Source organism: Vidua macroura, chromosome 18 (assembly GCF_024509145.1).
Source record: "Vidua macroura isolate BioBank_ID:100142 chromosome 18, ASM2450914v1, whole genome shotgun sequence".
Taxonomy (NCBI): Eukaryota; Metazoa; Chordata; class Aves; order Passeriformes; family Viduidae; genus Vidua; species Vidua macroura.
The window spans coordinates 4,552,097-4,653,257 of record NC_071588.1 but is presented as its reverse complement, the minus strand read 5'-3'; the positions used below and the strand labels follow the sequence as shown (position 1 = coordinate 4,653,257).

At 51.5% G+C, this 101,161-nt stretch overlaps 7 protein-coding genes across 16 annotated transcripts; 4 read left to right on the top strand and 3 right to left on the bottom strand.

Moving 5' to 3' along the window:
- Positions 1-5,582: 5,582 nt before the first annotated feature.
- SGSM1 (small G protein signaling modulator 1) lies at positions 5,583-36,152 on the bottom strand. Of its 3 annotated transcripts, XM_053993867.1 has the most exons (26): positions 36,125-36,152; positions 35,987-36,030; positions 26,289-26,364; positions 22,733-22,895; positions 21,823-21,975; positions 21,276-21,343; positions 21,005-21,150; positions 20,453-20,584; positions 19,812-19,936; positions 18,352-18,419; positions 17,820-17,983; positions 17,295-17,424; positions 15,836-16,006; positions 14,816-14,954; positions 14,482-14,546; positions 13,999-14,144; positions 12,940-13,068; positions 12,338-12,520; positions 10,573-10,644; positions 9,485-10,066; positions 8,626-8,750; positions 7,436-7,518; positions 7,082-7,191; positions 6,733-6,829; positions 6,214-6,381; positions 5,583-5,926 (listed from the first exon to the last, which is right to left on the bottom strand). In XM_053993867.1, the coding sequence occupies exons 1-26, from the start codon at positions 36,141-36,143 to the stop codon at positions 5,838-5,840; spliced, it is 3,447 nt and encodes a 1,148-aa protein (XP_053849842.1). In that variant the 5' UTR covers positions 36,144-36,152; the 3' UTR covers positions 5,583-5,837. The 3 variants fall into 3 exon arrangements, with proteins under 3 accessions (XP_053849842.1, XP_053849843.1, XP_053849844.1); XM_053993868.1 differs by lacking the exon at positions 15,836-16,006; XM_053993869.1 differs by lacking the exons at positions 12,338-12,520; positions 15,836-16,006.
- A 4,669-nt stretch (positions 36,153-40,821) lies between these two features.
- On the top strand, positions 40,822-46,813 carry LOC128816316 (sodium-dependent serotonin transporter-like). The gene is given in 14 exon segments (XM_053993842.1): positions 40,822-40,996; positions 42,743-42,877; positions 42,968-43,187; positions 43,319-43,457; positions 43,644-43,778; positions 44,459-44,562; positions 44,807-44,934; positions 45,028-45,140; positions 45,695-45,826; positions 45,916-46,015; positions 46,227-46,357; positions 46,359-46,427; positions 46,429-46,641; positions 46,643-46,813. Coding segments are annotated over 14 exon segments (1,965 nt in total).
- Positions 46,814-49,217: 2,404 nt separating this feature from the next.
- C18H12orf76 (chromosome 18 C12orf76 homolog) lies at positions 49,218-51,211 on the top strand. Its single transcript, XM_053994274.1, has 2 exons — positions 49,218-49,368; positions 49,473-51,211. The coding sequence occupies exons 1-2, from the start codon at positions 49,269-49,271 to the stop codon at positions 49,556-49,558; spliced, it is 186 nt and encodes a 61-aa protein (XP_053850249.1). The 5' UTR covers positions 49,218-49,268; the 3' UTR covers positions 49,559-51,211.
- A 1,255-nt stretch (positions 51,212-52,466) lies between these two features.
- Positions 52,467-64,643, bottom strand: ANKRD13A (ankyrin repeat domain 13A). 2 transcript variants are annotated; one of them, XM_053994358.1, is made up of 15 exons: positions 64,165-64,643; positions 61,975-62,107; positions 61,739-61,863; positions 61,239-61,284; positions 60,467-60,610; positions 59,877-60,072; positions 59,237-59,303; positions 58,234-58,315; positions 57,500-57,558; positions 56,729-56,865; positions 56,276-56,433; positions 55,740-55,844; positions 55,402-55,553; positions 55,126-55,190; positions 52,467-54,364 (listed from the first exon to the last, which is right to left on the bottom strand). In XM_053994358.1, exons 1-15 carry the CDS (start codon positions 64,258-64,260, stop codon positions 54,166-54,168), a joined length of 1,764 nt encoding a protein of 587 aa, XP_053850333.1. In that variant the 5' UTR covers positions 64,261-64,643; the 3' UTR covers positions 52,467-54,165. The 2 variants fall into 2 exon arrangements, with proteins under 2 accessions (XP_053850333.1, XP_053850334.1); XM_053994359.1 differs by lacking the exon at positions 64,165-64,643 and adding an exon at positions 62,663-62,692.
- A 144-nt stretch (positions 64,644-64,787) lies between these two features.
- GIT2 (GIT ArfGAP 2) lies at positions 64,788-89,641 on the top strand. Of its 6 annotated transcripts, none has more exons than XM_053994351.1 (20): positions 64,788-65,211; positions 69,573-69,706; positions 70,206-70,318; positions 71,001-71,106; positions 71,421-71,507; positions 71,654-71,784; positions 72,238-72,332; positions 72,952-72,997; positions 73,843-73,891; positions 74,368-74,440; positions 74,770-74,867; positions 75,149-75,260; positions 75,709-75,851; positions 76,566-76,715; positions 78,314-78,562; positions 79,935-80,024; positions 82,355-82,437; positions 82,524-82,706; positions 86,496-86,559; positions 87,426-89,641. In XM_053994351.1, the coding sequence occupies exons 1-20, from the start codon at positions 65,040-65,042 to the stop codon at positions 87,636-87,638; spliced, it is 2,391 nt and encodes a 796-aa protein (XP_053850326.1). In that variant the 5' UTR covers positions 64,788-65,039; the 3' UTR covers positions 87,639-89,641. The 6 variants fall into 6 exon arrangements, with proteins under 6 accessions (XP_053850326.1, XP_053850324.1, XP_053850328.1 ...); XM_053994349.1 differs by having other exon boundaries at positions 73,840-73,891; XM_053994354.1 differs by lacking the exon at positions 64,788-65,211 and adding an exon at positions 65,431-65,638 and having other exon boundaries at positions 73,840-73,891.
- Positions 89,642-89,732: 91 nt separating this feature from the next.
- On the bottom strand, positions 89,733-95,531 carry TCHP (trichoplein keratin filament binding). 2 transcript variants are annotated; one of them, XM_053994356.1, is made up of 12 exons: positions 94,489-95,531; positions 94,240-94,420; positions 93,987-94,043; positions 93,336-93,404; positions 92,961-93,131; positions 92,628-92,740; positions 92,236-92,302; positions 91,832-92,004; positions 91,519-91,600; positions 91,150-91,335; positions 90,978-91,079; positions 89,733-90,505 (listed from the first exon to the last, which is right to left on the bottom strand). In XM_053994356.1, the coding sequence occupies exons 1-12, from the start codon at positions 95,319-95,321 to the stop codon at positions 90,473-90,475; spliced, it is 2,067 nt and encodes a 688-aa protein (XP_053850331.1). In that variant the 5' UTR covers positions 95,322-95,531; the 3' UTR covers positions 89,733-90,472. The 2 variants fall into 2 exon arrangements, with proteins under 2 accessions (XP_053850331.1, XP_053850332.1); XM_053994357.1 differs by lacking the exon at positions 93,336-93,404.
- A 379-nt stretch (positions 95,532-95,910) lies between these two features.
- On the top strand, positions 95,911-98,721 carry GLTP (glycolipid transfer protein). The gene is made up of 5 exons (XM_053993883.1): positions 95,911-96,108; positions 96,769-96,830; positions 97,025-97,158; positions 97,667-97,817; positions 97,981-98,721. Exons 1-5 carry the CDS (start codon positions 96,006-96,008, stop codon positions 98,161-98,163), a joined length of 633 nt encoding a protein of 210 aa, XP_053849858.1. The 5' UTR covers positions 95,911-96,005; the 3' UTR covers positions 98,164-98,721.
- The last annotated feature ends 2,440 nt before the right edge of the window (positions 98,722-101,161 follow it).

The window sequence follows — 101,161 nt, the reverse complement described above, 5'->3', positions numbered from 1 at the left end:
GACACTCACCACGAGCAACAGGGGGCTCTGGAATCTGGGAGCAGTGTGGAAATACAGAGCATTTTGGGCACTCCCTGCTCAGGGTATTCCCCATTCACTGCCTTCCCAGGGACCGCGCAGCCGGAAAAAACCACCAGGATCTGATTGATTTGAAAATACATTAACCATAGAGAATAGAGCTTTAATTTTTCTTTCTCAACAACAATAAGGAACAGTTTACATTAAAAAAAAAAAAAAAAAAAAGCATGAATAAAATAATATAAAACAGATATTATACCACAGTGTGGAATTCAGATAATCTAAGAACATTAGCAGCACTTCTACAAATAGATTAAAAGCTGTAAGTGCTCGTTAAGCTCATATCGAGCAACTCCCAGAGACCAAAATGGCATCCAACAGAGAAAAGCAGCAATTCTGTGTAGGGCAACAGAAAAGTCTAATGCCAGGACACCAGATACATTCAAATCCCTGTGCTGAGGGGTAATTCCCTGTCCCACAGAGCCCCCACGATGGCTGTCACACCCTGTCACCTGGCCTGGCTCTCCAGAACACTCCTTGAACAAGGGAAGTGACAATCGTGGGTCTGAAGTTACATCCACGTTGCATTTTCAAAGCTTTTCTTTAATTCTGTTTGGGAAAACAATTTATTCCCTGGCTTCTGGGAATTACTCTCCAGAGAGGATAAATTTCTGAGAATTTAAGTCAATCTTACATAGTCACAACAATGACATTTTTAGTCTCTTGTTATCCAGGATCAGGATTTTCAATTCTTTATCATCCTTAGCAGCAAAGCCATACTCATTCCTAAAACTTCCATGTATTTCAGATCTTGTGCATAGTTTAATCTTTAGCATTCATTTGTTAAAAAATAATTAAAAAAAAAAAGGATAAATGCTGCTTTTTCCCCCTCATCAAAGCACTGATGCAAAGTGCTCTTGCTCTCAGTCCTGTCCCACTGCTGATGGCTCGGGAGCCACTGTGGAGAAGGGACTGTCCCCTGCAGCATCATCCACGGGCTCTGCTCAGCCTCCATGTGCAAAATCCATCTATAAAAGGAAGCTATTTAAACTGCTGAACAGGAATTTAAGGTGGAATATGCTTATCACCAATCTGAAATTAAATTAGAAATTAGTTTGGACACATTAAAAGACTTCTGCGGCCATTCCAACCACGTACATTCTCCGGGAAGTTCAGGATTTGGGTAAAGTTTGGAAGGAATCCACACACTGAGCTGTGTGAATGTGTGGCTATGGCCCCAAATGGCCTCAGCCATGGCCCACTTGGCCACCAGAGGACAGAAATGTGGTCACACTGAGAACCACAATTGTTTAGATGCCTTAATCAGTGAAATATTGCTTATTAAGGGCGATGAGGATGCTGACCTTGAGTGGCAAAGCAGGAACAATCAGTGGCATTTGATCTACTTCTGTCTGAAAAAGTTTTTATAGGAATTCCTGACACAGGTTCTGGTGAGTTCCAACCCTTCCATAGTGCTAGGAAGGGTTGGAACTCCATCTCTACATTGTGCTCTATCAGTTTGTGCTCACACGACAGTAAAATGCTGAAGACAAGCCCAGAACTGCTCAGTACTTGGGGAAATTCCCAAATGGAATGAGAAATAAGACAGAGGTTTTGATGACATGACCATCATTTTGGTCCTACTGATCAAAGGCTCAGAGGCTCCCACTGTGCCTCTATAGAGAAAAGTGATTTAGATATTGTAAGATATTCCAAAAGGAAACTTAGGGGATGAGAATCCCAAAATTAATCCAGTCCCTGGTCAGAGGCCCATTGGCTACAGTGGCTCCCAGTGCAGGGGAACAACCTCAGGAAAATCCAGGAAAGAGAGGGGAAATAGCCAGGCAAAATAAGTAATAAATAAATAAAAAACAAAGAATAAGAAGAACTTCATCCCATAAACTCTTCTTGGCCACAAGGCTTGTGTCTCCAGGGATTTTGGGACCCGTCTCTTCAATAGTTCCACCTCTCAGCCTTTTTTTCACTTGTCAGTGACAAGGGCTGGCACCTGCAGTTCCACTGCTGGCTCACATTGCACTACCAGGTGCATTTGGATGAGTTCAGGGATGTTCCCCATGCCAGGGGCTGGATGAGAGCAGGACAGGGACACAGCAGGAAGTCCCCACACATAAAAAACCCTCTCAGTCTTCATGGAAAACATTCACAGCAAAGCAATTCAGGGACTCAACAGAGCAAGAGGAAAAACTCCTAGGAAAATCACACAATTAGGAACAAACACAACTTCTAAAGGGTCTGCACAGGTGACACCAAAAGAGATGGGTACCAGGAGCTCGTTGGGAGGTTGCAAGAGCAGAAAGCTCAAATGCAGGAAGAGAATCCACTTGTCACTCCCTCAGGGGAACGCAGGGCCAGGACACAAACACTCAATGGATTTACACACCCAAGATTATCTGAGCTCAGCAGCTCGAGCGTGAGACAAACCCCAAACCCCACAGCAATGTGGGTGCTCAGTGAGGGCGTGATGGGAGCTGAACTCAGCCCGTGGAGCTCATCCTTCCTTCCTCAGGCTCAGCTTGGAGTGACTGGGGCAGGGAACGTGGGCTGGCAGCTCCTGCACCCAGGGGAGAATGCAGCAGTCTCCTCAGAAAGCGTGGAGTTATGGAATGGTTGGGGTTGGAAGGAAACTTAGAGATCACCCTGTTCCACCTCCTGCAGGGACACCTTCCACTATCCCAGCTTGTTCCAAGCCCTGTCCAACCTGGCCTGGGATCCAGGGTGTGCCTTATAGTGCAGAATTTCTCCCTAAAATCCAATCTAACCCTGCCCTCTGTCAGTTTAAGGCACAGAGCTCCAGTGCCTGTTCCCACAGAGCCAACAATAGGCTAAAATAGTCCTGGGCTGGCAGTGCCATTTGTGGGGGTGTGGATTTCAGCTGCACAGAGCTGCTGGGATGAGACATTCCTCTTCCCCAAGGGGCCAGACAAGATTACTGTATATGGGCAAGCCTGGTGACAGGCCTCTCCTGCGTGGCAAACAGGCCATCCTTGGCTGCACAGCTGGGAGAGATCCCTGCTGGCTTCCAGCACCACGACTGCCCCTGTCAGAATTCCAGAACAAGGCTTTATCTCATGGGGATCCAGCAGGGGGGCAGAGCCAGGCAGGAGAGGCTGAGGCCAGAGAAGACCCACAAACATGAGCACAGCAAAACCTTTGCTTTTCAGCTTCTTAGCAGCTTTTAACCACCAAAGAGAGCCCCAGGCTCCTGGTGGGGTCTCACTGTGGGTCCCCACAAGCACAAGAACTTGCCCAGCAACACAGCTGAAACAAAGCTTTTTTTTATATTAGTTTTCCCTCTTTTTTTTTTTTTTTTTCTCCTCTTGTCCAGTCTTAAAGTCAGAACCAAGATGAATCTAAACTGAGGTTGTGATGGTGGCTCTGCTCTGAGCTTCCTGTTGCCCCACCAGAACAACTCTCCCAGCACAGGGACAGTGACAGATTGGCACATCATGGAACAGGTGCTATAGAAACCACACAGTTCTTAGAAGCAAAAGATTCCTCACCCCTCCCCCTCAAAAAATAACCCACTTAGTTGACATATTTTCTCTCTATGCTGTATATATATTATATATAGACACAATTCTCTGGTAAACATTTACAAGATATCGTAAATAACATTGAAAATTTCTATCTCCATTTGCACAACAGCGCGCACTCACACGCCAGCACACAAGGACACACAGTCAGGTACAATCAATAAATAAATACTTTTTTCTCCCCCCGCCCCAGAAATTATTCAAAAAAAACACTGCTATTGAGCGGCCCAAAGACACTCTCAGTAAATACAGACAGCAAATATTGTGCAGAATTTCTTGGCTGTTTTTGTTTAAAAACCAAGGAAAGAAGCTTGAAAGGTTTAGTGTCGGTGATGTTGCTGGGTCAGGTGGTGTTTAAGGTGACCTGCAGGTCCCTGGCCCTCAGGAAGGGGAGAACAGAGCCCTTCCCTTTCCCTCTAGACAGGTGACAGATCTGTCCTAGAACCCTGAGGGAACAGGAGCAGCCTGGGAAGGAGGAAGGACATGAGCTTTTCACTCTGCTTGGTGGAAAGATGAAAGATTCTCACAGGAACTGGCAGATGTCAAGCTCTTTTTTTTCCTGTGCTACTGCAGTCCAGCACCCTTTGGGGTTTTACTGCTTCAGGGAATTCCCAGATTGTTGGGAGTACGAGGAGTGAAGGGCTTCCCATTGCTCTCCTCCTGCCCCAGCCCTTCCCCAAAGGGTTCACGATGTGCCACTGCCTTTTCCAGCTGTGACCTCCATGTCCCAGAACACAGAAATTGCTGATTTGCCCAGAAACAGCAAACCACTCCACCACGCTGCTCAGACCTTCCCTGCAGCAGCAGTTTTCTCCTGTGCAGACTGACAACCACCTTTTTTTTCTGCCAGCAACATCTGACACGTGCCACGAGCCAACACAAACCAGCACAGACAGATGTTCCACGGGAGGAGGAAGGGCCCCTTTCCCTCCTGTGGGAGCACTCCAGCAGCAAGGCAGGAGCAGGGCCAGAGGAGAGCACACACACAGCACACATTGCACCAGGGGGGGACACAAATGTTTGCAGCAAAACTTGAGAGAAAGTACCCTCAGAGAGAGCTCCAGCCCAGCACCCCCAGCACTGCTCTCCCCAGCTGGGCTGGACCCTCCATCCACCCACCCTTCTCCTTTTCCCTTTTTGTTTTTACCTGAGTTGAAAAATGACTCCGAAGCCTCTGCAGGGCAGCCTGTGTGGGACACAGCAGCTGGAGAGGCACTTCAAGCAGTGGGCTCCAGGCTGTGCAGGAAAAGTGGCCACACAAGTGCATCTTCCCAAAGCAAAGCCCACTCAGGGACCTTGGGCTATTTTCCTCTCACAGGCCTGTGGGAAAAGCCCACCAAGACCTAACTGGAGATGCTCAGTGGGTTTAGGGGACTCAACAGCCAGCCCTGAAGCTGTCAGAGGGAAAGTCAGGATAATCAGGAGCTCTGACTTGCCTTCTGAGGAGCCCTTCCCTCACAAGAGCTCAGAGGAACAAGAGACCAGACTCCTACCACAAGCAGCTAAAGTAAGGCAGGTAAGAAAACCTCCAGCCTGGAGTTCCCAGAGGAGGTCAGGACCAGATTTCCCAGCGTTCAGAGAACATTACAGAGGCTGGATTTTGAAAAATAACCCCAATGCTGAATTTGGAGCTGTTCTGAAAATCCATCCGGAAACGAACCTCTTGTGTGCTCAGATATTGTAGGAACAATGTACAATCCCGAGGAGAAAACAGAGCCCTAAAAAAAAGAAAATACTGAAGGGGAAGCAATGCATTGAGGGACAAGATCAAAAGAGGAATTTCTGTGATCAAAGTCCCCCCCATTACCAGCAGAACCTCGTTGTGTTGGTGAGAAGCTGAGAACTGGCAGCATCCCTGTGCTTGCAGGGCTGGCTGCCTTCCCACACCACAGGGAAGGGCTGCCCAAGGAAGCAGCCTTCCAAGGAATCAGCTTTCCCTCTGTGCCACCAAGCTCTGCTCCCCCAGCCCCCGAGCTGTGCCCTGCGATGTGGCAATGCTCAGGCAGTTTTGGTGGCCACGGCAGCTGCTCCGAGGCCAGGAAGCCACTGCCTGGTCCTGCTCCCAGCACAGGAACACACCTGGAGGGATCTTTGGTTCAGTCACTGCAGAAGGTCTGAGCCAGGGCCTGTGCTGAGCCCAGGGGACTCCCAGCTCACATAGCAGCACGTGTCCCACCACCTGAGTCCCACAGGTGTGGCACTTGGAGAAACAGGGGAAGGGAGGGGAGTCCCGGCTCTTTGGGTGCCTCGTCTGCCCCGGGTCCTTCATTTGTTCTCGATCAGAGTCTGCACTTTATAGACCAGGTCCCGAGCCAGCTTCAGGATCTGCTTGGTGTTGTGGCGCTCGGCCATTTCTGCAACACAGAGCAGACAGGTCAGGGCAGAGCAGCCCCCACCCCACAGCTCTGCTGCCCACATTCCCAGCCTCCCCTGGCAGGGACACCTGGCTCTGGAGAGCCATCCTTAACCAGCTCCCAGGATGGGGAAAGCACAGCCCAAACCTCAGCTCCCTCCAACACGTCCATTGCTGAGGAGGGCAGGTGGATTCCAGCCCCACCAGATCCCTCAGAGCTCTGGGTGTTAAACATTCCCACACCTGAGCAGCTGCCCCAAACTCAGCCCAACAGAGCACGAGCTGTACCATTGAAAAACTTGATGATGTCTGTAAAATCCATGTTGTTCTCCAGAATGATGTCCCTGTACATCTCCACCAGGGCCAGGGCAATGAAGAGCACGTAGTGAGCAGAGGAGACGTGAGCAGCAGCCCAGATGGTCTCCCAGACAGCAAAGACGTCGTCATACACCAGCTCTGTGAGCAGAGAACAGCAGTTACCACCCCACTCACCCCACCCTGGCTCACAGAGCTCACAGCAGCACTGGGGAGACAAGCAGGGTGCTTCCTTCCCACAGGAACCTGCTCTAGCTGGAGCAATAAGTCTGTAAAGAGAAATATTCTGCCCGGCAGGAGGTGACACAGGCCCCAGGACACACTCACAGAGAAGCTCAGCAGCAGCTCTGCAACAACAGGTTCTGTATCCAGACAGAACAATCAGCCAGGCATAAACCAGGGAAAAGTGAAAAGGAATTAAAAGTAAGTTTAAACCTGCTGAGAAGCCTGGAAGCAGACCCTGCTCTACCCTTGGGTGGTCTCAGCACACACCTCTCTTGAAGTCCAGGAGAAACCATCGGTAGCAGAAGTAGAAATGAGTGTAATCCCCATTCTGGTGCATCAGCTCAAAGAGCTCAGAGTCCAGAATCTGTCAAGAAAAGCAAAAGGAAACTCAGGGCTGCACACACAAGGCACCAGCCATCCCTCTGCCTACTTCCTTCCATCCCACTGCTCTCCTAATGCACCAGCTCTTGCCTCCTTTTCCTGGCACACACTGCTCCAGGCCATCCTTAGAGCCCCTGCTGTCCTTCCTGCTCCCCAACACTGAACACAGCCCCTCCAGGACCAGCTTTCCCCCTTGGGTGTGAGGAGCTGCCATCCCCATGCCAGGAATTCTCACCTGGATCAGCGACCTCATGTTGGCAAAGTGGGTGTCCATGGCTCCTCCGTGGGGGAAGTTCTGGTTCATCCTCTTCATCAGCTCGGTGAAGCAGCTGAAAGCCAGAGCCTCTGTGCAGGGAGGAGAGACATCACTGCAGGGCTGCACAGCCACTGCTGCTCCTGCAGCAGCAATGTTCCTCCAGAAAATCCAGCCTGGCTCCAGGGTGGGCTCCTGGGAGCCAGGCAGCATCACACACAAACGGGATCCTGCTCCACACCTCCAGGCACTCCACTGCAAAGGGCCACCACCCACCTGGCACATCTCCCCACAGATCCCCACACAGGGGCAGGGAAAGCAGAGCCACCCACTCACCATCATCCAGGATGACCAGGAGAGGGGCCAGCAGGTCACACATGCCCTGCACGTAGCCAATCTCAATGTGCTGCCAGATGTAGCTGTGTGAGAGAGCAGGAGAGGTGACCTGGGACCTGAGTGCCACCACCTGTCACTTCCTTTGCCCATGCCCTGTCTCCCTTCCCAGGATGCTGGGGTAAATCACACCTGTTCATTCTGTGATCCCTGTGCTGCAAATGATTAAATTCTTGTGGTGCCTCCCAGGTAAGGCACATGTGGCACAGTCCTGGATCAACACCCTGCCATGGCCACATCCAGGGTCAATCCAGGGCTGTGCCATGGCCATTGCAGGGAAAATCAGCACAGGGAAAAGCAAAATGGGAAAGCACAGCACAGTGGGTTCATTGGTTAAAGGGCAGAGACCGACAGAACTTGTTCATCTCTCATTCTCATCCTTCTCCCTCCATTCATCCCCGTGGTTCTCTCTGCAGACACTGCCTGCCTCCCGTTCCCATCCCCAGTGTCCCAGGGAGCACCCAGCCCTGCAAGGATATCTTCCCTTTTTTGGTAGCAAGGCAAAATGTGTTCGGAGAGGACTCAGATCTGCTGCTGGCACAAGGGAAGGATCTTTTCCATCCTGCCCACTGGTTTTCCAAAATGTGCTGTGCTGAAGGTCTAATCTCAGCAGAGATCTCCAGCCCTGGCTGTCGGGTGAAGTGACAGCACTGATGGAACAGCAGTTTGCAAGATGAGTAATAATATTTTAGCCTTTGCTGCCTGTGAAGCAGCAGCTGAGCTGGAGCTGGTCTGAGCCTCTGAGTGTCACTAGGCAAGCTCAGAGTCACAGGGACTCAGAAATGCAACCAGGTCTGGCTCTCTCCTGGGATTTTGGGCAGGCACAAACCATTCCAGTGCTTCAGGCACTTTCTCATTAGCACTACAGCTCTGTGGGCTGATCCTCATTAAAACATTTGCCAGGCATGCTCCAGGAAGCAGGTGGGCTGCACTGCTTCCTGGGCAGCCCAGGGAGCCCCTGCCTTGGACAAAACCCCGGATACCTCAGTCTGGGGACCTCCGCATTCTTGGAGCTGTGGCCCCAGGGCTGGGGTGATGAGGGGAGGAATGCAAGGAGCAAAACTCCATAACCACACCAGAGTTTGAGGCTCCAGCCTGCAGGTGAATCCCAGGCAGGCCCCCAGAGCCCCCACCTGCACATGACGTTGCGGAGCTTCTCCAGGTTGGCGGGGGTGAAGTACCAGTAGTTGCGGTCACAGCGCTGCACGTCCTTCTCGATGCGGTGCAGGTTCACCGTGTACATGTCCAGCAGCTCTGGCTGCCCAAAACAAGAGCAGAGTTGATTTGTTTTCCAGTAAAAAGCAGGGAGAGAGCTGCAAGGGCAGTGGAGCGACAGGGCAGAGTTTGGGTGGAAGGTGGGAGCCCCTCTATGCCCAGCTGTGGGATCAGTACTGGGTAAATGCAGGTAAATCCTGCCCCTCCACTCAGCCCCAGTGAGGCACATCTGGAGTGTGGTGCTCAGTTCTGGGCTCCACAGCTCAAGAAAGACAAGGAGCTGCCAGAGAGGGTCCAGCAGAGGCCAGAGAGATTATTTGGAGTCTGAAGTATCTCTCTGATGAGGAGAGACTGTGGGAGCTGGGCCTGGTCAGTCTAGAGAAGAGAAGACTGAGGGGGAATCTCATCAATCCATACAAACATCTCAAACCACGTGCCAAAAGGAGAGTGCCAGACTCTTTTCAATGGTGCTGAGTGACAGCACAAGGAGCAATGGCCATAAACTGAAACACAACAACATGAGGAAAAACTTCTTCCCATGCAGGGCAGCAGAGCCCTGGAACAGCTGCCCAGGGAGTGCACGGAATCTCCCTCTCTGGAGACATCCCAAACTCACCTGGACACGTTCCTGTGTCACCTTCCCCAGGTGACCCTCCCTTGGCAGGAGGGTTGGACTGGATGATCTCCAGAGGGCCCTTCCCACCCCAGCTGCTCCGTGGTTCTGTGGGTCTGTGAGGCAGCCAGGAAGGAACCCCCCCATGCCAGGTGTGTACTTACAGAGTAGGTGACACCCGTGGAGGAGAGTGCAGCTGGCTCACTGCTGGTCAGATCAGTCACAGTCAGAGAGTCCAGCTGTGGGTACAGACTCTCCATCTCTGGCTCCTCAGAGAGGTTGTCCTCACTCTCCACCAGGCTCTGCTTCTCAGCCTCGCTGTCTGCCCAGCTCTCCACCACAGTCAGGGCCACAGTGTCACTGTCACGCAGGAGCACCGCCGAGCCCTCACCCATGGGGACAAAATCCACGCTTCCACCAGTGGGAAATTCCCCTTCCAGGCTGTCTTGGCCCTGCAGCTTCTCCTGCTGGACACCGTCCATGTCCGGCGGGGCTGGCACATCGGACCCAGCAGCCTTTCCCTGGGAGCTGGATGAGGACTTGGTGGTTTCCAGGGCACTGTCCTCGTTGCTGAAGCTGCGCTCCGAGAACCCCGATGTGATGGAGAAGTTTTGGGAAGAGGGGTGCCCAGAATCAGGGGAACACGTGCCGTTGGGGACTGTGCCATTGGGGATCTTGCTCTGTTTGCCATCTTCCAGCTGAGAATCTACTTCAGTCTGTTCCACCTCATCCACAGATTCAAACACCTGCAAAGTGGGAAGACATCCCAGGCATTCAGCAAGTGTTTGGAACATGAGCAGTACATCCCCAAGAGCTGTGTGCTCATAGTGCCCATGTTCCCAGCAGTGGAGAGGGAGGAAAATCCCCCTTTAGCTTCTTCTGCCTGGATTTGAGTGAGTATTTGGTCGTTTGCACAACTCCAAGCCCACAAATCCCTGCTCCAAAGGACTATGCTTTGCTTGGTGTTATATACTGGGCAGAAATTTCAACAGGTGTTAAACACCTGGGCATGAACAGAGGGAGCAGCCCTGGGCCTTCAGGTGTGAGGCCACGGGGCAGAGCTGGCAGGTGAACACTGAACACCCCAAGCAGAGCACAGTTCTGACATTAGCAGCTCCAAGGCAGGCTGGGGACTCATTTACCTCTTCCAACACTGGTTCTGTTTGCCATAAATCACTGTGGTTGTGGTGAGGGGTTGGCCCAAGCCAAGGCAGAGCCATGGGGACAAGGAATGGAGAGACAAGGTGCTCACCTGGGTGCTGGAGCTGGAGTCGCTCTGCAGCCGGGCGTGGTTCTGCCGGCCGGAGCTGCAGCTCTGCGAGGACTGCAGGGGACAGGGAAAAGTGAGAAAGAAAAGCAAAGCAAAGCAAAGGGGTCAGGGTGAGGGACCTCAAGCAGAGGTGGCACTTCTGCGGGTGAAGAACAAGCAGAAAATGCATCCAGTAAATATCTGATCCGTGGAGGACGTTCCTGTCACACCGGTGCTGCTGCATCACCCAGCACAGTGCCCTGCCTCAGCCCCTGACACTGCTGGGAAGGTGACAAAGCCAAAGCTTTGCCAGGTCAGTGCACTTGTTCAAGTGCTGTGTGTTGGGTCTGAAGGAGCTGCTTTCCTCTGGCCTGCGTGGAGGTCACGCTGCCTCCCTGGAGTGAGAATTTCTACAAATCTCTGTCCTAATTTGGCAGCAATGCAGCTCAGCCCAGCTCAGTTTACATAAACGATGAAGTCAGGCTATAAAACAGTCCCTCCAAGCATATTCATGCTTTTTTTCCCTTTTCTTCAAGGACAAATATTGATGTTTTAAGCCAGACTCGGTGGAAGCAGCTCCTCTCAAAGTCACGAGCACCCTGTTCTGGCTTCCAGCTGAAGCACAGAGGGAAGGGCTGGGCTTTGCAGGCACCAGCCTGGCTCTGTGGGGTCCCTCTGAACAGCCACCCCACAATGAGAGCGAGTCCTCCCCATTAACTGAGCAGAGGTGCAGAGCGTGGCCATGACATCACACACAAACAACAGGATTTTAAGAAAATACAGCACATTCAGAACAGCAGCTGTCCCCACCCCTGTATTGTGGGTGTTTGCTGGGCAGGGCTCTGGTGGGGAAAGGAAGGGTGACAGTTTTCCTCCATTACCATGGGAGCACTTAAAACAGGAAATTTCAGGTTGAGATGGGAAAAGGGGGGAACTTTGTGTGTGTTCATGCTGCCAGCTCCCTTCCCAGTGCCTGATCCCAGAACAGGCACACGTGGGTCCAAAGGAAGAGCCACGGTGGAGATGCTGAGGAAATGGGAATGATTCCCAGGGCTTCAGCAAATGGAGCAGCACTTCTGCTCACCCTGAGAGCTGCATCATCCAGTTCCACCCTGCCCCTGGCTCAGATCTGCCTTCCCTGCATCTCTCCCTCTCTGGGCACACACGTAGCCTGCAGGACTGTGGCTGAGCTCATCTCCTTCCCAAAGCACTCACATAAACTTCCCAGAGGGAAGCAGATCAAATCTCCAGCGCTCACCTCCCCTCTGGGCCAGCAGCCTGAGGTCAGGGAATGCTCTGCCATGCTGGGCTCTTCTCCTCCAAGGACAAAAGTCTCATGGAAACACTCCCTGGACTCTGTTCCCAGGACTGCCTTTCCTTTCACAGGCTTTTCCCTCCACACCCTTTGGTTTGGGCTGTGGATCTCATCACTGCATTGCTAAAAGCCAGTCCCAAGGTGCTGGATGACAGAGGGGATGAGGGTGTGCTGAGGCTTCCTCCATGCTGGAAAAGGGAGCCAGGAAGCCCAGTGCTCTGCTTCACAGCCCCTCAGTGCCAGGAACATGCTCTTCCTCCTCACCCCTACTTCAAACCATCTTCCACCGAGCTAATCCTGCCCCAGGAGTGTGTCAGGTAATGAGTATTTCACTTCCACAGAACACAGCGAGTAACAAGGCACACAGGCGGGCACAGGTCAGGGGAGGAGGCTGGGCAGGACCTGTGTCTCCACCCCACACGGACTCTGGGTGGGCACTGCCCAAGCCCTCACCTCGTTGCTGATGGTCGAGTCCCTGTGCATCATCCTCTGGATGTGGGAGTCCAGACTGGCCCCCGAGGAGCACTTGGCCAGGGCTGCGGCGTGCGACTCCTTCTCACGCTGCCGGACGATGGCCTCGCAGCCCAGCCACTCTGCCATGGTGTGCTCGTAGCACGCCCGGGTCTGCTCGTCAGCCTGGGACACCAGGGGACAGGGGCTGGCAAAGGTTGTCCCTGCAGAGCCCCAAACCAGCCCCAGCTGTGCCCCACACAGGGCGGTGCCCATTTGTGTGAACTGTGGTTCGTGGGACATAGCCACCCTTACCCTGCACAAAAATTTGGATGGAAAAACGCTCATCCATCCCCTCCCTGCCCTCCCAAGGTGCACAAGGCACTGAGCATGAGGAGCTGCAGAGGCCAGTGAGAAGCTTGGCCCTACCAATTGCTGCTGATCCAAGGGTTTGCCCCACTCCTACCCACAGCCCAGTGCAGAGTGGACACGAGGCCCAGTGGGCTCAGAGGGTGGGCTCTGCTAGCAGACCCCTCCACTGGGCAGGACCAGGGCACACCTGTGAGCACACCGGGCTGCTGAGCTGGCAGCACACCCTCACCAACCTCCTTCCTCTCCGCCTCTGTCATCCCAAACTGGTAATGGCCCAGCAGGAAGGGCCACACAGCCTTCCTGATCTCGTGCTGGATCCCGCCGTAGTAGATCAGCCGCAGCAGCTCCTGGTCCTCGTAACTCTGTGGGAAGAGCCTGGGTCAGGGCACAGACACAGCCAGGGTGTATGGGTGTCCCCAGCCTGGCTGTGCCACCCATCAGCACCCCAACTGATGCCTCAGGTTTAAGCTTTTATGTTTTTCAGATTCTGTACTGCTTTGGTGTGTAGTTCTGAGCTTTATATTAGGGGATGGTAAGTTCTCTCCACAGAGCAGGTAGACAAAACAATTCCTTCTCTAGCTGGACAACTAGATCCAAATCCCAGGCCCAAGAACATGAACAACATAGACTGAAGAGAGAAAAACAAGGATGGAACTTCATAAGCTAAAGCTGTAATTGGACAATTAACTCCAATATGCAAATGGAGCAGAACTTCTAAATGTGAGAGACCCCATGAGCGGTCGCGTATTTTGTGACCATTTTGGGTTCATCTTGGGTGTAGCCCTGGCTGGGCTCTTGTGCTGCCCAAGATATATCAATTGAGGCCTTCTAATAAATACCTACTTTATCTTTTTCTAGTCTCTGTGTTAGAGAGCCCCCAGCCCCACTGCCCATGATCCCTCAGACCCCCGCCTGGGCTTAAGTAGAGCCAGAGGCTGTGGGTGGACATTTTGGCTCTCCACACCAAAGAGTGGCCCACCAGAGTCACTGAGGGCCACTGCTGTGCCCCCGAGCTGGCAGCACGTCAGGACCCCGCTCAGGACAGCAGAACCTGGGTGACAGACACTGCTGCAGGCAGGCTCTCAGCAGAAGCACTTGAAGAAGAGCAGTGCTCACTCCTCAGCTCTCACACGCCAAGGATTAGGAGCCTCAGGCTCTGTGCAGCCTGGGACAGCATGGCTGACTTCTCTCCTTGAAGAACTTCTTGACGTGTTTCAGCACCCGCTTCAGTGACACTGCCCTGGGCCCCCCGAGCCCAGCAGAGCTGGTGTGTCCCCAGGGCATGGCCCTACCGAGCTGTCCTGCAGGTATCTGTGCCAGATGTCCACGGTGAGCCCCGCGCTGGCGCTGCAGGGGACGTCGGGGGACACGATGTTGTGGTTCACCAGCGCCGACAGGTGGGTCCTCACCGTGGACAGGTGTCTGCAGTAGGCCAACCCTGCAGCAGGAACACCACACCTTCAGCTGTGCAACTCCGGGAAACACGGGGATGAAGAGCAGGAGAAGGCTCTGGTGGGGCTGGGCCCTGGGGGAGACTCCCTGCAGCCACATCCAGCCCTCGGAGCTGGGAACCTACTGGGAATCATCTTGTACCCCCAGTGCTGCTGCTCGCGGGGTCAAGGCTGAGAGGCAGAGCCCAGCTGTTTGCTCCCCACCCTGAGCACGTGCAGCAGGCTGGTCCCAGCTCCCCCAGCACCACTCCCAGCCCGGAGCCCAGGACCTCACCCCTTATCCTGTCACACACCCCAAGGAGCAGGGGGGTGACAAGTACTCACATCCATAGAAGGCCCGGGACAGGATCTGGTACTTCATGTTGTCACATAACAGCTTCAGCGGGGCTCTGCCAACAAAAACACACAGCACGTGAGGGCAGAAAATGCTCCTGTGCATCCCCTCAGCCTGGCTTTGATGCCACTGATCCAGCTTTGCCTGCAGAGATTCACCAGGAATGCTGCCTGGGTTCAGAGCAGCATTTCCTGCCGCCAGGCTCTGGAGCAGCTGAGATGTCCCAGATGAAGGGACAAGCCTCACCTCAGCCACATCCCACTGACCCTGCCATGGCTCCTGCACACTGAGCCCTGGCTCTGCCGTGCCCCTGGGCCCTCGTACCTCTCGTGGCTGCAGCCATTGGCCGGGCCCCCGTCGGAGGAGCCACTCTGGGAGCAGGAGGAGCAGGAGGATTTGCGGGTGCTGGGCTGCCACATGGGGGGCAGGACAGCCCCCGGAGCGTCCATCAGGTCCTGGGGCACTGCAGGAGGGCAGAGAGGAGCGTCAGCTGCAGCCTGGCACTGCCCTGCAGTCAGGGAGCCACAGGGGCCCAACAGAGAGAGAGCTTTCATTGGCAAATGCAGCATCCCGCTCTTCCCAAGGAGGCTCCAGCAGCCAAGCAGGAGCCACCGCAGGGAATCACAGCACTGGTGAGCTCAGGAGAAAGGAATGGGAACAAAGAGCACTGATGAGAGAGAACCATTGCTAATTAACCAGCTAATTCAGAAAGCTGATCTTAAACTGCTTCGTGCTGACCAAGGCAGAAACCCAACACCAAGGCTCCAGAGAAGGGGCTGCAGAGAGAAAACAGGATTGAAATCAGCTGCTGTCCCAGGAAGAGTGGATTACTGCAAGGGAAAAGGCCCATCCCTCAAAGGATGCCATCCAAAGTTCAGGGAAAGAAGAGAGTATCCAAATCACAAGACAGGAGATGAAGACTTGGATGAAGAGGTTGAGAGGCACAGCAGGAGCTCTGCATGTTGTCACTTGTTAATCCCTGCTTGAACTCAAAGTGCTACTGCAAAGGCCTCAGGTTCTGCTCAGGTACCACCCACACACAGCCCAGGCCACAAGGAATAATCCTTTTTACTCCTCCTTGGAAATTAAATTGTGGTAGAAATTTCATCTTCTGGCTGGGAAAAGGTGTCCTCGCTCCCCCTTGGTCTCAGTGGCTCTCCCTGCTGTGATAAGGAATAAATGACATTGGCAGGAAAAATACTGAATTATTCCCACAGAAGTCCCTTCCCCTCCCACTGAGCTGATGGGTCAGTGGCAGTCAGTGGTGACAGGGCCAGCTCTGCAGGAGCTCTCAAGTGACAACACAGGTGAGCTGAGCACCAGACCTAACCAACAGCTCATTACACTGATGCCAGGAGGTGCCCAGAGCAGCACGGAGAGCTCGGGATCTGCCAGGGAGACTCAGACACCATTTAGGGATCACCACCATCTTGCTTCCAGCTGGAATCTTCAGGATCTTCCCTCTCCCAGCAGTCACAGGTGCAAGGAATGGGTGAAAAGCACCATTAATGGCAACTAGAGACACAGAGAGAGGACAAAGGCACCAATGAAAGGGGAGAAAGGACGAATCTATGGAGAAGAGAGAATGAAGCAGTTCCATCCCTGGCTGAGGAGGTGCACAGGAACAGCACAGGCTGTGATGATGCCAGCTGAGGAGGTGGCAGCAATTCATTTCCCAGAAAATGTGGCCCCCAGCATGGAATTTTAAGGGGTAGATCAAAAGGCAGTCACAGAAAAGCACATCTCTATCTGCTGGTTTAGCTTCAATCAGGTTTTTATCTGACTCACTGAATTGTGTTAGTCAGCTGAAGGCAGGGAGAACCAAGTATAATCTCAACTGACGTTATGGAGGAGTCACAGCGGATGTAATTTCTCCCTCATAGCCTCCAAAATGTAAGAAAAAGGTTTCCATCCGATTTCAGAGCTTTTTTAAAGAACACTCCACAAAACTCCATCTAAAACTCATTCTCTCCCCCTTCTAAAGTCACCTATGATGTCCCCAGAGGTCAGGAAAAGTTCTTGGCGTCTCACAGAAGAGTGAGGACACATGTACAGACATTTCAGCCAGGTTCAGATCATTCACCACCAGACATGAAGAGGCATTTCTGGTTTGGAGAATCCAGCAGCACCCCCTCCCTCCAGTAAGGGACTGAAGACAGGTGGGTGCAGCCTGGCAGCACCCAGAGCAGGGTGCTGGGACCTCCCCTTTGTGCTGCAGGAGCCACACTGAAGGAACATCACTGCATTTAGTGCAGCCTGGGGGCAGCAAGAGAAGAATCAGCCCTAGGGGCTTGTGATGGCAGAAGGTGGCCCCCAAGTGACCAAAGTGAATCTTTTTACTGAAATTATGTGGGTATTATTAAGAGGGGTTTTTGCTGACTATGAATGCTGTTGTGCAGCTGCAGAAACAAAGGACTCAGTAGCAAGTGGAAGTTAAAACAAAAACAAAAACAAAAAAAAAAAAAAAAAAAACAAAAAAAAACAACCAAACATAGAATCATGGAATGATTAGGTTGGAAGGGAATTTAGAGATCATTTAGTTCCATCCCTTGCCATGGGCAGGGACACCTTCCATGATCCCAGGTTACTCCAAGCCACATCCAGCCTGGCCTTGGACCCTTCCAGGGATGGAGCAGCCACATCTGGCTGTTCTCTGTGCCAGGGCCTCCCACCCTCCCAGGGAGGAACGATGCCATTTAAATCAGGCAGCACCGGCACAACCAGAGCCCCTCCCCTGGAACCACCTCCCGCTTTGCCCTGTGCCCAGCTCCTCCAACCCCCCCAAAGCCTGCCCTGCACTCACCAAACTCGGTCTGTGTCCCGGGGTAGATGATCCTGAAGACATAATCTGTGGCTTCATCATCTTCCTTGTCAGACGCGGACTCGGAGGAGCCCTGGGGGCTTCGCTTCTTCAGTTTGGGGAACACCTTTCCCTGGGGAGCAGAACCTGCCCTTCACGAGCCACCCATGCCCAACCACTCCCTTCCCGAGCTCCTGCCCCACCTGCTTTGCCATGTCTGCACATTCCCTGGGCTGGAGCAGCCCCTGGATCAAGTTTTCCAGTGGCAGGTGAATCCATAACCCTGCTGGGCACAGGGTAAGTACAGCCCAGAGAGCCAAACCCTCATGGGCAGCCCTCCCACAGCACCCCCCAGCTTTCCAGAAGGGTCTGTATAGCTGGGCAAGGCCATTAGCTAAACCCAACCACCACATTTTAATATTAATTCATTGAATTTCTTAATTTTGGAAGGGGATCATTTAAAACACAGCAGCCACTAATGCCAGGCAGAGGGTCCACAGGGGAGCCCCAGCAGGAACAGGCACCCACCTTTCCCCGCTGTGACCAGAGGGGTGGATCCAGCTGCCCGTGGGGCAGGAGGCCGTTCTCCAGGCAGGACAGGAACTGCAGCAAGTGCCCTCCACGGGGGAAGCGCAGAGGTGGCCTCTGGATGCCATCCTGGCTCACCAGGACAACCGTGCCACCACTGTCTACTGCTGGCAACAGCGAGAGCAGACACGGCCATCAGTGAGGGAAACAGCACAGGCTGAGAGGCAGGAAAGCTCAGGGAATGGAAAATAGGGACTTTCTTCCTTGTGTGGATTCTCCTCCAAGTCCATGATAAGACAGGCTCTGGAAAAGGCTTGCTGGGATCACCCCCTTGGAAATCAGAGCCCTGCTCTGCAGGGAGCACTCCCAGCCAAGCACCACAGCCAGGAGCTGGGGGAAGACTTTCCTAGAAGCACTTAAATCATAGTGACCACCCAGAGCTCTGCCTGGAGCCAAAGCAGAACCGTGCCCCAGAGGTAAGGGATCGAGTGCCAGGTGACACAGCCCCCAGCAGCCCCAGCTGTGGCCTTACCCTGCTGGTGACAGTGCAGGTACACGATCTCCTCCAGGCGAATGGTCATGGCATAGTCCCAGTACACGCTGGAACAGAGGGACAGGGAGGCCGTGAGCCTCAAGGGTGTGAGAGGCTCTGCTGCTGCTCACAGCAACTCCAAACCCTGCTCCTGATCCCCTGGCAGCAGCCAAAGCCACAGAAAGGATGAGATCCCAGAGCAGTGATGCCAGCCTGATGAGTGACAACATCCCTCCAGAGCCAGGAGCTGTCCCTGCCACCTCAGCTCAGCCAGGGCCAGTCCTGTCCTGCCTGCCCTGGGTGGTTTCTCTGCCCTCACGCTGTTCCCAGACAAAGGAAATGTGTCCATGGATCCTGGCAACTGCAGGGAGGGACTGGTGCCCTGCAGAGCACCCCAAGAATCTCTCAGGAGCAGCCCTGAAGCCCCAAGGAAATGTGCAGTGAGGTCCAAGCCTGGGATGCTGCTCTGCCCCGGGGAGGGGAAATAAACCCTCACAATTTGTGGGGTTTTTCCCGAGCTCACAACAGATTTGGTCTCAGCTGCTTCTGCTCATGAACTGTCTCAGCACAGGCACCTCGAGGTGTCTGAGCAAATCTAGAACATGCTGGAGAGCTGGTGGCCACCAGACAGAGCAGGGAGGCAGGGTTTCATTCCTGTGGAGAGCCCAGCACTGCTGTCCAATGGTGTCAGCACTCAATCACATCCCACTTCTTTGCAACAAAGCAAATTTCCAGATTCTGAGCAGCAGCAGCATCTGCCACTTGATAAAAATAGTGCTTAAATAACATTAAAAACAGCTCGTGAAGGACAGGAAGGTGTGCAAGAGTGACTCCTGGTACAGTCATACTTACTGTGCCATCTGCCTCCTCTCTTCCTTGGTCACGTCTTGACACTGGGAATTTTTAGAGCTTAGGCTGATGCCCAAGGCAAGAACTCAGAAAAGGAGTGTAGAGACGAAAACAGATTTTAGGGGAGGGTACCAGGCACAACTGAATGGCCCAGGGGCCAAGAAGAAAGGGGAGATGAAAAGCACACAGGTAAACAAAACCCAAAAAAACTACAACTGACAATGAACGAAATTGAGGCCAAGCTCTGCTAAAGATCTCTAGGTCAAAGCATCAGTGTCCTAAACACTCCCACCTTCCTGGAGCCAGGAGAAACCCAGGAGCATGGTGTGCTGGGAGGGAGGGAGGGCATTCCCCTCAGAAAATCCCCCAGGGCAACAAACGAAACCACTTTGTGTGTTTTGGAACAAGTCCCACTCCCTCACTGAGCACTTCCCAGCAGAGACACATCTCACACCACCTCCTGTCACCCTCTCCCTGCCTCCTTCCCATTACAGCCTCAAGGATGATGGTGTTTCTCTGGGAAAACAGTGATGGCTTTGCATCCCAGATCCAAACTCTGCCCCAGGGGAACACTTTTCCCCCCCTGCTCTGGCACACTCGGAGCCAGTCACCTCTTCTCGTAGTCCAGGTCGCCCACGGAGCCGTTCATCAGCTGGTTGGGGGTCCACTTCAGTGCCATGATGTCAGCAGTCTGGTGAAGGGACAGATATCCCGGGATTGCCTCCATGTCATCTCGCTTGGGAAGAGAAACACAGCGACAGAGTGAGCTGGAAAATGCCAGAAGCACAACACCCTGGAGCTCAGTTGTGGCCCCTCTCACACAGCCCTGCCCACCCAGTCACAAGCAGGGAGGAACCCACTGTGTCCCTGGAAAACCTCCTAGCAGAGACTCCAGGACACCTCGAGGCCTTGGGAAAAGGCTAAGAACAACTGCCCAGCAAGGAAAACCTAATAGCTCCACCTAAAAGCAGTTTGCACTTTATTTGTTTGACTACAAGAAGCAGGACAGGACAGGAGGAGGAGTTTTGTGGTAAAGAAGGGGCAGGGAGAGGAGCCAGTGTTTTTACCCAGACTGGAGCAGAGCTCTTCCATCCCACTGGGAGGATTCATATCACCTCCACAAACACAATCTACTCACTGTCTTCCCAAATGAAAAAAGTGCTTTTCTCCATCCAAGAGCAGTTTGGGACAGAACAAGGTGCTGAGGAGCAGAGCAGTGTTTCAGAGCCCAGCTTTCCCAGCAGGCACTCACCGGCTGCACCAGGACGTTGTTCTTGCCGTACAGGAGCGTGGCTCGGGAATTCTGGTGCAGGGACTCCACGTAGTCCCTGGCAGACAGGGATGGCCTGTCATCCATGCTGCCACTGGAATGTCTTTTCTGAATCTGCAAGAGACATGCCCATGAACGTGAGGTGAGCACAGACACCCTCTGGCTTCCCACAAGCTTCTCTTGAACCTCATTCCTCCCTCAGTTATCCACTTTTGAGAGACACCACTAGAAATCTTTCCCTCAGGGTCCTCTAAGGGGATTTCTGACTCTGTCCAAGCTCAGAGAAGCCCCAGGAGTGAATTTTGTTTGCAATGCACAGAGCAAATTCAGCTTTCTGCTCATACATGATGGCCCCAAGGGACACAGCATGCAGTGCCAGGAGGGGCTGGCACGCCAGTGCTCTCCATGGGCCACGTTCCCACCACCTCTGCCTCAAAGACTTCTTATCAGAGGGCTCCACAGGCCTTTCCAAGCAAAGGGAGCCCAGATGCTGTGGATGTAGCAGGAGCAGAGAGAGGTTTATGCCCCACTCACGCAGAGCGCCGGGCGCTTGGTGGGCGAGTCCTGGCGGCAGTGGGAGCTGTGGATCCGGTGCCTCTGGACCAGCTCATCTGCTGAGGGGTCTGTCCAGAAGTGGTCAGCAGTCTTCATCTTGGTGTATTCCAGCGCACAGGGCCCCACTGTGGAGAGGAACACCCCAAACATAAGGGAGCCATCCTCGATCCCACGGCCACGGTCACCTCCCAGATCCGCAGATCACAGATTTGGGAGCATGGGTTTGGAAAGCAAGTAAAGCAAGGGTTACCCAATAGAGATGCTAGAATTGGCCCATCCACTGGATCCATCAGGAGAGCCTCCTTCTCATAGTACTTGCTAGAAGAAATAAAGGACAGCAGAATGCTGGAGCACTGCAAAGTTATATAGACAGTGGTTTAAATCCTCATCATGCCCTTCTCTTTCTGTATCTCCCCTTGATGGGGAGAGGGCAAGAAGCCCTAAACAGGCTGAGAAATTCCTGGGGAGCAGCAACCCTCCTGCAGCACATTCTCCATCTCCTAACTAACCTGTCCCAGGACAGGACACCTGAGCATGCAGATCCCAGAAGACAAAGACAATGCAGCCCTGACAACCCAGCCATCACCAGGGCCAGTGTGGCCTGTCTGTATTTCAGGGAGTGCACAGTGGTCACCAGCAGCAGGGCACCCATCAGAGTCCCCACGATGGGCACTGAGTGACACACCTGGCCCGTGCCACCCAGGGACTTCCCTGGCCCACGTGGACACAGGTGTTGCCCAGGCAGCAACACCCCCAGTGCCATGGGCAGGACATGGGTGGGCTGTGCCAGTGCTCACCTGCTGTTCTCCACCAGGTAGTGCACGATTTTATCCAGGACCTTTTCGAAGAGGGCCGTGCGGATCCAGAGGTGCTTGATGGCCTGAGGAGACAGGTTGGGCAGCTTCGGCACCTTGCGCACGTTCTCTGGGACCCCCTGGGCTTGGTTTCTCCTTTAGAGGTACAAGACAAGAGACAACAACACCACAGGCTCACCCCTGAACTCTGAGGGAGCCCAGGGTGCTCCTGCCACCAGGAGCTTGGGGGTGTTGACCATAGTGGCTGGGGGATCCCAGGGAATTAGCTCTGGAGGTGCTTCCTGTCCCTATCCCACCCCCTGCTCCAGAGGGGCCGCATCTGCATTTGTAACCAGACGTCACCAAATCAGTTCCCCACTGTAAAGACACCCCAGAACTCTGCTCTCCCTCAGCACAGTCCTCCAGCCCACACACCTTTCCACAGCTGAGCTCACAGGCAGAGCAGCTCATCTTAGGACAGCTTAAAATTCCTGCCCGCATGTAGCTGCTCCATCCATCTCCCTGCTAATTGTCCAAGGGTGAGTAATCCTCTCCCAAACAGCAGCTGAATTACTGCAGCTTCGAGCCCTGCACACCGAGACAGGCCAAACGTGGTTCCAGCTGGCTTGGTGAACTGGTCCATAAACTGTGACAGCTCAGGAGCAGCGTGCTCAGCTGTCCCTGAAGCACCAGAGCAGAGGCAGAGAGACTTAGAACTTGTCCACCCCTGCTTAAACCACAACCACAACTCAGTCTCCTAGAACAGCAACCAGTTTGGTCAAGATATTAAAAAACGCAGGAGAAGACTGAAGGAGCAATTCCTCCTGTCGAGGCTCAAGCTGGACCCAAACCACCCTTCCCACCCCAAAACCCGAGCGAGCAGAGAGGACTGGCAGCCCCGCTGGTGCCTTACGCGTTCTCAATGAGCTGCTCCAGGTCCTGCACCTTCCTGCAGAGCTCCTCTGCCAGGGGGAAGCTCTTGCCCACCTTCATGAAGAGCGCTGCGATCTTGTTGCTGCGCAGGAACCCGGCCGCCCTCCGCTTCAGCCCGAACAGCACACAGCATTCCACGGCGGCTGCAGAGAGCACAGGCCCCAGGATCAGGCTGTTCCCACTTGGAAGGACCCACAGGGATCACCCAGTCCAACTCTTTGAGGGACTGGCCACACAGTTGTTAGCACCACGCAATGTTGGCTTTAGTAGCACCATGCTCTACCCAACGGAGCCAACCTCGGGGTCACTGCAGCACCTTCCCTATGGAGTCAGGCTGAGACAGGAGGGGCTGGTCAGCCTGGGGAAGAGAAGGTCGTGTGGAGACCTCACAGCACCCCCCAGGATCTGAGGGGATTACAAGGAATCCAGAAAGGAACTGTTCATCAGGACCCCTCCTACTGGACTGGGTTGCTCTAAGCCCCATCCAACATATCCTTGAACATTTCCATGGATGGAAACTCCTAAAACTCCTCAGACAATAAATGTGAAGGCAGAGACATCCCCCACCTTGGCTTCAGGAAACTGTAATCCCATCCCACATGGGAATTAACAACAAGCACCACAGCTTCTCCAGGCAGGGCAATTGCTGTGCTGGGCAAGCAGGCTGACACTCTCCTTTTTGTGGTTTTTTGTGTTTTTTTGTGGTTTCTTGTGGATTGTGGAGAAACCAGCATCTCCCTGATGTTTTCCCTTCAGCCCAGTCTGAGGGATGGGCACAGCTGGAACAGGAGGTTTCACTCCCTCTGCTGGGATGGTGCAAGTCAGGAGCAGAAAGCTCAGGAGCAAGGACAGGCACCCTGAGGGTTTCTAAAGCAGCACAGGAAATGGGGCAATTTTCCCCAAAAAATCTCAATGTTCATAGAAGCATTTTTCTGAAAAGCTGAAAGGAACAAAGAGCCGGGGGATAAACCACAGGCAGTGCCAGCAGCTCAGTCTGGCTTTGGGAACTCCATTGGCACTCAGGGACACCGGGACTCATTAAGCCCCTGTGGAAGGCTGTGCCTGACTCCATGTCCTGAACTGTGCTCAGAGGCACTCACCAAACCCCAGTGAGTGCCCAGACAGCCCCAGACACCTTCCCTGCCCTGCCAGGGTGAGCAGGGATCCCGGGAACCAGCGATGACTCCACAGAAAGGCACGCACACACGCACAGGCTCCGCTGGCAGCTCGTTCCCAACGCCCCCTGGGAGGGCTCAGGATGGATGTCTAGTGCCAGACACAGACTGATTAAACAGGCTGATCAAAGCACTGGAAAATCACACGGACCCACAGTCCTCAGGCCCTTGATCCAGGTGTGACAATGAGTTCTGCTCCCTCCTCCCCGGGAAGCCAGCGCTGCTGAGCTGAGCCCGGATGCTGCTTCACCCCCTGCCTGGAAAGGCACGCTTCCCTACAGCTGAACACCTCCATGGAGACACAGAAAAAGGCATTCCATGCAGCCCCATCACAGCAGCTCCCAGGCTGGGAGAGGCTCATTATCCTGCCTTGATCCATGCCTGAGCTCGGTGCCGAGCAGCAGCATCCAAGGGGGGACGAGACACGGCCTGTGCTGGCAGAGCAACAAGAGATTTGGGCCAGCCCAGCCCTGCTGAGCCCCAGCAGCCAGGCAGAGCCACTGCATGGACATCTGGCTTTGAAAGCAGGCCCTGCACAAGCCCTCCCAAAGCCCAGAGGGCTTCAGCTGCCGGAGGATTATGTGCAGCTGCAAATAAAATAAAACCCAAACTGCTCCATGGCTTTGCCAGAAAAGCCAGCATCTCCCTCATTTGTCCTATGCTCCACGGCTGAAATACAAGTTGCAAACAGCCTCACCTGCCTGGGACTGCACCCAGGGGTGCCCATTTGGAGTGCTCAGCTCAGGCTGGTGCTGAAAGCTCAGGTACCCACAGGGGGTGAGCAGCCAGGGCTGCTCCTGCCCAGCTGCACTCCCAAAAAGTGAGCTCCCAGTGCCACCAGTTCCATTCCAAATTCCCAGCTGACAAACAGGAGCACTGGTGCTCTCACTGTGCTCAGGTCACAGGCAGCACATCCCAGCTCCTGCCAGGCAGGGAGAAATCTCAACTCCTGCCAGGCCTCTGGCACAGAGCACCAAGACAGAGCTGTCAGCAGCATCTGTTCCCAATGCCAGATCTGAACCAGTGCTAAACACCTCTCCTGCTGGCCAACTATAGGGAAACATGCAGCTTCCACAGGAAAAACCCTCCCGGTGCTCTACTAAATCCAGGGGTGATGGCAGGGTTTTTAAATCGGACGAGTTTTGGAGCTCAGTTGTGTCACCACTGCAAAGAGATTCTCCTCATCCCTCAGGATAAACCTTACAGCAGAGCCAGGACACACAGGATGTCATCTACAGCAGATGCACATGGTGCAGGGGCCCTGCTCAGCTACACCCAGGTAAGAGGAGCTTTGACTCCTGGCAAAAGACCGAAGATATTCCTGAGCTCTGACGTGATCCAAACCCCTCGGGCTGAGCAGCCTTGGCTGACGTGGACACCAAACCCTGGGCTCCCCATCAGCCTCCCAGGGCAGCCTGGATGTGACAGATGCCAGCTCGTGTTTGTCTGCTCCAAACCCCCCCTCACAGCACCAGGGGGGCTGCTGCCCTTCCCTGCCAGACCCCTGCCTCCATCCCGAGGGGTTTGCGCTGCGCCGGCTGCGCAGAGGGCTCCGTGAGGAGGGCTCTGCTGGGAAAGCAGCTCTCTCCAGGGAAAAGGGCAGCTCTGGCAGCCAGAGCCAGGCTTGCAGCACGCTCTGCTTGGCAGGGAAAGAGGTTATTTATAAGCTCACCCAGCTCCTGGAGAGCCACGGCACTGGGGAAGGTGAAGGAAGCATTCCAGTGAGAGGAACAGCAGATGGAGCAGGAGGGGAACACCAGGAAGCAGGGAAATGCAGCAGCATCTTAAGAGGCCAGAAGGAACCAAGGAGCCCTTCGTGCCTGGATGCCTCAGCCCCCCTGTCACAGGAGCCTATAAATAATCCTAGCTTGAGAAGCCTCGTGCTGCACAGAAAAGCAGGGAATGAGTCACACCTGGAAGTCTGCTCTGCTCTTTCGACCCCACGCAGGGGCCATGGGCTGGGAACAGGCTCCTGGGTGACTTTGATGTGAGGGCCCAGCAGAAAGGAGAAAGCCCAGCCTCCTTTCCATAAACTCCTATTCCAGAAAAGATTTGGACTTGACAGACTTTCAGTTGGATCAATTCTCAAGGGAATTTAAAGATAAAGTATTGTTTCTAGTCCTTCCTCAATGGCTGCACACACTGCCAGCATCCCTCCCTCTTTTGACACATCCCTGTATATTTGAAGCACAAAGACCTCAGGGACTCTGACCTCTGCCAGAACAATCCATCCTCTGGCACTCCCCATTTCCCGAGCCCAAGGTCCTGGATTGTGGATTCCAGGTTCCCAGGAATGGCACAGCGTGGGCAGGGGATGCACAGCACCAAAATCCCCAGTCCAGGCCAGCATGGGAGACTCACCACAAAAGGAGATGATGTGGCTGCTGTCCTCATGCACAAACTTCCTCGTCACAGCCTCCTCCATGATCTGCTTCACCTGCAGGACAGAGGCAGTTAGGGAAAAAATGGAATTTCAGCCATGGACCTGCGGTGGGGTGGGTGCACAGGAACCTCCTCTGCTCCCAGGTTTTCCCAATGGCACAGGAGATCTCATGGAGGATTGATGCAGCTGAGCATCACCAGCTACTTCAAAAAGGTATAAAAAAAGGGTTGTTTAATTTCTGAGAAACTTCACAGTAGGAAAACAATGAGCCGAGGATTAACTGAGGGAACTGAGCATCACTTAGATAAAAGTCATCTAATAAAGGTACCCAAATTTCATAGTTAAGGTTTTTACAGCATTGTTCTGTTCTCTCATTTTGTTTGACAAATTTCCTGTGACACAGCTGTCCCAAATGACTGCAACTCTCCGTCAACGCCTAATTCAGCGATCACCTGGCACCAGCTGTGCCCAGGAATTCCATTTGCACAGCAGTGCCAGCAGCTCTGCCCTCCCTGACTCACAACTGGCACTCAGCTGACCCAGAGGAAGCTATCACTTAGTGCTCCTCAGGGGCACAATTAGGGGACAAAAACAAACAGGACCGCACACAAACTAGGAGGGTAATTGCTGCAGGGAGCAGACAGGAGGTCAGACCCAGCAGGTCGGGTCTGGCAGCAGAGTGGTGACTTCCATCCCCAGCTGTCACTCTCCCTAATCCTGCTGCAAGCAGCCAAAGCCCAGCTGAATCTTTGCTCCTTAAACATTCAGTTCCCAACCACTTTTCCTTTCAAGCACAGCTGCCAGCATGCCTGGATCTCATCTCCCAGTGCCTCTGTAACATCTTGGTTTTGGAAAACACAGGGGAAAGTGTTGCCAGCACAGAGCTGAGGGTGTGAAGGAAGCTCTGCTTAGCAAGGTGTTCTCCCTGAGGGCACAGGGAGAAGGAAAATACAGCAGGTCAAGACTTGGCCAAGCAAACCTTGGCACGAATGAGAGACCTTTAATGGCACCATTTGGGGAATTAAACTCCTCTGCAAGGTATAATCAAGGTCAGTTATGCACGGCTGACAGCTCCATAAAGGAAATCCTGAGTATGGATTAAGAGCGGAGTGCTCTCTGAGCCAAGAGCTGCTCTGTCAGAGCCATCAGGTGAGATCCCAGCCCTGCTCAGTGACTGACAGAGCCCTGAGACTTCCCTGGATGCCAGCAGCTGGGATGAGCTGGTACTGAGTCAGGAAGTCACAGCAAGGAACATCACTGAGATGTGGAACTCGGGACTCAAAGCGCTGGGAAATTCCTCACGGTCCAGCTCCTGCACCTTCCACATCTCCCACATCCCAGCCCTGTGCTCAGAGCAGTGACTCCACCTGCAGGAGCACCCCAGGGACCAGGATAAAGCTCCATCTTCCACCTCAGTGCTTTATTGTGTCCTAAAACTGCAGCTGTCCCTGGTCAGGGCACCTCCCACCTGCAGCTTCCCCCTTGTCCCACGCTGGGCACCGGGGAGGGGGCAGCTGCAATCCTCACTGAGGGCTCCTTGCTCCAGCACCATTTTATTTTACACTTCAGTGACAGAAACAGGGACAGAGCAAGAGGAGAGGAGCCTCTGTCTCCCACACATCCCCCCAGCCTTGGCTGCAGGGGTGGATCAGGGATGGGGAGCAGCACACACCTCGTGCCCACCAGCTGCCATGTGCTGCCCAGAGCTGCCCCTTTTCCTCCACCAGAGATATTCTGGCATCCTGCCCAGCCCAGGAGCCATCCCTGACCACCCCTGCCAGGGAGGTTCACGTCTTGGGGCCCTCAGGGATTCCATGAAGTCTGGCTGAGCCACCCTTGTCCAGATGGCTCCTGACCCTCACCCAGGCAGGCTGAGCTTCCTCTGTCAGCACACATTCACACATCCAACTGATCTCCCAGAAAATGACCACACACAGAAATTAAATGTACACTCGTGACAGCACTGGTGCCATGAGGATTTTACCCCACCACCACCACCACAAAATACACCTGAAAAATCAACGTGCAGAGTTATGTCTTTACCAGCTTCTGATTCAATCAGGAAATATTCCAATATAAGCAGTATATTCAAAATATTTGTTTAAAATTTCAGTACGTTGACACGATGCCTGCAGTGCCTCAGGCCACAGGGCCTTCCCCAGGGCAGTGACCATCTGTCTGTCCAGGGCCTGGGGACCATCCAGGACAGCAGGACCCGGCTCTGAGTGGGCATTTCAGTGCCAACACTGCACACACCACCTGCATGCTTGAGGCACAAACGAAACACCTTCCAAGAGACACAGTTTAGTGGAAAATTACTCATTAAAAGTAAAAAAAAAAAAAAAAAAAACAAACAAAAAAATTGCACTGCGTTGAATGAGGTTGTAACACTAAAAATAAATCAAGTCTAAAATAAATCAAGTCTAAAGGACTGGAAGTGGAAAGGGCAACAAGGGCACTCACCTGGTGTGTGACAAACACAAACAGCAGCCCCAGCAGGGAGAGGCCAGACAGACATGGCCTCATAACACAAAACAAGGGATATCCTGGAATCCTGGAATGGTTTGGGTGGGAAAGGACCTTCAAGCTCATCCCATTCCACCCCCTGCAGTGCAGGGACAGCTTCCACCAGCCCAGGCTGCTCCGAGCCCCGTCCAACCTGGCCTTGGCACTTCCAGAGAACAGAATCAACACTTCCAGGGAATGGAGCCAAGAGATCCCAACTTTCTCTACGTACCAAGAAAGTTTCCCAACAAAACCACCTTACATTTGCCCCAACAGACACAGTTGGCATCTGTAGGACAGCTCAGAGCCAGAGAACCCCAAAATTCCTGACAGATCTCCCGTGCTGTTGTCCCAAAGGACTCTCCCACTGGGAGCAGGCTCTCCACAGCCAGCTGGGATCACCAGGAGCACAGCTGGGATCTGCCAGGGGATTTGTGACACCCCTTGGCTCCCTCCACAGAGAAGACTTGAACAGCCTCTGAATGTGCTGCATTTTGATGCTAATTCTCAGACTGTAGCCAGAACAATCCCAATAGATGAAGCTGCCCACTCTGGATCTCATGCCAGCCTAGGGAAATGAGATGTTTGCTCTCCTTTTATTAGAAAGGAAATTAAAACAGCAACTAATAATTCAGCTGTAGGTAAACTCGAGAGGAATATCATCAAGTATTCCACAACAGCACAACCAGCCCCCCTGGCTCCAGCTGGGAGCACAGGACAAGTCCCCCTGGAAATCAAACCCTCACGTGTCCAGCAACCCCAGGGAGGGATGAAGGATGAAGGCTTAGACCTCTCTGCTACAAAATTCCCAGGGATATGCACCATCCAAAGTCCAGCTTTGCTGTCACCCAGCCCTGCTGTCATTTACACTGCTGGAACAAGCCAAATATTATCACAGCCACAGCCACCACCGAGGCACAGGGACCAGGAGCACACCAAGAACTGCAGGTTTAATTAGTCCAGGGCAATATTGACTCACAACTGGTTCTACCTGGTCAGATTTTTCCCTATAGAACCTGTACTCTGGATCATTTGCAGTCTCTTTTCCTGCCCCTTGCAAAGCCTTTCACTGGTTATGAAGGCATTTCTGTGGATGCACAGCACCTCCTGTCTATTTGGCCATGCTCATAACTCTGTGAAATTGTTTACAGCCAGCCAGATGCAAACAGAGTCCCCAGGGAGATCCTTTTCCCAGTCCTGTTCCAGGGTCGAGCTCGCTCACGTTGCCAAGGCTGAGGGCAGCTGTGGGGATGCTCCTGGCCACCAGATCCAGGAATGAGCCTGGTTGCCATAATCCAGCACCAAAAAACACCTGGATGAGCGAAAAATGTGTCACAGCAGCCCCACACTGGAGCCGAAGCAGTGGGAGAGCATCCCAAGCCAAACCCAAAGGATTTACAGCTAAAAATAGAGATGAGGATGGAGATGGGGGTGTCTCCTGCTCCTTCTGAACATCCACCTGTACACAGGCTGTCAGATCAGGTGGGTGAGATGCTGCAGGACCAGAGCCAGGAAGCTGCACTGCCTCCTCAGAACCATGGAATTCATCAGGGGAATCATGGAACTGTTTAGGTTGGAACAGACCTCCAAGATCATTGAGCCCAATCATTCACCCAGCACTTCCAGGTTCACTGTTCCTGTTCAATGCACCTGGCCCAGGATAACCATCAAGCCCTCCAAAGCCATCAAACAAACAGCAAAAAAAAAACCCAAAACCACCCAATCCATTGATGAAAGAGGCTTTAAACTTGATTTGCTTTTGCACATTTGCTTTTCAAATGATTTTCCAAGCTGGAGCTTTCTCATTCTCATCAGCGTTCTCATCACTGCTTTGATTATGTGTTTGAAGTTAATTCTTGCACTTAAAAAAAAAAAAAATCCCATTTTCCTTTTCAGTTTTGGTGCAACGAGTGCATGTGGGCATTCCCTGCTGTAGTCTGAGCTCTCCTGCAATTTTTTTTCTCCCAGCCAAGGTCTCTTTCCATGAAAAAGCTCCCCAGGAAGCAGCGCCCCATGCTCCATGGAGCACTGCAGCACTGTCACTTCTCAGGTGCTACAGAATGCTGAAGGATCACTGAATGCAACATCAGGACATCCCCAGGCAGGGCTGCATTTGCAAGGACAAACAGCCTCCCCTGCACTGCAGCGGGATATTTCCCAGCAGGAATGGAAGCCTGTTTTTGCTGGATGTACCAAAGGTGTCCACGGCAAAGAAAGTGCAGAATCTCTGCTCAGCTACAGGGCACAAAGACATTTTTCCAAACCCCAAGTCCTTCTGGTGCCCACAGGAGTCTCTGTGTGCAGGGAATGCTGGATGGAAATCCTGGGATATTTCACCACATTGCCCATGCTGGAGCTAAAGCAGAAACTTCTCAGACTGAAACCTCTCACCAACCAGATTTATCTTCTCATTTGAAAATGAAATGTCTGCCTGTTGCCTGCCTTGTTGCTACAACGCCCTTTTTTAGCAGCCTTGTTGATAAAATTCACATTTTCAAACGCCGTGCTGCGGGATTTCCTGTTTCTCCTGCCTTCCTCATCTCTCCAGCAGCAAACACCCTGATGATCCCAAAATCAGGTGCCAGACACACCGTTCAGCACCACCACCAGCTGCAGCCACGCTCTGCCACTTCTCCAAGAGTTCACTGGCTGGCCACTAAAATAAAAATCCCAATTAATTGTGCTGGCATTAGTTAAAACACCCCCAGCTGCAGGGCACAGGCACCATTTACACCCAGAGACATTTTGGTGGCCCCTGGCACGAGGGGACAGCACAGGGACAGCTCTGATGGCACCAGGCACTTGCCTTGAAAGCCATTTGGCAGCTCCCTATTCTTGCTGCCTCGGAAACATCGATCACCCTCCAGCCCACTGAGACCTCTGGCTTTTCTAAAAGTCTGATTTAATTATTTATGACCACTTGCTGAATAAAATATGGCACCTCCTGCAGCTGAGGGATCCTCCACGTGACACACAGGAGGGAATTCCAGGCCAGCCCTTCCCCAGGAACCACCTGTGCTCACAGCTGGGGACTGGGGTGAGGCTCCTTGGGGGATAAGGGAGGAGAAGAACTCTGAATATTTGTGCAGTTTGCTGGAAAATGAATTTAAAATATATTAATGGAAGGATCCATAATGCAACATTGCAGCCTGGGGGACACAGGGGTGATCCCAGCCGCGTGTGTTTGCTGAGAGTGTTTTGCAGCAGACTTTCTTCACAGAGCATCAACTTTTGGCCAAAAATCCCTGCTTACAACACTAATTTAAGCTGCCTGAGATCACGTTATAGCTGGTTCTATTCCTGTTGTGCTTGTCAAAGGCACATTTCCACGCCATCTGTGGGCACTGCTCGCTGTAAATGCTCACTACAGACATTTAAGGAAACATTTATGGCAAACTTTAGTCATTTCTGTGTTTCCAGCACACCCAGCCTCGAAGCTGGGTTCTGTTCTCACCACATCCCAGAGCATTTCCCAGGTAGTGAAGTCACCCTGATGAGTCTTTTGGATTCACCGAAACATGGCAAAGGATGATGCTGGAACCAAGGGCAACTTCCAGCTCCAAATTGCCCTGAAGTCCCGAATCTGAGCAAAGCCAGGTATTTCCATGGCAACAGCCAGGATGCAGGGGGGGAGGAGGGCAGGATAACTTGGCAGCAGAGGACAGAGGGTCCCCTGGCCCAGGCAGGGTGTGAGGAAGGGAGAAAGCAGCACAAAACCTGCTCTGGGGATGAAGGCTCAAGCCTGGGGTTTCTGCAGCACGAGAGCTCTTGTGCAAAGCCCTGCTTTTATCTTTGAAAGGAGAGGAAGTGGTCCCCAGTGATCAGTGCTGCTCTTCAGGGCAGATCGATGCAGGCAATCGAGAAATGCTGCATTAAGGGCCCTCTGTTCCCTCCTGGTACAGAAATATCTGAAAAAGGCTGCCCTGGGTGCTTGAGAGACATCAGAGGGTCCCTCTGCCAACAGCAGCTTTCATTACCAACCTGCAGCTCATCATCCTCATCCTTATCTTGCCTGAGCACTTTTAACAGCTACACAAAGGCCTTTTCCCTTTTTTTTTTTTTTTTATAAACTGGCCTTGAGAACACTTAAAGCTCTCAACATTAATTTTTCAAATCCTAGTAACATTAAATTAATTTACAATTTTCTACCCATCCAGAATGAAATAGCTGGCACCGATGCCTGCAATCTGATATTTTGGAATAGCAGGCACACAGAAAAACAAACCCAAGCTGCAAAAACATTGGTCTTACCAGTCATTTGTGTTATTTAGCAACAAACCAGGCAACGTGGCTGCAAAGCAGGGGCTTCTCTGAAAGGGTGGGAGGAAGAGACTGACTGCTGTTCCCGTGACACATGATGAAGGAATTAGTCAACAGCTACACAGTGACAACCATTCCAGCTACTGAAAAATAAACAATATATCTGGCAGAAGACAAGCAGGCTGTGGTCAACCCCAACATTTGAAAGAACTCTAAGAACAGGCAGCAAAATGTTCAATCCAGGTTCAACAGTAAAGATGAGTAAAGACTCAGAGCTGCTTCCTGAGTGGCAAGTTAAACATAAACTAAGTTTTTGCAGAAGAAAGACCCAGATGACTGTTTGCTCTCACACACCACTCAGCTCACATTCCAGGGACACGTGTGCAGGTGGGATTGCACAGGTAACACCTGCTTCCCTTCCTCTGTGCCATGCAGCTGCCTGGAGGGAGCTGAAAACAGACCTCAGGACTTGCCTCTATGCAAAACAAAACTTGTTTCTAGTTACAAGGGGAATTATTTCCTAGTTGAAAACCCACATCCCTCCAAACCTGGGTATTGCTGGGTCAGTAAAAAAACCTCTTTTCATCAGATAAAAGCTCTAAAAAAATCAGAGAATGTTGGCCATGCTGCTTATCCTGCATAACAGGACACAGGATGCCTCACAAAGTCAGACTTCACTCCTTCCCTTGCAGCCTGCTGACAAACAGTCAATTTTCAGCTTCCAGGGTTAGTTTGATTTAGTGTGGCCATATGGGGTTGGGGGGGAGGAAGAAGATGGTGACAGATAACACAGCTCATCTCAACCTGCACATCCACTGCAGCACAGGACTTCTCCAGAGCCCAATGCCTTAACCATGGCAACAGCCAAATACTGAGGGCTGCTCAGTGCCCTGGCTAATTCCAGTTTATTGTTTCTGTCCCTGCTCGGATCAGACCTTCTTCCCAGTGTTTGTCTTCGTCAGTTATGGCCCTGGGGTGACAGACGTGGCACAGCTCCCCAAGGACAGCCCTGCCTGTCCCTGTTCTCAGCTGGGCTCGCCTGCGCTGAGGGCCCTGGCTGGAGCAAAACCAGGCGTGGCCTCGTGAAATGAGAATAATACAGATTTGGGAAAGGTTAAAATTCTGAGAGTGGGGGGAAAAAAAAAACCCAAATTTCTGCAACTGGCCCTTTCTACTGCTCCTTGGAGTCTGCACAAGCTCCTGACTTAACCTGAGGTCAGCCTAGAAGAGGAAGAAAAACCAAAAGCATGAGCAGAGAGCAACAGGCACAAGAATGCCCCACCTGCTCCTGGTTTCAGGGATGGTGCTGAATAACTAACTCCATAACCTACAGGATCATGTTTCCCCAGGTTTTTCATTCCTGCCAGAGCAAAGCCCAGGTGGAGAGCACAGGTCCTCCATGGAATTCCCCCACCCACAGCCCCCATCACTGGACCCAGCCCCTGTCCAAGCTCAGCACTTCCAGCAGGAGTGGAAGGGCAAGTGGAAGGCAAATCCCAAGGGAATGGCAACCACCTGGTACCTGCGGGGAGCCCACACCCACACCAACATCCCAAGCAATGGGATCACCAGGAAAAAGCCTCTGCTCTGTGTCAGCACCAAGGGGCTGCTGGAGAGAGCCCGGAGTGTATCAAACACCCAGCTCACAGCACCGTGGTGGCACTTCACAGGGCAGGAGGGCTTTCCCCACACACCCCTTCCTCCCTCAGGCTTTACCCACATTCACCAAACCCACATTATCTCCCCCAAAGCCAGCAGAAGGGCCGAAACCAGCCCCAGCTCTGCCCCCTGAGGTACCAGCTCCACTTTCCCCTGGGAGCCAGCAAAGCCGGGCACTGAAGGCCAGCACAGGAGAGGCTCTGGGGGATGCCCGGAGCAGCCCTGGCTCCCACCCTGCAGCAGCTGCCTCTGCACTCAGGAGCTGCCACAGACAGTAATAATGAGATGGCAGCTCTATCCACAAACGCTAAATAAATGTCATACCCTTTTCCTGGTTTAATAGCCGTTGCTGAGGCAACCGGTGGTATTCCTTAGCACCACACCCGGCACAAGATTAAAGGTGGGACGTGGTCTGGATGGGCAGCGCTGTCACCCTCCCCAGACCCACCACCCACGGCTCTGCTTCTCCCGACTCCAAGCAGTGTCTTCCACTCCCCGGGAGCCTGTAAACCCGATAGCTCGTAACAGCAGGAACAGAACACCACACACCTCCCCCCCTCCGGCATCCCGGGAGGTGACCTGCGGGGACAGAGCGTGGGCAGGACATGACAACCGCTGCCGGTGACCCTGCGCTCCAGCACCGGGCGGGACGCGGCTCCGTGCCTCGATGGACCGTCGGCTCAGGTGTGACACGCGGCATAAACACGGAGCTCCAGGCAGCTCAGCATAAAACAACGCACAAACTAACAGAGTTAACGATGCCCGAGAAGGGGGAGCACGGCGAGATGCGGAACGCCATCACCCAGCACCGGGCACACACATTTGGGGCCCCCCTTTTCCCGGCCGGGGCCCCCAGCAGCCGCTGCCCCCCGCCCTGCCAAGGAGCGCCGTGCTGCGGGAGGGCTCGTCCCATCCCCGCTCCCAAGGGAAGGATGCAGCACCGGGAGTCGCCCCTTTTCCCTGCGGAAAATCCCAAGTTGTGGCGTGCTCTGCCCGCAGCCAAAGGCGATTTTCCAAGGATGCCGGGCACTGGCGCTGCAGGGATGCTTCTCCGCCCCCCGGGACCCGCAACCGCGCCAGGGTGGGCTCTCGGCCCCACTCCGGGCTGGTTTTTTGGGGGCTCTGAACCCCGCGGCAGCAGCAGCAGCGGAGCCAGCGGATGCCGCGGGCGGGCCCGGGGCTCCCCCCGGGCAGGAGCCGCCGCTCCCCGCGGGCACCGGGCCGGGGCTGCTCCCGGGGGTCCCGCACCCACCTCCTTCTTGACGGTGCGCAGCAGCCGCTGCCGGGTCTCCGCCTCTGCGGGGAGAAATGAGGAGAAGAGACCCGTTAGTGCGGCCCTGCCCCGCCACCCCCGGTGCCGGTCCCCGGTCGCGGTCCCCGCCCGCCGTACCCGCCGGGGCCGCCGCCATGGCCGCGCTCGCTCCGCAGCGCCCGCAGACTGCCGGGCACCGGGCCGGGCCCGCCGGGCCGCACCGCCCCCCGCCCCGCCGGGGAGGGGCCGCCGCCGCCGCCAATCCGCGACCGGCACCGGCACCGGCAGCCCGGTACTCGCGGCTCCGGTACCCCCGGCACCGGCATCCACGGTACTCCCGGCATCCGCAGCCCCGGCACCCCCGGCTCGCCCCGTAGCCCCGACACCCCCGGCACCGACGGCAGCCCCGGTATCCCCGGCAGCGCCCCGAGGGGCGACCGGGTCCGGGCCGGTGCTCTCGCCCGGGTCTCAGCCGGGATCGGTCCCATGGTGCGGTCGCAGCCGTCCCCCAGCTCCCGGTGTCGCCACCAGCCCCCCAAAGCTGACTCCCGTTATCCCAGCCAGGCTCCCGCACCCCCGGCCCAGCCCCGAGGTGCCCGGGGACGGCGGCGGCGGGGCTGGGTGACACGGGGCGGGGAGAGCCCTGGGGGTGTCCCCGCACATGGGGACGGCTGGGGCAGTGTCCGGCCTCGGACAGGGGTTCAGGGCTCTGGGCGTTCCTCGCAGGGGTGAAACAACCACGTCCTTTCAGGCGTGAGCCATCCAGGCCCGCTCCGGTGAGCTCCAGCACAGCGGGAAGGTGACAACGACCAGAGAGACCCCCAACGCCCCCTCTCAAAATCACACCATCACAGCCCCTCGGAGAGTGCCCTGCCTGCAGATCCATTACCATCTCTTCTGTTTTCCCCTTCCCTGGTTTACTGTTCCAGGACATTTCCATAGAAACAGCATCCTGGCTCCTCCGCAGTCCAGTTTCCAATAACTACAAACCGCGGTGGTGCCAGGGCAGCGAGGCCACCGGCACGGCCCCGCTGCCAGCGGCACTCAGTCCCGCCATGGACGGCAGGGACACGGCCGCACCCCCGCCAGCCCCCCAGACTGACCCCAGGGCTGGGCTGCATCCTCTGCCTCGGAGCTTTTCCTCCGTGCTCCTCCTCGGTGGCCCTAGTGACAGCAGGGACCATCATCCCAATGGATCCCTCCACTGGCCAGGCTGGCAGGAGAGCAGGAGGGAGCTCTGGCCTCGGGATTCATCCGAATTCGGTCCCTTCTGTAATTTCCAGAGGCCAGGAGGAAGCCTGGGCCATACCCGCATTTCCGTGTACTCTGTTTGCTTTTCGCTCTTTATTTGCTTTTTAAATACCCGTTTAACACAAATGTAACTCGGCGGAATGTGATTGCCGGACTAGATGGGGCCCCGAACTTTGGGAGAAAATCGTCTGAAAGAAGCACAGGGACAAGCTCCCCCCAAGCCTTGCTGGTTCCTTTTCCTTAGAAAATTCTGCCTCTCCCCGGATTAAAGCCAGGTGGGAGACGATTGGCCCCTGTTTTCTGGAGCTTGGAGAGCTTAAATGAGAGCACGTTGATCTATACTTAATGTGATTAAGTTACATCTCTGAGTATCATGCTAATTAAATTAAACTTCCCACTGCTGTCTCTGAGGCTTAAACAGGATAGCTGTTTTAAGACCACAATTCACTCCCCTGCACTTTCCTGCACGGATGAGCAGGTGGGATAAAAGCATTCTGCTGATCAAGCCATCATGGTGTTTAGAAACAACTTCTAAAGCAAATGATATTCAAATTTAAATCTGATTTGAGTTGGATTTAAACTCTGAAGTTTCAGTCTGAATTGATTTGTGCTTTGAATAAGGAAAATAACAGGGAAAAAGCAGAAATAAGTGGCTGAGGCAGTGTACAGACTGTCTGACCGTGATGTCTTAGGTGTAGAAACAGGATATTCCTCCCTGTGAGTGCTGAGGCCCTGGCACAGAGTGCCCAGAGAAGCTGTGGCTGCCCCTGGATCCCTGGAAGTGCCCAAGCCAGGCTGGATGGGGCTTGGAGCAACCCGGGACAGTGGAAAGTGTCCCTGCCCATGGCAGGGGGTGGCACTGGCTGATCTTTAAGGACCCTTCCAACCCAAACCATTCCATGATATCCCCAAGACACCTCTCCCCCTGCCTTCCTCCCATCTCCAGCAGCTCTTTCCACCTTGCAGCTTCTGAAAACACGTGGAGATTTCAAAGCTCTCCCGTGATCGATTTGACAGCGCGGCCCTGCCCCGCTGCCGGGGGAGCCGCAGCCGCATGAGCGGCACAGGGAGAGGGGGCAGCGGGACGGGAGCACCGGGAGCATTCACGGCTCATTCCCCAGCGAGCCCGGGGGTGGTCTGTCAGGGATGGAGGTACTGAACCGACGGCTCGGCTCAGCCCTGGGCTGGAGCGGGGCATCCGCCGTGCCCCGGTCCGTGCCTGAGCACAGCGAGCTCCCAGACAGCAGCGTGCGCATCCCGGCGCTGCAAACCCTGCACGGCTCCGGCTGGGAGCGGCTGTGGGAATAGCTCCGGCCATGGACTTTCCTGCAGGCCCAGCTCTGCCCCTCCTGGGGCACACCCTCTGGGTGTGATTTAATAGCCCGGTGTGAGGGAAACAAGAGACTCTTCAGGAGAGAAAGGAGCTTAGTTTGAAACGGACACCAGAGTTTGAACAGCCGCTACTTCACTCCGGGAAAGGGGTCCCTGTCCAGTGCTCGAGGGATGCTGGGGGCTGTCCCTGCTTCCCGCAGACCCCACAGACCCCTGAGACCCCTGGCCGTGCCTGAGCCCATCTGCTGAGCCCTCCTGAGCAAGGGCAGGACATGGACACAGAGGGGTCTCCCATTTGTCCCATCGAGCATCCCACATAAACCACCCAGAGAAAAGAAGGGCCAGCAGCAGAGAAAGAGCCATTCTCTATTCTCTATTCTCTATTCTCTATTCTCTATTCTCTATTCTCTATTCTCTATTCTCTATTCTCTATTCTCTATGATCTACTATTTTTCACAGTTGTTGGGGCACCAGCTGCCTCAGTTCTGTTATTCACTCCTCGAGATGATCTTTGGTCAGGGGGTTAAACCCTGCTCCCCCGGCACGCTCCGCAGGCAGCGGGGATTCCTCCCCTTCATCCCAAAACCGGGACAAGGGCGGCCCCACTGGCAGCCCCCACAGCCTCGGCTCTCATCTCCACCCCCGCGCTGAAGGGTTGGGATGCACAGCTCTGGAAGGTGCCAGGAGGGAAACAAATCCCCTACAAACCACAGCAGATTAACTCCCTCACCTGTGTGCTGGGGCTGGGCCCGGGGGGAGCCACACCAGGTTTAGGAGCAGGGGATGATGGAGGGGCTGTGCTGGGACCCCCCAACCTCTGCTCGCTCCCCCCCACCCCGGGGACCACCCTGACCCCCCCCCCAACCCCTTTTTGGGGAACATCCTCGTGGCACCACGTAGTCCCACCAGCAGAAAACTGCTGCGTTTCACAGGAGAGGTGTTCAAATAACAATTATTTCATCTTAAAGCCACAATAATTTCAGGTTCCACAGTGGAGAGGGAGAAGGTGGAGTGCAGCCCACCCTGTGGAGGGACTGACAGGACTGGACCCACTTTTAGGCTTTTCCAACGGAAGCAATTCCATGATTCTGTGATTCCATTCTATGACAGCCAAAGCAGCCAGGGCCAGACATAAACAAAACAAAACAAAACAAAAATATAAATGTGCTTTTAACTGGAGGTTTCTAACGGGTCCCCGTGTGTGTGCCTGAGGGATTAACAGTGTCCAGAGGCTTCCCGTGCCGGGCAGCTGCGTCACGTTGTCACAGCAACCCGCTCGCCATGGCCCTGGAGCCGCAGCTCCGGCTCCATCCCTCCTGTAGTTTCTTTTAATTAAAGATGGGAAAGGCTGTGAAAGCCGGGGCTGGAGGCCCTGGGAGAACCCGGTGACCCCAGGTCTGTGCAAGACACGTTCCACTGCGATGAATTTTGCTGTGAAGCTGTCACAGGGCAGAGCGGTGGCTTTGGGGATGCTGCCATCCCCTCCTGGTCACAGCTCAGCTGTGAAAGTTATTTCACTTTTGTGTGGCTTTCCCCCAGCAATTCACACCCCAGAGAGACCTGTCGAGCCCAGATGGATGAGACGACCTTTAAAGGTCCCTTCCATCCCAAGCCACTCCATGATTCCCGAATTTCCCCTGCAAGCATCAGTGTCACCTCCTTAGCAAAACACACGAGGGAGAGAGAAATAAGGATTTGTCAGGAGGAAGGAGAAAACACCATCCCATTTTACCACCTCAGCCCCAAAAACTGAGCTGGAATCCCCTCCCCTGGGTGGGACCCACGGGGTGATGTTTATTCACACAAGGTGAGACTGGTCCCCATGAGGTGATGCCGGTCCCTGCAGGGTCAGGCCGGTCCTTGCAGGGTCAGGCTGGCCCCTGTGAGGTGATGCCGGTCCTTGCAGGGTCAGGCTGGTCCCTGTGAGGTGATGCCGGTCCCTGCAGGGTCAGGCTGGCCCCTGTGGGATGATGCCGGTCCCTGCAGGGTCAGGCTGGCCCCTGTGAGGTGATGCCGGTCGCTGCAGGGTCAGGCTGGTCCCCCCGCTCGGGGGCTGCTCTCCCCGGCTGCCTTTGATCAGAGCACGGCTCTGTTTCCCTGCCGGCTGCTCTCCGTGCCTCCGTGGGTTTCCAGCGGGAGGTGGGGAAGCGCAGTCAGCCTGACCCTCCCCTCCTCGGATCTGTCATCAGCAACACAGAAATCCTTCCCAAGTTACTCAGCCTGAATCCTGCAGGATTTACCGGGGTGGCAGGATGGCAGAGCAGCCCTGCCTGGGTCCCCCCGCCAGCCCTGCACCCCCAAACCCCCACACCCACCCCAGGGACAAGTGGAGCAAAAAGATGGATTTCCTCCTCTCCGTCATCGGATTCGCCGTCGATCTGGGCAACGTCTGGCGGTTCCCTTACATCTGCTACCAGAACGGAGGGGGTAAGGACACCACTGGGATCATTTAAGTCTCCTTTTGGAGAAAAGATGTCTTTTTCCTCGTTTTTCACCTTTCCCACCCTGAAGAATTCACTGTTTCTTCTCCTTTGTTTCCAGCTGCTCCACTTCAGACAGGGCGGTTTAAAGACTGACCCAACTTCTCCCGACATCTGTCTCTTTTCTGTTTGTGTCTTTCTTCATTCAAAATCCTCCTCCACTCCCTCCATCCTCCTTCCCTGGGGTCCTTTCCTCCTTTCCTGGTCTTTCCCTCCGTTCCTGGTCTTTCCCCCCTTTCCCAGTGGGGTTAGAGGTGCCTTAGCAGCTCTGGGATCACAAAGGGAAAATTAGCATGGTCCAAACTGCAAAAAAGGATTAAGATCTGTAAATTTGGGCTGGGAGGCTCACACACTTCATGATCTTGGCACTCTGGGAAGCTGCCCTTTGGGATGGCTCCTGATTTAAAATCATCCTCATGAGCATCCCACCCTCCTGCTGTGGATCCTGGCTGGCAGTGCTGGAGCTCACGAGCAGCCCCAGCTTTGAGGGATCAATGGGAAGCGAAGACACAGAAACACCACGAAGGAAAAAAAAACCTTCAGTAAATGACAGCTAAATAAATTGCTTGGAATGGAGCAGGATAGAAACCCCCCTCACATGGAAATGAAAAAGGAAGGATGAGAATTTTTTTCTGTTTGGGAAAGCGCAGTGGATTTAATTGCCGAAGTTGGCTTTCGGGGAGCATCCTCTACTGCTTGGGAAAATTAGAAAGAGATAATTAGTTCCATACTCAAGGCAAAACTGTGGATCCCAGGTGCCCACATTGAAACACAGTTATTTGCGAGTTGCTCCTGTGGGATTGGGAGCAGAGCTGAGCCCCTCTGCGTGCCTGTGCTTCAGGTGGGAGGTTTCCACCTGCCCCACACACACGGGAGGGTGAGGAGTTCAGGGGGCAGCTCTGGGGGAGCACAGCCCCATGGAGGGGGAACACTGGGATGGGCAGCACTGGGCTCACCCACAACCCGGGCTCTGCCTGGAAGGAAAACACTGAAAACACTTGGTCCTCTTGGGCCAGTCCTGCCAGGCAGACAGGGGGGCTGCAGGAGGGTGCTGGGGACATTTGGGATGCTGGAGGTGACAGGGATATTGGGGATACTGGGAGTGCTGGGGGTGCTAGAGATGGAGGTGCTGGGGTTTTGGGGGATACTGGGAATGTTGGGGTGCACCACACTCACATCTGTCACAGGGAGGAGCCGTGGGGGTTCAATTAACTAATCCCAGCAGAACTCAGAGAGCAGTTCCACTTCCAAAAGCTCCATGGGGTACAAGTGCAGCCCCAGTAAAAACGAGGATGTTATGAATAATGCAGATTACAGCACTAATTATGTGTCTTGGGGTGGCTGTGCATATTCAGTCAGATTTTCCTCCAAAACTCTTCCAGACCTGAGGGGTGCTGGGTGTCCCCTCCCTGCGCCCCAATGGTTTCTGTGGTTCTTTGTTCCGTCCTGGCCAAATGGAGCCTCCCCAGCAAGGGCTGGGACTCCAGCAGGGCTGTCCTGGGAGCCCGGGAAGCTGCAACACCAAGAAGGGTCTCACATCTCTGAGCTCCTCTGACCAGATCATTCCCAAAGCTTCTCACAAACACATCCAAACCTGCTGGGGCAGTGCCAGAAGGGAGGGAGGGAGGGAGGTGACAATGCTGTGGTCCCTTGGCAGCCTGCTGTTCACCCTGCTCTGCTCCCCACCCTGCAGGAGCCTTCCTCATCCCCTACACGCTGATGGCTATTTTTGGGGGGGTGCCCCTCTTCTACATGGAGCTGGCCCTGGGGCAGTTCCACAGGACAGGTGCCATCCCCATCTGGAAGCGCATCTGCCCCATCTTTAAAGGTGAGAGACCCCCAGCTGGGGTGACACCGGGACCCCCAGCGGGTCCCCACAGCCGTGTCCCAGGGCTGAGCCCGATCCTGCTTTTCCCAGGCATCGGCTTTGCCATCTGCATCATCGGCCTCTACGTCTCCTTCTACTACAACACCATCATTGCCTGGGCTCTCTACTACTTCTACTCGTCCTTCTCGGGCACCCTGCCCTGGGCGAGCTGTGACAACCCCTGGAACACCCCTGACTGCACCAACTACTTTGGGAAGAGCAACGTGACCTGGACCAACTTCTCCAGGTCCCCCGCCGAGGAGTTTTACACGTAAGTGCTCAGATGTGGATGGTGTGAGCTGGGCACGTCCCAGAGCCCCCTCAGGGAATGCTCCTGAGGAGCTCACGGATTCCCTGCCTGGGGCTGAGCCTTCTCCCAGCCGTGGGGATCCCTGCCTGCAGGAGGAAGGTCCTGGAGATCCAGAAATCCGGGGGTCTGTATGACATCGGGGGGATCCGCTGGCAGCTGCTCCTCTGCCTCTTCCTCATCTTCACCATCGTCTACTTCAGCCTGTGGAAAGGGGTGAAAACCTCTGGGAAGGTGAGGAGAGCTCCAGCACTGCCCTGCCAGGGCAGGAGGGACCCCTCACCTGGTAGGATCTTGCCACCCACCTGACTGTGGAAGAGGGAACGTCACCTCCTCGTCAGCCCCTGCCCCTGAGGCCACCCCAGTGAGCCCAGCACGGGGCTTTGGTGGTGACACGGGGTGACAGCTGCCTCCCCCCAGGTGGTGTGGGTGACAGCCACGCTGCCCTACGTCGTCCTGCTCATCCTGCTCATCCGAGGGGCCACCCTGCCTGGAGCCTGGAGAGGGGTTGTCTTCTACCTGCGCCCGGACTGGGGCAAGCTCCTGAGCACCGCGGTGAGTGTGGGTAGGACCTGGGGCGTGGCAGCACCCAAAGCCCTCCCCAGGACACCCACCCACCCATCTGGGCATGGCAGCACCCAGAACCCCTCCCCAGGACACCCAGCCAACCCTGCCCACGGGTCTGGCCCCACCACAGGGCAATGGGGCCCTTGTTCCCACAGAAACTGAGGCGCCCTGGACGGGCTCTTGGAAATGTAAATCCATAATCGAATCACCCATCTCATTCTGGCCGGTTTTGTTTGTGCTGCGCTCCCCCCTGGGCTGACAATGGGCTTCCTGTGGGTAATTACCAGGCAGCACTTGAGAATTCTCATTAAAGGTAATGAGGGCCGTGCTGCCAGCACTGAATGTGCCAGGCAGGAGTGGGCACGGCAGGCTCGGGGCTCCCCTCCATCCATCCCTGCTCCGAGCGTGGGCGAGCACGGGTGACACTGCTGCTGCAGGACCCCAGGGTGGGAATGAGCTCACTCCATGCCACAGCAGCTCCTCGGCCCCCAGAACATCTCCTGGGGCCACGGGGCAGGCAGGAGAGGAGGTCTGCACACTTGTGCCAGCCCAGCCCCACCCTGTGCCATGGGGTGTCCATGCCATTGGAACTGTGGGGCACCTCCCAGCTCCATCCCAGCCCCAAGGACCTCCTGCCCTGCCCATCCTCCTGTTGTTTCTCCCTCCAGGTTTGGGTGGATGCTGCTGCACAGATTTTCTTCTCCTTGGGCCCCGGATTTGGAGTCCTCCTTGCTCTGGCCAGTTACAACCATTTCCACAACAACTGCTACCGGTGAGGCTCCATCCCAGTGGGCACAGCTGCAGTGGAGGCACGTTCTGGCAGCTCCTGGTCCCCACTGCCACATGCCAAGAGCTCCTGGTCCCTGTGGCTGCAGGCTGGGCATCCTTCCCCATTTCTCTGATGGTTCTGGTGTGCCGGGCCAGGAGAGGGAACGGGAGTGGGGGAAGGCCAGGGCAGCTGGAGCGGGGTGAGGGCTGACCTGGAGTGGGGTCTCTCCCTCCTTTCTGCCTTCCAGGGATGCGCTGGTCACCAGTGCTGTGAACTGCCTCACCAGCTTCCTCTCAGGCTTCGTCATCTTCACCGTGCTGGGCTACATGGCCGAGATGAGGGACGTGGAGGTGGAGGATGTCGCCAGAGATAAAGGTTCTCCTCCCTCCAGCAGCCTCTTCCCCAAGGGAATTCCCACCCCCAGGGCTGTGCCAGGGAACAGCCAACCAAGCCAGTGTCCCCTCCTAGGGCCCAGCCTCCTCTTCATCACCTACCCTGAAGCAATTGCCAACATGGTGGGATCCACCTTCTTCGCCATCATTTTCTTCCTGATGATGATCACCCTGGGGCTGGACAGCACGGTAGGAGGGGACAGTCCAGCTGTGTCCCCAGCAGGGACCGGGGGTGGCCATGTCCCATGGCTGATAGTGGGGTGACTGCCACTCTGTTTCCATTAAAACAAAAAGAAAAAGAAAAAAGAAAAAGAAGTTGTTTTATTTCTGACCTCACAATATATGGTATTCTAAAAGTGACAGTGGATTGGAGGATGAAACTGCCACCTCTCCAACTACACTGTTAAATTAACAGTCTATCAATTCTCTCTTCTCACAAAGACGAGTGTAAAACAATTATTATTTACATGAACAGTGCGTGAGAACTCCAGTAGAAATATGTAAACATCAGAAGGTATAGAAAACTTTTAAAAGAACTTTAAAACTTTTAAAAGAACAGGGTGACAGGTGACAAGGCAAGTTATGGCCATGGGATGGGATGGGATGGGATGGGATGGGATGGGATGGGATGGGATGGGATGGGATGGGATGGGACATCCCTGCTCTGCCATGCAGATTTTCTTGGAGAGCAGGGCTGTCCCCACATCCCATTTCCCCATCCCACAGCAGCATTTCCTTTGCAGTTTGGAGGCTTGGAGGCCGTGATCACGGCCGTGATGGACGAGTACCCCCAGGTCCTGGCAGGGCGACGGGAGCTCTTCGTCCTCGGCCTCATCACAGTCTGTTTCCTGGGCTCCCTCAGCACCCTCACCTACGTGAGTTCCACTGGCACCACCCTGCCCTGGCCCCCATCCCCTCCTTCACCCCTGGGGTCTGCAGCCTCCCCCTCCTCCTGCTGCTCCAGGGGGGAGCCTACGTGGTGAAGCTGCTGGAGGAGTTCGGTGCCGGCTGCTCCATCCTGGCAGTGGTGCTGCTGGAAACCATCGCTGTCTCCTGGTTTTATGGTAAGAAACTGCCTCTGTCGTGGAAAACACTTCGTGGGCACCTACACGGGTGTGTGGCCCTGCACAGGAGGGTAAATCCCAGGCACTGGATCCTGTGTGTGGCTCCTGGCCAGGCTGGGATGGGAACAGAGGGCGTTGTGTCCGTGTGGATGTCCCTGACCCCACGTCCCCAGCGGGATCCCGGGGTTGTGAAGGCTCTCTCCTCCGGCAGGGATCCAGAGGTTCTCCCACGATGTCAAAGCCATGCTGGGCTTCACCCCGGGGCTCTTCTGGAAGCTGTGCTGGGTCGCCATCAGCCCTGCCTTGCTGGCGGTGAGTATCCATGGCCAAATTACAGACAAGTTCATCGCTGTCCCTCTGGACACCCTGCAGGACAGCCACTCCCCTCTGCTGCCCAGCTCCCCGTGCCATGGATAACTCCCCTCTCACCCACACGAGGTGACCAAGGTGCCAGGAGAGTGGACAGGGCTGTGGGACCTCATGCCAGCCCTCCCCGTGCTGCTGCTCCAGCCACGGGCACTGCCACAGTGCCCACAGCCCCAGGACCTCACCGAGAAAGGGAGCTGGAAGTTCATTTTCCAGCCTTTTCCACAGCTCCAGGGCAAAGCTGGGTGCTCACACAGGTGCAAGCTCATCCTCCCAGCACGCAGCATGCCTGGCAGGGCTGGCCACGGGTCCATCTCCCATGTGCTGGGCTGGATCTGTCCCTTTGAAATGCCAGCTCCCACGGCACTTCAAAGGCTGCCGTCAGCAGAGGGGTCTCATCTCACCGGATCTGCAGGAGAAGAGGCCTTGTGAGGATTAATTATGGCTCTAAGCACTTTGCCCTGGTTATTAAGAGAGGAGTATTATCATCAAAGCACACAGCAAATGGTTTTGTTTCAGCACGGGGCTGAGCAGCCCTCGCAGGCCACCGGCTCACGGGGCTTGTTAGACAGAGGCCCCCAGCCCTCACCCAGCCTGGGGTGGCAGTCTGGGAGATGTCCCTGTGGTGTCCACGCTGGCTGGGATTTGGGATGACAGGGGGAGCAGCAGGACGTGGAGGGTGCTCATAGAATCATGGAATCACAGAATGGTTTGGGTTAGAAGGGACCTTAAAGATCATCTCGTTCCATCCCTGTGTCCTGATAACCTATGGGGTGAGCTGCCATCAGTGCCAGGGCTGGGGAGATCAGGGAATTATTTAGGTTGGAAAAGATCAAAGAGTTCAAGCATTACCCAGCACTGCCAAGGCCATCACTAACCCATGTCCCCAAGGCCCACACCCACACATCTGGTAAAGCCCTCCAGGGATGGGGACTCCACCACTGCCCTGAGCAGCTGTGCCAGGGCTGGACAGTCCTTTTGGTGAGGAAATTTTCCCTGATGTCCAACGTAACCTGGCACAACTTGAGGCCATCCATTTCCTCTGGTTCTGTCCCTTGTTCCCTGGAAGCAGAGCCCAACCCCCACCTGGCTGCACCCTCCTATCAGGGAGTTGTGGGGAGATAGAAAATCCTCCCTTAGCCTTCTTTTCTCCAGGCTGTGCCCCTTTCCCAGCTCCCTCAGCTGCTCCTGGTGCTCCAGACCCTTCCCTGGCTCTGTTCCATTCTCTGGACACGCTCCAGCCCCTCCATATCTGTTTTGGTGTGAGAGGCCCAAACTGCTCACAGGACTCGAGGCCCCTGTGGCTCTGCTCCTTGCAGTTCATAGTCATCAGCTCCCTCCTGGACCAGCCACCCCTGACCCTCTTTGAGTACCAGTACCCCGAGTGGAGCATCTCAGTGGGATTCCTCATCGGAGCATCGTCCTTCATCTGCATCCCCCTCTACATGGTGTACAAGCTCGTCTGGACACCGGGGTCCCTCAAGCAGGTCAGGAGCAGGACTGACAATCCCAGGGCTCCTGGGTGGGCTGGGGTGGGCAGGGACCCCACTCGGGTCAGCCCGAGCCTGGGGAGCCGGGCAGCCGCATCCTCAGCATCCCTGTTCGAGTGGCAATTAAATCCCACCGGGAGAGCTGCCCTGGGAAGGGCTCGGAGGAGCGCGGCTCCACGGCAGGAAGGAAACGCGCGGTGTTTTGTCTCTCAATCAGCGCCTCGCCGTCTGCATTCGGCCCGAGAAGCTCATGCGGGCCCCCCAGGCAGAGGGGGTGGGCATGGCCCCCGTCCTGTAGCGCGGTGGCACGGCCGGGGCACACGGAGAGCGCTCGGGCTCCCTCCTTGGCACAGCGGCGGGGCAGCTGCCATCGCCCTCCTCGCCGCGGACCGCGCCTGGCATCTCCACGAGCATCCCGGTGGGAGCGGCACCGGCGGCACGTCCCGGCGGAGCGGAGCCCGTTCTCGCTGCTGGCAGGAAAACCACAGCAGGGAGAACGGGACCAGCGCTGCGGCCCCTGGGCTGGCAGCCGAGCGGCCAAACGCCCGGGGCTGGAGGAGAAGCCCAGCTCCCGGAGCAGACGGAGGAATTGCCTCGCTCGGAGGTGCCCGCGCCCCCCCCGTGCATGTCTGTAGCTGTGCCGGGAGTGTTTGGAAAATAAAGCTGATGCCGATGCTCGGAGATGAGGGGAGGGAGAGGAGCCGGAGATCGCCGTGCTGTGTTCATGGAGCGCCGTGCGTGGCTCAGGGCTCGGGCTGGGCTGGGGGACACGGGGGGCTGTGGCGGTTCAGACACGCCTTGTCCTGCTACAAAGATCCAAAATCCGGCGGAGGAATCGCCCGAGCCCGGGGGTGGGTCCCAGGTGCTGCTGAAGCCGGGCAGGTCGGTACCGCCCCATCCCGGGGGATCCAGGGAACGGGCATCTGAAGAGGGAAAGACCCCAATATATCTCATTTTAAAACCAAATCCTGGGTGGGGGAGAGGCATCCCTGGGCCGGTGTGAATCAGCCACCTGCCGTGGCTTCCCGTAGCTCCCAGAGCAGCATCACCGATCCTCGGTGTTTGGGGCCCATAAAACACCCAAAAGAACGCACGTTCGTGACGGCGGGGGCTGGGGGAGACACACGGGGCTGGGGGGAGAAGATGCCCTCGGGGGTGCAGGGACGCGCGGGGTGGACGCGCGGGTCTGTCCCGGGCGGGCGCGGGGCGGTGCCGCTCCCGGTGTCGCTCCCGGTGCCGCTCCCGGTGCCGCTCCCGGTGCCGCTCCCGGTGCCGCTCCACCGCCCCGCTCCCCCGGAAGGCCGGTCCCGGGGCGGGGCGGGCGGCAGGAAGGGGCAGGGCCGGGCCCGGCGCACAAAGCCCGGGGGCCGGCGGGCTCCGTGGCGTGTCGCGGCGCGATGGGGCTGGCGGCGGCGCGGGGCTGGGCGCTGTCCCCGCTGTCCCCGGGCCCGGCGGAGCGCAGCCGGCCCTACGCTGTGCTGCAGCACCAGAACCTGGGTGAGGAGCGGGGGGCACCGGGTATGGCCCCGCCACGACCCGGCCGGGGGCTCGGGAGTTGCTCGGGGAGTGTTTAATGAATGTTCTTTCTCTTCTGGCCGCAGTGCTGCTGGGCAGCATCCTCAGCGCTCTCCTGCTCACCATCATCCTCATGGCCATCTGTGTCTACCGGCCCGTCCGGCGGCGGTAGCGGAGCGGGACCCGCCGGGGCATCGAGAGAATGCTGCATCCCACCCGGTTATCCCAGCTGGCATCCATCATCCCAGCTCCGCTTCAGTCCTGCCGGTCCTCCCGTGTGGTACCCGCCGTCCCGGCACTGCTCCGGTCCCAGCAGGTTCTCCCATCCGTGCCTCCACCGCTCCGGTCCCCACCGTCCTGCTGCCGCTCCCGTCAGCTGCTGGGGATGCCCTGAGGCTGCGAGTGCGGCTTTTCACCCATCTCTGCCCGTGCTCTATCACATGGCTCCATCGTGATGTGGCTTCCAGCAGTGGTCTGGCCGTGTGCTGGAAATCACCCCCTTCCTCAGCAAACAGACTCCTGGAGCTCCTGGGGCGTGTCCGCAGCGAACCCGCCTGGCTCGGAGCAGGGTCTGAGCAGCGCGCCTGCCTCCCAAATCCCGGCGTTTTGGCGAGGCTGATCCGACCCCGTGTGCTCGAGAGCATCCCCGGGGCGTGCAGGGAGCCAGGCCTGGGTCGGCACAAGAACAGGGCGAGACTGGGGACATTGTCCGAGGAGCAGCTCCACGTGCTCAGTCACACCGCGTCTACTTTTTGCTTTCTGATTAATTCAGGTCCTTGTTTGAACGCTGAGCCCTGGGTTGGATGGGGCTTGGAGCAAACCTGGGGTAGTGGGGGGTGTCCCTGTCAGGGCAGGGGGTAGAACAGGATGAGCTTTAAGGTCCCGTTCAAAAATACTCCAAAGGTAAAAGCTCAGTGACCCAGCCAGCAGTGGGTGAAGGGTCTGGGCCGTTCTTACCTCTGAGCAGAAACACTGAAGCATGACCTGATCCTGCTGTAGTTTTCCCAAGCCAGGCTTCTCATTCCCAACGTTATTTGCTTTAACTCCTGGCTAAAACGCCCCAAATAACCTCCCATCAAACCAGCCCTGCTGAACCTGTTGGGAACTGGGGTGCAGGTGAGGGATTCCAGCATGTGCTGGTCACTGTCCTCCTGGCAACAGGAGCCTCCAAAGGTCTGCAAGCCAGGCAGATGCTCTGGAAGAGTTTGAGCTCCAGCCAGACCCGTTTTATGCAGTTTCAGTAACGAGTGTTTACACTGAATCCCACTTCCATACGAATGCTGCTATTTTGTTTTGCACTGCTACAAGTAGTAACTGGATTTTACTAATTATTACTTTGATATTTAACATAGGGGTGTTTTGCTTAGTAATTTATTTAGAGTTTTAAAATGTAACTTCCAGAACAATTGTTGTTGACCTGTTCTCAAGCCGTTGTGCTGCATCTGAGGTGTTTTCTGTTCTGTTTCAAGGACATCGAGTGCTGGCATTGAACAGGGATTTTCTTTGTTTTGAGAAATGACAGAGTGAGCCTGGCCTCGAACAGATGGAGCTGTTAATCCAAGAGTGAGGCAGCAAGGCAGCACTGTTCTTTCTATTGCTTTCTGCTCCTCCTTTTGCTCACTGATTCCTGTGTTTCTGATTTTTCTCGGTCCTTCATCGCTGTGAAGCCTGGCCTGCAGCCTGTGCTGCTCGTGGGGGTGGATGGTGAAGCTCCCAGCCCCAGCTCTGCATTCCCAGGAGCAAAATTCCTGTTTGCTCTCATTCCTCACTCCCTGCTATGCCTCTTTGTACAAATAAAACGCTCAGTAAACAATCCAGGCTCTTATTTATTCACGGCTTTGTTTGCTATTAACTGGGCTGGAAAGGGGTGAGGCTGTCCTGATTTCCCACCTCTGGTCCCCTCATGGCTCCTACCTTGTTTTTAGTGGGATGGCAGTGCTGGAGGAAGGCAGGGAACAGGATGGCAGTGCTGGGAGAATGTTTCCATGGATGTTTGTCAGCAAGGAGCCGTTTAACAGCACAACAGAAGCACGTCCTACAACGGTTGTACAGTTCCCAGCAGCTCAGCTATGAATCAAAACTCAGCCAAAGCAGTGTAAGAAGGGTTTCCAAATAAAGAAAATCATGAATTGCTGATGTAAAAAGCCTTGAAATGGGGTCAAAAGCACAAAAAAGCACAGAGTCTTGCTTTCAGGAACTAACAGCATCAACTTAGAGAACTTTTAAAGCTGGTTATAGTTTTAGAAGCTACAGGTGTTTGTAACTCTGAGCTTCTATTTCCTACATCAGCCTCAAGCTGCCTCAGAGAGAGAGGTTGGACTGTTTACACAACAGTCTTGGCCTTAATATTAAACATACTCAGAACCCTCTGCCCCTCTCTTACAAGAAGGTGCAGAGAGAAATTAATAGGGTTTTCTGCTTTTCACTGCCTTGACGTCTGTGTTCTACTGATTCCCCCTTTTCAAGGCAGGGAGACTCAAAACTTGGCTGAAAATGTCCAAAAAGTGCTTCTGGGGATTGTGTCTGATTCACACTAAGCCAAAACTACCTTGGAGAATTTCACAGATGATAATGTCACTCTAATGTACAAAAAGACAGGTAATTAGTAAAAAAAAAAAAAAAAAAAAAAGGCTCCAAATACAGTGTGAGAAAAAATACTTGTGTGTGGTGTAATGTGCAGTATCTTTGGTTTTTCTTCCAGCACACAGAGCATGTCCATCTTACACTGAAAGGGTTAAGTCAGGCTTTAAGAGAAGCAGCACCTGGCTGAGGGAAGCAGGGCCTTCTAGTTTTAGCTGGAATTGTACAAATCAAAGAAAGCAAAAAACAAAACAAAACAAAACAAAACAAACAAACAAAAAAAAACAAAAACAAAAAAAAAAAACCCACCCAAAAGCTAATCTAATTTATTTTACAGTCCCAGACTAAGATGCAGGAGCGTAACAAAACTTCAGCTGAAGGTGCTCAAGGTTCTTCAGTTTAAATATAAAACCAGAACAAGCCAGCTTGGAAAATGCTGTTTTTACCCCTCTTGTAACCTTTGAAAAGCTTAGCAGAAGACAGGCAATGCCAGGCAGGCGGGTTTGTAAAGGCAACAGCACTCTTTATTCCCACTGGAGGAATGCCCACGGCTCCATCTCCTACCTCCCACCCTGTCAGGAGCTCAACACGAGGCCTATTCCCTTTCCCCAACTGTGACAGTCACAGGAATCCCCTTTGCAAAGGAAGAAATTCCAACCCAGCCCATTGCCCCTGTGCAGGACAGTCCCCATTCCTGCAGCACCCAGGAAGCTGTTTTTAGGGATGCAAGTTGTGCCAGGGAACAAAACCAGTGTGGAGAGGCCAGTCCTAGGGTACACTGAAGGAACTGTAATCATTTCCTATGTAAAACAACGGATTATTGGTTTAAAATAGGGTTCCAAGTTACCAAATGCCCCGCTGGTTATGATCAAGTCCATTTTATAGTGATTTTACATCGGTTAATTAATAGTTGGTCACCCAGAACTGCCCTGTTTAGCCTGAGGAACAGGAGCAGTGCTAGGAGCAAGCTCAGAGCAGCTGTACCAAAGGTTCCTCCAGCCCTGCCAGCCAGAGCAGAGGGATATTGCTCACATTTAACAATTGTAAGGCTTTCCTGTGGCTGTTCATCGTGTACCTGTGGAGTGCACTTGAGAGTCACAGTGTGAGTACTGTAAACACCGAGAGGAGTGCAGATAAAAGAGCTACAAAGATCCTGTATGGCCAAAAACCTGAGGAAAGCTGGTTAAAACAGACCTAGGAATCGTTACAAGACCAGTTTGATGAGTGTAGGCCTAGTGGTTTGGTTTAAAATCAATAAAAATATCCAGGTAAAAAAATAGATGTATTCACATGAAGGACAAGCACTGGGGTTTTAAAAAGCAACACACGTTTCCCTTGCAGAATTAAAACTTCTCTTCCAATAAGGACACATGGAAATCTCCCCTGAATTCTTTTCCTGGCTGCATTTAGCACCCACACTCAGCCATGCACACCAAGAGATCCCAAAGAAGCACCTGTACCTATCCCTTAATTTCTTGCTGCCCTCTGAGCAGGGGAACGAGCTGGTTTGGAATCACTGCAGAAACTGCTGCTGTACTGGAGAGATGGTCCCATTTCAGCATCTAAAATTTTACTGGTTACTTCTTTTGTCCTTTTTCAGAAAGCACTAGTTTAATCTGGAGCTTGGATGAGCTGTTCAAGTATAAAATTATCCCTCTTAAGCCAAAAATCTCAATAACTATAGGAGAGATAACCATATCTAAAGAAAACTAACAGAAAACATCTGTCAGCATGAAGAACTACTGTGTGTGTGTATAGGCAGGGCGATGCTCTCCCATGAAACAGCTGGAAAAACAGGCAATGGCTTTGAATTATTAAGAAATAATGAAGCAGATGAGTATTTCTTTGGTAAGTAATGAAGTTTCCCTCCTGAACGCCCCATAAATCAGGCTTTCAAGCTTTACTGCAATCCTACGTCCTGATTCAAAGCAAAATTTCCATCTGCTCTTCAATAAATAAGTTTAGATAAAAACATTTCCTTCAAAGCTAAGACTGCATGGTTGTGGAGCCAAATGTGGAGTCCTGTGATCTACAACTCCCCCAAACAAAAATAAATCAGGTTTTTGCAGCTGATGCCAACTTAGAAGGCAGTAAAATGTTTCCTTAAGCAATCCAGGAGTGGTCTTCTGACTGACAGCTCTGACAATCTCCAGTTTTACACAGATTTGGTCATCCCTGCTTCAGGAGGTCACTCAGGAGCTATTTTTCCACAAGAGAGAGCTGTAAAACTTGCTGAAGCTCTGCATCTTCCCTTTCCCGACGCTGCTTCTCCTGTTCCTCCTGCTCCCGCACAGACAATTCCATGGCAAGCTGCAAGTCCTTCTCAAAGCTGGAGGCTTCACTGGAGCTGCTGCTGTGGGAGTTCCCTGATCTTGCCAGAAAGCTCTCCTGCAGTGCCCTGATGGAAAAGAACAACTTTGAGAAGTAAAAGAGACAGAGCCTGTCTCATATTCTTTGCAATGATCCTTCCTGGCAACTATTTTAGACTCACAAACCTGAAAATCCCTCCCAGAGGGGAGAAAACAGTTTGAGGATATGAGAGCAGCTGTTCCAACACTTGTAAAATTCCCAATGTCAAACACAGCCTCCTTTGAATCTTTCATAGATACCAACAATTATATTTTCAATGAGCCTCTAAAAGCATCCTCTCCTGGTTTAAAGGATTTTTCATGTACAGAAGAACCCAGAAGATTCAGTTCTTGGTTTCTTTGCACTTAACTGCAGAAAGACTCCACAGACACCAGAGCCTATTTTTAAGTGTCCATGAAATCTATGTTTTTAAGGATTACATAAAGATTTTGAAAGAAAGCAAGCTGCCTTGAAGTGTGCAGCCTCTAATAACCAAACATTCAATGCAGAGGGACCAAATTCAGAGTTTTAAGAGCAGAAGAGAAGGACTGGGTTTGTATGTTGGGTAAAGAATCTGTTGTGTGCACAGACCAGCCCCACAGCTGGAAAGAACTACACAACATAAACCAGGGAGGCCCAGTCTGAAGTTCTTGTTTCTTGGAAAAGTTGGAAGAAGCACAAGAAGAAACCTCGAGTTTTGTGTATTTGGTCATACAGACAAAAAAAAATAATTGCCAAATTGGTTCATGCTACTGCTGGGGGTATTTTTGCTCTGTCACTGCATGGTTTGATGTGAAAAAAGGTACTTACTTCTGATACTGCATGTTGAAGTCTGGGAAATATGCAACTGCTCCGTTGGAAAGCTCCTCCAATTCCTAGAGATGGGCAAAGAGACAATTCCACAGCAGTTATCAGATCTGCAGAGTAACTCACTGAAAGTAACCCTTAAACCACCTTTATTTCTTCTTTGAAATACATTATTTTTATCTTCTAAAGTCTTAGAAAAACTGATCCTACACTGGTTTCCTTCAGCTCTTGCTGCACAGTCCTGGCCCAAGCTGCCCTTGCACAGGCCCCAGCACTCACTTGATTTGCACCAGATTCCAACAAGCTCTGCTGGATGGCAAACTGCATGATCTCATTATCCTCATCCTGCACATGGATGTTCCTGCCATCATCCTGGATGTGGTAGCATTTGGGGATCTCAAACACCGACTGGTCGACCTCGAAATTAGCACCTAGAGAAGGCAAATAAAGGTAAAAATACCCCGTGCCCTGTTTGTAACAAGTTGTAACTGAAAAGATTCTGATGAATGTTTTTGCAGTAACACCTTGCAGCTCCCCCTGTCCCATTCCCTGCAGTTCAGTTTCTCTCTCCTCTGTGCATTCCAGGGACAGGGAAGTAAAAAGGTGGGATCCCTTACCTGCATCATTCTGTGCACCTCCAGGAGAGGTTCTCTCAGCTGTCCTGCAGCTATTGACATTTTCAAAAGTAATTCGGGCATTTAGCACGTGAAACAGGGGAACTTCTGTAAAAGTAGAAGATTTCTGTCAAAATGAGAACTCCTATTTGCTTCCACACCCATATCAAACCTTTACATGTTTATGGGATATATTCCACAACAGCTTCCTATAACGACAAAGCACAGAGGAACTCGCCTCACCAAGAAGGTGGCTTTAGTTAATCTCAATCTCTCTCTAAATTTCTTATTTTAAAATAAGATTTGCCAAATTTAAGGCGCTGAGGCTAAGAGGAAAGGGGCTGACAACAGCTCATTCTCACAGAAATGACACTGTCTTTAAAATGGTATTTCTGGATTGACTCCAGATGTACAAAACAATGTTTTAAGTAGCAGTGAGACAACTAAAAAGTCAATGTGTTTTTTTTGTAAATAATATATTGCAAAACCAAAGGGGAAAAAATAGGCAAGGTGTTACAACAAAAATTGCTAAATATTACCGATTTTGACAGGAAATCCTGGTGGAAATTCCAGAGTGATGAAATCCCTAAGTCTGGCAAAATGAGCACTGGTTCTGGCCATCAGGTCAATGATTGGAGTGACTTGTTCCATAAGAGACAAGGGGAACTCTTCACTCATCCATAAGGTTGCTTTAAATCTTAAAGACAGAGTAGGATAAAAACATCCTAAATTCACAGTTTAGGAACAGATGCAAAGCAAAACAGGCAGTTGGGCAGTGACAGGAGGTTACTAACAAGTTACAGCACCAGCCCAAATGTTTGCTTTGACTCAGTGGAATTAAAAATAGATTATAGCTGAATACTTCAAGATCTCTCTTCTAATTAATTGTGAAAACTGGGGGAAAACCACACTGGATATTTGTAAAAATGGTTTCCAGGGATTAGATAACTGGGAGGAGACAAACTAGAAATAGTTAAAATGGTATTTCTCACTTCTGTGTTCTAACAGTGACTTCCTTTGGTCTTCCTATGTCTCTGCCTTTCAAATCAAATTCTGGGTTGAAGTATTCCTCCAGAGTAATAGCAGTGGGATTGTTGGTTGCAGCATACTCTGTAGTCCTGGATGTACTCTAGAAGGAAAGAGAGAAAAAAACAACTCAAAAAGTGCTGAACAGACAGTGGCAACTACAAGAAACTTTTGTTTTACCCTTTGTGAAGTAACTCCTTCCCTATTTCAGACACAGTGACACATAACCATAAACACCAGCTGTTATTAGACTGAGGTTTTATTCTGTTTTACTGAGGTTAAAAATCTCCAAATTTTTAGAGACATGAAAAATCTACTTAGATACTTTTAAGCTGGAAACCAAACAGAAATACACACACGAGCCACAGCATTTCCAGGCTCCAAATCCTTTACTAAAGTCAAAACTTGGATGGAGAATTTGAACCCAAAATCTCTAAATCCCTGTAAATGTGCAATGCCATCCTGACAGAGATCCAGCAAATCCATTCCCCACTGTTCTTTCACAGTTTAAAAGCAAGGGAGCATCTAAAGCCACGTGGGATCATGGAATGGTTTGGGCTGGAAGGGATCTTAAGGTTCACCTATTTCCAATCAAACAAAAACATCCTCAGGGCAAATGAAAACCTCATAATCAAAACTGCTGCCAAACTAAGGAAAATAGAAGTGAAACAAGAGGTGACTCCACACACCAGGAATTCCTACTGGCACAGTGACCTGTGCTGACATCAGATACTCACCTGAGCACCACATTCATGCTCCACTGTCCCCAGGAATGATTCCAGAGGGTTCCTATCAGCTTCAGGTAACAGGAGGGAAAACAAAAACAGCCATTAGTATTAATTAGCAGTAAAACTGGCACTTAGTCAGGCTTCCCACCCAAAGGGAAGTTGTTCAGATCCCCTGTGAGCTTTACCAGGCAAGCCCAGACCTACAGCTGATGGTATAAAACAGGTACAACACACAGAATAGAGCACAGATTTTCAGTGGTTTCTATGATTAGCAGACACCTTCATGAGTCCCAGTGCCTCAGTGCCCCAGGGTAGGAGAATTTCCATATAAAGTAACTGGCTGGTCACCCTTTACTCTAATTCAAATACCACAAGAAATTAGTAGACCAAAACAAAAATTCCAAGCCAACAAAGCCTCTGTGAATCTTATATCCATGGCCAAAGTGAAGTAAGGGCAGGAATACATTCCAGAGCAGAAAAGTGCAGCCTTTTAAAACTGTCAGTAAACTTTCAACAGGTTTGAAGGGCTTTTCCTTCCTCCAAACACAGCTGGGATAAAACCAGGTTCATTGGTAGGTTAAGAGTGAAATAATGAGCTGCCTCAGACACAGAACACATCAAAGAAAAGCAAAGTCAGCAAGAAGAGAATTTCCTTGTTTGTCTGTCCAGTTCTTCAGACACAGAGGAGCTGTCAGAGAGCCAAAGGGTTCTATTTATTCCCAATTTTCCTATGGGGAAGATACCTTTATATCTCTTCTTCTCCTCTTCTGTTAAATGCTCTGTTCTGATCCGTGTGATCACGTTCACATTGTTTGCCATGTAGACCTTACAAAAAACACAGGGACAAAAACCAAGCAGCATCACAGGTTAAAAAAAAGAGTTCCCCAGTAAAACATCATGTACACAAAACTAACTGAACCAACCTCAACACCAGACAGACATTTCCAAGAGATTTTAAGAGGGAATGGAAAAGAAAGGGAACACTATTTCTAATCAGAATTAGAAGACCTCAGAAATTATATTTTGTGACAGTTTAGTTCTGCAGGAACAGTAATGAACCCCCTGTCCAGCTGAACAGTCCTGCAGTATTACCAGGAAAAACCTTCAGATAAATGTAAAAGCTACTCAGCACTTACTCTTCTGGTGAATGAAATTACAAAATGTAATTTATTGCACCAATTCCCAAACCTGGAGTGAACACAGAATCAGGGAAATTAAATCTTGTGATTCTGAACCTAAATTCCTACCACAGCAAGGCTGCAAAACCACCTTGAAAAATATTTCACTGAGGTGAAATAGAGGTCAAAACCAGTGTCAGGAGGAACCATTCCAAGCAGCTGTGATTCAGGTGCAGGGCAGAGTCCAGTTCATGAATTCATGGTGCCACTCATGGCTGCTGATCCTTGCAATACTGTTATTATCAACAGGCTCCTCAACTTTCACCCACTGAAACAATGGCAGTGTTCAAGTGTGAGTTAAGTGCCAGCCTTTGGAAGGGAAGGACTGCAGGCAGCTCTGCTGAATCTTCTGTCCCTCCTCTCCCCTCTTTGGTCCCCCTGGTGACATTCCTGCACACGGGTTCCATCCCTCCCACAAGCCTGGAAGTTCCTCACTCCAGCCCAATTCTGCTGGCAACACAATGAATGTCCCAATAGGAATTTTGAGACCTGAAATAGTCAGGAAATACAGAAAAAGCACAGCCAGACTTCAATTTGCTGCAAGATCTGTCAGAAGAACAGGCTTTACCTTGGCTTCATAACCATTGACACCTTCTGATTTTTCTGTCCTCCATACCCAGAATCCAGATGTGGTTCTGACAAAAAGGGAACACCATAAGTGCCCACACAGCTGCATTTCTATACAACCCCCAGCTAGTTATTCTAAATCTCATTTTAAACAACATTTGACAGATTGTTAATCCTAGATACCTGGATAAATAGGTGCAGTCATGAAGAAAGACAAATGTTTGTCTGTTAAAAGACACACTGTGCACATTTACTTAAAGTATTCATATGAGAGTTGACTTATTTGGTACCAAGTTCTTGTCCATCAGTTCCAGCACATGGATTTGAGTGAAATGCAAATTTGCAGTGAGCAATTGACTCAATCTTAGAGGCTTTTTCCAACCTTAATGATTCTATCCCACTAATATGATAAACTGGAAGTTTTCTGCCAATAGTTTCTTTCAACTGGGAACTTTTTGCCAAGCAATAGTGGCAATTTGACCAACCCAAATTTCTTTATCTAGAGATTTATGAAGCTTAAATTAATTTCAGACCTAGCCGTAAAAGTTTTAATTAACAAAGCTTTTGCGAGTTTGTCATTAAAGCTTTTTGCAGACATAACATCAAAATGTTTATTTGCTAAGAGAAACTCTCTGTCTTACCTTTCAAAAGCAATGCTTTTGGTATCAAGGCACGTGCTGATGATTGGAGATGTAAGGCGCCTCTCCACGTCTTTCCTCTTGGGTGTCATCGATCCCAAAGTCAAACGCTTCATGTGCTGGGAGATCTCAAACCTCTCTGTCGTGACCAGCTTGTCATCGTGGTTGATCTCGATCAGCTCTGCCCAGCCACCAGTGTCTGGTGGAAAAGGCACAGGTGGGAAAGTTAAAAACACAGCAAGTGCTCCAGGGTGAAAAGCTGGGGGTGTATCGTGTATCAAACCCGGGTGTTTCTGCACTCAGCTGGGATCAAACTTGGAGATGGAACTAAAATTATTTTTTCTATGCAGGGCAGCAGAAAAGAAGGAGGGAAACAGTAAAACACTGACATTTTACCCCATCACCAAATTTTTACCTCAGATTTACTCAAAGCAAAGAAGTTAAGCCATCATAAAACAGTATCTCTATGAGACACAAACATAAGCATAAAACCTTCATAAAACACAAGAGGCCTTTTTTGTGTAAAATCAGGATTTCTCACTGTGCTCACACAGTGTTTGGGGGTCAGTGGTGCAGACAGGTGAACTCTTTACCTTCTCCCTTGAAGATGACAGTCCTCCTGCCCCTCTCCCAGCTCATGTTCTCGAAGCCCAGCAAGGTGATGTCCACACGCAGCTTGGCCCGGCTCTTCCAGATGCGGCAAACGTCGCTCGGGCACACCCTGGAAACCAGGGGCACTGGGAGAAATGGGAGAAATGGAAAGGGAAAATGTGCAAGAGGTGCAGCACAGAGGAAATGAATTCAAGCACAGAGATGGCTCGCTCCTAGGAATGTCATTCCAGAGGAGGTGAGATACTGATCATCTTCAGCTTTAAGAACAACCAGCTTAGGGCAAAACTGGCCTAATTTAAAGATGAATATGAAAAGGAAGAAGGTATTTGTTCAGACTGCAAGGTTTGAAATGGCAGAAACCCCATGCCTGGTAGTCTAATAGCTTGATATTTGAAATATTTAATCAGCTGTGAGGCCTAGTGTTCATTCCTTTCAGGGAACAGCAGGTACTTCCCAAACAACCAGTGCATCCATAGATGACACACAATCAGTCGTGGATGGCCAGGGACAGGTAAAAAAAAACCCAAGGAAAGTCTCCAGCAATTGCAACAACAGCTAAATTCTCCACTGCCAAAACCCAACCAACCAAACACACAGGAAACAAAGAATAATTGTGCAACAAAAGCACAAGAGGTCATTTTGAGATGGAGAAGAGGAAGATTGCGGGGAGCAGATATCTCCCTGCCTGTGCTGCGGGACATTTGTAACTCATTTTTACAGCTTGGAATCGGTACCAAGGAGCAGGATTCTTACCCCAGCTGGTGAACTCCCATTTCATTTCCACATAAAAGTCAGGAGTCTGCAGAAGGAAAACACCTGATGAGTACCTCATGAAATAGTTTGACATTCAGTGCAGCATTTCCTGTGAACATTTTAGATAAAGGAAAAAAAAAAAAAAAGGAGAGCAGAACTGGAGAAATGATTAGCCAATGCTAAAACTGAAATTGAAAGTAGCAAACACAACAGGCACTGCCCTGCCCCTGCTGCTTTCCGGGGAGCTGTTCTTCCTTGTTTTACTGGAGGGGCAGCAATGCCTTCAAAATTCAGCCTCCAGTGTTGGGAGTACACAACAAAAGATTTAAATAAAGTCAAGGAAAAGCCTCCATGTCCCTCAGCACTACGGAATACACAGGTTGGAACAAAACACAATTGCCCAGCTGATTGCAATAATTCACTTAACTGAACTACTTGAATGAGAATTCAAGCAGTGATTTCAGTCTGGAGTGAGAGTTTACACTTCAATAAATCATTACCTCGTTAATCTTCTGCAGTAACTCAGGAACTCCTCCGAGGGTCATGGAGGTCTGCTGGTAGTCCCGATGCTGCAGGATCAGCTGGACCATCTCTGGATCCCCTGTGCTGACAGCCTCATGCAAAACTGAAAGAAAGCCAGCCACAGCCTCGTGTCACTTTGCTTGCTGACCTGAATTCCATATAAAAACACAGAACACCTGCTACTGAAAGAATGACACCCCAGGCTGCTCCTCACCCGTCCATCCCTGCGCGTTCTCCTTGGTCACATCTGCCTTGTGCTGCAGGAGGACCTTGGCAGATTCGATGTAACCCAAGGAAACGGCCAAGTGCAGCAAGGTCCGGCCCCGTGGATCCCGCTGGTCAACATCCTGTCAGTGTCCAAGAGAGAAGTGACAGAGCCCATCAGAGCCTGCACAGAGGGCTCACCCAGGAGTCAATATTCCCTGCCATTCCCACGGATCCGCTCCCAAACTCTCCTGCACTGCCCTTCTGCGGGGCTGGCTCGCTTCCCCACGTGAATAAAAGTGAAGCAGAACGGGGCCTATGGAATGACACAAAATCTGTAGGACAGGAGTTCTTGTTGATGCTTTGCATTGCTTTTTCTGTCATTATTTCCCCTCTGGCTCCCCCCAGAAGGCTCATGAGGAGATGGGAGTTCTCGTCCGTGTGCATCACCCCCACGGACAGCTGAGAGCCTGAGACCCCACAGAGGGCTTGAACTGTACAACAAAATGGGGGGGAAAGGGGAAAAAAAAGGCAACAGGACATACAACACAGCTTTTGGGAAGGACAGAAGCAGATGGTGTTTCACAAAGCACACACAGCACAATGAGGAGTGAGGGCATTCTCTACGAGTCACTAAAATAAAAAATAAACTACACAGGCACAAATATCCAAAACATGCAAGCACAACATACTCATACCTTACACATTTTTCACTATTAGCTTAGAGATTTGAAACAGAAGAGCATCTATAACTAAAGGAAAAGGGGAAAGTCAATAGCAGAATGAGAAAGGAAGGTTATTATGCATGTTAACAGCGTTATCTGACAGCTTCAAGTCAGAATATCTCACAGAGAGTGGGAAAGCTTCACTTTAAAGCATCTTCTCTTCACTTCTGGGGTGGAACATTAATTCATTTGCTTCCCCACCTCCTGCAGCTCCAACACTGCAGCAACCAAAGAGCTCCAAGGGTCCCTCCCCACTGTGTTTGTTGCTGTTCCCTGGCCCCCACATGCCCGACCCCGTTTGCCACTCCAGCTGCAGCTGGGAAGTGCCTTTGATCCCTTCACGCATCCCTCCGGCAGCAGGAAGCTCATCCCAAAGAAGCAGGGGGAAATAGATCTTTGGAATACTTTAAAAAAAAAAAAAAAAAAAAGGTGTTTAAAAGGAGGTAAAGGAAGTAAGAGACACAGTCCATCTTCACACGCTGCTGGTTTTCACAGGGAATGGAATGAGGAAGCAGCATTCCACAGGTGGGAGCTGCTGAGTGATCCCTATTTAACCACAAACTCTCACAGGTGTCAGAAATAAACACACAGGAGCAACGTGCCAGTGAGGTTAAAGATTTTGTTAACGCATAAGGTGACATAAATGAGATAAAAAGTGACTGCATTCCAAAGATTCTCCCAAACCAGGGCAGGAACATGCTCTAAGCAGGAATTAGTAAGTCAGGTGCACCGTTAGAGCTGCAGGTGACAGTCAGGAGGTGGCACAGCAGGTCTTGGGCTCACGTACTTGCGGTGTCAGGTATAATTAATTAATCAGCTTTGCTCATTAACTGTACCTCACTCTAGCCCCTGTCAGAGCTTTTCCACAGCAGCTCAGCCAGAAGGATTTTTGCTGCTCAAGCTCTGCTGCAGCTTTCAGGCCGTTTCCTTACGTCATCATGTCCCAGAGAGGGGACAGCTTTGTGTTTGCTACTGGCCAGCATGGAACAATGATCCATTTTTTTTTTTTTTACCAGAGATGCTGAAAACATTCCAACCAATATAAAAACTCTGTCCCCATTCTTGGGCAGCAAGAAACCTATGAGAACTGATGGTGCTCAGCAAGGTTGGGGCTGGTTTGATGTCCAGCAGCAGCAGCCACCTTTGCTGCACCTTGACTTCCCATTAAGACAAACACTATTTATTGCTTTAATAGATTAATTTACGTCCATCACAGCGGCTCTCCTTGGGCTCTCCTCCACAGAGCTACTCTGCAGCTACACTGGAAAGCTCAGAGCAAAGCTTTACAGATGGGAAGCCAACGCCTAGTGTCTGACATAAAAGTACACTCCTACACCTCCTTACATCACTCCCACACCACAAATAAACAGGTAACCAAGTGCAGGGATCCCTCAAGCCCAGCGAACGCTCCTGCCAGCACCACCAGGGTGCTTCTCCCCAGCACAGCAGCCCCCCAGGGCCCGGGCCCCCCGTACCTGGTCGTGCAGCTCCTCGTCCAGCCGCCTGTAGTCGTTATTCCACACCAGGACGTGCAGGGGGAAGGCGCTGCTGGCCCCGCCAGGGGAGCTCATCCCGGCACGCACCTGGGGAGGGGCAGCCGGGGCCCCTCACTCTTCCCTCTCTGGATGCTGGACACCCCAGGTTACTCAAGCCCTGACCCCTTCAGCTTCTGGTCTCTCCTGGCACCCACCTGGCCCAGGTGTGCGTGTGCGAGCCCGGGCCACAACCCCCTAGGAACCGTTCGCCCCTCTCCAAGGGGAGCCCCATGCAAAACCCCACCGCGGGGGTCTCCCCTGCTCCTGGTGCCCCTCGCAGCCCCCCGCGGCCGAGGGTCTCCTCCCGGCGCCCGCTCCGCGCCGCTCCCGGGGGTCCCCCCGCTCTCGCCCCCTCAGCCGTCCCCGTCCCTCTTCCCCGTCCCTCCGGGGACGGCTGGGACCAACCACAGCGCGGCCGGAGCAGGGGGGCTCCTGGCGCTCCCCCGCACTCCACCGCCACCGACAACCGCACGGAAAGCGGAAGCCGCTCCCCCTCCCCCTCTGCGGGCGGACAGATGGAACGTCCCGCCCGCAGCTGTCCCATTGCCTTCCGCGCGGGGGGAGCGCTCAGCGCCGGCTGCTCTCACCCCGCCTTCGCCCGGGCCTTGGTTTCGCTCGCCCGCCCGCCATGGCGGGTAAGGGCACGGCTTGCTGCACAGCGGCCTCTTCCACCAGGCTTCCGAAGCCCCATCTCTCCCGTCACCCCGCCGAGAGGGCGCAGCGAGCGGGCGGGCGCGGGCCCGAGCGGGAGCGCTGGGTGCCGCGCCGCTAAACCACAGCTCAGTTTTTAGGCAGGCCCCGTGCCAGGAGTAAAGATGGCAGCACGGGAGGCATGCGGAGCGGCACAGGGTGGCTCGGCGCGCATGCGCGGGGCCGGCCCGGGGCTGGCGGGGCCCGTTACCGGCCCCGCTGCCGCCGCTGCCGCCGGTCCCGCGATGGCGAAGCGCCTGAGGAGCAGCGAGGTCTGCGCCGACTGCAGCGCTCAGGGTAGGCACGGCACCGCCACCGGCACCGCGCGGGCTCGTCCCGCGCACCCCTCTCGGGCCGGGGGCCGCGGGGGCGCCGCCGGCCCGGGGGTGTCACCGCCCCGGAGCGGCCGCCGCTGCACCTGTGATGGAGCGGGATGGTTTGGGTGGGAAGGGACCTTAAAGCCCATGGGCAGGACACTTTCCAGGAGCCCGGGCTGCTCCAAGCCGCGTCCAGTCTGGCCTGGGACACTTCCAGGGCTGGGATATAACTCCGTGTCCGAGTGTCCGGGTCCCGCCGGCACCGCCGCCCCTCCCGAGCCCGGGGGAGGCAGCGCTCCGCGGAGCAGCCTGTAGATCTCCGGCGGCGTGGAAGGAAACGCGGAGCTCCCCAGTTTAGGAGGGAGGAAAGCTGACAGAAATCCACCTTCCAGTCACGGGGCTGAAAGGTGGGAGGAGGGCGTGGGTTGGGAATGTGTCACTGGAAGGGACCGGGGCTGTTTTGGGGGAGCCGGGAAGGCCGGAGCGGGGCTGGCTTCGGAGCTCTTCATCCATTCCCGTGTTCCCAGGGCCGGGGGTGGGGGGAGGCAAACTGGGAGTTGTCCCACGGCCGGGGTTGGGTGTAGGTGTCCCAGACTTCCAAGGAAAGTTGTGCTGAGGTGTCTGGAGACGCTCAGGGAGCAGCGTCTGTTCTGGGCTGACGCGAATCCCACTGCAGATCAGTTTGGGAGCGTATGGAAACAGACCTCGTGTTTGGAAAGGCTGCTGCATCTCCTGACCATCCGTAGTTCTGCAGCTCTTGTATCTAAAACTGTCCTGCTTTAATTTATCAGCTCTGTCTGTGTCTATTCTGTCTCTCCAGTTTTTGCTGTTTGTGTTCCGGGCAGGTTCTTCCAATATAATTAATTAATTATGCACGTACTGAAATGAATTAAAACACTAATGTAATAATACATTATTATTGCATGTGTAATGTAGATGTCTGTGTAACGTAGATAACACTTGAATTGCCAGAAGATAAGACATGGGAAAAGGGAGAACAACTTTTATTAAATCTGAGTTATGTTTAAAAAAACGATAAAAGTTCCAAATGAACTTCCAGGAAGTTACTTTCTTCTTCTGACAGAAGGAAGTCTTCCCTGTGTGGGTTGTGAGGCCCTGTCACAGGTTGCCCAGTGAAGGTTGCTCCATCCCTGAAGTGTCCAAGGCCAGGTTGGATGGGGCTTGGGATAACGGATGGAGTCCCTGCCCATGGTAGGGATTGGAACTGGGTGAGCTTTAAGCTCCCTCCAACCCAAACCAGTCTGGGATTCTACTTGTACCCCTGTAGAAATTTGGTTTTACAATAAATGGAGCTGGCATCTCTCAGGCAGGCAATTGTCCCTATCTCAGAAGGTAGCCTATCTGTGCTTGCACACATCGGGGGTGTTGTGACTCGGAGATAAAGCTGTGTGAATTGTGTTCCTTAAGCTCCTCGGGGTATCAGAATCACTGTCTGGTAATCCCGTAACCCTGCCTTCTATCGTGACATTAGAGCACTGCCAGCTCTTTACTTATTTACTAGAGATCCGCTGGCTTATCCACATATATAAAGAAATCTTAACTTATTTACTAGAAATCCACTGGCTTATCCACGTATATAAAGAAATCTTCATTTAATCTTTTTGTAAATAAAACGAATCAACCCCTTCCTTTAGCTAATCCAGAGGGTTTGTCCCTGGCTGCAGGGGGGCTGTGTCAGGAGACCTGGGGGCTGCAGCCTTTGCCCCAGGGCGGGTGTGCCCGGCACCTGCATTAATTACTGCTTCCCCCGGAACCTCATCAACGCCCCCTTTGTCTCTGCCCAGGCAGAGCGTGGAGGGTTTTCTTTGACTCGGGGTGATCTTACAGCAGCTCTTGTGCTGCATTTCCTATCCCGAGGCAGGAGCTCACTTCTCAAACCCTGGGCCGGGTTTGTCTTCATCTCACGCTTCCTGTTTTGAACCACCCTGCAGGTTCCTGAAAGCGCCCGCCCGGCCCTGCAGCTTCTCCCCAATTGTCTTTTCTGTCAAAACCAGCGTGGGCAGCAGGGCCAGGCTGTGACCACCCCTGAGCTGGACACTGAGGGCCCTCAATTGCTTTGTCCAGCTCTGGGCCCCTCGCTCCATGACAGATATGGAGGGGCTGGAGCGTGTCCAGGAAAGGGAATGGAGCTGGAGAAGGGGCTGGAGCACCAGGAGGGGCTGAGGGAGCTGGGAAAGGGGCTCAGCCTGGAGAAAAGGAGGCTCAGGAGGGACCTTCTGGCTCTGTACAACTCCTGACAGGAGGGGACAGCTGGGGGGGGGTCAGACTCTGCTCCCAGGGAACAGGGACAGGAGGAGAGGAAACTGCATCAAACTGTGCCAGGGGAGGGTCAGGTTGGAAATCAAGAGGAATTTCCTCATGGAAAGGGTGGTCAGGGACTGGAAGGGGCTGCCCAGGGAGGTTTGGATTCCCCATCCCTGGAGGTGTCCAAGGAATTCCTGGACATGGCACTCAGTGCTCTGGGCTGGCTGACAAGGGGATGATCAGTCACAGGTTGGACTCAGGGGTCTTTTCCAACCTCAGTCATTGTGGGATTCTCTGTATTTTGGTACTGGCTTAAACATATTCTGATCAAGTCCATAATTAGGTCTCTTAAAAATTACTCAAGTTCCAGGACAGATACTTCATTGCATTAAATTTAAACCTGAAATATCCAGGGGCATTGGGTGTTGAGGTGGAAATAAAGAAAACCCCCAGTGCTGACTGTTGACAATGCAGAGCAATGCTCACAAACAGCCTGGGAATGGGCAAGGGAAAGGATCCCTAAGGATCCCATCCATGTGTGATGAGGTTGTCTCTAACAAGAAGGGACCAGGCTCATTAATCTGGAAGGCTGCCTCAGTTTGGGTCATTAGGTTTCTCACTCTATTGCTGTTCTTTTTCTTCTTGGAAATCAAAATTGTTAAATAATGGAATGATTTAACAAGGAGTTCAATGTGCTTGTTGTAATTTGTTTAACAAATTGATTGGGTTTTTTTGTCTTTACAACAAATAACAAATTTGGGTTTTTTTTGCTTTAATTTGGCTTTGGGCTGGGCTGCTTCTGGTGGGTCAGGAGATGCTGCTGGCTCTCGTGGCTCAGACAGGTTTGCCTGCATTGCCTGCAGCACACCCAGATCATCAACTCTGCTCAGAAGCTGTGATCACATCTTGTTTGCAGGGATTCAGTCCATTTGTTGTGTGGGTCAGAGGAGACTTTTCCATATGATGCACCAGTGCTCAGATGTGTTCTGACAGGGCTCAGAAGTTCTCTCATCAGATACCAGGCTCGCCTTGTACTCATTTATTTGGCCTCAGACTCATCTCTGCATTTGAAATTAAGATTTTTTCCAAAATAAAAGATCTTGATTTCTCTTTTTGTTCTCCTGGGATGTGCCAGGTCTGAAGCTCTGTCTGGCTGCTCAGTTGCCTGTTCCTGCAGGGTTTTGGCACGTTGAGTTTCACGTGTCACTGACAGAAATTGGAATTTCTTCTGGAGACTGAGCTCTGAGCAGCCAAGGGACCTGCTTGGTGTCCTGTGGGCATTTATTGTTCCAACCTAATCTACCATTCCTACTTGATTTTATGACTTTTGATGTTTGTAGCTCATATATATTATTTACTACTTCACTTCCCATCAGTTTTCTTTCTGGGCTGCTTGTAAGATGGTTCAGCTCGGATCTGGTGAGAGATGAAGTAATTTTGCTTGAGAATGTTGGATTTTATTGAGCCTTTGACTTGGCACATATGTATCCTTCTTTATTATGACAGTCTTGTGTGTTTTTATTATTTAAAGTGGAAATTTAAAAGGTGTTGTTATAATATAGAACTGAAAACTGAGTAGCAGGGGGAAAGGCTGAGTGCTGTGGCACCTTTGTGTGTAGATTTTGTGTTTTTAAAAAGTATTTTTTTACAAGCTAAAAAAAATCCCCAAAACCCAGAGTTTTTTCAAAGACCGAGTAGGCACTGTTGTTAGGAATACTTCTGTGGGAGTCCACAAAATAACAAGTAAAGCACTTCAGCATGGTGATAAATTCAATGTCCTGTTATATTTAAAAAGGAAAGCATTTTCACAAGAAAACTGCAAGCAGTGGGGCTTTTCCCCAATTTTCCACTGCACATCTTCTCACTGTCCCTGGGATCCCACATCCCCCATGAGTTCCAGGACTGGTGTTTCCCATTTTTCCAGCATCCAGAGCCCCAGCAAGGCTGTGGCATTCACAGGCTCACACAGTGGCTAAGCAGGGAAGGTTAAAATGCAGAGCTGCTCATTTTAGACTCTGCTTTTGCAACCCAAGGTCGTGTTGCTTCCTGTGTTATAATGGATGGCTTCTTTTGCAGATCCTTGCTGGGCATCCATAAACAGGGGGATCCTGATCTGTGATGAGTGCTGCAGTGTGCACAGGAGCCTGGGCCGTCACATCTCCCAAGTGAGGCACCTCAAACACACCCCGTGGCCTCCAACACTGCTGCAGGTACAGAGGACATCTGTTTTCCTCCATTAAAACCAGATACAGTGATTTTTAATGTCATTTAAATCCCTGAACTTTTTTTTTTTTTTTGAGCTTTTTAGCTTTGTTTTTCTAAGTTATCCTCATTTTGTTTCTCTTGTTTTATTGTGGTGGACCACTAAAGTCAGAATTACCTTTGCATTTTGAATTTGATACCTTTGCTTTGGAAGGTCACTTCAATTTTTCTTTCACAGTACATCTGTGAAAGAAATTCCACAGTACATCTGCTTCAAACTGAATTTTCTTTTCACTGTGGGTGCTGTTGGGAAGAGCAGAGAATTTTAAGGGGGTTCTCACTAAATTCCACATCATATGTTATGATATCCCAGTTATGATATCCCTGCAGGTTACAGATGCTGGCACACAGAGTAGGAATCTGTTGGCTTGATACCTGCTTGAAAATCATGACAGATAGTGGATTCATGCAGCCAGCAGCAAAATATCTGTGTGTTCTGGCTTTCAGATGGTGGAAACTCTGTACAACAATGGTGCTAATTCCATCTGGGAGCACTCCCTGCTGGACCCTGCCTCCGTGATGAGCGGGCGGCGCAAGGCCAGCCCGCAGGATAAAGTGCAGTAAGTGGGAAATGCAGAATTGTTTTCTTAGAGAAGTGGGATTGTTTCATTCAGCAGTGACAGAGCAACAAGGAATCCATAGGAACCTCTATGTGTCTGGTAGCTATTTTTTTCTTTTATTTCCAAATTTTTTTTTTTTTAATTTATAGCAGAAATAGGAATACAGTGCTTGAATTCTCTGAATTATTGATTCCTATTGAATAGTGAGGACCTTTGCTTGCACACTTTAGTCAGAGGACTTTTCTTTGTTATATGCTTCAGTTAACTGAATGCTGCCAACAAAATGGAGCTTGACTGAGGAATTAAATAAAAGTTCAGAGATTTTTGTCCCTGACTATGGTGCTTCATTTTAAAATGTAAATAACTGTGTCGAGTAAGTATAGATCTTAAGCTATGTGATTTTAAAGTCTATATTTCTTTAAAGAAACAGACACCACATGCTACAATCTGCAGATATTTGATGGTTGTAACAGACCTTTTCTCTGTATAGTCAGACAAGCTGCACTAGGTTGTTTTTTAATGAAAATATTTTTCCATTCCTAACTTTGCCATCAGCAACACACAAATCTCTGATTCAATCTTCACTTGTGAAATTTTTCTTTTTCTGGAGCGTCTGTATTACTTACAAAAGCACTGATATTTCTTTCCTTTCCCTTCTTGTTGCCTGGATTTCTCTTTGCAGTCCCAACAAAGCAGAGTTTATCAGAGCTAAATATCAAATGTTAGCGTTTGTGCATCGCCTGCCGTGCCGGGAGGACGACAGTGTCACTGCCAAGGATCTCAGCAAGGTCAGTGCCTCCTGGGACAGCACAGGCAAATCTCACTCACTTCCCTTGCTTGCTTTTGGCTTAATTGTTTCTGGGTTTTGCACTATTACATAAATAAATAAGGCTTGACTTCAACTTGAAGCCCCTTTTTTGTGGTTATCGCTGGAGGTGATGATTAAGAGGCATTAATGGAGGTGAACTTGGAGAAAACCCTTTACACGAAAGAGCTCTAGTGAGAGCTCTGCATACTCTGGTTTCTCAAAGCATGGCTGAAAAACAACTGCTGAATCACAGTTGTTGCTGCTGTGTTAAATGTAATTCTGCTTCTTTTTCAGCAACTCCATTCCAGTGTGAGGACAGGGAATCTGGAGACCTGTTTGCGACTGCTCTCCTTAGGAGCTCAAGCCAACTTCTTCCATCCTGTAGGAACACTTTTCTCATTATTTTGATGATATACAATCAATTCCAGTTCATATTATTTATGCTCATTTCAGCTGATTCATGTTATATTTCAGTATTCTCCTCAGACCTGTTGGTTAAGTAGATATTTTTCCTTAATCTCTTGCAGGAGAAAGGAAACACCCCACTGCACGTTGCTGCTAAGGCAGGACAGACTTTGCAAGCAGAACTATTGGCAGTTTATGGTGCTGATCCTGGCACACAAGATTCCAATGGGAAAACACCAGTTGATTATGCAAGGTAGGAGTCTCTGATATCCATAAATCACACCATGGGCCTGCTAAGATACGTTTCTGTCCTGAAATAATTTGTCTGCTAATAATACCTTTTCCAGAAAGAGTGAGTGAATAAAAATGAGGAATAAGTATTTTCATCAGATCACATCCTGTGTTCTGCGTGCCTGAGCCATCAGCTATGATGCCAATGGCACAGGCTGTGCCAGTCTAGCAGCTCACAGGAAATCAATTAGAGAGAAGTTTCTGCAAGTTCAGGCTCCAGGAGTTGAGGGCTAGCTCAGGAATTGCTGTGGGAATGTCCCAGATTGCAGAGATGGGTTGGGGCACAGGGGGTGGAACTGGGCTGGGTCTGTGGTGGGTTGATGCACCAAACACGTGCAGTGTGGGCTTGTACTAAATGTGTTTCTCTGGCCATTTCTGTGTGTCACTGACTGCCCCTGTCCCTGTGTGTGAGCAGGCAAGGGGGGCACCACGAGCTGGCAGAGAGGCTGGTGGAGATCCAGTACGAGCTCACAGACAGGTTGGCTTTCTACCTCTGTGGCAGGAAACCAGGTGAGCACCACACCTGCACCCTCAGACCTGTCACTGTCACTTACAGGACATTCAGACTGTGCTGGGTCTTATTTGTGCACTGCACTTTTTGTATCCCTTCCAAATAGTCAAATAAATTACACCGAACCAAAAAAAGTATGAGATGCAAGATTAGGGATGATGCATTTAAAATTGGGATAAAACTGCAGGGTTTTAAATAGATATAAATTAAAAACAAAATCCCTTCCTGGTTTTCCACAAATACATGTTCTTTATATACTGTAGAAACTCTTCCAAGTAGTTTTTTCTAATTGAAGTGCAACAGCAGGGGAGTGCTCTGTTAAGTGGGTGCCTTTTGAACACAAGGACACTTAGAGATTTTTAATCATAAAGGGACCTGTGTTAGAATTTAATTTTAGTTTTTAATGGAATTTTCAATATAACTAACAAGCCTTAATTGAATCTTTGATAACACCTGGAAATCATGGCATGAGCCCTCTTTGATAACTTGCCTAGTTGCCTGTAATTAGAAATTGAGTAATTACATGGAAGATAAATTATTTAGTGTTGCCTGATGCTTATTATTGAAAACTGTAGGCCAGTACCAACCTAGTAAAGTGCAATTTGTTTTCAACTCTAGAGCACAAAAATGGGCAGCACTTTGTTATACCTCAGATGGCAGACAGGTAAGTTGCTGATTCTATCATGTGTCTGAAAACATCAGAGTGAAAAAAACCTAATAATGAAGTTTTCTTTCCTTTCTGAAACACCTTTTAAGCTAGTTGCTATTCTAACTTTTTTTTTTTATGTGTGCCTTTATTAGTCTTGAAACCTTTTTTCATACAAAGAGTATTGGAATATCAACAACATCAGAAAATTATAAAATGAATATAACAAAATCAGAAAATAATATTTATACAAAATAAAAACATTGTATTTATTAAAATGCAGGGAGAAGGTGAGACAGTTCTGGGAAGGGAACACATACGGGGAATTCCTAGGAAACAGATTGTGGAAATAATTTAAGGACCAATTGAGTATTTTCCTGATTTTTTTAATGCTTTTAACTTTTGGTTGTGATCAATGAAATCAGATTTCTATAAGAAGTATCAAGTACTAATTTTAAGTTCCTGTTCCTCTTTTTATTGCTGTGCAATTGGAAATAAGGCGGCTGTAAGTAAACCACTGTCCAACCTCCTGCTTGCAAAACTTCTGTGTAAAACTTCAGTAACTTAAAAATTGTGTGGGTAAAAACCTGTGGGTATTCATATTCCAAAGTAGTTTTGGTATTGCTTTGTTTTACATTTAAAAATTGTTGTGAAAGAAAGCTTAATAATATGTTAATGGTGATATTATAGTAGCAATATTAATAACATCAGTGTGTTAAAAACAATGCTAAAAATACTGAAATATTAGAGGGTTTAAGGTAAAAGTGACATTTTAATCACTGAGTTACCAAAATGTAGAGTTTTGATGCGTAGAAGCCATGAAATGCTGTAGATGTAATGATCACTTCTTGTTTTCATAGCAGTCTGGATGTATCAGAACTGGCAAAAGCAGCCAAGAAGAAGCTTCAGTCTGTAAGTAAAGCTCCTTTTTTAGATGTGGCAAACTCTCATCTCTCAGGCTCCCTAGCACAAGTATCTCTTGACCCATCTGCTGTAGGAGCAGCTTGAAACACACAAATATTTTGTGAGCCTTCTCTGTTCATTGAAGTCTGCATCTCCAGTGCCATTTGGTGCCTCATTCCCACAGTGCCTCTGCCTCACCCCAAACACAAAAGGTCTTTTTGTGGTCAGATGGGAGAGGGGAAAAAAAAAATCCATTGACCAGGAAAGGAGGAGTGTAGAACAGGATGGTTGTTTCTGTACCTCGAAATGGGGTGGCCATGCATGTCTGCTGCCTGTGCAGGCTGAGAAAGGAGATTTTCTATGGATTACAGAGGCTGGAGAAAAGAGCAGAGTTGTGCTCTTACATTTTCTCTTATTTTCTATTATCAGAGATCTTACTGGCTTTCATTTCTTTTCAAATTCCAATTATTCTCCTTTACCCTTAGCTAAGCAACCACTTATTTGAAGAACTTGCCATGGATGTGTATGATGAAGTAGACAGAAGGGAAACAGATGCAGGTGAGTGAGACTTTGTGGATTGAAATAAAACAAGTCTGGATTGTCACTTTACATACAAGATTCCAATCCAAGCACGTGTTCTGTTCAAGTGCTTCTGTATTCAGCAATTACTGCTGAGGGAGTTTCTTTGTCTTGCATTGCCTGAAGGGGATGTTAATTGAAAAAAATCTTGTGTTTTTCACGAAGTAGAGAACCCTCTGGGGAAAAGCTTTCCTCTGAATGGACTGTGTTTGTGTTTGAAATTGCAGTCTTTTATTTGACAAAGATATGCTGTCAAGCAGTACAGGAAGGTTATTCCCTGTTCTTTTTATTTTTTTCCTCTGGAGCAGTTTGGCTTGCTACTCAGAACCACAGCACACTCGTGACAGAGACCACCGTGGTCCCTTTTCTTCCTGTAAATCCTGAATATTCCTCAACCAGGAATCAGGTATGAAATCTTAATACTGTAAAAAATAACAATCCAGGTAATATAACAATCCAAGTAGACCAAAGTAATATTGCTTTACTTCATTTCATTATTGTAGAAGAGTTGCATCTACTTGGAAAGAGGTTAAAATAATTTCACATTTCCTCTTTAAATCACATTTTCTGCAGTAAATGTAGTTGAACAGTCAACTCCAAGTGTGTAGTTTTAGTTTTTCCTGGGGATTCTGCTGTTCTTCTGATACAGGATGTGCTTTTCTTTCCTCTGCATTATTCTGTGTTTAGGGAAGGCAGAAACTGGCTCGATTTAATGCCCACGAGTTTGCTACACTGGTTATAGACATTTTAAGTGATGCCAAACGAAGACAACAGGGGAATTCTCTCACTGGTTCCAAAGGTGAGTGAGCTTTTCTTGTCAGCTCCTTTGCAGGCACTTTTTCAGTAGTTTAATCACTCCCAGAGCCCCTCAGCAGAGCTGAATTATGAAATCTATATATTGTTTTCATATATCTTTTTCCCTCTGGAGAGAAAATACCCAAAAAATCTAACTTTTAATATTTCCCTGTATTTTTCATTTGCATGCTGACATCCATTTGTCCAATGTAATCTGTTGGGTTTTTTTTAATTTATATGAATTTTATTAAGCTGCTAAAGGATTCTCACCACTTATTTTAATTTACCTAAACACTTAAAAGAAATAAAAATACAAAACCGTAATACTTTGAAGTTTTGGACAGTAATCATTCATTCCTCCTAGGTGGATCTAAATTATTTTTTTTTCCAAATTACGAACTTCTATTTCTTCTCCAGACTTACTAGTATGTGTTTCATGTGTTGATCTGCAGAAAATGTGGAGCTGATACTGAAATCAATCAGCAATCAGCACAGCAGTGAAAGTCAGGACAATGACCAGCCTGATTATGACAGTGTTGCTTCAGATGAAGATACAGATCTGGAAACAAATGCAGCTAAATCAAACAGGCAGAAGGTAGGATTGAAATAGGGATACACCCCCAAGTCTTATTCATAAAAGTAATATGCATAAATAATCAGGAAATTAATATTTTAATTAATTTTGTAATTATGCCTCACTCTGTGAACTTTCTTAAATGAAATGTTGTTGCTTAAGGAATTTTTATTGTAAAAAAAGAAAAGCCTCTATAGAAAAGTAATGTGTATGGCTGGGGATAAGATACAAATTTAATTGCATAGGTGAAATAATTGGATCTGCCAAAAGGCTCTAAATCAGTGATTCCATGTTATTTCACAAACATTTACTGCTTCTTACTGGAGAAATACTCACAGCAGACCAACAGTGTCCAAGTGAGTTAAACCATTCCTGGAGGAATGCAGAATGACATCAAAGGCCAGTAAAACCTGGTGGTTCTGCTTTAATCTTCACTGGAAATGCACACTGGATATTTAGTCTGTCTTTCATAACTTTGCAGTTCTTTATTGCTTATTTTTAAAAAGGCCTTATAAAACAGTATTTTATCACTGAAATGCTGATGCAAATATTTTTATAGGAGCTAAGAGCTGATTGATTTTCTAGAGGATTTAAATGATTCTGGTTAATGTCTCTTATTAATTTCAACTTAGTTTGAACTGTGATGCCTTTAAAGTAAATCCATGAAAGCTGTTGAAATTTGATGATCTTGTTTTCTTCTTCTTAATGGTGTAAGTATTTTTCTCGTTTTCCTAGAGCTTGGATTCAGACTTGTCAGATGGACCAGTGACTGCCCAGGAATATATGCAGGTTAAAAATGCCTTGGTGGCTTCTGAGGTGAAGATTCAGCAGTTAATGAAGGTGAACATCAACCTGAGTGATGAGCTGAGGATTATGCAGAAAAAGGTAACAGAGGAACCCCTCCCTCCAGCTTTGGGGTATCTGAAGTTGTCAGCATAAAACTGCTGGAACTGAGGATGAAATAATCCAGTATTGGGATAGTGAGAAAACTCATTTTGAAGTGGAGCTGCTTTGGAATCAGACATGAGACTATAAATATTTATGTGCAACACATGCTTTGAATGTTGTTTTTTTGTGGTGATCCAGCCTTGCAAATCACGAGGATGATTTGACTTATGTCAAAAGTTTAGCATCAGTTTTCCCAGTGACAGGACAGCTGTTGCAAGTCCTGAGTGGTTTTGCTATCATGCTCCAATATAAGCAGCTTTAAACAATGAGGAATCAAGTGCCAGCACACCTAATGTGTGTGCACTTAACTATATTTTTGTGGGGTAAAGGACAATTTATATCTGACTTCACTATCCTGTCTGGCTGGCTAGTAAGGGCTAGCAGCTTACCCTCTGATTAATCCATTTAACTAGTGTTTAAAATCCCATTTTCCAAATAATTACAATCCTGTAAGAGTCACATGTAGAGAAAGTTGTTCAGGCTGTAGGGTGGACCTCCTGTTCTGGGGCAGAGCAGAGCTTTTGGAGAGTGGTGGAGCTGTTTGCACCTGAGGCTGAGCTAACCCAGCAGATTGGGATATCTCTGTCTGTGAAGTGCCAATTCTCTTCTATTCTGTTGGAATGGTGAACACTGGGAGATCTCAGGGTGTGTCCTTGGTCTTTCAACAGCTTGTACTGGTTTCAGCATTTCTCTTGAATCAATTGAATTAATTTTTCACTTACACTGGGTTTCTTTAGACAGATATAATCATTTAGGGTAAAAAAAAAAACCTTTGGGGTCTGTGAATTAATGAGGCTTTAGAATATTTTCATGGTGTAGCAGAAGGGAGATCCTTGCTGTCCTGCAGTTTTTCTTCAGTTCATCTTTTCTTTCCGATGTGTTAATATAGCAAACTTACTCCAAGTCCACAAAATAATCAGAATTGGTACATTTTTACTATCAAATAAATATATAATAATAAAAAGCTTTAAAATGCTTTCTTGTTGGCTTCTTAGATAGCAATAGCTGATGCCTAATTTTCACAAGCTAAACTCTCCTTGCTTTGCAGAGCAAGCTCAAGTTCCTTTGTGCTGCCTCTGGTGTCTGTGCTGCAGTTCTGGCACTGTCAGATTTCACTGGCCTTATGTTAAAGTCTTCTAGGTCCTTGTATTGGCTGCTGCAATGGATCCCTTTGCTTGGAAAACTGTTGTGTTGGCAGTCCTTCCCCCACAGCCTCATTGGATTCCTGTGCCAGTAGAGCAGGCTGGAGGGAATGGGTCGTGTGTTTTTGAACTACAGCAGCCAATTTTAACATCTAACTTTAGTTTACATCCCAGCAGCTGCTGGAAATCAGCACCTAAGTATTTCCAGATCTGGAACAGAGGTGTTCCTGTGCTTGTACCAAGCAAGTCAAGTAGATTTTGAAAAAGAAATGAACCCCCAGGCAGCAGTACCTGGATTTTCTGGTACGGCTGACAAGCGAGTGTCGCGTGGTCACTTTGCTTTTGGCACTTGCTCTTAGGAAACCAAATCCCACTGCTAAACATTTCTTTCAGCTCCAAACTCTACAGAGTGAAAATACCAACCTCAGAAGACAGGCCACAACCAATATCTATCAGGTGCAAGGTGGTTCTGAGTACCCAGACCCCAGCAGCAATTCCTCCCTAAAGCGGCGCCCGTCGGCCCGGGGCAGCAGGCCCATGTCCATGTACGAGACTGGCTCAGGGCAGAAGCCCTACCTGCCCATGGGGGAGGTCACCTACCCAGAGGAAAACATCACCAGGCTGCAGCCCTTCCCTCCACACGTGAGTAAAACTGCTGCTGCTTCTGCATTGCCTCTCACGTTCAGCTTTCCTGTCTCTTCCGGCGCTGCTCGTTCACTCAGCTTCTGCCTCAGAGGGGAAAAAAAAACCAGGGGGGATAAGAACTGTGAGAATTGTTCATGTTTGCTGTATTAACATGTCTGCAGGAGCCTGATGGTTTGAAAAGCAGAAGCTGTAGCAGTTCTGGAATATGGAAACTGGAGCTTTTGGCTTCTGCTCAGCTGGTTTTTTAACCACACTCTATATATATATATAGATATAAAATATCAATATGTGATTGTCTGAAAACCAGGAAGGGAGGGGAAATAGTACTCCAAGAAGGTAGGTAAAGTTCATGTATTTCTGGAGATAAACATGCAGGTACCAATTTGTGGAACTTCATAACCACCTTACAAAAATAAAATAAAATTGAAAATTTTTCCCCAGTTTCTTATTCTGAGTTTGGAACTGGGGGCTGGAGATGGTTTAGATCTGCCAGACAAGCAGATTCTTCTGGTTTAGTATTTTCCTGTGTGATGTGGAGAGGGAGTTCTCTGTTGGCCAGAGGGATTTTGCACTGAAGTGTTCACACTTTACAGAAGTGACCCAACACACACTAGTGCATTTAATTAGCAAGTACATGTAATTAATTAGCACAGTTAAATTTTTGTTTCACCTTCTTAGATTGCCCTGTAGGCTGGAATACAGGACAATATCTTTTAGACACACATTGAAAATGTGGATTTTTGGCAATATCTTTCCCTCTTAGTAGCAATGTCTTTTATTTCCTTCCAGTCAAATCATTAAGACCTTTAAAATGTATTTTGAAGTTACCTTTGGCATGAGGGAGGGCAAATATTCCATGCACATTCCACAGAAGACAGCTGAATGCACCAAGGGAATCAATCCCCACCTTCAATTAAATTAATTTAAGCTATGAAATTTAGATAATTTTAAATTACATTGTCATGTTGAAATGATGGCAGTTCTGGCAGCAAGAAATGTCAGAATTCATTTGTGTGTGACAGTGTCTGCAAAATGTGACAGTGCTTTGGTCCTATGGTCATTTGGGTGGAAATTTGGATAGCAGTAACAGTTCTGAAGCATTGATTTGTTCTGTGGAGTTAGTTCATTTGGCATGTGGTGAATTTTTTTTTTTTTTGTTCTCCGTGGAATTTGGCACCTCTGGAATGTCAGTATTAGAATGAGCATGAATTCAATTGTATTTTGAAAGAATTAAGTCCCCTCAGGCTAAGCCAGATTCTCAACATCATTCTTGCTTTATGTCATCTCCACGGTTTTAAGAATGTTCCTTTGATTTCAGTTAAGAGTTTGTCTGTGTTTTGGTTTTGGTTTTTCTCTTTCCCATTTTTAGATCGGGAGGAGTGCGTTTGTGACCTCCTCTTCATCTCTACCTTCCTTCCCCTCCACGCTTTCCTGGTCGAGGGATGAGAGCACACGAAGGGTTAAGTACCTTCCCAATCGGTCTTTTCCCTGGAGGAGGTGCCAATCTCCCCAGAACCACATCCTCTCTCTTCCCCCTCTCACTGCCTGGCCTTCCAGCCTGCATGGAGCAGAATTTTCTCCCTTCCATTCCTGCTGCCACCAGCTCTGGGCTCTCGCCTCTCTCTAACTTCACATCTTCGGCCTTTTAACACCACGCACGGTTCTCCAGGTCACTCGTTCTGCTGCACAACAGCCCCAAGACAAGCTGGCTGCTGTTTGGACAGTGATTTTCCAGGCTCTCACTGATATTTCTAAGCCAATGTACAACTCTCCTGCTGACTAAAAGCACTGCATGAGGCCCAGCTTCAAAGCTGCTTTCCTTGGGGGCCCGTGGCTTGCACCAATCCAGGTGGTCCTGATTTATTGCTTGCTTTACAGATAACAAATTTGGGGGTTTAAATGTTTACCCTGGTCTCTCCCTGCCAGGACACAGAACCTGCTTTTTAATTCCTTCTGTCCCATTTTATTTTGACTGTACCATGTTTGGACATAATAGTTAAGAAAATACTACATTTTCAAGTAGGGATGGAAGAAAAAACTTTCCAAGGGAATATCCTGCTTGGACAGATGGAAATCTGGGTTTGGCTGCAGTGCTGTCTGGTACTGGAAACTTGCACGGGGTTTGATTGTTTTTATTCTACACTGATTCTATATTAGTGATTCCATAGTATCCTCTTCTTGTAATTCATCACTGTTGTTTGTATTTCTGAGCAGATGGTAGAACTTTGCCACTATTAGGATTGTTGTCTCTGTATACCTGGGAGATGGGAAAGGTTAGACTCTACATAAAATAGTTTCTTATCTTCAAAATACATGTCACTTTTACAACTGATCTTTACCAGCTGTCCTGAAAGAGGAGTGTTCAAAAAATGCTGGTTTTTCCTTCTGTGCAGAGTAACTTTAAAATTGAAAAGGGGTTCCTAACTCCAGGTGCTTCACTTAAGAATTGATGGGTTTAACATCAGATGAATGCTTAACAAATGTACTGAATCTCAGCCAGTGAAAACCAGTTCCTGGTGACATTTTTGGTCTGTCCGTGAGGCAGAAATATTATTTGGTAAGCAGATTCCTAAATGCTTGGGTCAGGGATGCAGATTGGAGGTGTCCCTTACAGTTGAACCCTGGAGATTCCCTCAGGGTGACTTCAGGGTTCCTGTAAGAGCCCCAGGACAGGTGGTTGGGGCTGTGAAGGACCCTGAGCTGTTGCTCTGTGATCAGAGTGACACCAGACACGTCGTGCTGGGCACGTGGGTGAAGCTTTGCAGTTTTTAGAAGACTTGAGGAAGCAGATGTGTGATGATCCTGGGGCCTGGCTGAGGATTTGCCCTCCAAGCTCATTTTGGTATTCCTTTCTTCCTTCAGCCTTTGCTCTGGGCCTACAGAGCTCAATCCAGCCTCTACTTCCCTGCATTCCTCCTGCTCTCATTTCAGCTTCCACTTTGGAATTAGCCCCTATCTTCTTTTGGACACTACTCTTCTGTGGCTCCCTACTCTCATGGTTGGGCCTCCTGCCCTTGTTGCATCCAGTGCTCTGGGGCACAGCTCTCACTTCTTTGGTCTTCCAACTCTGTACCAGTGTCAGGCATCCAATGGGCCTCAGTTCCTCACTCTTTGGCCTCCCTGGCCACCCTGTTTTGGGCTTCACTTTGCAACGGGCTTTAACCCCTCTCATGTTGGCCCCCAAATTGTGATGAGCTCCAGGTGTCATCATTCCCATACATGCCCTCAGTCTTCCACCTGCAGTTTGAGCTCCCCAATCTCTGTCTCCTGTCTTTATTTTGACTTTCCCATTGTCACAGTCTTCAGCCCTTTTTTTGGGGGGGCTCCCATTTTGCAGTGGCCTTCCCAGTTGCTTTCCACTCTGCATTCAGCCTCCCCACCGTGGTCTCTGGCCTCTTTTTCTTTGGGGTTCTCTCCCTCTCCAGTGGTTCTTATTCACTGTTCAGGCTCCTGTTTCATGGTGCTGCTTCTCCATTTGGCCTCTGCTCCTGGTGGCCTCTCAGAGTGTGTCCCTGGGGCAGTTTCAGTGGCAGGGAAGGACGCTGTGCTCTGTCTGTCTGTCTGTCCTGCATTGCTGGGTGTCCAGGGGCTGGTGGGGCTGTGCTGGCAGTGCTCAGGGCCTCAGGTACAAGCTGAGCAGCAGCCTGGCATGGGGAGAGGGGCACAGCAGCTCCAGGGTAACGCAGGAGCTGTTGTGCAAAGAGCAAATCCACGTGCACAGGACGTGGCTCTGGCACAGCCCTGAGCTGCTCTTTCCTGCACAGGCTGAAGTAAATCTGTTCCTTGCAGGCCTCGAAGCTGGAGAAGCAGAGCAGCGTGTCCGAGAGCGACTATGACAACCCCACCACCCCCGTGGAGCTGGAGGAGCCGGGGTAGGTGCTGTGACACAGCTGACACAGCTCGGGGGTGGCAGGGGACTGCTGTGTCCCCGGGCCAAGCCCTGCTTTGCTCCCTGCAGGTCGGGCAGGAAGGGCCGGCAGCGCAGCGTCATTTGGCAGGGGGAGGGGTCCATCCCTGAGGACACAGACCCAGCCCCCAGCTCCAGTTTGCCCAGCACAGAAGATGTGATTCGGAAAACGGAGCAGATCACCAAGAACATCCAGGAGCTGCTGCGAGCGGCACAGGAGAACAAACATGACAGGTAAGGAGGGAGTGCTGGAAAAGCTCTGGAGCTGGTGAGAAAACAAAGGAAATTCTTCAGGTGTTTTCACCTGTAGCACAGGTGAAAGTGAAATACAGCTCCTCTATTTCACACCTGTAAAATGTGTAGCTCTGTCGTGTTCCCTGGTGTCCTTAATGCCACAGGGCAAGCTGGGGACAAGTGACCTGCCCCTTGTGAGTGGGTTCTGCTGCAGTGCTGCCTGCCCTGCCCTGAACTTGTGCGTCCTGCTGCAAAACCAGGATTGTATTAGGCACAAATCAAACGTGTTGTAGAAAACTCACTGCAAGTTTTTGTTGGGTCTTCACCCCTCTATGTCCATAGGCAATTACACCCTGCAGAATGTGATAGTAACACCAAGCCTTGATTCAGGAGCAAATTGTGAAAGAGAGAGAATTTGGCTTTCCTACTGAGGTATTAGTACAAATTATGTACCAGCAAAAGTATTTTGAACTATTGGTTTTAGAAACAGACCCATCTGAGTAAGCATAACACTGACTGAGCACTGAATCAGGCTGCAGCAGCTTCAGCTCCCACAGGGAAATTCTGGCCCACCTGGACAATTTCTAGAATAGCTGTGGGTGACAAAAAGTGATACAGCCCTTGCTGATGATCAGGTGCTGCTCCCCACACAGCTCTTTCAGAAGGCTGTAAATCAAAGCTACATACTCCCAGGCGTGAGCACATTTTGGGGCTGGAACACTCTGGGCTCCAGCAAACCTGGCTCTGCAGGCTGGTGGGTCTGGCTCTGCTGCGGCCCCAGCTCGGTGCCCTCTGTGCTGGGAGAAGCAGCAGAGGTTTGTGTTTGAGCCCTCACTTCCTGCCTCGCTCAGAGAAGTGAACAACAATGGGGCCACTTTTGTTCTGTGTTTTTTCCTTCTTGTACTTTGCTATTTTTAGCAGGGCTGGTGTGGCCTCTCCTTCTCACCCGAGTGACGACTTCTGCCGTGTTTGTGCTGAGCTCTTTGCCCTTGGTGTAACCTTTTCCAGTGCAGTCTCTTTGTGCTTGTTTCACACAGAGAAGCTTTAAATGAGTGTAGTTTTTATGTATATCACACTATACAGTTGTGATTTTTTTAAAAAATCATTGAAGGAAACAATGCAGCGTACCTGGCTTTCGTTGTTGAATTGATCAGGTTTTTTAAAAGCCTGTTATGCTGCATTTTTGTTTTCTGTATCACACGTGGAGTGAGGTGTTTGCCTATGCTTAGATGAGTGTTATCTTGCAAAACACTGAACTAGGAAGCTGCCGTTCTTTGTTTTCCTCTTCCCTGGCTTCCTTAACACAGGGGAATGCTTCCTTACCAAAATGAGACACTTGAGGATGTAATAACACATCCTCCAAGCTCGTGCTGGGAACGTTGTAGAGAAAAACCACGTGCTGCAAAGCTTAACTGGAGAGTAAAAAAATACAATGCAAGAGTATCATCTATTAACGAAACCCCTTCTTCCTTTTGTTTCTCACTCTCTCCCATCCCTTTCCCTGTGCTCCGTGGGCTCAGCAGGCCCTTGGAGCGTGGGGGCACATCCCAGCTCAGACACAGCCTCGGCACGCGGCTCCCCGGGGCTGAGCCAGCGCCCCTGCAGCCTCTGACCAGCCAGCAGCCCGGCCCTGCCTCCTGGTACTCTGGCCTCTGTCCCTGCCTCCCAGGCACAGTGTCCTTTCTCCTTCTCTCTGCTGCCTCTTTCCCTCCCTCTCCGGCCGCACGGGGTCGTGGAAGGCGATGCATGAAATGCTCCAGGGGATGAGGGAGCTGCAGGCAGCCCCTCCAGGCCAGGGGTGTGGCACAGCCCCTTCAGCTCCCAGTAGGCATCCGTGGGGAACAGAAGCACAGCCTGCAGCTGACTCTGGTGTATTCTCCTGGCTCTGTTTTGGTTTTTATTGCCTGGCAAGATAAATTAAATTACAACTTGGTTGGCTCATGGAATCACAGTATAGCTGGGGTTAGAAGGTACACCTTAGAGCCCACCTTGTTCCAGCCCCTCCATGGGCAGGGACACCTTCCACTAGCCCAGGTTGCTCCAAGCCCCATCCAACCTGGCCTTGGACACTTCCAGGGATGGGAGAGCCACAGCTTCTGTGTGCCAGGGCCTCTTCACCCTCACAGGGAAGAATTTCTTCCTTTAGGAAGAGATCTTTGAGGTTTGAAGGTCCCTTCCAACCCAAACCATTCCATGATTTTATGAACAAAACACATGGTTGCTGCTTCTTAGCACCCTTGCAAAAGTAGCAGGAGTTTCACATTCCCAAGGTGGAACATTCACACCTGACAGCTGAGGCCCCTCGAGTGTTTATACAAATGAGATCATTTGTATCCCATATCCATGAAAAAAGATGTGTGTTTATATGGTATCTTCCAACCTGACCAAAACATTGTTTGTTAGTGCCTAAAATAAAAAATTTGCATGAGAGGCTCTTTGAAACAGAACTGGCCAGGTTCAAACCCCAGCCAACAATTGTCAGGATTGGAGGAAGAGATTAACACAATTTACTGCTAATGAGGGATTCCTTTTCCAAGCTGTCACTACTTGAATATTTTCCTGATGTCTCACTGGAGTGTGTGTAAACCCAACACAGTGTCAGAGCATCTCACAAGCTCACAGTGAGTGTTTAGACATTAAACTAAAGCCATTCCTCCAGGCCACACTGGAAACTTTGCAGCTGACCTAGAGAGCATACAGTGAAACACACATTATTCACCTGAGTGTCTCATTCAGGTTATTCTCAGGGCTTTCTCTGCTTTGTTAGTCAAGGGTTTAATCAGTAAATTGACTTTTTAACAAGGTAGGGTGCTGGTCACTGTGGCTACAGGGAGCAGATTAATCATTAATTCCACAGCAAAAAGGGAATTGTTGGTGAACTTGGAAGACCTCTCTCCACTTTTAATTTATTTGGAAGAACTCATGTGACTTGAGACACATAGAAAAATACTCCTTTTAAAGCAATTTTCCTGCATTGCCAAAATGACCCCAGTGCGTTGCTTTTCTCTCAGTGCATTTGCAAGTGACTGATTTTTTTGCACCTTTGGTGTTGCAAGATCAAATAAATAATCACTCGGGGGGGTGGGTTTGGAGGCTCTTTTTGCTTGAAAGGGCACTGACCTATCATAACCCACACATGCTGAATAGTTTTCTTGAATGCTTTGTGAGTTTTGAGATTTTCTTGCTTAAGATTGGATCATGTGAACTAACTTGTGCTAAAATTGAATCTTTGAAGCATAAAAGTGAGTCCTTTGAAATGAGACTTGTGAGAGAGCACACTAACACTTCACTATTCACAGCAGTTTATGGTAAATAGTTCTATTTTAAACAGACCAGTTTTCATTTGGTATATAAATCAGAAGTGAAATCTGTGATTCATGGAATCTGCCTTTGTTTTATTAACTAACTCATCAGAATTAGTGAATATTTAGCCTAGAAGTCAACTGCATTCAGGCTGTGAATGCAGTTGGTAGTTTGGGGATGCATGTGTGTGAGAACTCTGCCTTGTCTGTTTACTGGATATTAATTAATCCAAGAAGGCATCTTGATGTTCTGAAGTTGCACACAAATGAAGACTTTCCTAACAATGTTTTATATAAAAAGTATGGACAGTTATTCCTTCAAACCACCTTTGAAGAACAATGAAAATCTAAGAAATAATTTTGCACTGTTGGTGAAGTTCTTGCTTTTTCTGAAGTCACGTGGTTTTTAGAATAAGTTACTGAGCAATGAAGTGGAAGAGGGAAGGGAATCTCTACACAATTAATAACCCAGGGCATCTTTCTGCAGCTATATACCGTGCTCCGAGAGAATACATGTGGCAGTGACAGAAATGGCAGCCTTGTTCCCAAAAGTAAGTACCTGCCACCACCAGAATGGATTTGGCCTCCTTCCTCATGTGTAATTCCCCTTCAGAATGAAAATCAAAAATTATTTCCCTTCAAAATGAAAGCTATAGAGAGAAATGGTGGGGTTCTGAAGCACCTTTGCAGAATGAAAATCAAAAATTATTTCCCTTCAAAATGAAAACAGTAGGGAGAAATGATGGGGTTATGATGCACCTTTGTATTTATTAGCATGGCAACTGGTAAAGGCTAAAGTGTGAGTCCAGGCCTTTAATTGTACTCTTGAATGTGTAACTCTTAAGAATTGCACAAAACTGGAGGTGCTTGGATCTGCTATGAAGAGTTGTGTGGTTGTACAGGAACTTGACCAGACTCATCACCCCCTTTTCCATCTGAGTGCCATCGCTTGGATTTCTTTCCTGCAGCCACATTTAGATCTGTTGTCCCTCCATCAAAGTGATCTGTTTGCTCACAGCAAATTTAGGGAGTGAAATCCCCATGACTGAGTTCTTGTAAAGTCTTACCCACCTCTCCAAAACTGCAAGGAAAGAGCCAAGGCTGCTGTCCCGCCTGCACCCATCATCCTGGACATGCTGTCCCCTCCTGCCAGCCAGGACGTGGGCTGGGACAGTAAACAGGCACCAGAAATGTGCATGAGTAACTTCCTAAGGGAGGGCACGGAGCAATATTCCCTGCCTGCTGCCTGGCAGCCGTCCGGGATCTCCCCGAGAGGAGAGAGAAATTCCTCCTGCTGCCGCGAGGGGAATCAGGGCTTGGCCGCAGCCGCCCGCATCAAAGAACCCTTGTGAGCACTCCCGGCTAATGAAAAGGTTGTGTTGTTCTGCCTGTTCCAGCGTCTGTTTTCCCTTCCCAGAAGCCCAAGTCGGAGCTGGTGAGGACTTCCCTGCGCCTGCTGACATCCAGCGCCTACAGGCTGCAGTCGGAGTGCAGGAAAGCGCTGCCCGCCGAGCCCAGCCCCGCGCCCGACATCCAGCTGGTGACACAGCAGGTCATCCAGTGCGCCTACGACATCGCCAAGGCTGCCAAGCAGCTGGTCACCATCACAACCAAAGAGAACAACAACTGAGGCACTCGGGGCTTTTTACTCTGGGGTTTTTTAAAGGTTGGATTTCAACGTACAGGTGTGGAACTATGCGCATTTTTACGAGGAAAAAAACTTCAAGGGGCAAGAAACTTTTTTTTTTTTAACTCAGTATTATTTTTGCATGTTTTCTAACAATTTTATGATTAATTTAACCCACTGCCTTATTTTGTGCCTGTGTTGCCAGTGTAGTTATGGATAATAGCATGTTGCAAGTAGCTGTCGAGCCACTCTCATGTCCCAGCGCTGTACCGAGCTCTTGTAGATGTTTCCTTGGGGCCACGTTCTGCTTTCAGATCCTGCTGGTGGAACTGCTCTGACACCACTGCACGGATGGGAGAGCAGCATCTCCATCTCTCTGGAGCCTCCCCTGCTGGGATCCTGCTGGCTGAGGCTCCCCAGGCTCCAGGACCGCTCCCAGCAGGAAGAAGGTTTGTCCTGGTAACGGGGTACAAGCCCAATGTTCTCTGTTCCCATATCAACTGTTGTGCAATATGTTTTTTAGTCTGCTAAACCAGTAGTAGTTGTGGGCATCCAAGCTTGTTACGTGTAACTCTACAAGGTCTTTGTCACTTTATCTGTTTTGGAAGGAATTTGAAACTTAATAGTTATTTCTTTTAGTTGTCACTATGCCATTAATATATATGTTTGATGTTACTTTAGGGCATTAGTGGTTAAAATATTATCCTTTGTTTCTGAGTTAGTAATTCATTGTTAAGTTTCCTGCAGAATTTTCCTGTCATCTTCGAGGCACTGTCTTGTTTGCAGCAGCATTTCTCAGTAACTCCAGATGCAATTTCACTAAAGATTTCTGTGCTTATTAACAAAAAAAAGGAAGTTAGAAGAGTGCCAGTGCAAAAGCAGCTGTGTCTGCCACAGCACATAACCTCTGTACCTCAACATATCCAAATGTGAAAACATTTCTCCTAAGTTTTTTATGTGAATCTTTCAAAATTTGACAACTTGCTGAGTAACCCCTGCCAGGCTGCCTGGTCCCGGTGGCCACGTGTGCTCCAGGTTTCTTCATCCATAACAGTTCACATAAGTGTGTCAGTCCATAATTTAAAAACTGAGAATATTTTTGGGAGTCTGAATTTCAGGTGATGCAGGAAATCACTGATTTTTGCCTCTGCCTCTGTCCCATTTGGAAATGTGTTGTCAGTGCCCAGGAGCCAGCCATGGTGTGTTTGTGTGGATATATCCAAGCACAAGTGCCACAGCACTGCTGGATTCCTGCTGCTGTCTGGCTCCCAGAGTCTGAGGGAGGGAAGGAATGGAAAGAGGAGATGACAGCCCAGTAAATTGATGTTCTTCATTGTGGGGTTTTATTTCCTTTCTGCCCTTCTGAACCCCAGAAGCAGCTCTAACCTGACAGCAGAGGCAGGCTGGGACTAAAACTGCAAATGACCTTTGTGAAACCTACTTCAAAATCATGCAACTGGCAATTAATTAAACACATTGAGAATCTTCTAGGAACTTTTCCTTAAATAATGGCTGAAAGGCAGCAGATGGTATTTTTCAGTCTCCCAGGACACCACTGTGTGCTGTTCTTTAACATATCTTACCTGCTTTCCAAAGCAGGGTGACACTGAGCTATGGTGTAATTTATCACTTATTTAAACCTGCCTTTGATCCAAAACCAAGGGACACTTTAGTAACTGCCAGCCCCTGCTCCAGCTACACTGAAATCAGAGTGGTCCACACCCCACAGGAACCCCCAGCAGCAAGTTCATGAACCCTCCACTCACAGCACCGCAGTCACAGAGTTTGTAGCACCTCAAGTAACAAAGGTGTGTTTTTCTTTTAGGACTAGATCTCTTGTTCCCCTGTAAACAAACTTGCTCTTCCTTTACAAAATGCTGCAGAGGAAAGGAAAAGCTTTTTTTGCCTTTTTCCAAACCTTGTATTTATCAGTGTCATTCTGTCTGTACAATATTTTGACTTTTAATCTTTTGTTTACAGTATTACTATAAAATGCTAAAACCCTTTCAGTGTGTGAAATAATGTGGGCTTATTTGACTTCTGGTTCTCTAAAGATCTCTGAAAAGGTTTTTACTCCTGAGTAAAGTGCTGCCAGTGTTTGTCACAGCCCTGTAAGAGCTCCTTGTGCACTGTGACAGGACTGATGTCAAGCTGTAACAGCCAGGAATGAACTGCAATAATCAACTCAATCTCCTCTCCTCTTGCTGCAACAGTTTGCTCATGTAACAAAACCAAATCCTTGTTCAGGTTTCAATTATTCATTATTGACGAATATTATTTATTAGTATTCATTATTTATAAAACAAGTGAAAAACAATGTTTAAGTCTCCAGCACCTTCTGGAGAGGAATTGGACAAGCACTGCTGCCACAGCACACATGATCTGACTGATTTGCAATGTGCATTATGAATTAACTCCTCAAAGTCCAGTGGGAACCAAGGCACAGCCTGATTCTCCGAGGTGGGAGTGTGACACAGCCCGTGGTGTTTCACAGCTCCTCTTCCTGGGCAGACACAGATTCTTTTGTGGCTCAGGTCCACAGGGCCCATTTATTTGCTGGTTTGCTTCAGCCTCTCACGTACTAAAATACATGAGCACAACTCCAGAATGCAAAATGAAGCAGTTCACTTTTCTGAAGGTGCTCACACCTCCACATTCCTGAAGACAGTAGAACTTTTTTCCTCTTCAGCTTGGCCACAACTAAATGTTTTCAGAAATCTACTGAGTCAAGTCTTGATCTCTCTGTAGGCTATTCCAGAGGCACCATTATTTCAGGAGTTCCTTGAGTCCTCAGAGTTTTCTTTCTGTAGTCCGGAGCTGCATCTCATGCTCATTCCTCAGGTCCAAGCTGCTCTAGGGTAACTGTAGAACTAATGAAATCAAAACAAAGATCAGCACAGGTTTTTGGGCTCTGGAATTAATCCACACACACTCTTGAGCATGCACAGGAGCTGATGGGCTGGGCAGGGGCTTTAGGTAGGGTTACTCAAATTTGATTTTAGAGCCAGGCAAAGCAGGACAGTCAACAAAGACACTGAGCAGGGGAATTGCACTGTACCAACTGCACTAATGCAGCCAATAAATCCCTTTCAGCACAGAGCAAGATTTGAGGCATTAGCAACATGTCTGCCTCAAAAATTCTTTAAAAGTTAGGGCCTAATATATCAATATCAGCAAAAAAAAAGAAAAGAGAGAACTGTAGAGCTCTGTGAGGGGAAGGAACAGCCCTGTGTTGTGCCCTAGCACTGTGATGACTAAAGTGCAGGTCAGAGACAAGGATGCTGTCACCTTCCATGATGGGCTCACATGCAGGGGTGACCCCTGTGCCAGGTGTGACCTTACCCTGCTGTGCCAGCCCTGCTTGGCCTCCTGCTGCTCCAGCTCCTCGAGGTGCTGCTGGGCTGATCCCTCCTGCTGTCCCTCTCTCAAGCTGTGCTCTGTTCCCTGCACAGGGGAAGTCGGGTGAGATGGGGCAGCCTCAGCAGCCAGGTGTGTACTGGGGAGCTCAGCCCACCTGTGCCTGCAGCTCCCTCCTGCGGCCTCTCTGCTGTTCCTCCTCCTGCTCCTTCTCCCGACGAGTCCCTTCCTTGGCCTCCTCGAGTTCTTTGATCAGCTGCTCTCGATATTTAATGGACTCTTCTTGGGCCCTTCTGTTCAACTCCATCTTCTCTTGGATCTGGCGCTGCCTGCCTGCAAGGACCTGTGCAAAGGGAGGAGACGGAGGGAGAAGATGGTTAAACAGTTCCCAGGAAACACACCAGACAAGCAAAAAAAAAATCCACCCCAGCATGGAAGGCTCTAAGTCTCCAAAGGGTGGTGGGTTACAAGTGGAATGATGGTTTCATTGGGCCAAGGGGGACACATCACCAATAGAGGTCATCACCTCACTCATCAGGCGATCTCTGGCCACCTTCTCTCTTTCCCATTCTTCTTCCCTCTTCTCCCACATTTTTTTTGCTTCTTCCCTAAAGGAGAGAGGAAGAATTATCTTTGAGGTTAACCCCCCTGTATACTCCAGAGGCACAGACAAGCTATCCTAGCTATCCTGTGCTTGAGAGGAGCACTTGGGTTTCTCTTCAGCTTTGCTCCCTGCCAGTTGGTGTGTCCATCCCACTTGTGCCTCTCAGTGACTCCCTGACCCAGAACATTCAGCACACATGGACTCTTCAGGTGAGGTTCAGAGTGGGCAGACTCACCTGAAGATAGTCTCGAGCTCTGCTTCCCTCTCCTTTTCCAGCTGGAGCTGTTCCTCGATGACCCTCTTCATCCAGGCCACGTCTGCCACCGCCTGTCCCCGCCGTGCGATCTGCCGGCTCTGATCCTCCTCTTCTTTCTCCAGGAGGGCTGATAAGATTTGCCTGTCTGTCTCCTGGAGGAAAAAACCACGAGATTAACAACTATCCAACAGCCTCCCAGCCCGTGTGCAGGGCTCCTCTAGGCATTGCTGGTGACAGTGTCAAGGGTGTGCTCAGCAAGATGCTCCATCTGCTGCTTCCCCGTGAGCTTTGTGCTCATCTGTAGGAATCAGAGGCAGACACAAACCACACACAACAAGTGTTTTCACCACACAGCATCTATAAAGTATGAATTAATCCCTTACCAGCTCCTCCTGTACCTGCTGCGCTCGTCTCCTTAACTGGACGTCACACTGATGCTTCAAGAAGCGACTGAAGGAGGAAAAAAAGTAAAATTAAACAAAAAAAAAAAAAAAAAAAGAAAAAAAAAAAAAAAAAACAGTATCACACTGACTCTAAAGCACCACGTCATTGTACAGCTGCACTCGGGGAGGTACATCTGCAACAATGAGGAACCTGCTACCAGAAACAAAAAGCAGTAACAGCACCAGTGCCTTTGCTCCTTGGCTGCTGTGGGCAAGTCCACCAAAACCCAGATATTTACATCCTACCACTGCTACCTGGAGTCTCCTTGTGCCCCAAGTACTGCTGTGAGCACAGTAATTCTATCCAAAACAAGCTCCACTTGATGTCGTACCCGAGCTCCCTCTTCCTCCGGTGCTCTTCCATTTGTTTCCTTTCTTCTTCCAACTTCTCCAGCTCCCACTGCTGCTTTAATAAATTCTCTTGTTCCTTTTTCAGCTTTGTTGCCTAAAAAGGAAAACACAAACACTGAGAGAGAGTACATCAGAGAGCTACAACATCCCAGAGAGCACGCTTGACCAGAGTTTGTACCCTGTTCTGCTCCTCTGCAGGCAGGGAAAACCCTCCCTGCAGTGCAAACATGGAGAGAAGAGGTCAGGTCAGCCCTGCAGTATTTCCAAGTGAAGCAACAAATTCCTTTCTCCAATGAGGAGAAAGTCAAGATTACCTTTGTCTCCTGCAGTTTCAGTTCTTCTATCTGCTGAAGCAAGGCCTCTGCTTGCTGCTTCTCCAGCTGAGGCTTCTCTTCCTCTTGTCTCGTTCTTTCCAGCGCTTCCCCTCGTGTCATTTTGTACTCGTTTTCATAACGTTTCTTCTCTTCGAGTTTGGTCACCTCTTCCTTTCCCAAAGAAAAGAAAACAGCATTTCAGCTTAGCCTGCCACAAAGAAACAACTTCTGGCTCAGAAAATGCACGGAGCAGACTCCTGCAAGCTGTTAGTGCCCTTCCTGGCATCAGCTCCCATGGCACAAGTGTCACCCCTCCACCCACACAGGCATTTCAGAGTCCTCTCAGTGACCAGAACACCAGGGTCGCCCCCATACCTTGTTTTGTTGTGTTAGCTGATCACCCCAAGCCTCCCTCAAGTGCTTCCTGTGCAGCTCAGACTCTGCCTGGAGACACAACAGATGTAGCAGGGTCATCAGTGCCACGGGTTCTGTCCCCCAGGGTCTTCCAGACTCTCTGGAGAACCACCTGGCCCTGAAATCCCAAGAGGATCTGCCTCTGCAGAGGTGGGCTCATCTGAGTGTCTGAGGTGCCCACCAGGTCCTGAGCTGAGGTCATTGTCACATGGGAAACACCACAGTGACAGTGATACGGGACTGCGATGCTGCACCAGCACATGGGTGGAATAAAGAATGAGGAAGCACCACAGCATGGCAGGTACAGCTCAGATATTAAGATTTATATTTTTTATGTTATTTATATTTTACGTGCCTGAGATATTTACATTGTGAGCTCTGAAAATTTGCTCAGAGTCTGAACAGATTTCTGACTTTTAAAAATACAGCTTTGAGAGGGCTCCTTAAAACTACTTAAACTTCAACCTTTTCACTTCTTTGCCTTTCGTTTATCAGAACTTGGGGCAGTTGCTGTGATGCGAGATGAGTGACCACAGTAGAGATATGACTTTCAAGTTAAAAACCTGTTTAATAAATACAAGGCAGCAGGGACTCAAGAGAAAGCAACATCACCTCTCGGAGCTGCGTGTTGTTTTTGTTCCAGCGCTCCTGCAGCGGCGGCTCAGCAAACTGGGAACACAAAGCTGGGTCAGGTCAGGATAGGGGAGTGCTCGGCATCCCAAACCCCGCCGAGGCTGACAGGGGTTCAGGGCACCATGAGGTGGCAACTCCAGCAAGTCCCGCTGGTACAGCTGAAGCACGGGAGCGGCCCTTCACCGGACGAGCCCCGGGATGCGGGACGAGCACGGCCGGGCCGCTCCCTCACCTTCCTCCCGCACTCTGCGGGGCCGTCCCGCAGCTCCTGGCTCCGCATCCCGCCCCGCCGCCGCTCCCGCAGCTCCGCCGCCAGCGCCTCCCGCTCCTCGCCCAGCAGCCGCTCCAGCCGCTCCCGCCGCCGCTCCAGCCGCGCCGCCGCCTCCTCCGCGTCCCGCCGCGCCGCCGCCGCGCTGCCGCACACACCGGCACTCAGGGGGATCCCCGCACCGCCCCGGGACCCGCCGGACCGCGGCCGTACCTGGGCGGGGGGACGCGGGGCTCGCTCCACCGCGCCTGCAGGGAGCAGCAGGCGGCGGCGCGGGCGAAGGCGCGGCTGGTGCTCTCCCACTGCTGCCGGCTGCGCTCCTCCAGCTCCCGCCGCTCGGCCGCCCTGCGCTCCGGGCCGCGGCCCCAGCGCAGCCACAGCGACATCGCAACGCGCCCGCCCGCGACGGCTCCCGCCGAGGGACACGGCGAGACGGGCTCCGCGAGCGCGGAGGGAGGCGGGGACCGACGGAGGGAGGCGGGGAGAGAGGGAGGCGAGCCGGGAGGGACGGGAGATGGAGCGGCGGCGGGGCTCGGTTCGCTCCGAGCCGGCCCGGCGGTACCGCCGCGCCCCGAGCGCTCGCGGGACGGTGCGGATAGAGCCCGGGCCGGGCGCGGTGCCGCTGTGCCGGCTCGGAGCGCGCAGCACCGCGGGGTTTGCGGCGCTGTAAATATTTCAGGGGTTAAAGGTTTCTGTTTCTGCCCGCCTTGGCAGGGCACCAGCGCGGCGCCGCCCGCAGCGAACCCAACCGGACCGGCCGCTGCGTGACCCGGGACAGCCCGGGCACCGCCGGAGGGGCTGCGGGCATCCCGAGACGGCTCAGGGCATCCCGGAACGGGCTGGGCACCACGGGAGGGACTCCGGGCATGCCGGAACGGGCTCCGGGCAATCCCGAGTGGGCCTCCGGGCATCCCGAAGTGAGCGCTGGACATCCCAGGACAGGCTCCGAGCAGCCTGGGATGGGCTCGGGGCACCGCAGGCACCGCGGAACTGGCTCCTGGAACCCCGGGAGGGGCTTCAAGCGTCCCGGGAGGGGGTCCGGGCATCTCTCAGGACGGGCTCCGGGCACCGCGGGAGTCTGGCAGCGGGAGGGAGGCGGCACCAGCCGGCAGCCCCCGCCGGTGACCCGCAGCTCCCCGCACCCGCCTTGTATCCGCACCCGCCCTGCCAGCCACCGATCGCTATCGCCCCACGACCTGTTTTTCCAGAATAACCGGTAAAAACACCGCATTTGGGGCCCTGTCACCGCCAAGTCCGCTCCCCACGCAGCGGACGGGCTGAGCCTCCCTCCGCTCCCACCTCTTGTTCACCTCTCCGTGTTCCCGCTTGGTGTCATTTTCCCACCCAACCCCTCACTGAGGTGTGTCATCACTCCCGCGCGTTGAGGTTTGTTTTCCATCTGTTCCCTATAAAATATTTATCTCCCGTGAATAATTAACGCCGGCCCGCCTGGCGCTCGGAACGCGGCCGGGGCAGTGCACGGCCCCGGGCACGGCCAGGCCCCGGGTCTGAGGGGGCGATGGGGGCGTGGCCTCCTACTTGGGCAGAAAGTCCCGCCCCCGCCGCTCTGACCAATGGCCGCGCACCGGCCGTACGGGAGGTGCACAGCCATTGGTCGGAGCGGCGGGGGGCGGAGCGTGGCGTGGGCGCGCTGCCGGGTCGGCCCCCGCTGCCTCAGAGCCCCTCAGCCGGGGAGCGGTGAGGGGGAAAAGGGGAGACGTACGCCGGTCATGGCGCTGCTGCTGGAACACGAGTTCAAGCCGCTGCCGGCTGATAAGCAGATCGAGACTTTGCCCTTCCTGGAGGCCGTGGCGCACCTGCCGCCGTTCTTCGGTGAGACCGGGGTGGCCGGGGCTGGGAGATGCGGGCTGGGACCAGGCCTGCTGCGGGCTCAGCCGCTCCGGGGTGCCCCCTTCCCACTTCTGGGTGGTGACCCCCCTACCTGATCCAGGGCTCACGCCGGGCTTGGCTGCTCTGCCAGGGCCGGGGTTGCATCACGATCCTGTCAAACCTGCCGAGCAGCCCCGTTGGGAAGCGTCCTGCCGTCCCCTGGAGCACCCCATCCAGAGGCATCACCCGGAGCATCCATCCCACCCATGGATCCCACCCCGTGTCGGGACATGGGTGGGTGTTCGGCGTGGCCGCCCTCGTGGCACAATGTGCCCGCTGCCCTCCACAATGTCAGCTATTGTGTGGCAGCCCCGGAAGGGCAGGACGTGGGGCTGCCTGCCTGCGGACGGGCAGTGGCCGGTGCCGGTCAGGCTGTTCCAGGACGTTCTGCCAGGGCTGTGTCCAGCAGCCAGGGGGATTGGGGTCACTGGTGGGGCCGCAGTAGGTGGCAGGGCTGTCCCAAGGGCCAACAGCTATGTACGAAGCTCAGAGATCCCTTTCTAGTCTCTAGGCTGTGCTTAAAGTGAAACCTGTTGGTTATGGGAAGTGTGTGGTGTCCCCTGTGTCACCAATGTCTAACTGTGTCCCTCCGTGTCTCCACAGATTGCCTGGGGACTCCCATCGTCTACTCGCCGGTGAAAGCAGACCTGACTGGAAATATCAAGGTAGGAAGGGACTCAGGAGGGATCAGAGAGGAGAATCCCTGGGGAGAGATCTGTGGGACTGGAGGTGTTTCAAAAGGCTTTTCTTCCCATGGGCACTTTGGGCTCAGCAGTGGCTCACCCGGTCACAGGTTTATTCCCAGAGCTCCTGCCCAAAGTCCCTGCTCCCGGGTGCCAATCCCCTTTTCTGCCCTCAGAAAATCCGGGCGGTTTATGACTCCAACCCTGCCAAGTTCAAAACGCTGCAGAACATCCTGGAGGTGGAGAAGGAGCTGCACGGCTCGGCCTGGCCCAAGACAGGCGCGACGCTGGCGCTGATGTGGTTGAAAAGGTGACTCACGGCGTCGGGAGCTGCTCCGGCTGTGTCCCGGCATGTGGGGAGCTGGAGAGCTCCAAATGGAGGCTGCGTGTGCTGGGCTGGTCCCTGTGGGCTGGGGCTGGGCAGCTGGGGTGCTGTGTTTGGGGGAACACAGCTGTTGGGAACCCCCTCCTCAAATCTGCCCCCTGGGAATGCGCAGGGGAATTCAACCTCAGAGCGTGAGCCCACAAATGGGACAGGTCAGGAACCTGCAGTGCCTGGAGGATCCACGGGGCTGCACCTGACCCTGCCCAGCTCAACCCTCAGCCCTGGCCTCACCCGGGGCTTCCATCCTGCCCTGTGAGCTCCATCCAGCCCTTCTTTCTCTCTTCCCTGGATGTGCACACAGGGACAGGCACCAGCTCTGTGAGAGGGATGCACTGCCGGGACTGTGGGGTTTTGGGATGCTTGGAAACACCAGGCTGGAAGCTGGGAAGCAGCACCCACTTCCCTGAGCCCAACATCTCTGCTCTTCTCCCAGGGGTCTGAAATTCATTCTGGTGTTGCTGCAGAGCATCTCTGATGGTGAGAGGGATGAGGACCATCCCAACCTCATCCGAGTGAACGCCTTGAAGGCTTACGAGATCGCGCTGAAGAAATACCACGGCTGGATGCTGCAGAAGCTCTTCACGGTGAGCATTCCCTCCCTCTCCAAGCATCCAACCACCATGCCTGAGGCTGTTCCCGTGCACTGACAAGTGTCTGGAGATTCCACGGCGTTGGCACATAGGAACAGCCCAACCCATGGTCTCAGCTGGGTTTGTGGGAGTCAAACACCCTCTCCCTGTTTTATAGGGCTCGGTCTACGCGCTTCCCTACAAATCCGATTTGCTGAAGGCCTTGGAGAAGGGTAAAGAAGTCAAGGAAGAGGAAAGCATAGAAAAAATCCACCAGTTTCTCACGAGGGTCACTCCAATCCTGGATGCAATTTATGAGATGTACACGAAGATGAACGCTGAGCTGAGCTACAAAGCCTAAAGCTGGCACAGGACTGGCACAGATTAAATAACGTGTGATGGGTGTTACCTATGTCTTCATCACTGAGGCAGCTGGGGTGGCTCCCAGCCCTCTGGTGACTTCGATTCCTGTCTGGATCTGCAGTGGATAACGTCTTTTCTAACCAAAAAATAACAGTAATTAACTTTCTATTAAGAATACGGCAATAAAACAATTGTGGCTGTCACCCTTGGATTTCCCAAGAGGAAGAACAAGTGTTTCTAGTCCCAGCTCCTGGATTCCTGTCTTCAGTGGGGCAGGGAATGAAGTGTCCTGCTGATGAATGAAGTGGCACTCGGACTGTGCCTGGAACCCACCGACGGGCACCTTGTGTTCATTGGCACTGGATAGTCCGGAATGATGCCCATGGAGGAGGAGCTGATGACTCTCCCAGGTGATCCCGACTCCTCCAGTGCTGGCGTGGGATCAAGCCCCGGAAACCAGGGACTGTCCCCGCGGTGTTTGCGGTGCCTTATGAGCCCCCCTCACCTCCTGAGCCCCGGAGGGAGCAGCAATTAATAAAAACTGACAGTACCCGTGGCCTGGGAGCCTCATTTGGGGCTGTGTCAGCCTTGAAGGGTGTTTGGGGAGACTGTTTTAGGGAAGGTGTTTTGGGGCTGTTCCTGGCAGGGCTGTTTTGGGTAGGGAGATTCGGTTTTGTTTGGTTTTTTTTTTTCCCTAGGGGAGCTGTTTTGAAGAGGATGTTTTGGAGCTGTTCCTGGGAGGCTGTTTTGAAGCTGTGTCCTGGGAAGGCTGTTTATGGGAGGGTTTTTGGAGCTGTTCTTTGGGAGGGCTGTGTCAGAGACATTTTTCCTGGGGGCTTATTTTTTGAAGGGTATTTTGGGGCTGTTCCTTCTGGGCTGTTTTGTGGCCGGTGCTCCCGGGAGACGGCCCGGGGACGGGTAGGGGCGGGCGGGGGCCGATCCCGAGGGCGGGTCCCGGTGGCGCCTCCGCCGCTGGAGCCGGGGCCGGGGCGGGGAGGGGCCGCTCTGGGGACCGGCCCCGGGCGACTCGGCGGCGCCGGAGCCTACGGGACTTTCCACGGGACCTTTCGCGGTACGGAACCGGGGGAGCGGGCAGCGGGGGGCACGACCGGGAGTGGGACGGGCCGGGACACGGGGACCGGGGCTGGATGGAGCCTCCTGTGCGGGGACACGGAAACTGGGGCAGGATGGGGCTCTCCGGGCAGCACACGGGGACCGGGGCAGGATGGAGACCCCAGGTGAGGCCGGGGTCGAGGGCTAAGCTGGGCAGGACCAGGGGGACCCTTATGGATGCACTGTCCAGACAGCCTGGGGACTCGTGATCTGAGATTGAGGGGCCGGGTGGGTTCCCAGGCAGAGCTTTGAGGAGGGGGCTCCCACCGGCTCCGAACCCCCCATGCTGCCCACACCGAGCTCCTGGCTGTTGCCGAGGTGAGCACGGGCCCAGCAGTGAGTAGGATTTTGGGAAGCAGCCGCATCACTTGGGGTGAGGATTTCCGACAAGAACCGGCTGTGGTTTCAGTGATTCACTCCCACCGGATCACCCTTTAATGTCATGGGACACCCTCCCTGCCGCCCACCCGTGGATGTCCCCACACATCCCCGTGTTGGTGACAGCGTCTGTGCTCCCCTGGTGAGCACTGACTGGGGACACTGGTCCAACTGGGAGGCACCTTGGTGGGATGCTGGGAAGAGGTGGGAGCACAGGTGGGGTTTGTGTTGGATGCGAGAGCTGTGCCTTGACTCAGTTATTCCAGGAGGTGAGGAAGACTGAAAAATCCAAACCCAAATAACCAAAGGGCCAAATCAAACCCCTGTGACAGCACCTTTCCTGGCAGCACCCGGGCTGACGGCACCAGCCCTGAGTCCCTCATTTCCCGCACAAGCTTCAGTCCCGGCCAGTTACAGCAGGTGTGGGACAGCCGGTGCGCGTCCGGGTTTTCCCTAAAGCTGCACTTTTCCGGGTGCCAGCACAGTTTGGACAGATCAGGTGCTCTGTCCCCGTTCCCAGCCCCCAGGGTCCGTGTGCTTGGCAATTCCCTCTTCTCCCTTGTCTAAGGTCAAACCAGCCATGCGAGGGCCCCTGTTAGCACGGGGTCGGAATGTGGGACCTGCGGGCTTTGGCAGGTGCTTGTGGAATTTCTTGCAGAGACAAAAGGCAGCAAAGTCAGCAAAGAGGAGAAACTGTCAGCTCTGTGTCCCCCCCAGGGCTGCACTGTCCTTTCTGTGTGTCCCCCAGGGCTGCACCAGCCCCGCCGGGTGTCCCTAAGAGTGGCAGGGAGAAGGGGCCTCTGCCTGAGCCCCCTCCCTGTCGCTGCAGGGTTTGGGGCCGTTTGCCACCCCCATCCCCCGTGCCCACGGGAGCACCGCGTGGCTGCCAGGACCCGCTGCCTCATTCCAGCCCCTTCCCCGGTTGGGCTGCCCTCCCGACAGGGCCCAGCCTGCCACTGTGGCTCGTCGCACAGAGCTTCAGCCCAGCACAAAATGACACGTTTCCCGCTGCTTTTTCTGTCCCGGGAGGGCTGAGCTCCCCGCAGGCGGGAGCTGTGCTGAGCCCTAACGCTGCTGGGTTTCGCCGGAGGGTTTTGGTGGAAAGCGGGGCTGGGGCAGTGCCCGGGGTCAGTCACCTGTCCGTGTCCCGGACGTGGCGGGCAGGACGCGGTGACACGGTACAGTGCTCTGCTGGCTGCGCTGATGGCACGTCTCTCCTTCATCTCCACGTCCCTCTGGGCAACCTAAACCCATAATTTCTTGTCCCAGCCGCTGCTCCTGCCCTCCCGCGGGCTGCAGCCCCCCCGTGCCGCGCCCGTCCCCTCCCGGTGCCCAGATCCGGGTCCCACCGAGCCCCCCCGGGTTGTGGAGCATCAGGAGCAGCCCTGGCCCCGCTCCCAGCCCTGCTGCGGTGGTAGCTCCTGCTGCCTCTGGGCGCTTCCCTGGACGCTTCCTTGGATGTGGGGAGTATCCCAAGGAATGTTTTCTTTCCTTGGGCGGCAGAT

What these genes read in the sequence shown, in the direction of transcription:
- SGSM1 (XM_053993867.1), bottom strand. An exon ending in GACCTGGACTACGAGAAGAG is followed by an intron (nt 18,420 to 19,811) that starts GTGACTGGCTCC and finishes CCTCTGTTCCAG; the next exon opens with CGTGTACTGGGACTATGCCA. An exon ending in TCTCCTGGACTTCAAGAGAG is followed by an intron (nt 6,382 to 6,732) that starts GTGTGTGCTGAG and finishes CTCTGCTCACAG; the next exon opens with AGCTGGTGTATGACGACGTC.
- TCHP (XM_053994356.1), bottom strand. Translation starts at nt 95,321, where the DNA reads ATGCCCGGACCCCCTCCCGGGACGCTTGAAGCCCCTCCCGGGGTTCCA. An exon ending in CCGCAGAGTGCGGGAGGAAG is followed by an intron (nt 94,044 to 94,239) that starts GTGAGGGAGCGG and finishes TTGTGTTCCCAG; the next exon opens with TTTGCTGAGCCGCCGCTGCA. An exon ending in TGAAACTGCAGGAGACAAAG is followed by an intron (nt 92,741 to 92,960) that starts GTAATCTTGACT and finishes TTTCCTTTTTAG; the next exon opens with GCAACAAAGCTGAAAAAGGA.
- C18H12orf76 (XM_053994274.1), top strand. Translation starts at nt 49,269, where the DNA reads ATGGGGCTGGCGGCGGCGCGGGGCTGGGCGCTGTCCCCGCTGTCCCCG. An exon ending in GCTGCAGCACCAGAACCTGG is followed by an intron (nt 49,369 to 49,472) that starts GTGAGGAGCGGG and finishes TTCTGGCCGCAG; the next exon opens with TGCTGCTGGGCAGCATCCTC.
- ANKRD13A (XM_053994358.1), bottom strand. Translation starts at nt 64,260, where the DNA reads ATGAGCTCCCCTGGCGGGGCCAGCAGCGCCTTCCCCCTGCACGTCCTG. An exon ending in AGCATGAATGTGGTGCTCAG is followed by an intron (nt 56,866 to 57,499) that starts GTGAGTATCTGA and finishes CTTTCCTTCTAG; the next exon opens with AGTACATCCAGGACTACAGA. An exon ending in AGGTGCACAGAATGATGCAG is followed by an intron (nt 55,554 to 55,739) that starts GTAAGGGATCCC and finishes TGCCTTCTCTAG; the next exon opens with GTGCTAATTTCGAGGTCGAC.
- GIT2 (XM_053994349.1), top strand. Translation starts at nt 65,040, where the DNA reads ATGGCAGCACGGGAGGCATGCGGAGCGGCACAGGGTGGCTCGGCGCGC. An exon ending in CAGAAGGGAAACAGATGCAG is followed by an intron (nt 74,441 to 74,769) that starts GTGAGTGAGACT and finishes CCTCTGGAGCAG; the next exon opens with TTTGGCTTGCTACTCAGAAC. An exon ending in ATTCCTCAACCAGGAATCAG is followed by an intron (nt 74,868 to 75,148) that starts GTATGAAATCTT and finishes TTCTGTGTTTAG; the next exon opens with GGAAGGCAGAAACTGGCTCG.
- GLTP (XM_053993883.1), top strand. Translation starts at nt 96,006, where the DNA reads ATGGCGCTGCTGCTGGAACACGAGTTCAAGCCGCTGCCGGCTGATAAG. An exon ending in ACCTGACTGGAAATATCAAG is followed by an intron (nt 96,831 to 97,024) that starts GTAGGAAGGGAC and finishes TTCTGCCCTCAG; the next exon opens with AAAATCCGGGCGGTTTATGA. An exon ending in GCGCTGATGTGGTTGAAAAG is followed by an intron (nt 97,159 to 97,666) that starts GTGACTCACGGC and finishes CTCTTCTCCCAG; the next exon opens with GGGTCTGAAATTCATTCTGG.